We start from the raw sequence: 144,179 nt of genomic DNA on the forward strand, positions 1-144,179 counted from the left end.
CCCCCCACCTAAATACCTAAGAAATGCATAGGGGAAACTGAGGCACCCACACAGTAGTCAGAGAAAACATTAAGAACATTCCCACTTCCTCACAGATGAAAGTTCTGGCTTCTCCAACTTCATTCATTCAATTAGTTGCCTGAGAAGGGAATGCCCTGTGTTCTGATCAGCACCCTGTGCATTTGTCCCAGATATCCCCCTATTTGACAGTCTATTGTGCTTCAAACCTGCCCTAAAACTCAGCACTTTTAATTCTTATCTGACAAACATTATTGAATTAGGTGCCTGTGAATCTCAGGATGTCACTAAGGACATCAGGGCAAAGACACATAGTGGGGAGGCTGCCAGTCTATTAACAGAGCAGATTACCTCATTATTTGTGTGTGCGCTCACACGCTGGTGCTTCTTCAAACATGGATAGAATCTTAATGTTGTGTCCTGGGGATTTAGCTGTTAGTACTGTGGGTTTGTTGCACTGCAAGCACAAAATCCTCCAAAACAAACAGGGAAGCAGTTTGTTACTAAATGAGAGCCTGTTACAGGAACCAGAGTTGCCATGAGAAAGCAGGCAACCAGCAAGACAAACATTCGGTGAATGTGTGCACACAAAAAGTAATCAATGATGAGCAATCTAGAGCATTAGTACCCCACTCCAATCAAAACCATTTACACCCGAATGAGACGTGTCTGCTCTTGGAACGTGTGATAAGACCCTAGTTTCCAGGAGCCCTCATGAAGCGGCACACAATGTGGATGCAGAATAGCTTATATTTTACTCACTGTCTTTCAGATGTGGTTTATAGTCGTTTTTCTGATTAAAAACAGTAGCTTACAAACCATTCAAAGCAGATTTTTCAAGCAAGACGGGTATTGTTATCTATGACTAAAGTCATCTCAAAGCACCGTCTTCTGGGAAAAGGACAGATTTTCTTTTACTAGGTCAGAATCAAAAAATAGCTCTGACTGGTATATAGTGCTTTACATTTCCCAAGAACTGGATGGCATTAACTAATTAATCTTTAGTATTATCCCCATGGAGAAAGCAAGGCTCAGAGAAGTTATGGTTAAAAATTTAACAAGTGCCTACTAGTATAGTGTTGCCTATCTCAAGAGTTCAAAAATCATGACTCAGGCCCCAAAGAAACACAATATTGGCATAAAAATCATGAGGGTTTTTTAAAAATAAGACATGGGGTCTTTTTATTTGCCTTCTGGGTACACTTGGGTCACATTTTCAAGTTTTCCTGCACTCATGAGGGCTAGATGTACTTTAAGAAAATAAAAATGAAAGCTGAGGTTCTCAGCTAATCACCTGACTTTGAGGGCTGGCAAAAGCCACCAAATGCTGCTAATGACACGTTGAAAATGTTGTCCTAATGTAAGTTTAACCCACTGCAGAATTTGTGCTACACAGGAGATGAATCTATTATAGCCCCAGCTAGAGTCTCAGCATTTTCTAGCAGTTCATGCTTTTAGCTCTGGAGTTCAATCCCCTCTGTGGTAGTTTTCACATAAGTGCCTGGAGAAAGGCCTCATGCGGTGAGTCAGTGGCAGATCTGAGCTCAGAACTCAGTAGCTTGTGGGTCCTAGTACCAGGATAAGACCACATTGTGTAGTCAGGGTTGTAAGAGGAGTAAGGGGGTTGTGAGACGATAAAGCACTACTCACTGATAGCATGGGAATTGGAATTCAGATACTTTTATAAATGGAAGGCAACAGGGGTTACACAAATGTCTGTGACCTTCTTGTGTTGTCACCAAATGATGTAGACTTCAAGACAGATCCAAATGGAATGGGTGGCTGAAATATCTTCTTAACACTGGTAAGTACAGCTAGTACACAGCAGCGAATTACACTCCACCCATCCCACAGCAGCCTGGAGTGCAAACACAAATGGAAGTTTGCTTAGAAGATTAAGCCAAATGAAAAGGGCTGTCACCAATGAGGCAGGACTGGCAGGATGTCAGAAGGGCCTTCCTCGAAAAGTGTGGCTATGATACCTTTATCGTTATGCAGTAATTAAATGCACCAGTCAATGCTCTGAGATTTACCAAATGCCCAGTAGTGAAAACAAACATAGCAGCAATGTACAGAGAAAGTGGAAACAGAATTAAGACTAAAGACATCCTTCAGGACCTCAGCCATGTGCAGCCTCTAGCCCTCACACAGTATTAGGAATGGCAGAACCCATTTGGATTCAATAGCGATGGATCAGAATCTTTGCCCAGAACTCAAAGTGGACCCTGAAGCTTTGAAATAGAAGAACCTTTAAAAAAAAAAAGGAATAGAATTTTCTTTCATTCATTTGCATCCCTTCACTCCCTGCCTGCTGTGGGGATGGGGAGTGGGAACAGTGAAATGTCACAGGAAAGTTTTAATGGCATTGCCAGTCCATCGGTGGGTTAACAAGAAGGGAGCAAAGAGGTTATGCCCTACTTCTAGACTAAGGCGGTTTGGTGCAGCATCCGAACGTTTGGACATTACATCCAACCCCACCTGTCTTTCCAGGGCCACCTCCCACTCACAACATGGTTCTAATTCACCAGTGGTCTAAGTATTGGCATAAAAATTGTCTTACCAGGACAGCTCACAGATCCATTTAGACTGGTATCCTGCATCCCTGGCAGTGTATGTGTGGGTTGTTTCAAGTAAGCACTTGATTTTTTTATGATGCTATATTTCTGTTATGTTGACAGCACAGAGAGAAATTGAAGTATTTTATGTTTTTATCTTTCTGGAAGGTTGCAGCATAACACTGCTTTAACTCTGGTTTTGGTTCTTGGGTTCTGGATTCTCAGAGACACACAAAGCAGGCTGCTCCAGAGGCAGCAAGGCACAACTCACCCCACCTTGTTCTAGGCTGGGTCTTTGCGGCTTGAGTGCAGAACAGTGAAGAGACAGATCCCACACTTCCCTACAGAGCCACTAGCCTGCAAGCAGGACCAGGAAATCCCCAACACTTAAAGTGATAGCTTTTAATTGTAACACAGTTTCAATGCAGACACTTATTCCTTCTCATTGTCAGAAAGGAGCAAAAGACAGATTAATGGCCTATGACACCGCTGCTGCATTATCAGCAAAGATGGGACAAATCTATTGCAGGATTGAATGCCAGGTATCGGGGCTCAGTACTGCTTTAATACTGAACACAAACACAAATAGATCACCACATCCAGAGAAAGTTAAATTACACAGAGGCAGTGAGATTAGGAGGTCGTTAGCTGTGTGCATCCACCAATAAATCAAACACCTGCATCTGTGTCCACTATGTACAGAGGACCCAGGAGTGATGGAATCAAGACTGCTACTCCTTGGCACCAGACTACATGCAATGTGAAAGCTGGGGAAGGACAAACACCACCATGCTCCGCTCCTCTAACTTAGAAATCTGTCTAACTCAGCTGCCTAGCTTGTATGATCATGTCTCATTTATCCCACTGTGTCAAGCTGTCCTGCAGTGGCTCAAAAACATGAGTACCAACCTCAGGACAGATTGTTAAGAACCAAGGCACAAACCCCATATTGGCGATCAGGTCTATACTTAGATTTCACCTATCAAGCGTGAAATCCTCTGGCACTATAACAGCCTAACCATGGAGCCAGACAGTCCCTTCAGGTACTCCGATCTATCTTGTCACCTAGGCAAGCCTGCCTTTCTGGTAGATGGTCCCTTACACCAAGTATCAAAGCAATATTCAGGTTACTCCCTGTCCCAAAGGACCACTTATCCCAGGTCAATTGCACTTTAGCTTTCACACCAAAAACACCACGTGTAGCCAATCCTATAATAAACTATTTGCAGATTATTATATAGGAAAAGGAAACGAGAGCTATTAAGATTAGAATCATAGAATATCAGGGTTGGAAGGGACCTCAGGAGGTCATCTAGTCCAACCCCCTGCTCAAAGCAGGACCAACACCACCTAAATCATCCCAGCCAGGGCTTCACCAAACTTGACCTTAAAAACCTCGAAGAAAGGAGATTCCACCACCTCCCTAAGTAACCCATTCCAGTGCTTCACCACCCCCCTAGTGAAAAAGTTTTTCCTAATATCCAACCTAAACCTCCCCCACTGCAACTTGAGACCATTACTCCTTGTTCTGTCATCTGGTACCACTGAGAACAGTCTAGATCCATCCTCTTTGGAACCCCCTTTCAGGCAGGTAAACATCTACACACAAACCAGTTCCATTCTTACATTTCTAAAAGTAATAGAAGCTTCTAGAATAAGCAAGCTCTATATGTCCTTTAGCACTAACCCAAGCTACACACTCAGAATCTTTTGCTTACACCCAGTCATCCTTGCTCCCCAGAGTGCAAGCAGCATAAAGACACAATTCCTTCCTGTTGGGGGGTTTTATTCCCTTCCCTGCTTCTGCTCTGAGCTTCATACACAGTTGATGGGAGGAATTCACTTGCATGACTCATCTTCATGCGGGAAGGGAAGGGGAGGGAAGAGTAAACAACAAAGTCTTTTGTCCTCTTTAATTTTCCACACTAGTCTGTCTGGGGTCAGTGGACCTTCTTTGATGGGCAAGATACAACATCTTCTGATGGAGAGCAACATTTCACACTAGCTAGTGTCACTCTCCTGTCTGGTGATTTACACCATTACAGAGGCTTACACTATGGGATACAGAGGTTATGAGGGAGATAAATGCATGCAGCAAATTACAAACTTTCCATAAAGCACAGACATCAACCACATTGTCATAATCCTAATACCTGTTTTAACAATACTAGCACACAGGTGAGCCAGTCTGGTACCAGCCCTGTATTTGTCAGTGTTCAGTGGAAACATGGGGAGCTTGGCATGAACTGGCACCTGGTCTGCCAGCAACACACTGATCAACCCATACCTTCCCTGCTGATGACAAGGATGGAAGGAGATGACAGTCCTGGCCCTGAAACTGCCAAGGCTCAAAAACCTGAGAGCAAAGGGTGTGGGAACCACTGCTAAATCTCATCACCCAAAAAAGAAAGTGTCAGGCAGTAGCAGCAGCAGCACAGAATACCATCGCCTCTAGGCCCAGCTTAGCAATGCCCTCCCCACAAACAGCTACCTGCTCCCGCTGGCCTGGGAGGCAGATTTCAGATGGGGTTGGGGCTTTGGATTCTGGTGAGGGGTCTGTGATTTGGACTCCAAACTTGATTTAGTGTCAGTGACAGGCTAGGCGGCTTTGGGTCTCTGTATCTGATGTGAAAGAGGCAGGGACTTTAGCTTTAACAAATGGCTGGGAGGCGCAGGGAGGCGCATAGCGGGCTCTGCTCATCTAGCACCCCTGACTGATGGCTGCTCAAGGCCTGCAGGGGTCTCTCTTCTTATGACTTGGACCTCCAGCCAGGTCATTTTTAGTCTCACACCTCCTGGAGTAACAGAGTCCAATAAACTAAACTCAGACAAACATAATGCTTTATCCCCTACCCAGCCTCTCTCCTCCACAGAGCCTTCACTGCTTCCCAGGCCCTGCAGGATCAGCCTCCTGCATTTGTGCAGCAGCTGCAGGGCTTTCTCCCTGGCTCTAAACTCAATAGTCCTCCTCCACCTTGTCTCAGGGGGTATCCTCAGCACCTTTCCCAGGAGAACCCAGACTCTCCCTCTCTAGACTCCAGGCCAGGGACCCTACAGCAAGCAGCCAAGGCCTGCTGTCTCCCTAGGCTTCTTCCTAGGTTGGCCTTCCTTCAGGCCCTCTCCCTGGGCACACACATCCTGGCCTAACCTCTCTAGCTACCTGAGAAGCACTGAAATCTACAAGGCTCTTCTCCTGCTCCCTGGAGCTTCCTCCTGTTATGCTCCCCACCCAGTTCTTTCCCCAGCTGGGCCTCATCTTCCATTAGGCCTAGTCATCCCTACCTCCACCAGGTGCACTAATTACTCTGTCTCCAGTTCTCTCTTTCATTACTAGAGTGAGGTACATTCCCCCGTGAGAGAGAGATGGGGGAGGAGGGCTTTGATTGGTAATTGGAGGTTTTAATTTCATACATAACTCAGGTGGTTTGGAGTTTAGCTGGCTCTCTGTACATACTTGCATGTTGACAGGGTCATATCCTCAGGCCCTTACTCAGCTTGGACTCAGTCCTTCCCCAGGCAAAGCAGTCCTGATCACATACCTCTCATGCTCCTCCCCAGAGCTGTGTCTGGTGAGTTCAAACACATTTGGCCAAGGTCTGAAGTCCCCTGTCAGCCCTTACTCTGTCCAACTAGGGCTGTACCTGGTCCAAGTTTTCCCAGGACCCTCCATTTTTTGAGGTAGCTGTCCTGAAAATCTGTAAGGGTGCCTAGTGTCCAAGGAGGGCAGCCAGCGGCGGGGCAGATTCATGGGCTCAGGGTCACCCCGGATGTCCCCATTTGTACCTCAGAGATGGGAACTTTACCTCCAGCCCCCATTGATTTCCCAAGTCTGAGTCAAGACGGCAGGATCACACCCCATGGACATTTGTCTGAATCAAAATATTCTTGCCCTCCCTAAACCTCTGTCTGCCCAGCCCCCCAGGCCTGTCAACAGGGGGTGTCAGCACTGACATGGTTGTGCTCTACTGCTTAGGAGATCATCCCTTTCCCCCAGGCAGGGACTAGGTGCATGAATCATTGCTGGCTTTTTAGGCTCTGCTTTGGGCGCCCAACATGCAGAACAGGATCAATATTTAATTTGTCCACATCTCCTTGTATTTATTCCAGAGCAAGAGCACATTTATTTGTTAGAGAGAATGCAACCAAGGTTCATCCCACAAGGGTCCCTGGCTGGGGCAGCACAAACTTGGGAGGGGATCTGAACCTCCCCATCCCGGTCTCTCTCAGCTGTGTAGCTGCCTGACCCCTGTGCTTTACATACGCTAAGATGCAGCTCATGTTGTTTCGTGGACTAAATGATTATCTAGATCAGGAGTTCTCAACCTTTTTCTTTCTGAGGCTCCCTCAACGTGCCATAAAAACTCCACAGACCACCAGTGCCACAACTGTTTTTCTGCATATAAAAACCAGAGCCAGCATTAGGGGGTAGCAAGCAGGGCAATTGCCCACGGCCCCACACCACAGGGTGCCCGCATAACTATGCTGCTCAGGCTTTTGCTTCAGGCCCTGGATGCAGGGCCTGATTAAGTCTCCTGTGGGCTCGAGGCTATTAGATTTTGTGGGGAGTTTGGTGCAGGAGCGGGATGGGGCAGGAGATTGGAGTGTAGGAGGGGGCGTGGAGTCTGGGAGGGAGTTTGGGTGCAAAAGGGGATTCTGATCTGGGGCAAGGGATTGGGGTGGAGCGGGGGTGTGCGAGGTGCAAGCTCCAGCTGGAAGGCTATTACCACAGGCGGCTTCCGGCCGGCGGCACAACAGGGCTCAGGCTGCCTGCCTGCCATAGCCACATGCCACTCCTGGAAGCGGCTGGCTGCTAGCACGTCTCTGCACACCCCTTGCGAGGAGGGAGGCAGCACGTCTCCATACGCTGCCTGCAACTGCAAGCACCACCCCCATAGCTCCCATTGGCCGGTTCCCGGTCCTTGGACCCCTGGTTGAGAACTGCTGATCTAAATGAATGGGTATTACAGTATAAGGTGGAGGGGCCCAGCTCTCCCTCTTCATCTAAAAGCAGAGAGCGCTCCCCTTGGCTTGGACTAGCAGCCCTGCCTCACTGCTCCCTGCCCCCCTTAGAAGCTGGGTGACAGCACCCGCTCCTGGGTCAACCCCTGCCCCTCATGTGGATGGGGTGAAGGGAGTGTCCCAACAGAGGGGGCTGAGTATGCATGTGTGACCAATATCAAACCCAGCTGCGGCGATTCATACAGGAGTAGCCTGTGCAGAAGACACATGCTGCATGCATTGCGGATGCTGAGAAGATGGGGCAGGCTCACTTTTGCTTGCAGATCCTAGGCTTATGGGGCCCAAAATCCAGCCCCGGCTCACTGACTCAGATGTCTCCCCAGCAGCATCTGCTGGTGGTGTTCCTACAGCATGGGGCAACAGTGCCCCACCTGCTCTGCTCCTCCTCGCTATCAGTTCAGGAGGTGTGAATTTGCTGCCTACCCATTTCCCATGAGGATGAATCAAACCCCATATTTATAAACCACTAATGGTAAGTGTATGGTCTGTGAGCCACAGCCCAATTGTGGGGTTATTAGACCAACCTTATTTCTCTTGGGGGTGAGGGTGCTGAGTACCCTCCATAGGTTTCTTAGCAGGGAGTGATGAGCTGAATGCCCCACCCAGCTGGGTTTGCTAGGGCCAGGTGTGTGTGCTGACTTCCTCCCTTGGGCCCCAATACAGCAAAGCACTTAAGCACATGCCTAACTTTAAGCATGTGCTTAGGACCTATAGAACTGATGGAAGTCAAACAAATGTGGATGCCTTTAAAGAAGTATCTAATAAAACTATGCCTGCTGCACCTGATCCTGATGGGTGACTCTCTCGATGACAGAGAGCATCAGCTGCCAGATTTTCAGAGGAGTTGGTCACCTTCAGCTCCAATTGCTGTAAATAGGGTGCTCAGTACCATTGACAATCCTGTCATGAGTTTTTATACACATCAGAGGAGGCACGTGGATTCTCCAGAGAAAGCAAAGGTATCCTTGCATGTTTCAAGCAAAGAAAAGTTACTCCTTTTATACTGAGCAAGGAACGATGCTCCTTTGTGAACTAAGGCTTCCTGCAGATTTCCCAGCTGCTCAGCATTATCATCTCAGTTACATCTTAAAATAGACCAGTGAATTTTCCTTATTCGCTTAGTGTGGAGACTGAGTTAATTAGAACAAGTAGAAGACTGAACTTAGCGGTGATAGGAACTTCTGTGGGGAAAGATCACATTGGCAGGAAAATCAATTCACTGTGAAAAGGGGAAAAAAATAAGTTACGAGTCTACAGGTGCTTCAATAAAACCACAAGTGCATTCAGCAGCCATAGGGGTCCCCAATTAGATGACTGCTCAGATTAAGCAAAGAGAGGGAGAAGGAATGGTTTAAATGACTGACCTCAATAAAATGTTTTCCTGAGGTGATGTTAGCCTGAAGGGCAGATGCAGTGCGGAATACAATCCACTGGACTGTGGGAGAGACCATGGCAAGAAGAATATCTTTAGTTTGATTAGGTCCAAATGTCTTCGCACCCTCCAGCTTCCATTGAAGCCAATGGTATTGGCCAAACTCCCTCTGATTTCACTAGCCCTAAATCACGTTTGGATGGTGCTTAGCTGTAGGCCTCAGTGCTTAAATGATTTAAAGAATGCTACACATCTTTCTTGTTGCAAAGGAAGTCTCAGTGAAGGAATACGGTGATATTAATTCAGGTCTCTTTTTTTAATCTGCAGGGTTTAATTTTAGAAATTACAGCTCATTATAAATTACTCATTGAACCTGGAAAAAAATCTTTACACGGTAACAGACAGAAAGAAAGAGGCACAAACACCCTTGCCAGTAACTCATCAAACCCAGCAGGAAATGGGGCCAGCCCACACAGTGAAAAAAGCGATCAAATCCAATGCAAGAAAACACCAGTGACTGAGCGTATGATGAGCAGTGTTGTCAAGACATCAGGCACAAAGACAGAAATGGGTCCCAGAAAGGAGTCTTAAGCTTTGGTTCAGCAAGGTACCTGACTGAGGCCTTGTTTACACTGGGAAGTTTCTGCGCAGTAAAGCAGCTTTCTGCAGTGTAACTCCCGAGGTGTACACACTGCCAAGCCACTTAGTGCGCAGAAACTGCACAGTTGCAGCCCTGTAAAAAAAAAAAAACCTGATGAGAGGCATACAGCTTTCTGCCCCGGGGGTTCAGCGCCACGGTGCCAGTGTAGACATCCTGGTCAATTACAGTGCTGTGATTAGTTTCAGAGGGGTAGCCGTGTTAGTCTGGATCTGTAAAAGCAGCAAAGAGTCCTGTGGCACCTTATAGACTAACAGACATTTTGGAGCATGAGCTTTCGTGGGTGAATACCCACTTCGTCAGATGCATGACTGTGCTGTGATTGGCCTCCGGGAGGTGTCCCACAATGCCTGTTCTCACCTTTCTGGTCATCAGTTTGAACTCTACTGCCCTGACCTCAGGTGACCAACCATCATCCCCACCCCATAAATTCCTCTGGAATTTTGAAAGTCCCTGTGGTGGGGTGGCTGCCCCACTCCCATGTGAGAGGGGGCTAGAGTAGGCCAGAGCAGCTGCGCAGGCGGGCAGGAAAGGGCTTACTGACAGCCAATCAGGGCTCAGCTTGGCCCTATATAAAGGCTGCCCAGAAGAGCAGCAGGTAATCTGTCCCAGACCTCCATGGGGGAAGATCTGTCTCTAGAGCAGGAGACCAGCACCTCAGACAGAGCAGTGCTGGGCAGGCTCAGGGGGAGCGCATTGTAGGGCTCTGGCCCAATACCTGCTAGACTGTAGGCCCAGATAGTAAGGGCCTAGAGGATGTGAGGGGTCAGAGGGGAAGTGGCCTAGGGACAATTGGATAAGGGAAGAGAAGAAGATCAGGGAGGCTGCCACTAAAGGGTCCCTGGGTTGGGACCCAGAGTAGTGGGTGGGCCTGGGTTCCCCCCACCCCTTCCTCCTTGTACTGCACCTGGCCATGCAGTAGGGGTCTGAAACAAACTGCAACTGGCCCTTGAGACAAGGGGCTAGACTTTGAAGGTTGTGGTTGACCAGTGCAAGGACTGTTGCTAACACTCCCCCTCCCCCGAAAGGAGGTGAGGATGGACTAGGGGGTACTGCCAGAGGGCAGTGGCCTGAAGAGGATGCTGCCGAGCAGGAAGCAACACGGGTCCAGACACCAGCGAGGAACAGATGATGGATGGGACACCACCAGCAGAGGGTGCTCTGCCAAGGACTGAGCTAATTCCCAGAGCGACCAGCAGGGGGCGCCACGGTGGTGAGTCTCAACCCCATCAGAGTCCCCTTCCTGTTTGCTTGGTGATGCATGCAGTGGTCTCAGCGCATCTTTCTAGGTGGCCATACCTGCTTCATGCAGCAGGTGACCTCCCGCTTGGAACAATGCTGAGCTGCTGGACCTCATCAGCATTTGGAGAGGAGAGGAGGCTGTCCAGTCCCAGCTGTACTCCAGCCGTAGGAATTATGTGTAACCCTTTTGCCAGGGGGAGCCAGCAGCAACATGGGTATCTAGGAGTTCCTTTGCACCAATACAACACGAAACTGGCTCAAGCCCCCACCCAGTGACCTGAAACAATTACACACCACCTCCTGGGTGCCTCTAAGAAGCAATACTTCCCTCTCACAAGCACAGAGTCTGAGTGTAGCAAAAACTTTTAATAAAAGGAGGGAAATAACTCAGCATTAATTTGGGAAAACACTGCAACTAGGGTTCATAAAAATAACCCATGAGCAAAAGACCCACCCTCAAGTAAGTTGGGCAGTGTCCTTTTCCCCTCAGGTTCTTAAGTCCAGCAACCCAAAAGTCCCTTTAACGTGCCCGTCCCTTCTCTGTGCCCCACTCACAGTTGCTGTCCTTGGCCAGTGCAGACCCAGAGTTCAGAGGTTCATCCACAGAGTTCACTTCCCAACCTGTGTGGAAGGTTGGGGGTAAGGAGGCCTCTTACACGCTCCATTGCCCTGATGGCTGCTTGTCACCCCAATGGCCCTCCACTAGCTGTCCTGCTGGCTACTCACTGCACCTCTCTGACCCTCTGGCCAGCTGCCCTGATGGCCGCTTGTCGCACCTCTCCACTAGCTGTCCTGCTGGCTACTCACCGCACCTCTCTGCCACACCTTGCTGGCCAGTTGCCACGCCTCTCCACTAGGCTGGCTGCTTGCCATGCCTCTCCACCAGCCTGGCCATTCACCCAAAATATCTTCAGGGCCCCCTACTTAACACAGCTCTCAGTGATTTCAGCTGTTAGTGGGGGAGCCTCACTGCTGGTGCACATTGGGAAGTCTCTTGCACTAGAGACACTGTTCTAAAGTAGGTCTAGTACTTAGACCTAGGTATCAGTGATTTCCACTGGGCAGCGTGTAACAAAACTCTCAATTGAGTCTAAATTAGCTCTTTTATTATACCATGGAGAGAGGAAGGGTCAAATGGTGTCTAGGACCCTTAAACCAGGCCCACCCTCTCTCAACTCATTGGGCTTTGGAACCCATGTCCCCTGCCTAGTGAGTGCCGTTCAGTTGTGGGTGAGTCCCTCCAGTATGCCTGGTACAGTTTTTGGTGCCCTCGGTTCACACAACAAGGATAACCACCCTTTATTACTCCTGCCCCAATAACAAGGAGACTAGGGATCCAACACTAGCCACAAGTGATCATTTGGGCAAGCAATCCCATCATGTTGAGCACCTAGGCAGGGTGGATGTGTCCATGCAACCGAGATCAGCTCCTGAAGTCTTTTTCCACAGTTCAAAACTAGATGTCAGGGGAGATTTCATTCTAACTCTGTTTACGTATGATATCTAGGGACAGATTTCATGATGCATGACAGAAAGGGGTCATGACTGGGACACACTGCAGTGCAGGGTCAAAGTGAAGGAGATGCAGAATGCCTACTACAAGGCACGGGAAGCAAATTGCTGCTCTGGTGCTGCACCCATGAGCTGCCGGTTCTACAAAGAGCTAGACACGATACTCGGTGGTGACCCCACCTCCACTGTGAAGGCCACTGTGGATACTTCAGTGGCTTGCATGCCAGTCGAGAGTGGACTGAGCCAGGAGGAGGAAATCTTGGATGAGAATGTGGAGGGAGGGGGACCCAGAGGCAGAGGATGATTCGGAGGTCAGAGATGCATGCAGCCAGGAGCACTTTTGTACCCTGGAGGAGGCTAACCCAGTCACAGCTTTCAGATCTTGGTGAAGCACAAACAGGAGAGGAGACCCCTGGTAAGTGAATTTGATTTTGGGAATCACTTAAGTGAGTTCTGGGCAGGAGGGTTGCAAAAAGTAGACGTGTCTGTATGATGTGCGTACCGCCACATGCCTAGTCTGAGTGGCTCCCTCACTTCACCAGAATCTGCCTCAGATCTCCAGGAAACACTCATGGAGATACTGGGCAATCTGCTGCCGCAGGAGCTGCTTCATTTCTTGCCCCATTAATGGTAACCTTCCCGTGCCCAGTGATTTCCCTACACCCCCAGGGGTGTACACCTGAATTTTCCCAACACCCCCCCAAGTTTTGTGAGCTAGTTACATACCAATTTAGTGACTGTTTGGAAATCTGAATTTAAACTGAAACATTAATACACACTTTAAAAGCTTATACAGTGTATGGTAAAATATGTCAAGTATCAGAGGGGTAGCCGTGTTAATCTGGATCTGTAAAAGCAGCAAAGAATCCTGTGGCACCTTATAGACTAACAGACTTTTTGCAGCATGAGCTTTCGTGGGTGAATACCCACTTCTTCGGATGAAAGTAGTGGAAATTTCCAGGGGCAGGTATATATATGCAAGCAAGAAGCAAGCTAGAGATAACGAGGTTAGTTCAATCAGGGAGGACGAGGCCCTGGTCTACCAGTAGAGGTGTGAAAACCAAGGGAGGAGAAACTGGTTCTGTAGTTGGCAAGCCATTCACAGCCTCATCCTCCCTGATTGAACTAACCTTGTTATCTCTAGCTTGCTTCTTGCTTGCATATATATACCTGCCCCTGGAAATTTCCACTACTTGCATCCGAAGAAGTGGGTATTCACCCACGAAAGCTCATGCTGCAAAACGTCTGTTAGTCTATAAGGTGCCACAGGATTCTTTGCTGATAAAATATGTGTATCTGAAAAAGTATAATATATTTGAAAAGTATGAACATAGACTAGCTTCCTTGCTTCCTTATACAGCTGTTTTTTATGATGTCAGTGCATTCATTTAGTTGATGTTGGCCAACCTAATAATTTCAAATGATGATTTGTAAGCAAAGTCTAAATGAGTTCTCCCTGACAGCTAGTGATGAGCTGGGGGCTAAGGCTTCAGGGCCAGATTATATTTACATTCACACCTAATCTACCTAGGTATCCAGCAAACAGAGCTGTGTTGTCCAAGTGATAGATTTTGGCTGGGGTTGGGTTACAAACCACTTGAATGTGGGGGGAAGGGGGGATGAAATGTTGTTCTTATTGTATGAGTAAAGGGCAGTAGAACTGTACTTAGTCTGTGATGATTTTAAGGCATCAAGAGAGAGGGTGGGGACCTGTCCCTCTCCACTGTTTAAAGACAGAGCTGATTAGGCTCTATAGATAGTCTTTTGTTCTGTTAAGTGACCACTGCAGCTGAAATCACTGACAATCTGCTTAGTCCTGTTGTGGGACAGTGTTCCTGTGGGTACAGTGTTTTTGTGTAAGAGACAGCCCAGACTGCACTAGCAGCAAGGTTCCCGCACTGAGAGCTCAGTGAAATCACTGAGAGCTGGTGGAACCTCAAGAGACCAACTCGCAGAGGTCACAGTGGTAGGTGACAGCAGAAGGTGACTGTGCAGGGCCATTGGCAACAGAGTGGTAAAGTGAACCATGGCACAACGAACAGCCGTGGCCAGAGCAAACTGTGCCTTTTTGTCCCCCACCTGGAAGGTGTACTCACGTGAAAGCACCTCTGAACTCTGAGTCTCCACTGACCAAGGACATCACCGGTGAGTGGAGTGCGGTGGAGGGAAAAGTGAGGGGCATGTTAAATAAACATTTGTTTGTTGGACTATATTTTAGTCACTTTGCTCCAGAATGCTAGATTTGTGACTGGGAATGGAAACTTATATAAATATGTTTCCCAGTAGGCCAAGATTTTTAAAATGCAGTATTTGCCAAGGTTGTTATCTCACATTGTTGCTATCTTGAGAGGTCATTATGTTGGGGAGTTTCTGTACTAAACATTTTTATTATAATTAATTTTTACATAAGAATGGTCATACTGGGTCAGACCCATGGTCCATATAGCCCAGTACCCTGTCTTACAACAGTGGTCAAGGCCAGGTGCTTCAGAGGGAATTAATAGAACAGGGAATCATCAAGTGATCCATCCCCTGTTGCCCATTCCCAGCTTCTGGCAAACAGGCTAGGGACACTCAGAGCATGGCATTGCATCCCTCTCATCCTTGGCTAATAGCCACAGATGGACCTGTTCTCCAGGAATTTATCTAGTTCTTTTTAAAATCCTGTTATAGTTTTGGTCTTCACAGCATCCCCTGGCAAAAGAGTTCCTGGGTTGACTTTATATTGTGTGAAGAAATACTTCCTTTTGTTTTTTTAAAATCTGCTGCCTATTAATTTCATTGGGTGACTGCTAGTTCTTGTGTTATGTGAAGGATTAAATAAAATTTCCTTATTCACTTTCTTCACACCAGTCAAGATTTTGTCGACCTCTATCATATCCCCATTAGTCATCTCTTTTCTAAGCTGAAAATTCCCAGTCACTTTAATCTCTCCTCCTGTTTCATACCCCTCATCATTTTAGTTGCCCATCTCTGTACCTTTTCCAATTCCAATATATATATTTTAGGATGTGTGACCAGATCTACACACACTATTCAAGGTGTGCACGTACCATGGATTTATATAGAGGCAATATGATATTTTCTGTCTTATTATCTATCCCTTTCTTAATGATTCCCAACATTGTTTGCTTTTGTGACTGTTGCTGCACATGGAGTGGATGTTTTCAGAGATCTATCCACAATGACTCCAAGATCTCTTCCTTGAGTGTTAACAGCTAATTCAGATGCCATCATTTTGTATGTATAGTTGAGATTGCTTTCCAATGTGCATTACTTTGCATTTATCAGCATTGACTTTAATTTGCCATTTTGTTGCCCAGTCACCCAGTGTTGTGAGATCCCTTTGTAGATCTTCGCAGTCTGCCTGGGACTTAACTATCTTGAATAATTTTGTATCATCTGCAAATTTTGCCACCTCACTGTTTACCCATTTTTCCAGATGAATATGTTGAATAGGACTGGTCCCAGTACTGACCCCTCAAGGATACCACTATTTATCTCTCTCCATTCTGAAAACTGATAATTTATTCCTACCCTTTGTTTCCCATCTTTTAACCAGTTACTGATCCATGAGAGGATCTTCCCTCTTACCCTATGATGGCTTACTTTTCAAAAGTCAATTTAAATTAAATACTTTTTAAAAAATGTATATATTTTTTAGAAATCTAGACCTGTTATGTGTTTTGGTGTAACTTGCATTATTCTTATGTTAAATTTGCATAATCCTAACAAAACATTTACTTTATTCATATCTCTTTTACATATCTCATTGGTCCTGACACCCCCCCTGTAAATTCGAACACCCCCCCTAATTTCAATTCCTGGGGAAACCACTGCCCGTGCCACACTTCTGTCACTGGTGGGGGGGATCATTGCTGCACACAGGCAAGCCACATAAGGGTCAGGGTGGAAGCCTCAGTCCTGGAGAAGACCCTCCCTTGATTCCCTGCTCACCCTCAGCAGTGAGATATCTTCCATAATGAACACAGCCTGTGGACAGGAAAGATTATCAGGCCCCCCCCTACAGTGCTAGCTCTCTCCAAAAGCCACATGCCCAGTGCACAGTAGGGTCTGGCAACACTGATTTATCCTGCTCCTGCAGCTACTCACCATTTTGGGGGTCTTGTGGCTCATGTGTGCTTGCCTGGGGTCAGATAGTTAGTGACAGGTACGTGAACAGTGACTGTGTTTTAAATCACTGAATCAGTGTTTTGTGAGTTGCAAACAATACTGCTTCTGTAAAATGTTGCGTTTTGGCTTCACAGAGCTGACCTTGGGAGCCCAGCCTCCCTCTTTGTTATCGTCGGCTGAACGGCTGCACAGAATTAGAAAGTGTCCACAAAGAACTAAAGAAGACTTTCTGCATGAGATCATGATGCACTCTGTGGCCAAAAAACAGGAATTGAAAGAGTGTCAGGACAGCGAGAAGAGGGACTGAAAGGAGAACGCAGCAAACCAGAATGAAGCTATGGAGCGGCTCTTAAACATCATGGAACGCCAGGCAGACATGCTCCAGTACTAGCACTGCAAACTGAGGAGCTCCGTGCCCGCCCTCCCCTGTAGCCGCTGTCACAAAACTCTTTCCCATGCACTCCCCAGACACTGCCAATATACTCTTATCAACCTCCTGGCTCCATTCTGTACCTGCGGCATTCCACTCCTCCCCCGTCACAGTCCAGCACTACGGACTCCCAGTACCCATTGCACTCAACACCTGCCCCTCTGCAGTTTAGCCCTGTTGAAGTACAGTGCCCCCTGCATTGTACTCTAAAGGAGAAGGTTGGATATGATCCTGGACATAAACAAATCTTTAACCATCCTGGGACCCCACCTCCTCCTTGGACCATCCCTTCTCCCATCCCCCTCAGTGCTGATGTGTTTTTTTGTCTCTGTCTCTCCTCCCATTGTTGTTTAATAAAATAACTATGTTGGTTTGAAAGCAATCCTTATTCTATTAATTGAAAGCAAACAGAGCCCTGCAAAGCAACAGATAATTTATCTTAAACCTTCATATTGCATCATCTGCACCAATCACAATCACCTTCTAGCATTACAAGCACTGCACTCCCGAGCACAGCAACAAATATTAGTGGCTTTCAGCTTCAAATTGCTGCCTCAAGGCATCCCTGATCCTTATGGCCCCGCACTGCACCCCTCTAATAGCCCTGGTCTCTGGCTGTTCAAATTCAGCTTCCAGGCACTGATTCTCAGTGGTCCAGCCCTGAGTGAAGCTGTCACCCTTCCCTTCACAAATGGAGCATACAGCATATGGCTATAAGCATAGGAATATTATCATTGGCCAAGTCCAGTTTCCCATGTAGGCAGCACTGGTGGGCCTTTAAATGGCCAAATGCACACTCAACAGTCATTCTTCACTTGCTCAGCCTGTTGTTGAACCACTCCTTGCTGCTGTCACAGTGCCCCATGTATGGCTTCATAAGCCACGGTATTAAGGGGTAGGTGGGGTCTCCCAGGATCACAATGGGCATTTCGACTTCCCCTATGGTGATCTTCTGGTCTGGGAAGAAAGTCCCTGTTTGCAGCTTCCTGAACAGGCCAGTGTTCTGAAAGATTTGTGTGTCATGCACCTTTCCAAACCAGCCTGCGTTAATGTCTGTGAAACGCCCACAGTGATCCACAAGCACCTGGAGACCCATAGAGAAATACTCCTGATTAATGTACGCTGTGGCTAGGTGGTCTGGTGCCAGAATTGGAATATGCGTGCCATCTATCGCTCCTCTGCAGTTAGGGAAGCCCATTTGTGCAAAGCCATTCACAATGTCATCTGCGTTGCCCATTGTCACAGTCTTTCGGAGCAGGATGCGATTAATGGCCTTACACGCTTCCATCAACACGAGACCAACGGTAAACTTTCCCACTCTGAACTGGTTAGGGACCTATCGGTAGCAGTCTGGAGTAGCCAGCTTCCACAGTGCAATCGCCACGCACTTCTCCAATGGCAGGCCAGCTCTCATTCTTGTGTCCTTGCGCCGCAGGGCTGGGGCAAGCACATCACGTTGTTGCTGGCACAAGGCCTGAGGCTACAGCAAACAGTGATTCGTTGCCCGGAGTGCCTCGCTCCAATTAGACACACCAGGGTGGAGAAGCAAAAAAAAAGTTTATTTGAGATCTCAAAGCGCGTGCTTGGAGGAACACACCTCAGATCAAGCACACCTCATACAAGCAGCTCTCTGTCTTTATACATGATCTTAGCTAAGCATGTCTATTACCCCCAATGCCCACCTCCCCCCTTCCCCCCCCTCTTCTCCCTCCTTTTCAGTTCCCATACAGCAAATACATTATGAAGCAGCAATTACTCTAAACAGGTTAGATCATACTTGGCAAAAAACATATTATCTCGTTAGTAACTTTTCTTGACCGGTCATTCTGTTTCACTCCCTTTAGCCAGGTGCAAGCAGGCTGTATAATTGCCTCCTGGTACTGATAACTAGTTGTCACACATTCCATTCTTTCCATCTAGCCTGTGGAGTTAATTAAAGTCTAAACATGGACGCGGTTCGGACAAGCAGAGGCCTAATACAGGGAGCCTTCATTGGCACTGTCATTTTCCACCCCTCTGTCAACACTGGGTCATGCCTGGTGCCACCAACAATTCCCTCCTTTGAGAATACTCAACAAACCTTTGGCTGAGTGTTCTCATATACTGTGGACAAAACATAATTGAGTTTTATGGAGGTGGGGCTGTCAATGAGAGGGTACATAGGGACCTTCGGGGCACGGGGGGTACAAAGTTTACGAAGGAGCAGTTAGAGAGATTAAACTCTTGGGCAAAGCAAATCTTCAGGTTCTCATACGTATTTGACTCTAATTTGTTAGGGATTTCCCTCCATCCCGCATGTGCCTGGGGAGAAACGGGAGTTAACGAGAGGAGTGTTCCCATAGCAAAGAGTAACATTGTGGCAAACCCTAGGCCTGGATTCATACTGGGCAAGTGATCCTAAGGCCTAACAATTACAATTCCCCAAATACCCACAAAATTACTACTACTAATAACAAGCAGATTAAAAACAAAAGGGACCAGGCCCACAGGTTAGGCTGGCCCTGTGAAAATAAACACAGCCAATGCTCAGAGTGTTCACGGGGAGTGCGCTGTAACTGTCCAAAGGGGTCACAGGGCATTCCCAGCAGGCCTTACTGTCGCCTGAATAACAGCTTAAGTCCCAGATCGTCGTTGGCAGTCTTCTCCGCAGGTTGGACGGTCCACCGTTCAGGAGCTGGCACTGCTTTCAGACGGGAGTAGTGGATCCAGTTCTTGTATCCCTCGACCTTTGCTGCTGTGTGGGTGATCAGCAGGACGGTGTGAGGTCCCTTCCACTTCTCTTGGAGAGGCTCGTCCTTCCAGGTACGAACGGGAACGGAGTCACCAGGCTGCAGGGAGTGGACAGGGGCATCCAGCGGGAGAGGCTGCAAATCTTTGGTATACCTGTGGAGAGAACAGAGAACAGCAGACAGAGAGCACATGTACTGAGATAAGAAACCGCAGCCTACCTCCCACTCCCCTAACAGAACCGTGTACCATTCATAGGCCATGCCCTCCCAAACATAATCTCGAAGGGACTAAGCCCTAACCTGCCCTTTGGGAGAGCAACTTCTCGGAGCAAAACAAGGGGTAAGGCATCAGGCCACCAAGAGAAGCCTCTTGGCAGACCTTTGAGAGATGCCGCTTGAGTGTCTGATTAGTACGCGTTCCACTACTCCACTGGCCTGTGGTCGCCATGGAGTGTGGAGCTTCCAGGTGATCTGTAGAACATCCGAAATCCCTGAATGACTTGCGATGTGAAGTGTGTTCCATTGTCAGATTCCATCCACTGGGAGTCCAAAGCGAGGAATGATCTCCTTGACAAACTTGAGAGCCACTGTTCTGGCAGTGTTGTTTGCATGGGAAGGCTTCAGGCCATCCGCTGAATCGATCCACCATGACAAGGAGGTACCTGAACCCTTGGTCCGGGAACTCAGTGAAGTCTACTTGCCACACCAATCCTGGCCCTGGGGTAGGTTCCAGAGTGGCTGGTGGCACTGACACTCCTGGTCGAGGTTGTTCTTTTGACAGACTAAACACTCAGCCTGTACCTGGGAAGCCAGGGTCTTAATCCAGAGGTTAGAAAATACTTATTCATACGCTGGGTGAGAGCCTCCTTCCAGCGTGAGTGGTCTGATGTAGTTTCTGTAGTACTGGCCGTATTAGGCTTTTAGGTAGGAGGATTTTTCCTTCTGTGGAGTGGAGCCATCCCTCCTTTTCCTGGAGCCCAAGGAGTCGGCCAGATTTCTTTCTTCACGAGAGTACTGAGGGCTGGGAGCTCACCCACTGATGGGATGAGGGCATGCACATGGGCCTCCTCAGCTTCCAATGGTTCCAGGTGGCAGCCCGCTTGGCTTCCCTGTCGGCCCTGGCGTTGCCCTTGGCTACGTCCTGGTCTTCTCGTTGATGAGCTTTGCAGTGCACCACTGCTACCTCTGAGGGGAGCTGCACCGCTTCCAGAAGCCGGAGAATCTGTGTCCCATGCTTGACCGGGACCCCTGAGCTGTAAGCATTCCCTTTGTTTCCAGAGACCAGCGTGAGCATGCAATACCCCAAAGCATATTTTGAGTCAGTAAAAATATTAACCCGTTTGTCTTTTGCCAGTTCAAGTGCACGGGTTAATGCTACAAGTTCAGCAAGTTGGGCAGATGTTCCAGCAGGTAAACTCTCTGCTTCCACTGTATCGTAGAGGGTCACAACAGCATAGCCTGCCCTCCTCTGCCCATCTATGACAGCACTGCTCCCATCAGTATACCATTCACAGTCTGCATTTGAGAGCGGTTGATCTTTTAAATCTGGACGGCTGGAGTACTGGGCATCTATGATTTCTAAACAGTCATGTTCCTGCTCCTCTGTTTCTGGTAACATAGTGGCTGGGTTGAGGGAGGCAGGTCTGCAGGGTAACTTCAGGATTTTCTAGGAGTTTAGCCTGGTACCGAGCTACCAGGCCTGCGTGAGCCAGAGACCACCCTTAGTGTCCAGCAGGGCTTGAACCATATGGGGTATACACCTGCACAGTCCCCAAAGTCAGTTTCTCTGCTTCACCAAGCACTAGGGCAGTTGCCGCGACAGCTCGCAGGCAAGCTGGCCACCTTAACTGCAACTTGATCCAGTTGTTTAGAGAAATATGCCACAGGACGTTTCCAATTGCCTAATAATTGAGTAAGCACTCCCAGGGCTACTCCTTTCTTTCATGCACATACAGTTGAAACGGCTTAGAAAGGTCGGGCAGGCCGAGTGCCGGAGCTTCCATTAGCTTTCTCTTTAATACTTTAAATGCCTTGTCAGCTTCTGAGGACCAGTGAAAGGGTCGTGATCCATTCCCTTAACACATTCATACAAGGGCTTAGCCCACAGTCCAAACTCTGGGATCCATATTCTGCAAAAGCCTGCCATGCCCAGAAAAGCCCTGAGCTGTTTACGATTGCTTGGGACAGAAATTTGACAAATTGCTTCCTTCCTTTCATTTGAAAGCTGTCTCTCCCCCTGTCTTATGTGAAATCCTAAGTACTGTACTTCTGAGAGGGCAATTTGAGCCTTGCTCTGAGCTACCCGGTATCCTCTGAGTCCAACAAAGTTCAGGAGGCTCACAGTGGCGTGGAGGCAAGGGGTTAATCCCACCGCCCCTATTAACAGGTCGTCAACATACTGCAGGAGGAGAATCCCGTCCGGAGTATTCCACTCCTCCAGGTCTTTGGCCAGAGCCTGGCCGAACAGCGTGGGGGAGTTCTTAAATCTCTGTGCTAACACAGTCCAGCAAAGCTGCCTTTTAACCCTTCGGTCGTCTTCCCACTCGAAGGAGAAAATCTCCTGAGATTGTGTGTCAACAGGAATTGTGAAGAAAGCATCTTTCAGGTCTAGGACTGAAAAGTGGGTGTACTGCCCTCCTATAGATGCCAACAGTGTATAGGGGTTTGGAACAAGGGGGTGCAGAGTCTTAACCTGTTCATTAACTGCCCTCAGGTCCTGGACCAGCCGATAGGTGCCATTGGGCTTTCGAACAGGCAGGATGGGGGTGTTCCAGGCTGACTGACATTCTCGCAGTACCCCGTACTTCAGAAACTGATTTATAGTTTCCTGCAGCCCTTCTCTGGCCTCCCTCTTGATCGGATACTGCTTGATCCGCACCGGACCTTTTCCTGGCAGGAGCTGAACTTTAATGGGGGTGTGATGTACTGCCTTTCCTGGGACCCCCGATGCCCATACTAGAGGAAAAACCTGGTCCTCCCACTGGCTCCACTCTGGGGCTTGCATGGCTGAGGGCTCAACTGCAAGAGTCATTATCCAGGCATTCTCTGGGGGCAAGGTGAGGGTGATTTCATCTTGGGTGAAGTGCAGGGTGGCACCTAAGCGACAAAGCAGATCCCGTCCCAGTAGAGGCGTTGGGCAGTCGGGGAGGTAAACCAGCTTGTGGGAGAGAGTTCTGTCTCCCAAAGCACATTCTGCTGGGGCATACACTGGACATTTGATTCCTTTTCCTGTAGCGCCGACCACAGTGAGGGAATCTGCCACAGGCAGCCGGAGGGGTTGATTTACAGCGGTTCGAGCTGCTCCAGAGTCTACTAAAAAGTCTATTTCAGAATTTCCCACCCGCATTTTTACTCGGGGTTCCGGGGGCAGGATAGTCCGTCTCCCCTGACACCCCTAGTCTTGATTCTCTGCTGCCATCATAGGGGTATCTTCCCTCTCGGGGCACTCATTTTTCCAGTGTCCCTCCTTCCGGCATATGGCACACTGATTGCGACCCAAACGCCTTTCCTGTGAGCCAGGGCGCCCACGTCCACGACCTCTCATTCCCCGGCCCCTTCCACCACCTTCCTGAAACTTCCTCTTGTCACTGGCCTGTACTGCTGCAACCATTATCTTTACTTGCCTTTTTTCCTTCTCTTCCTCTCTAAGGCTGTAAACCTTGTTTGCAGTTTCCAAAATCTGTGCCACAGACATGCCCATCAAATCCTCCTTTTTTCTACTTCAGACAACAGGGTCCTCATAAGGATATTACAGTCATCCCAGTCAGGCTTGTGACTGGCAAAACATCCCTTAAAAACCGAAATAAACTTGCTGGGATTCGTGGAGAATTCCCCTGCCTGTGCCTTAAAGGCTGCTAGGTCCACTGGGTTAAAAGGCACATGTGAGTAAACTAGCATAGTAGTGGCCCGGCGCCCCTCTGCTCCCGGGCGAGCCACCACAGTCTCAGTAATCAACGGATAAAATCCCACTGAAGGAGCAATCTCTGAAACCTGAGGCACCTGGTCTTTATACGGTGGGGGTGTAGGAGCCGAAGGGGACACCGACTCTGCCATTACAACCGGGGAGGGGTTCGGGGAACTAACAACAGTGACTGCCGAGCCTGTCGGAGTCAGATTACACTCTTGCAACAGATCTGACCTATCTCTCAACAACATAAACAACTGTGCATACATAAATTCATTCCACTTATTCATTCGCTGACAAAACAAAGCTAATTGAAGGATCGTGTTGTAATTAAGTGATCCCTCCGGTGGCCACCTTTCCTGGCCCTCTAGCTGATACTGAGGCCAGTTTACTGTACAGAATCTTTTCAGTTTACTTTTAGTCAATGGATCTTTTTCAAACACTTTCCAATTCATCAGAATGCATTCTAAGGGTGTACACCGTACCCTGCCTGTACTCTGTCCCTGCCCCATACCTATGGGAAGACACTGGGCGTCCCCAGGTCTTAACAGGCAAACAAAAGGTTAACAGCACTGGACTGTTCCTACCTTATTCACGAGACCGGTTCCCCACCGTCGCCCGCAGCTGCTTCTCCACTATCTGAGCGCGTTGCACCGTAGTGCCCTCCGGGGTCGACCACACCGCGTCTCCGCCGAGGCCCCCGATGAAGTCACCGGTGCGCGCTGGGCATCGGTCGTTGCCGCAATCCGTCGACCTCCAGGAGGGGTCCGGGCAAGGCTAAATTTAGCCTCAAGCCCACCCAGGGACGCCAAAACTGTTGCTGGCACAAGGCCTGAGGCTACAGCAAACAGTGATTCGTTGCCCGGAGTGCCTCGCTCCAATTAGACACACCAGGGTGGAGAAGCAAAAAAAAAGTTTATTTGAGATCTCAAAGCGCGTGCTTGGAGGAACACACCTCAGATCAAGCACACCTCATACAAGCAGCTCTCTGTCTTTATACATGATCTTAGCTAAGCATGTCTATTACCCCCAATGCCCAACTCCCCCTTCCCCCCCCTCTTCTCCCTCCTTTTCAGTTCCCATACAGCAAATACATTATGAAGCAGCAATTACTCTAAACAGGTTAGATCATACTTGGCAAAAAACATATTATCTCGTTAGTAACTTTTCTTGACCGGTCATTCTGTTTCACTCCCTTTAGCCAGGTGCAAGCAGGCTGTATAATTGCCTCCTGGTACTGATAACTAGTTGTCACACATTCCATTCTTTCCATCTAGCCTGTGGAGTTAATTAAAGTCTAAACATGGACGCGGTTCGGACAAGCAGAGGCCTAATACAGGGAGCCTTCATTGGCACTGTCATTTTCCACCCCTCTGTCAACACTGGGTCATGCCTGGTGCCACCAACAACGTGGTTCCATGAACGTGGCTTTCCTCATCCGAAAGTTCTGCAGCCACTGCTCGTCATTCCAGACGTGCATGACAATGTGATCCCACCACTCAGTGCTTGTTTCCCAAGCCCAAAAGCAGCATTCCACTGTGGTCAGCACCTCCATGAATGTCACAAGCAATCTTGTGTTGTAACTACTACGAGATCAATGTCACACTCTTCTTGCCTTTGTAGTTTAAGGAATAACTCTACTGCCACTCGTGATGTGTTAGTCAGAGCGAGCAGCATATTGGTCAACAGTTTGGGATCCATTCCTGCAGACCAAAGAGGCAGAGCGCGCAGTACACAAACCATTGAAAGATGGCGCCAAATGTGGACAGAAGCACAGGGATTGCTGGGATGCGAAGCAATGCATCACGGGGCATTAGGACAAGACCCAGGATGCCCCGCGACCCCTCCGCCTCCCCACAACTCTTAGCGGCAGAAGAGGAAGAGATGCTCTGTGGGATTGCTGCCCAGAGTGCACTGCTCCAAATGTCACTGCAAGTGCCGCAAGTGTGAACACGCTATTGCACAGGCAGCTGACAACAGCAGTTTCCCTTCAGCGCTCTCAGAGCAGCACTGTAACTGTCAGCACTGTAACTCTGCCAGTGTAGACATACCATAATGTTAAGCATGTAACTAGTCCCTTTGAGGTCAATGGGGTAAAGGCATGTACTTGTGTACCTTGCCAACCATCATGATCAGCTCCATAATGGAAAGAGAAAAAGCTTGGGAGTCAGAGGGGGTGAGGAGGCCAACTAAAAACATATAAGGAGAAGGTTTCACAGTCCATCCATGAGTCCAACTTGCAAGTCTTCAGACTGGAAAATATGGCAAAATAGAAGGTGCTAAGGAGAGCACATCATGGAAGAAAGAGATCATAGACCCCAATCCTGCAAACACTCAGAATGGGACTGCAGCACCTGTAGACATACCCGAGCTAGCTTTGATCTAGCTAGCTCCAATAACAACAGCAGTGAAGCTACAGCAGCACAAACTGTACAAGACCTCCCAGGACTCTGGGTATGCAATTGAGTGGCTAGCCCATGCTGCCAGAGCTCCACTGCTATTGTTATTAGAGCTAGCTAGGTCAAAGCTAGCTCGGGTATGTCTACACATGCTGCAGTCCCACCTCTGACTGCAGTGTAGACAGACCTTGAGACTCATGTTAACTTTACTCACTTATGCATGTGCTTAAGTGTTTGCAGGATACAGGCCATACAATGCAAACAAGCTGATGATGGGGAAGATCCTAAAAGAATCATAGGCATTTGGGATCAAGGGTATAGAACATGGTGTGTGTGTGAGGGGAGGAGGGAGCCACAAACAAGTTTCAAGGGTGAAATCACTCCCCCCCTTTTCTTTATGTCTAGATGGAAAGAGGGGTCCTAAAACTCTGTGTTGTAGCATGGGGTGGTGGCATGGAAAAGGTTGAGAAGCACTAGTGTATAGTAGGCTATTTAATGGGTTGGGGGTTGCAGCTGTTCCTGGATTCAACACAGAGAGTTTTATTATCATGCAATGGTGGTTTGCACTGATGGAGCATTTCTCTTGGAAGGCATCACTGTCTCTCATTACTCTATGAAGGCTTAGATGGCAAAACCCAATTTCCCTCAAAGCCTCAAATCCTTTCGCTGGTTCTTAGGAATCAGTAATTTGAAGGAATAATCTGTGATGAGCAGCTAGCTGAGAAATTGGAGTACAGTGGAGTTATGATCCAGAAGAAAGAAATCTAAGTTTTTCTCAGTCTCTTGTCATATTGCAGTGCTCAGGTCCACAGCTGACAGAGTCTAGATGTGTGATCAGTGCAGGCAATGGGCCAGATTCTCAGCAGGTGTACATGGGCATAGATTCATTGACTTCAATGGACCTCTGCCAGTCTTTACTAGCTGAGATTCCAGTCTATTGTTTTGAATAAAGCAATCTTTGGAGCAGAGATGGAAAAGATGTGCAGTGGGTTAGCAATGTGCAGAACTAGAGATCAAAAATGAGACCCAGCAAACTTTGACTTTATAACCTTGGGAAAGTGTTGCAGGGCCAGCTCTTCCAGCACTCGGCACACACAAGTGAGCTCTTTGGAAAAATCTCTCCCCATTGTTACTGCTGAGTTCTTTTGAGAATCTGGCCCCCATCACACTGTGCCTCAGTTTCCCAGCTGTAAAACAGGGAGAATCCCCTGCCTTTGTAAAGTGCTTTGGGAGTCTGGGGATGGAAAGCACTAGAGCAGTGATGAATGTTAGAGGCCTTTAGCAGAGTCATTGCTTACAGAAATCTATTATTTTGGTTTTGTAACAGATTTTTTAAAGACCGTTACACTTTTTTAGTACTGCACTTTAAAAGGACAAAGGACTATTCAGGTCCTTCCAATGGTTTCTAACTTTAGCTCTCATCCCAGCTTGCATCTCCTCTATGAGAATGATACCACCAGGGTTACCATACACCTGACACCATCCTGCCATATGTGCATTTCCTGAGCCATGCTCTGCCTTTATTTATGCCTTTGGCATACTCGGGAAGTTATGGAACATTATTAAATGACCTTGTTATGACCCAACCATTTAACTCCTCCAAGACAAACCACGGTCGAGCACGTGACAGTCATTTTAACAAATAATTATGCTTTCCCTGGATATCGGCTCCAGCCTTGCTCTGTGCTAGCAAAACTCCAGTATTGGCCCGCCCCATACCTTAAAATGAATATTTATTTAAACTTTCCCCAAAATTGCATGGTGTATTTAACCTTTCCATTCAAAAACTCAATTAAAGCACACGTTATTGCACTTTCATCCTGCCAGAGGGAATTACAATACATTAAATGTTTGCAAAGCGTTGGATTTTTGAGGAACAGCAATTCTATATCGAGAGAGAGGATCTCCTGGGGCATTCATTTCCAAAATTGCATTTGTTTATGGTATAATAGGATCCTGACAAAGAAAGCAAGCTTTTGAGTCAATGTTTAAACTCAAAGCATTGTCTAAATAATTAGCTAAATGGCATCAAGTCGCCTCAAAGCCCTCCAGTAAATTCACCTGAAGGTAAAGTCTCATGAGTCAGATAATCTTAGAGGACAAAGCTGTTTTGCTGGTGTGGATGCACTAGTTTGGCACGATCTCTGACTTTTAGCCTCCTACTCTTGATGGGGAATATGTAAAGCAAGAGGACCTAACCTTGTCAGAAGCATTCCAAAGCCTGCTTTGGAAAATTCACGTCCTCCACTTCCCTCCCCACACAACACATGCCCCGTTTTGAGTCTCTCTAATTCTGCAAAATGATAAGTTTAATTTGAAAGGACATAATTCTTAATTTATGTGTTGTCATGAACAATGAAGGGAAAAGTAGGTCATTTCATTATCAGCTGCATGAGTATTTCGCCAAGAAGCTGAGAGATAAAGCTAAACAAAATCATCACCCAGCTTCTTGATTCATTTATTAAAGGGAAAAAATTATGGTTATTTTTCTCCTTGCTTGATTTGCACATCTTGGGTTGCAGAGCATATTTAGTTATTTATAGTGCGCATTTGTTGTGTCTGTCATAGCCGAGAATGCTGCCTATACTCAAAGAGCAATCTTTCATGGAGACTGTGTCTCAATTTATAATTCAATATTGTACAAGTTTCTGAGTCTGTGATAAGTCAAACACAAAACAAACCCAAACAAGCAAAGAACGCCTTTGTGTAAATAGATGTGGCACAGAGTAAATAAGCCTTTTAGAAAGAAGCATGGGCCAATTCAGACCTGTTGTCATCCTTCTGCAGTCCATGGAGCAATGCCAGAGATGTGTTTCGACCTGTGCGAACTGTGTCTCAGCTCGAGGACCGGCTCCAGGCACCAGCTGAGCAAGCTTGTGCTTGGGGCAGCAGATTCTACGGGGCGGCATTCCGCCCAAACCTAGGGCGGCACGGCCGCTTTTTTGTTGTTGTTGTTGTTGTTCGCTGCTCCGGCTGCCCTATAGGGGACAGCGGCACGGAGGAGGGGAGCGCCCTGCAGCAAACTCGGCAGGGCAGCCCACGTCCTTCCCTCCCCACCAACCGGAGCGGAGCGGAGCCCTACCGGCAGGCGGCACAGTGGTCGAGGCTGCGTGGCGAGCACCCCGCTGAAACGCTGGTCACCCCCCTTCTCTCTCTCCCCCCCGCTCTCTCCCCTTACCCCCCATTAGACCGGGCGCGCACTCTGCAGCACAGGGAGTCCCCTGGCTCCGGCCGCCCTGTAGGGATTTTTGTTTTGTTTTTCCCCTGCTTTGCCGGCCACGCCATTGTTTCTCCCCTCGCCCCCCCGCTTTGCTGCTCCACCCGCGCTGTTTTTGTGTTTGCCCCCCTCTCTGCTTTGCCGCTCCAGCCGTGCTGTGTTCCCCCCCTCCCCCGGCTTTGCCGCTCCAGACGCACCATGTCGCCCCCCACCCCCCACTTTGCCGCTCTGGTGGCCCCCCCCTTTTTTTTTTTTGCTTGAAGCGGCAAAAAACCCAGAGCCAGCCCAGCCCAGCTCTGCTGGTCAATGTTATACTTTTGGGAAATCATGTGAGGATTTCCCAAAAGGGAATAGTTTGGATGGGAACGGGACTGAACAAGCTGCTTTTGAGCCACGTTAACGGAACCCGTGTTTGCCAGTTTAGGTGTGACGGACACAGATTGCATCGTGATGTCAAAACGCCATGGTGGGCACATCAGCATCAAATGCCAGGGCCCAGAAGAGCACTGAAACCTGCGGAGAGGTTCCATCCTCAGATCATAGAAGCCAACTGCAGTGCCAACTCTGATGATTTTATCACAAAGTCTCATTAGATTTGCCTTAATGCCCTAGCTCTTGGAGGCAGGTAATTAGCTGAGAATCCCAGCTTGCATTTTTTTGACAAAAGTACATTTCTGTCTCTTGGGGTTGTGAAGAAAACTTGAAATTGTGACCTGAATGTACTATAGTGATCAGTGTAGACAGCACCTGCCCCAACAGATGGGGCCGTATCTTTATCATAGTGTTGAGCTGCTGTCTTGTATGTTATGATGTTGATCTTGTAGTAGCTGATCAGGCTCGGGGGAGGTATTGAAAAGCCAAGTCCAGCCTGTGTGTGCTAGACTTGTTACTTTCAGTGTTCCAACAAACCCCTGTGACTCTATACATGATTATTACAGTGCCCCAAAGGCTCAGCAAGTGAGCCTGCTTTGCCAAAAACACAAGAAAGAAAGAAAGAAAGAAAGAAAGAAAGAAAGAAAGAAAGAAAGAAAGAAAGAAAGACTAAGGAGGTTGGGAATTTCTTTTCTCACAGAAGGGCTGATAGGAGTCAGGTAGAGGAGAGTTTGGGAAAGCCACAGGGAGGGAGTTAGCTCTAGTGGTGGGCCTTGTCCAGGGGACACAGCTCTGGGAGTTGGTATTTAACTGAGGACTGGAGAACAGAGAAGGCTTAAGAGGGATGAGAATGTGAGCCTGAGGAGAGCTGAAGTGGTTTAAGATGCTCATTTTGTTTGGGATTTGTTGGGGGGACTCCAGGAGGAGCCCTGGGAGCCCCTGCCCTGAAAAAAAGGGAGAATCTTGAAAGGTGGGGAAGGGAGGGCTGGGAGGATTGAGAGGTCATGGAGCCTGGGAAGGGGCTGTGGAAAAGGCCTGCGGCCAGGCTGAGGTAGGAACTAGCCCAGGGAGGAAGCAGGAGGAGTGTGAACAGACAGACCGTACCTGCCCACTACAGGACCTTGGAGCTGGAGCCCAGAGGAGAGGACAGGCCTAGCTCCCCCTACAGGCCTGCCAAGGAAGGTGGTGCGGTGACCCCAGAGAGCAGTGATGGAAGGACTAGTGAGTCTGGCCTCAGTGTGAGGCCGCTGGTCTTTTGTTTGCTGGACGCTGTTACCCAGACTGGGAAGGACTGTGAGTGACCTGACTGAGGTGCTGAGTCACCGGAAGAGGCAGACCACCACAGGGGCTGCTTGATGAGAAGAGGCCACTGACCATGCTGTGAAGGTACACACTCTCACCTGGGTCTGAGTGGGGCTAACGAGCTCCTCTGGGCCTGCTGCACGCCAATGAGGCACCCCTGCCAGACTTGCTCAGCCTGGAGGGGGAGCAACTTAAAAACTTCTGCCATGGAGGAGATAACTGCGAGACACACCGCTCCTGAAGCCATCCTGACTGACAGTAACCAATGCGCCCCAGGAAGGTAAACCCTGGGAAGGGGCAAAGGACTCTGTGGAACTGAGCCCTTACGGGACTAGGGGCTACCTGAGAGACGGGTCCTTATTCCAGCCAGTGGTAAGGAAGGGGAGGAACAAGAGCAAGCTCCGGCCTGTGAGCAGCAGCCTGCAGAGAGGTTCCCCCAAAGACTGCCAACTGGGGGAGAAGATGGGGTAAACAAAGGACAGAAGGACCTGGGAACCACACCCAGTCAGGAGGGGGCGCACCCACTATGAGCCCACTCCACTACAGGGACAGTGGTGTTGTCGGCTTTGGGCAGAGGCTGATGTTAAGTAGGAGCAATGCAAGCGATGAATTGGGGTGCTGGAATTTTGGGGACCTCCTGCAGACGTGCAGCAAACAAGCCAGCATGGCCTTCTGCTCTGCAGCATTAGAACCAGACAGGGGCAACCAATGCTTAATTTGTGCCAGGGCTTGCCAGGGCTGAGCCCCGGCACCTCTGGTCTTGGCAGTTCATAGCCTAAGCACCTATAGGCTTGGCAGTTCATAGCTCCAACACTTTTGGGTTTGCTGCATTGGTTATGAATGTAAAAAAATTGCTTGAGCTCTGGCACCTCTTTCATTACAAATTAAGTGCAGTCTGGGGGCATCTCTTCCAAGCTGTCCCCACTGCAGCAGAACCCTCCTTCCCACCCAGCAGCAGCTTGGATGGAGCTGGAGCTCTTACGCTTGAGTGTTTGCACCAGAAATGGTATATTTTGCATGGGATGGGGGGCACTTGCATGGGATTGAGCAGCACCAGTTCCCCAACAAAGCCCCTAGCTGGAGTCCTGGCATTGAGGCAGTTAAAGAGTCAGTTGAGGATCTGACCAGACCCTTTGCATGCGTGCATGTGGAATTAATTGTATGAATGAGACAAGACAAAATTAAACTCTGCACCCAGACAATTAATGTGACAGCAGCTCAGTTTTTATCAGAAGGAGGCCTCTGGCAAATGCTTGGCAGCCCACAAAGGAAAAGGTTTAACATTTTATACAAATCCCTAATCCTGTTTATCTGTTCTCACTCTGTGAACTACTCAAAGCCCCAGTGGTCTCATCAAGTCCTCACTCCTTGTTGCAGAAATTATGCTTATCCAATCAGGTAACAGAAAACAGACCATGTTACGTATGTGACCAACCACAACTAATATTGACTACTGAGTAGCAAGTACTTGAGAGCAGATACACCTGTAGTGGGAGGAGAGCAGCATGTTGAGTAATTTCAAACACTGAGGAAATCCCAGTCTTCTCAGGAGAAAGAGGGTAAATTCCTTGAGTACACTGTGAATTATTCACTTAGCTCTAAACTAGGGGCCCACCCACCTGGTCATCTCCTGCATCTCGTCATCACATTACGTTACTGCTGAACAATGCAGCACACCCAGCATTTTTCCTTCTAATGACCATTGCACTCAGGGGAAGGAGACCCTCTGGCATCACTGAGATTTGACTCGGGCCCCAGATGCAGCTGAACATTATCTTTGCCCTCACACTGCAAAAGGTCCATTGATATTGGGCATTATCCGTCTGAGCTCAGGCTGCCAAACCTGAAACAAGTCAGCGAACAAATGAGCGTGGAAACCCATAGACAGTGAATCCTAGGCACAATAGGCCAGCCTTCTGTCTTCTGGGACGGCCCTGGAGTATCCCCAAAGACAGATTCTGCTGCATCTTTACTAGAAGACTTACATCCATTAAGTAACTGATTATGGGCAGTCCCCTGAGACGTCCCTTAAAACAGATTTCACGTCTCATTGTCCAGCCACTCGAGTGGGACAGAGAGCCACACTATTTAAGCAGGAGTTCCATATATAGCCCATGCAATGGAAACCTGGAAGAACAGAACTTCCTGTGTGCTCCCATAAGAGCTTCATGCCACACTCCCAAAAGGCTGAATACTGAAGGATGCTGAGCGCTTGTGTCTTGATTTCAGATGCTCCATACCTCTCAGGATTTAGACCGACGCAATACAAATAAATCCATTAAGACTGAGTTCTCCTTGTGTACATTGACTTACAAATGGGTTTGCATGAAGATTTGGGAATGAAGGTGTGAAATGGCTGTATCAGCTAAGTATCCTGTGATTTATACATGGCTAATATTCATGAATCTGAGCAAGAGGCAAACATAACAATTTTCCGTGAAATGACCTTTACCAGCAGCCAATACATTTACATTTAATTTAGAATTACAATTACCAGGTCAACTTGGGAGTGAGTGGAACTTGTATTTATTGACAATTTAGAAAGGAAAATTGGTCTTTCTGCCCTCATCTCGTAAGATACTGTTTTTTCTGTCTTAAAAAAAGGCAAACACGAGCCAGCATGGGGAGGTGAGCAGCATCCCAGATGTGCGTCAACAGAATTTCTTCTGCTCTTTTGTTGGAAGAAAGTTCTATACAGCTAGAAGCACAGGTCTGATCCAGAGCCCAGAGTAGTCAATGGGAGTCTTTCCATTTGCTTCAGTGGGCTTTGGTTTGGTGCTTTAGCAACAAGAAGAGTGTTGGATGCTGCACTAAGAGGAGAGGCAATATGGTTGAGTGGGTAGAGTGGGCATTGGGAGACCTGGTTTCTAGTCCTGGCTCAGCCACTGGCTGACTGTGGGGCAAGGTATTTTGTGTGTCTGCTTAAATTGTAAGCTCTTTGTGGTAGTGACTATCTTTCACTGTACTTGTACAGGGGACCTCTATGTGCGACGCTACAAGAAGAGTGAGCATGAGCAATTTGGAATTAGCAGAGCATGTGGCTTTGGGTGTCTGGTTTTGTTATAACCGCCAGGAGTATATTAGCAGATTGGGGATCTGCAGTTAAAGCTGTTGTCTAACTGCAGGCTTCCTTATTCCCTTCCCTGGGGGTTTGATCCTGCTCCCATTGGAGCCAAAGGCAATTCTTTCACTCACTTCAGTAGGAGCCCAGTCAGGACCTGAGGGGCTGAAGTGGGTGAGGTGACAGTCTAGCCTATGCTGGATTAAGCCTTTCCTTTGCTTTAGGGTAGTCATGATAGGCCTAGTCCTCTGTTGCCCTGCACCTTGTGCAATCACACCAGTGCCCAGTGGGTGTGGGATCCCACCAGCTTGGAACGGCAGTAGCACAGGTCCACTTTGCACTGGCACAGATGTCTATACATGGTGCAGGCACTGGAGAATTAGGCCTCTGGTCTTTCCATTTTCTCTAGGCTGGGATTTAAACCCAGAGGAGACTTGCAAGCCCCCTGCTCTACAAAGCGTGTTTCTACTCTGCAAAGTGACAATGAACAAATAGCCTCTTCTCACTTGGCAGATCTGCTCCCCGGGTGTGTGTCACAGGCACAGCTGCTGATGTTGACACGCACATTAATAAGGTGTTAATGGTTTTCACTTCTGTAGCAATGTAGAGCCACCCAGAAGGCAGCGTAGGCCAGTAGCAAATGCACTGACCTGGGAGTCAGGAGACCTGCATTCTATTCCTGGTCCAGCCATTGACTTGATCTGTGATCTTGGGCAAATACTTAAGCTCCAAAGTGCCTAAGTTTGGGCACCTCTCAGCTCTAACCCTGACTGAAGTGCATCAAGTTCTCTCTCCAGGTGTTTACATGGCCCCATCACCTTAGGATCAGAGCACCTCAGGTACCCCAAACAAGTGGAAAATGTTGATCTTACCTGCTCTGTGCCTTGTTTTCCCCTTCTGTCATAATGAAGATACTTACCCTTGTAACACTTGGGGATCTACAATTGGAAAGTTCAGTGGGTATTGTTGTAAGTGCCATCACTGTGGGAAAATAAGCTGGATATTCTTCTGCCTCATGCATCATCCAAATAACTGCTACATTCCAAAGGCAAGGCCAAATCCTGTCTTCATTAACACCTGTGGCAGTGGCACCTCATTAACATTGCATGGGCCTTACTTGGGGCATAGCTTGTAGGCAGCTGGGCAGCCCAGATTGGCCTGTCGGCTCCCAGACGTTAGCGGTTTTCTACATTTCTATTAGCGGTTTTCACCATCATCACTAGATGGATTTTAATGACACTGGTACTCTTTTTTTAAGCTAGACAAGGCTGGAGTTTGCAAATAACATTTGAAAGTTAGAAAAGCAACTTCACTTGTAAATGGAGCACATTTATCTCATGACTCCAGATCAATAAACAGGGAGCCCCCGGGAGGCCAATTTAAGTAACTTTTCAGAGTAGAAACACATTTAACCCCTTAGGGATCTGAGACCAAAAGATGCTGGTGGATGCTGCTGGCAGCAGATTGGGACTCTTCTCTAAGATGAGTCCTGATTGGTCCTGCTTCCCTCTGCCAGGAATCCCCACCAATCCAGCAAGCACTCCCAGCACACCCTGCTCCTCCTCACTGCTCCCAGAGTCCAGAAACCAGCAGGGCAAAGCCAGGACTCATCAGGCTGCGGTGGAGCTGGGCAAGCAAATGAGGCAGGTCAGATGCTGTAAATGGAAGCAGGCAGCGTTGGGCCCTTGGAAAGGAGGGTGAGGTAAGCTGGCACTCAAAGGGGTGGGGCAATGAGGGGATAGCAGGGGTTTGAGCTGGAAGAGAGGAGTGGGGAGAAGGTGGAGTGATGAGGAACGGATGGATTTCCAGGTCTCTCTGCAGCCTGTTGGGCCTGGTGAATTAGCAGTGTGCACATTAGGATGAGCAACCCACTTCTCTGAGACTCTCCCTCCCTCATTCATTGGGCCATTCACCAGCGGACTGCTCTGCATGCAAGTCTGAGTCAGGTGGGTGGCAGCATACGGCATCAGAAATGAGAAGGATGAGAGGGCACTGAGCCTTCCCTTCTGCCCGGAGAGGGGAATGTATAACGGATCCTCTCAGTCCATCCAGGGAGGGGAAATTCAGGGCCATGCGTTACAATCAGACAAAACAGAAGAGCAGGAGGCACGTCTCCTGCACACCCCAGCATGCTGCCACACACAGTCACAGCTAGGGCTGAGCGGACATTGCTCGTGCAGTGCCGGTGCTCCACATCAGGGAGGCACAGTCCCTTTCTAAGGCAGGTACAGTGCCACGGGAGCAGCAAGGTAAGCTTCTGCATTAACCTAACGCTTCCCTGTCCCTTCCTGTCCTTTGGCACCGAGCCTCTGCAACTAGCCCTGAGAGTGCTGGGCTCTAGGATGACCAGATGTCCTGATTTTATAGGGACAGTCCTGATATTTGGGGCTTTTTGTTATATAGGCACCTATTACCTCCCACCCCCTGTCCCGATATTTCACACTTGCTCTCTGGTTACACTACTGGGCTACCTTGGCTCCCTGCCCAGGGTCAGGATTGGTTTCTGCCACCTTTTCTCTCTCCTGGGCACAGTGTGGCTCCTGCTGCCCTCTCTGGATCCAAAATACAAGGCCAGTTGCTAGCATAGTCCCTAGCACCTCACTGTGGTATTGGGCTGAACTCCAAATCATGGGGGGTAGCCCTTGGCCATTTGGCCTCCTCCAGGCATGCATTGGGGCAATTATTTGGCCAAAGCCAACAGCCAGAATTTGGCTGCTAAATCTCATTCGCTCCCTAGTTCGTGTGGAGATTTTTGGTGGCTCTGAGTTGGAATAACAAGGCACGAGAACAGCTGGGCTTTGCCCATGGCACAAGGCCACTTGCGTACATGTGCACCAAGCTGCAACTCACGCAGCTCCTTTTCTTCAAGAAAGAGACATCTGACGTGTTAAACCAGCTGGAAAAAATGACTTTGCCTGGGGACACCCCAGCATCTCCCCCCGACCTCATGCTCCTAAAGGGCTTTGCAGCAATTGGGAGTTTCACAGTGGATGATCTGGTGCAAATGCCAAGGTACTCTGAGGAGATGCTGCACAGTATGGGAACAAACGTGAGCCACAGCCTCGTACACAGACACCAGCATGTGTGAGTGCAGACCCAACCCAAGACTCATGTGGCTGGGGCTGGTGTTTTTGGTTGCAGCTACTGGGACCGGCCACTAGAGGAAGACATGATCACACGCCCTAGGCAAAGTGTATTTCATATGCCTTATGGGTCCAATCTCACTAGGTGCTGGTGGCAGGGCCCAGGGGGTGGGACCTGACCCAAAACAAACAGAAAAACGGAAAAAAAAAAAAAAAAATAATAAAATTAAAAAAAAAAAACATGGGGCTACTGAGTCGGCGGCAGCATTGGCTTCGCGGTCTCACTCTCAGGTTCTTGGCCAGGGAAGAGGAACTGAACCGGACGCTGAGTGCCGCGACCCACCCAGACCAGACCCGAGGACCAAAAATGCCACCACTGCTGCCTGCCGCCGCTGGTGAGTAAAAAAAAAAAAAAAAAGCGCCAGAAAGGATTCTCACTGGGCGCAGGGCCCTCTTAGGCGCGGGGCCCGATTCGGGGGAATTGGTGGAATTGGCCTAAAGCCGGCCCTGGGTGCTGGGTTCTTCCTGTGCAGTGCTGGACATCCTGAGCTGGCTCTCACCAGTCTGTTTGAATTGCAGGATCAGTGCAATTCACTGAGAATGATGTTCAAATCAATGCTGACATCTCGCACGTGGAAACAGGTGAGCAGCACTAGCCTGCATAAAAGCAGCATGGCCAGGAGAGACCAAACGATCAGCGCACTGTGCATTGGAGAGATGCCTCCTGCTAATGGGGCCCAACCACCGTTCATTGAGCCATGAGAAAAAGAGGCATGAAAGCGAGCGTTAAACAGGGAATCGCTGTGAAAAGCAACTTACTATAATGCTGGCCTCTGTGATGGATATTAACAACTTAACGAGCTGTTAATTAGATGTATTCTGCCTCTCTGCCTCATGGCAGGAAACTGAGCTAATAATTACAAAGTGCGCCATACCCAAGAGAAATCCGCAGGGAAACCACCCACAATACAGTGCAGGATAAACTGGAGGCTGCAGTTAGAGCAGGTCTTCAACATTTCCAAATTTGTTTTCATTCTGAATAGGAACAAAACAGAGATTTTCAAAGCTTCCCACCAAACCAAAGTCAGAGATTTTCTCATTTCAAATTCTTTCTTTCACGGGAAATTTTGTCCAAAATCAATAAAATTTTGCAAGACTTTGCATTTGTCAAATCAGCTTTTTCTGACCAAAACCACTTGTTTTGACACCAGTTTTCTGACCAGCTCAACCAGCAATGGCCTAAGGCAGCCTGCAGGGGTGATTTAAGGCAGTGGTTCTCAAAGCCAGTCCGCTGCTTGTTCAGGGAAATCCCCTGGTGGGCCAGGCCAGTTCGTTTACCTGCCGCGTCCGCAGGTCTGGCCAATCGCGGCTCCCACTGGCTGCGGTTAGCCGCTCCAGGCCAATGTGGGCTGTGGGAAAAGCGGCCAGCACATCCCTCGGCCCATGCCGCTTCCTGCAGCTCCCATTGGCCTAGAGCGGCGAACCAAGGCCAGTGGGAGCCGCAATTGGCCGAACCTGCGGACACAGCAGGTAAACAAACCAGCCCAACCTGCCAGGGGCTTTCCCTGAACAAGCGGCGGACCGGCTTTGAGAACCACTGGTTTAAGGGAGAGGCTGCTAATAACCATTCGCATTCCCGGTGCCTCCCAGCACAATGATGCACAATAAGGTCCAATACCACTGACTCCAGGGGGCTTTGGATATGGTTGCAGAATGGAAGGTGCCGTTGGAATGGCCTTGTTCCTCTCTGGTTGAGAAGATCCACAGGGGGTGCTGGATGGAGGCTCAGGCTCACCTGCTGCGAGGGGTCCCAGGTGGAAGGGCAGCAGGTTCTGTCTCATCATTCCACTTGTCAAACATGCCTGTGGGGCAGCTGGGGGAGAACGTGAGGAGGTGTGGCTTGTGGTGTCTCCAGGGTGCTGAAGGAACTCAGCTCTATGACCTTATTTCACTGGTGTGGGGGCATGGATGATAGCAGCGGTCTGGAGCACTTGCTTTCATTTGTTCTTGGCTGGCAAATTGCCATTGCTTTGGTCAGGTGCAGGGCCTCAGCAGAGTGGTCCAGGCCTCTGTTGCCTGGAGAATGGATTGCTGCAGAGTGCTCTGCATGGAAGATTGCTTGGAAACTTCCTCTTGCACCAAAGGTGGTGGGCCTTCCTGGTGGACTAAATGCCCCATTCATACTGTACTTATCAGGAAGGACTGATACAGTTAATCTGTATTCATCACACAGTACAAATACAAGGGGACATGAATTACAGCCTTGGAATGAGAGACAAGCCTTGGAAGCTGAAAAAGAAAGCTACGGCTGTGGACGAAGCTCTTCTAGAGAAAGGATAATAAACAGATAAATCACACGAGTTATTTTGCAGCGCACAACGGGTAATTAACCAGGGACCCAGAAGGAAAGAGCATAAGTGGGCTCATGAGAAAAAAAATAGCTGCTTCTGGCAGCACAGAAAGGCCATGCCATGCCGAACACAGTTAGAAAGTAGTGACAAGCTCACAAAGAACAGACACCTGTGGCCCCAACGCTGTCTCCTTAGCTGGCTTGGTTGCTTGTTGAGAGAGGTTGTCTTGTTCACCTGGTTTGTCTTGGTCCCCTTGGTGTGCCTGTGCATAACTTATTTATCCAGGAAAGTTCATCTCGGATACACCATCTGTCTTTGAGGCTGTCCTGCCTTTGCCTGTGCTCATCTGGCAGATCTGAGAAGGTAACAGGATTAGTTGCCAGCCAAACTACTGAGTCAGGCAGATTGGACAAACAGGATCTACCTGACTGCCAGTCCTTTCCAAACAATCCATGCTGCAGATCCAGTCAGCTTTGCTTTCTATCCCTTTTGTAGCTGCAGAGAAGTTCACTTGGAGTTTCTAAGGGTAACATCTATGATGGATTTGAAGCTGCCTGCTCTCTCTTTATGGCTTCGCCCTCTGGCCAGGTCACTATAATCCTCCCCTCCCAGGGTATCAAAATCCAGGCAGTCTTTTGCTCCACTGCCCAATCTGCACCTCTTTCTCCAGTGGCTGGTAGGGGACCCGGGTCTGCCATCTACGCCAGGTTCCAGTCCAGGGACCCTATGTCTAGCAACTGTGGTCTGCCTTCTTTCAGACCTGGTTTTTCTTTCCCTAGACTCCTTCTTACACTAGGGTGACCAGATGTCCCCATAAAATCAGGACTGTCCTGATTTTTCGGTGTTTATCCCGCGTCCCAATCGATGTTTGGTCGGGACACAATTTGTCCCGATATTTCGCACTCCTGGTTTTTTTGTTTTGTTCTGCCAGCGGGACTCCGCCTTTTTTATTTTTTTTTCCTCCTCTGCCAGCGGGACTCCGGGACTCTGGTTCCCCCCCCCTCGCCCCCCCGTTTCTATCTCTCTGCCAGCGGGACTCCGTTTTTTTTTTCCTCTCTGTGCCGGCGGGACTCTCCCACATATGTCCCAATATTTTCTTCATCCCATCTGGTCCCCTTATCTTACACCTTCTGGCTCCCCCTACTCTGGGTTTACCAGCCCAAACTCCCTCCACCCAGGGAGTACTCACAGACTACTTAATTCTATAGCTCCAAACACACCTCCCTTCTCCCAGGGGGTGACTGCAGACTAGTTCCCCTGCAATCCTTTTCTGCTGCCAACTTCCTGGCTTTATACCAGCCCTACCCATTCCTTCTCAGCCGGGCTCCATCGTAAATCAGCCTTTCAATCGCTGGCTCTCCCACAGGTGCAGCCTATAAGAATAATTATCCTAATTTAATCTGCCTTGTGTGGGGTGAAGACCCCATCATAGACCCATCTTTTTGTTCTGTTGGTACAGTGCCAAGCACCTGGTCCATGACTGGGCTGCTAGGCATTATGGTAATAATAATATTAATGAGGGAGGTAGAAGAGATGAGCAACTGGGGAGACCAACAGAGGTGCGGGAGTGAGGGTGTGGGAGGACAGCAAAGTGTTAGGTGAAAGAGGGATGGAGGAAGTGGAGGAGAAAACAGAGGCTATGGATTGAGAGGGGGAAGAAAAAGGCTGAGAGAGTCTAACCCAGGGGTAGGCAACCTATGGCACTGGTGCCGAAGGCAGCACACGAGATGATTTTCAGTGGCACCCACACTGCCTGGGTCCTGGCCACCAGTCCGGGGGGCTCTGCATTTTAATTAATTTTAAATGAAGCTTCTTAAACATTTTAAAAATCTTATTTACTTTACATACAACAATAGTTTAGTTATATATTATAGACTCATAGAAAGAGACCTTCTAAAAATGTTAAAATATATTACTGGCATGCGAAACCTTAAATTAGAGTGAATAAATTAAGACTTGGCACACCACTTCTGAAAGGGTTGCTGATCCCTGGTCTAACCCATTGACCAGGGTGTGTCCAAGGGTCCAGCTCTGTGCCCGGTCCAACAGGCGGTGAGTCTGATACAGCCACAGCTAGGAAGCCCAGCTCTTTAATTCAAGCTGTAGCACTTGGTGCTTTTAGCTTGTGTGCATTGGAGATTCCCAGTTCAGTTCTTGGTGTCAGCTGCGATGGTGGGCCTCCCATGAGGAAGGGAGAGAATAAAGGAAGCTGGATGAGGGAGAGAAAAGGGATGGAAGAAAGGAATGGGGGACACCACCGGAAGGGGAGAATCATGGAGTAAGTGGATGAGGGAGAGGAAGAGATTAGGAGTGAAAGGAAAAGGGGAAAATAACAGGGAGGGTGTTGATGGAAGGAGGGAAAGGAGGATGGATTGGAAAACAAGAAGCGAGTGTGATTGATAGGGGAGAGATGAAGTGGATGGGAGGCAGTGGCAAGGGCTAACCCATTTATCAGCAGCCTTCACCCAGGATGAACCTAACTCAAATGGATCTGCAGCATCTCGCCAACTGTCCATAGCATTAATGAAATCTGTGCAAGGGGACCCAGATCTGCCAACACAGAGCTCACACCACACAGCAATCCCCTGCGCCCTCTCCCAGGAATAACAGGAGGTTCAAAGTTCAGATCCAGAGGCACTCAAACTTTCCGCAAATGTTGATGGGTTTGATTCAGGGCCCACCCCTTCCTCACAACACAGAGCGGCCATTGGCAAGGTTTTTCCTCAAGGGTTAGTGTTTATAAGAAGGTAAAATCATGTAGCATCAGAAAAACTGTCAGTTTGGGGAGCTGGAACCCAGCCTTCCAGCCACTAGCTGTGGAGCCTGCCCTTCCAACACACACTCTCCTTGTCTCTGCCTCCTGTTATTGTACCTCACTCATTGCCATGGTACCTGAGCACCAAATATTGATGAATTTATCCACACTATACCCTCCTCAGGTCAGGAAACTGAGTCACAGCGAGGTCAAGCCATTTGCCCAATGCTACACTGCAGGCCTGTGGCAGATCCAAGGTTTACACCAAGGTCTCCTTCCCCCTTGTTTTTTGACATAACCACTAGGCCACTTGTCCTGCCAAACAGTGAGCCTCATCGTCATCCTCTGAATACCTAAGCAAAGGGAAGGGGAAGCTGAGATAGAGTTAACCCCTTGTTTACTGGGGACCTGAAAGTGCCCCCACCCCTTTTCACAGGTCCTCTACAGAGATTAGGGCAGCTGATATGTCTGGCTATGGATTCAAACATTTCCCAATGTTTGGTGATTTTTATTATTGTTTTATTTCGGCCCATCTCTGGTTAGTAGCCTGTCAAGGCTGATTCCCCAACACTGGCACTTCGAGTGCAGAAGGTGGGACCCACAAGGACTCTAAAAATTAATATTGGCCATTCCAGGTTGGTATTAAACTCCCAAGGTTACAGCTTCTCTCTGACCTTGGATTGGTAGATGCTGCCACCACCGAAGTGCAAAACCCCGTTGAGAACCCAGGAAGGTGCACTTGGGAATTCCATCCTGTGGGATACCCTCAAGCCCTTTCACACACACCCCTCCAGGGAAGAGCTGAGAAAGGAAAAAAAAAAGGGAAATCAGTTGTTGCCACCAGCTAATTAAACAACATGTGCACAAACCTCTTAAGACACAAAAATCCAATTCTGTTCTTAAAAAAGGTAAATGTTATTAATAAAAAAAAGAAGAAAATACATCTGGGAATTTAGGTTTTTGCTAGATTTAAAAAAAAAACAACTACAAGAATTAAGCATCAAGACTAGCTCTCTTGAGGTCTAGCTTAAAGGTTATAAGCAAAACAAAAGCACTGGGGTTAGCACAGAGGAATACACAAGCCATAAAGAAATAAAAAGGATAACCCTAATCACGTCTTCCTAAACATTTCCTGATCTACTTACATATCTGGGGTTTTAGATGAGTAGTTTCTAGGTATGATACTGAGGATTTTTCATACCTGGCCCAAGCCTCTCACAGCATAACTGCTCCCTGTCTGCCTTTCCCCGAGAACAACAACCAACAGACAAAAGGGGAGTCTTGTTTCAATTTTAAAAAGTTCTAGCCTTCCCATTGGCTCTTTTGGCCAGGTGCCGACTCACTTCCTTTTACCTATATAGCAGCGAGACTTTTTAATCCTTTACAGGTAGAGCAATTGGAGAACAGCTACTAAGAGGGATTTTGCCCAATCCGGTGGGTAGTTCCCAAGAAAACACCACAGATACAGAGAAGGGGCAGAAAGCCTATCCTTATGCAACCTGAACAAGCACTGAGAGCATGGCCCTGAGAAAAGTGTAGAGACAGCTTTTTCGGGCAGAGTGCTGGCTGAAAGAGGGTTGGAACTGCGCAAAGAAACTGCTTCCTGTTGTTTGATTCCTGCTGTGTTCAGGGAAACAGGGCTTGGTACCTTCTTTGTAAACGAACAAGATTGCATCAAAGATACTTGACTCCATCATCAATTTCTCATCCTAACCAAAACAACCCGCTGGGCCCCAAGTTTGGGCTAACTGCTTGGGTCAAAAAGGGGTAACAATATATTTGAATCCTGTGTGATGCTGTATTGTTTTTAAAAGTGCAAAGAGGGCAAACACAGAGCTTAGCGCTGGTGTGAAGTTGGCAGCACTGACGAGGAAGATATTTGAATATAATCCTAAATGATGTGTGACTGTCAGTCGTGAATATAAAGACAGCCATATCCCCAAAGAGATCACTAATATTCTCTTAGAAGTGTGGAAACCGTGCCCTAGGGGAGCTGACATAAAGACAGATGTGAGCACTCAGTTATATTATTGACCTTCATCCATGATCCTTTGATAGAGTTAGGACAAAATGCTCAGCTGGTACCAATCAGCGTAGCTCCCTTGACTTCAATGGCACTATGCCGTTTTACACCAGCTGAGCTTCAGCTGTCTAGAATTCAGCCCCGCTGCACAATATCTTTTCCTGTATTCCACAGAAAGGTGTAGGGTTCTTTTTTATTATTTCACCCATGGAAATTAAGTGTGTGATGAGACTGAACTGATAAAACCGGTCACTGCACCGATAAAACTCAGTCAGGGATTTTTCTTATAACAGCAACAGTAAAATCTCCTGGTAAGAACCCAAAGAGATGTAACAATTTCTGGCTGAGTCTATAGGAATAGCACACAAAAAAGGTTATTACTGGGGAGAAGTTCCAGACCAGCAGCCCTAGGGGCTGAAGTCCTTTATTTAGCCACAAACAGCTTCAGGACAAACATCCCCACTGTGACCTTCCCAGTAAGCCTGGCCATGACCTGCATTCCTCACGGCCCATTGAGCCCCTAGCCTCTTGGTTGCCAGCAAAGGGTCCATGTTACATCAACATGGGGTGGGTTTTGTTACATGAACCTTTGTCCATTGGGAGCTAGACTGAGACCCACCAACTCATTGCACAGAAGCCACCAAGCCACAGTTGGGTGGTAACTTTCAGTCACTTTGCACATCCCCTTTGGCTCTTCTTTTCTTAGGGCTGCATTGGGACCTAGCAATCCAGCCAGCATAAGGAGCAGTGTGTAGCAGGGCATGAACTGCTACCCGTTGCTGCCAGGGAGAAGTAAGCCATGCCAGGTTCTGGGTACAGGCTGGTGTGCTGAGGGCGGGGGCGAGCCAAGGCCCTTTCCACCTACCTGCACAGGATGGAGAGTAACTGCCTCGGTGGCTGTTCTACCCCTGTTTAGGCTCTGGAGATGCGGGAAGCCCCCCGCTCCCCCGCAGTGGGCTGTCAGGAGGCTCCTTATGCCCTGCTATGCCCTGTGGGGGTGAGGAGGGGCCTACGACCGAGCTCTTCATGAGGAATCTGGCAAGTGTGTCATTTGGAAGGGAAGTGTCGGAGAGAAAACTAATCTTTTTTTACTGCTTCTCAGCTTTGAGCACGGACTTGAGTGCCATGATGAATAGGCACCGCTCACATCCTCCTGTCTAGAGACAGCTGAGAAATCCTTGACTTGCGGTGTGCATTGAAATGAGATGAAAAGAAGCTGGGATATTCTGCTTCAGTTCCTCTGGAACATGCTCTCTGGTCAGCCATCCCTGGGATCTGTGCAGCCAGTTCCCATCTGCCCCCTGAAATGTCTTGGCTTTGAGCATCGTCCATTGGAGCTGGCCCCGGAGCATGATTGCTCTGTTAGGGGCAGCATTATCTTGCTGTGAGAAGTAGATGTGCTTTCCTTCCCAGTTGGACACATGGTTATTGGTCCTTCATTGTTCATGAGTGTTTTGATCGTTTGTTTCACAGTAGCGCCTACAGGGGCCAGTCAAGATCTGGGTCCCATTGTGCTAGGCACTGTACAAATGCCAAAGAGCTCAAAGTCTAAGCAGGTGGGAAAACAGGTGTGAAGCGGAGCAGTGACCAGCCCAAAGTTACACAGCAGGTCAGTGGCAGGGCCAGGCCTCCTGACTCCCAGCCCAGTGCCCAGCCAAACCTCTTCTCTAGCTAAGGCTCCAGACCGGCAAACCTGCAGGCCAAGGCCTCTGCTCATGCACAGGCTGCTAGGTATAGGCCTGGCAACAGTAGGGTGAGCTTCCCTCACACACCAGCTCCAAACATGTGCTGACGGGAACATCTCCAAGGGCCAGAGGGGAATTCGACTTCAGAGGCTGGCCTCTCTGCTGATCAGGGGTGGGGGGTGGGAAGAGACTGAATGAAGGGGATGGTTTCCCTGTCCACGTGGGACATTGTGTCCTTGCTCACAGGAGCACCCAATGGCCTTTAGCTCTCTCCAGGGCAGAGGGCCAACAGCAGCAGGATTTCCCTGCTAGTGAAGAGCTCCACAGGGCATAGGGGCTCCACCTCCCCCATGCTCCAGGGGCAGGCCCTGCACTCAGACTGCTGTGATGATTGGGCCTTGCCTGCAGAGGGGACAGTTTGGCGGCCTTTGTACAGCCATGCGGAGGGAGGGGTAGCCAGCCTGGGAAATTATTTCCCCCCTCTAGCTGCTCCCTCTCCCAGGGTCGGTGCAAGGAAGTTTCACACCCTAGGCGAAACTTCCACCTTGCGCCCCCCCGCAGCACCCCCACCCCCGCACGGCAGCTAACCCCACCTGAGGAGCCCACCCCAGCTCACCTCTGCCCCGCCTCCTCCGCTGAACACGCTGGCGCCACTCTAATTCTCCTCCCCTCCCAGGCTTGTGGCGCCGATTGGAGGAGACTTAGAGCGGGGGCTGTGTGCTCAGCGGAGGAGGCAGAGTGGAGGTGATCTGGGGTGGGGAGCGGTTCCCCTGTGTGCCCCCTCTCCCGTTACTGCGGGCGGCCCTCCCCGCGCCCCCACCCCCACCCCAGCTCACCTCCACTCCACCTCCTCGCCTGAGCAGGCTTTTAGGCGCCCTCAACCACTAGGCACCCTAGGCAGCCGCCTAGTTTGCCTAAATGGTTGCACCAGCCCTGCCCTCTCCTTTGAGTCACCAGTACCAGGTTTACCATGGTGCCGGCCCCACAATCTGGGGGAAAGAGGCAGTGGGGATGAAGGGGGTGGGGTGGGGTGGGGAGGAGATTGAGTGGTGGGGACGGGGCATGGGATGGGGAAGAGAAGGGGATGGGGGAAGCGGAGGCAAGGGGGAAGAAAGCAGGTGAGATGAGGAGGAGATGGAGCAGTGGCTAAGGGGCATGGGATAGGGAAGAGAAGAGGATGGGGGAAGTGGGAGCAGCGGGGAAGCTGGAGCCCAGCATGTGGCATCCCCTTGGCAGCAGCTGGGGCTCCCCTGTTAAGCAGGCCCATTGGACCCTCACCCTGACAAGCCGCACCTCCCTTGCATCTGTACCACCCCATGAGCCCCCCCAGACACCCTCCCCACTAAGCCCCAACCACCTACACCTGGACCCCCAACCAAATGAACCCCACCTCCCCTGCACCTAGACCCCCCCCCTGCTGGCCCCCAAACACCTTCACCTGGATCCCCTGCAGAGTCCCATTGCCCCTGCACTTGGAACCCCCCAATGAGCTTCTGTGCATCTAAATCTCCCACTGAGCTGCCCACACCCAGACTACCCCACAGATTCCCCCCCACACACACACTAAGTCCATCTGCACTTGGATCCTGCTGCTGGGCTGAGCCTGCTCACCCATACCTGGTATACCTGGCACAGAAGGGCAGGACTCCAGGGCATTTCTGGGGCAGGCCTGGCCCTTGCACTGTGTCAGGGTCGGGTGCAGCCTCACTGCCAAGTCCCTGTCCCGGGATGGGGTGAGGGAAGGCTGCAGGGTGATCTCCCACCTCCATGCAACCAGTGGCCCATGCTTCCCACTGCTATGTTGGAGCCTCCACATTTATTTATTGACAAATAAAATTTGCAGAATTTTAAAATATTGTGCACAGAATTTTTAATTTTTTGGTGCAGAATCCCCTCAGGAATATGAGCTGCTGTGCAGCTGTGATGGTGGGACTGTGAGGAAGGTGGTGGGCAGTGGGGAGGTCTATGGGCGGGGGGTGCTGGGCGAGCTGTGTGGTGTTCAGGATGCTGTGCAGTTGTGGTGGGAGGCCAGCGGGGGAGGTCTCTGGGAGCTTGGCATAGAGATCTGTGGTGGAGGTCTCTGGGCGAGGGGGCGCTGGGGCATAAGGGTGGGGCACCGGGCGGCGGGGCAGTGTGGTGCAGGCCCGCCCTCAAGGGGAAGGGGCATGCTGGCAGCACAGCTGCAGGTTTGTAAGCAGTGCCCTCCTGCTGGGCTGCGTGGAGCGGGGCTGCTCCCGCCGCACTGTGCCTCATTGCCCCCAACCCGTCCTTCACTCTGGAGACTGACCATCCCGTCCCCCCGCACCTTGCCCAATGAGGGCCCACAAATATGTTTGGCACCAGGCCCACAAAAAGTTAATCCGGCCCTGTCAGACCTCTATCTCATTTGCTCTGGGGCACTATGCTCTGGTTAACACCCTTCCCGGCCAATTCCAGCCTTTGTAGCTGGGGCCTGACTCCAAGGGGGACTGGCTGAACTGGACAGCAACCTGGGACTCCTGCGACTGTGCTGGCCCAGTGAGAGCAAATCCACATGGTGCTGCTTTGGAGAACCAGGCAGCAATGTTCATTCCTTCACATTCCCCTTGGCTTCCTATGTTGGCCCACCCTTTGCATGGTGACACAGTTGTTTCCCCCTCCTTTACCCTTGAGCTGCAGCCCCCCCCATGTAGTTATGACACCCCTGCAGAGGTGAGCCTGTGTCTGTGGGGATCTCACACGCGGCAGCGGGAAGGAATTGCGCTGCTGTGTTCCTACTCTTGGCATGTTGTCTTCCTCAGAGCAGGTTTCTTCTGCTTTCCACAGTAGGCACGGCTTCCTCCGGCTTGCCCTTTGCTCTGCTTCCTTGCTAGACCTCGGTTCAATCTCAGCCTGGAGGAGCGGGGGCCTTTTCTTCCCGCTCCTTCCTGGCTGGCTGTGACAGGTGCATTGCCTATTTGCAGCTGGTGTCTCACTTGCCTCTGCAATCAGCATGTGTGTGTCCCATTTAATATTAACCTCCAGGTAAAAATCAGATAGCCACCTAAATTCCTGTGTTACGAATGGCTCCTTCAGTCAGAGGCAAGGCAGCCTAGTGGGCAGAGTTCTAGTCCTGGCACTCACCTGCTGTGTGACCTTCGACAAGTCCCGTCACCTCTTTCCCCTCCCACCCTTTCTTGGTCTTGTCCATTTAGACTGTGAGCTCTCTGGGGCAGGACTGTGTGTTACTCTGTGTTTGTACAACACCTAGCACAGTGGGGTCCTGATCATGGGTTGTGCCCCTAGGTTAGTCTGCGACATACACAACCATTAAAAGGGGAGAAAGTTACAGAGTGGATTTCCTTTTCACCACCGAAGCTTGTTGGTTACATTATGCTTTTCTATCAGCTTGGGCAGTGAGACTAGAATTATCCGAGTTCAGGCTACTGCAGGAAGCCAGATTCCAGCCATGATCTGCTCTGTTCTGGCAAAATCTGCATTCCTAAACTAGGTGCAGCACCCAGGGCTCTGTTTTCCTGCAAAGATTACTAGTAACGCCCATTAAAGTCAATAGGCGTTACCTGTATCCTGCAACTGGAGAATACAGATAGCACAGCAATCAACCTGTGTCACCCACAGCGTTCCTCAGCCCACCACTCAGCTGAAAAGCAACTTTGATTCTGGTCTCTCCAGTGCCTTTACGGCACAGGATGCCTGGTGGCTGGGTAATGTCGCAGGCACTGTAACCCTCCCACCCAAGGCTATTGGGGATTCACTGTGATACATGGTGAGCAGGACACACTGTCATTGTCATCTCCCATTCTCCCTGTGTGGCTGAGGCCCCTGCAGGAAATGGAGGCCAGGATGCTCTGCTACAAACGGGCTTCAAAAGCCATTTCTTATTATTTTAACCCTCTGACGCACCTGGCGATTGCACTGGGCGTCTGCCTCAGTCTCCTGGCTAGTGGAGATCATGCTGAGCTTATCAAAGGGCTCTTTGTGATGAGAGAGAGCGCAAGGGGCCAGAGCCCGGCGTATTCGCTCTGCTCCGTTGCATTCTAGGACTCCCCTGTGCCACTCAGCCAGGCCTAATGAAAGCTGTGCAGCAGAGACACCTGGCAGGAATGGTGCAGATTGGTCATGGGCGGCTGTTCCCGGCAGGCACACACACACAAACAAACACTCACACACTCACTCGTTTCTCTTTTACCTGCCCATACATACCCGAGCAATAACTAATTGAAAGAAACATCAGACCAAGCAATGTGGAGACTATAGACAGCACATTGCTATTTAATCACACTGTTGGGCAAAGATGCACTCACACTTATTTAAATCCATGGGAATTTTATTTTAAAGCACGTTGTTGTGCTGCAAAGTTTTTTGAAGTTGTTTGGACACAATCCCGCAGTGGAATTTATCTGAAAAGACAAATTCTCTAATCTGTGGAAGGTACCAGCACCTGTATTGCAAATTCTCTATGATCAAATCAACTTCTAAAACTTAGTAAAATTTGTCATCTCACTGCCAAGAGCCATATCTCAGGATGACCAAATAAAAAAATCAGCAACCTCTGTCTTTCCTGCATAGGATACTCTTCATTCCTATGATGCGCTGAAAGGACAGCTAATTTCCTTTCTGTGCCAGTGGCATCTTTATTCCAATTGGGGTGACTGATTAAAGTGCTGAGGACTTGCTGTAGAAAATGTAATGCTGTTTTTTCCCAAAAAAAATCTTGGGGGCTTTTTGTTATTTTATTGAGCTAGTTTCTGCTCTCAGTTACATGGATGGAAATTCAGAGCATCCTCAGTGAGTTCCATGGAATTACTTTGGATTCTAAGAGTAGGCACATGAGCATGACACATTAATATGGCACCACAATTTTGCATGGTGCTTCAGAGAGATTATTTAAAAAAAAACACATTTAGTGGGGCCTAGTGAAGTCAACTTCAATAGCTATTGCACCAGATCATGGTAAATGCCCTAAATTCAAGCGTCTAACCACTCCATGCCTCAGTTTACCCCTTTGCAGAACAGGTGAAATGCCACTTACTTTCCAGCAGTGTCATAAGACTTAGTAAATTCATGCTTGCAAAGTGCTTTGCAGGGCCGACCAGAGGATTCAGGGGGCCTGGGGCAGAGCGGGGGAGCTGCGGTGCTTGTACTCACCTGGTGGCGGTCCAGGTCTTCGGCAGCATTTCGTCGGGGGGGGGGGGGGTGCAGTCGCTCCACGTCTTCGGCAGCACTGAAGGGCCCCCCGCCGACGAAATGCCGCCGAAGACCCAGACTGCTGCCGGGCCAGGGCTCGCAGGGCATTTCGGCGGCGGGGGGCCCTTCAGTCACTCCGCGTCTTCAGAAGCACTGAAGGGCCCCCCGCCGCTGAAGACCTGGACCACCGCCCGGGTGATCACAGGGGGCCCGCCCAGTACTGCCCCACCAGTAAGTTCCCCCCAGCACACAGCATCCTCTGTCCAGCTGCAGAAGCCTCAGTTCAGGGGTGCTCCTAGCAAAGGCAGGGACAGGCCATGGGCTCAGGAGCGGCTCCGGGCACCAGCATGCCAAGCGCGTGCCTGGGGCGGCAAGCCACAGGGGGCACTCTGCCAGTCGCCGCGAGGGCGGCAGGCAGGTTGCCTTTGGCAGCATGCCTGCAGAGGGTCCGCTGGTCCCGCGGCTTCAGCGGATCTCCCACAGGCTGCCGCCGAATCCGCGGGACCGGGGACCTCCCACAGGCAAGCCGCTGAAGGCAGCCTGCCTGCCGTGCTTGGCGCGGCAAAATACCTAGAGCCACCCCTGCATGGGCTTGTTGGCTACACGCATGACTCTGATTCGAGTCAAAAGGCCCCACGAATTTGTGAGATGACCATGTGTATTTGCCTGATGCCACACCAATTTTATTGTCTTTTTTAACCCTCTCTGCACTTGGAAGGACAGGAGTTAGACAGTCCATTTGAGGCCAGGTGTGAAGTGTGCACTGTGCTTTGGGGACTATAGAAGTGATGGTTATCATGACTACATGGGGGGCATCAATTAAGGCCGGAAGTTTCAAAGGAACCTAAGGGAGTTAGGTACTGAAATTCAATGTGAGTGGGGCACCCAACTCGCTTAGACTCCTTTGGAGATTCCAGCATTTAGATGCCCACTGCACACAAAAGTCTATATTAAAAGGATAAAGTTGCAAAGTCAAGGACTGAAAAGTCAGGAGATGTCAAAATTAAGGTAGCGTGTGCAACCTTAATTCAGCTCCCTTGTGAGTGTTCATTATGATACTGTCTTTAATTACATGATCACAGGCTATTTTTTCCACTGGACCCCCACTTCATTCAGTGCACAGGGTGGACGGTGCTCACTGAATGAGCAGCTATTCAATATTTGGTTTTCTTTTCATTGTTCGCTGCGTGGCCCCATCACTATTCAAACCCTGCTCTGACGACAGCATTCTGAATATCCTCATGGGTTTCCTATGGCACTCCCTCATTGTAGTATCTGACTGCTTCATAACTATTGATGAATTTCTCTTTGCAATGCCCTTGTGAGGTGAGGGAGTGGGATTATCCCCATTTTATAAATGGGAAACTGAAGCACAGAGAATGTATTATCACAGTGTACATTAATTTTGGGTGCCCAATTTGAGGACTTGATATAACAAGAGTACTTAGTATTATCTAGCACTTCATATGTTCAAAGCACAGCTCCTGTTGACTTCAGTTGCAGCTGTGGGTGCTCAGCCCTTATGCAAATCAGACACCAAGGTCTCAAGCTGGGCACCAGAAAATGAGGAACACACAGTTAGTGGTCACCTGTGAAAAGTTTGGTGTAAGTGATTTGCCCAGCATCACATAGGAGCTCAGTGGCAGAGGCAGGGATAGAATTCATTTCCTCAGGGCAGTATTCAACTGCCTTACTCATTTTCCTTTTCCTTCCTACAACCCCCTGCCTCAATCATTACACATTTTCCAGCTTCTGCAACAAATTATTATTAATTATGTTTATTACAGTAGCACATAAGAACCAAGCAAAAATGGGACCTTATTGTGCTAGACACGGTACAAACAGAGTAGCAGAGTCCTACAGCCCTGAGTCATCTCCAGAGCAGGTCAGTCCTGTGCAACGAAGGAAGCACAAATTGGATGAACAAAACAGCATGTGAGGGTCTAATTAAAGACTGTATCACAATGCATAGGCACAAGGAGTCAAATTAAAATTGCATGGGCAACCTTAATTCTGGCATTTCCTAACTGTGTGTGTGTGTGTGTGTGTGTGTATATATATATATATATAACAGGAGTGGTAGTCTGGAACACATCAGCATTGAAGGGTTAATGTTGCAGAAACGGAGTTAAATGCCTTTGCTGTTTTATTTTTTAGTTTAAAATAACATTTTCCTGGGTGTTCCAGACCATGTGGAAAGGGACACCAGGAATCCTCGGAGCTGCTTAGCTGGTCTGGTGTGTAAATACATTTAAAAAAAATTTTATGAGGCAGAAAAGCGACATGTCTGGATAGTGCAGTACTTACCTGATCTAATGGGTCAGCTGGAGCCTTTCCAGTCAATCTATTTAAGGAAATAAATAGGTAATTTTTTTTTAAAAAAAGCTTTTAAAATATATTTTATTTACCCCACTGTCCTGGTGCCATGTCTCAGTTAGAGAGACAAGTTTTACTGGCACAAGATTTTTGCTCCCAGGTGGAGACCTTAGGGCTGAAGGAGTCTTCAAACGGCCACAGTAATGGAAGTGCTGGCATCCGCTCGCTGAAGCAGTGGGGAACATCACTCCTCAGAGCCATGCATGATTTACGGGGGCTGACTGACTGCCTGAGCTGAGATGCTGACAGCACTGGGGTGCTGCATGACCTCATTTGTTTCACATTTTCAGAAGTAGTTGGGAAGGGAGGGGGGTCTCCCTGCTATTGCTGAGGAAGCTCTGGGTTTGGCCTAGGCAGCCAGTCAGTCTGTCAGAGACATGCACTCCACATGCTGTTTAAACAGAAGTTGCAGGAGAACATCACTTTGCTTTGAGCCAGACCCAAAACCCATTGCAGTCAAGGAGAGTCTTTCCATTGGCCTTAATGGGGTTCACAACAGGCACGTAGAGCCGAATTTGTCAGCTTCCTTCAGCTTCAGTAACATCGCTCCTTCCATATGGCCACACCCTTTCTGGGTGGGCCCCCTGTGATTACCACAGTGCAGGGGTGAATCTCTCCTCTTTCTCACTTAACCCCCCCCTCCCCAAATGCCAGTAACACATCAGAATGGTGGTTCAGGGAGAAAGATCTCATGGGAGCAGAACAGCTCTTTGCCAAAAGGGGCAGGCATGGAGGTGATCCAGGGGGCTGGGGCAGCATGAAGGAGGGAGCTGAGGCAGGGAGGGGAACTTGGAGGCAGGGGCAGGAAATGGACTCAGGAGGGCAGGGGCAGGGGGGACCTCAGGGGTAGGGAAAGGGGTGATTTAGCCAGGGGTGGCTTCAGTAGGTAGGGGCAAGAAGGGGGATTCAGAGGTTGGGAAGATCTAGGGACAGAGAATGGACCCAGGGGGCAGTGGCAGGAGTGGAAAGGTGGAGTTCTCCGAGTCACATTAACCCCCATGGCATGTTCCTATTCAGCAAAAGAAATGACAGACCTAGGAGGAAGCAGCAGTAGAAAACCTGAGCCAATCACGGTGAGTGAGCAGAGAGAATCTGCAGCTGAAGGCCCCGGGGCCTAGCTTTAGCAGGGAGGCCTCCTCCATGTCCCCACCTCGCGGTTACCCTTGGATGTATTCCAATTGCTTCTGCGTGAATCTCTGGGACCCTGGGAGGGTGGTGGCAGAGCACTGGGGCTGAGACGCCTCTTGCCCGGCATCTCACTCACTCTCTTCCGCTCGGTGACTCATTTTCAGGTCACCCGTGAAGTGGGAACATTTCACACTACACGCCTGGCACTGATTTGAGAGGAGATGTGAGTGTAGCCCCAGGGCTCCTCCTCTGCACTCCGCCTGGCTTGCTGGAGGCACCAGGAGTTTAATTTCAGATGTATAATGAGGAGGAAAAAAAACAGATCTATGAGTGAAGCAGCAAAATAAGCAGTGAGGAGAGCGTGTGCAGGAGGGAGATGCAAATGCACTGAGCCAGATCCATCCCTGCACCAGTGTGGGGGCAGTACGGGCGGCCCTCGGCATGGTCTAGGGCACCCCCCTTGGCCTGTACCTCTGCTTCAACAGCCCCTAGGAGGCTGTGCAAGGACACGGAATCGGCAAGGCCCTGGCCATGTTCCCTCAAGCCCCTTTCCTCTTCCAGCCTGCCCACTCCACCCTAGTAACCTCTGGCACTTGGGGCTGCAGAGCCAAGGTATAGGAGCCCCCTGCACTAATGCTAGTGGTGGCCCTGGGATGTCTTTTACCCCTGTCCTGAGGCCCCATTAGCCACAGTTGCTGGCCCAAAGGGGCTGCAGGGCAATGATGAATCAGCCCTGCTGCCTGTTTGATTTCACTGCTAAGGGGATGGAATGGGAGAGAAACACAGCATTCCGTATTGCCAATTCAAAGGGTACGTTAACGTTCATGAGGGAAACAGGGCACGGTCGGGGAATCTGCTCAGAGGGTACAGAGCTGTTCAGCCCATGTGCTGCCATTTCACAGACAGCCCAGGTCTGCAGTGACTGGTAGCTGTTACTATACAATGGCTACTTGGCGGTCCGTTTGAAATGAGTTGGGACTCTTGGTCCAGTTGTCAATAGATAGGTAGCTACAGCACAAAAGCCATTAATTGGCACACTGCAGTGATTGCTGCTGTGTAAATACAATAGATATGGCTTTGCCTGGTGCCCCTAACACAGTGAGACCCCATCCTGTTTGGGGCCTTTGGGCTATACTGTACAATAGCACTGAAATAATAATTAATCATTAGAGCTGAGCATATAATTCACTGGTCAGTTTGCTGGTCCAGCTGAAAAAGCCCCCCAAAATGTGATTCATTTTGAACTGAAACTGAATTTTTTCAGTTTTTCTCACCAAAATGAAAAAAAAATCATTTGGATCAAACAACATGTCTCCAATGCTGATTCGAAATGTCAGTTTGAAATGAAATGTCAAAACAGTTGGTTTAGAAGATGTCAAAACCAACCATTTTGATGTTTCTGACTTTTTTCCCTTTTTTGTGAGGGGCAGAACTATTTCCTGAATTTGACCCAAATTCGCAAACAGCTTCAGTGTCCTGAAAAATGCATGTGCTGAAAATTTTTGCCCAGCTCTACTAATACTAGAGAGATGAAGGATAAATATACAGACAGAGCAGATGATGAGTGAATCATGGACCCTGAATTCCCCTCCCAATCCGTGACTCTTGCACCATCACTGCCTGTGGCTAAAGGATTTCAATCTACCAGAGCAGACACTCTGGATCCTTTTATCAGCACAATGTCCATACCAATATGTTTCAAATAAATGGTAGAGATCTTCCTGGTAATTCAGCCCAAGCAAAGACTGCTCCAGAAAGTCCCATTGAGCAGAAAAGATATTATATGGTTTGATGGGACTGAGAGCTAATAAAGGTTGGGGATGAGACAGATAAACTACTGCATTTCACAAGGCCGGTTAGAGCTAAAGAGATTCTATTATAAGCAGATTGTATGTGAGCAATAAGTGTATTGTGGAAGAGAAATAATCTTCTTATGATTTTAATTTAGCCACCATTTCAGGTTTTGTGAAACTGGCAAAAGATTCAAAGGAGCATAAGTCTGACTGGGCTTATTTTAGTTTTTTATGTCAGCTAGAAAATCTAAGTAGTAGCATCAAATCCACAAAAGAAAGACACTGGATCCCTGACGGAGAGATGAGCTAAGAGCTCCCTTTTCTTCTTTATGGTTTTTCATCTTAGCAGCTTCTTTAGTGTAACAAAGAAGATCTCATCCCTGGAGGAAAGGTATGAAAACAAAGGAGAAGTGGTGACTCATGGCACTGCTGGTAAATCATATAATATTTAATCATTCCTTTTCTCTTCTGACTTAGAGGAAACTGAGGGCCACTGCAGACAACAAAGGTTAAATTGTATCCTCGGCAGATTCTGCCATTTCCCTGGGCTACAGTGATCTTCATTTCCTGCCGTGGGTGTTGCTGTGCACTGGCCAACAGTTGCTGTGGAATCACTTCACAGGTAGTGGAGGGGGAACTGATCACTGGGAAGCATTTCAAGATCCTTCTGGAGAACAGCTCTATAAGGGGCAATCATGCCTAGAGCAGAGCGTCCTCAGCCCTACTGACTTCAACAGACTTCCAGGGCACTCCGCAAGCTGCAGAATGCAGTCCTTAAAGAAGGAAGCATGGAGGAAACATGGTCTAGTGGTTAGATTGGGGGGCTGGGAGTCAGAACGCTTTGGTTCTTATTCCAGCTAAGCTGCTGTCTCAAAGTGTGACCATGGGGAAGACACTGAACCTTCCTGGGCTTTGGTTTCCCCATCTGCAAAATGTGGACAGTAAATAATGATTGCCCACTCCCCATTGGAAGAGAGGAAGGATGGTGTCACCAGGCAGCGCTTCTCCCCAGCTTCCAAACACTGACTGCCACTCCCACTCTCCTTTAAGGTTTATTCTCTTAAAACAGACAGAAAACAGTCTCTGCTTTCTCCTTGCCTCTCAAGCTTTAGGCCCACCATTCCTGGGGGGTTCACTAGAGCTCCTACTCCTGGCAGCTTCAGGAACCCACCACAGACATGCTTAGCTTAGTTTAGCTTCCCCAGCACAGGTTGTCCCAATCACTCTCTCATCTACCTCCCATTTTGTAGGCCCAGGTGTAGCCCAGCCCCCTTTAATTGGCAGAATTGGGTTCACCTGCTCTGACACAGGAGCACTGGGCCTATCTCTGCTCACATGGACCATCTCTGCTGTGATAGATGGCCTTGTGATTGAGCACTCAGTAGATCTGGGTTCAGTCTCTAGTGCTTCCATAGACTCCCTGTGTGACCTCAGGCAAATCAGTTAATCTCTCATTCCCCACCTCCATGAAAGGGTGGGTAATCATACTTGCTTTGTTAGTCTGTGGATAAATTGGAGAGAGTCCAGAGGAGAGCAAATGATCAAAGGTTTAGAAACCTTTAACTGACCTAGGTGGAAAGGTTAAAAAACTTGGCCTGTTTAGTCTTGAGAAAAGAAGCAGGGGGGGAGGGACCTGATAGTCTTCAGATATATTAAGGTTTGTTCTAAAGAGATTTGATCAATTGTTTTCCAGGTCCATTGAAGGTAGGACAAGAAGTAATAGGGTTTAATCTGCAGCAAGGGAGATTTAGGTTAGATATGAGGAAAAACTTTCTGGCTATAATGGTAGTTAATCTCTGGAATAGGCTTCCAAAGGTGATTGTGAATCCCTATCATTGGAGGTTTTTAAGAACAGGTTGGATGAACACCCATCAGGGATGGTCTAGGTTTATTTGGCCTTCTTCATTGTAGGGGGCTGGAGTTGGTGATTTCTTGAGGTTCCTTCCAGCCCTATGTTTCTGTGATTCTGTGTAAAACTTTTTGGGATCCTTAGTTGAAGAAGCTATACAAGGACAAAATATGATAACTGTTATTGTTACTATTTATATACATGTACATTATTAACAATGCTTTTTATTGTATTTATTTATTAATTAATTACAGGCAGAAGCCAATTTCTTATTGTCAAATGGTAACAAAACAGGGCAGCCCTTATTCAGGCAAAATCACCCTTGAACCTTCAATAGGAATTTTGCCTGAGTGAAAATTGTGCAAGAACAGGATTTGGGCAATTAGTAATAGAAGGATAGGATTAATTGCTCGTCATGCTACAAAAATAATACAGACAAAAGTGAACAGCTTTCTCTTAGCTGTCAGTCAGGGGAAATACCCGGAGTCTCTTGTTGTTAACTTAGTAAATGCATACTTTAGCCATCTGGAAGTGAAGAGAACTTAAATGATGGGAAATGCATGCAATTTAAATCCTCTCTTGGATGAAATGAAAGAAGACTTTTAGGAGACAGAGCAGATTGTCATGACTGAGGGAAATTAATATAATTAAGATTAACATTTTAACACAAAACTATATTTTTTTTTATTTCTAATCATCTGCTCCCTGTGGCTTGTCTCAGTTACTTGAAAAGTTAGAATGTATGAGCTTCTCAGTTTAGCCGCAGTCATGGGATTCCCAGATTAGACAGAGCAAACTGAGGGTTCATATATGGAGCTTGTTCTCTGATTTAGGTTTCATCATTACAGGCCAGTGAGACTCATGAGGATGGTCAGAGAAGGCTTCATAGTCATAGCTCTGCAGGGCAGGAGTAACTCAGTGTTACCAGTTTGAAAATTATCACTCAGCCCTCTACCCCCAAAATCATGAGATTGGCTAAAAAATCATGAGATTCTAAAAATAATATATTCTGGGTTCTTTTTATTTACCTGCTGGATCTGAACCTTTAACCTACCCATGGGTCAAGTTTTCAAGCTTTTCTCCACAACCCTGAGGTCTAGAAACTTGCTTTTTATTTTTTATTTTCTTTAATGAAAGCTGAAAATCTCATATAATGATAACTCCTGGATCTGGGGCTTTAAGACAAATACCAAACATTGAAGGATAAATTATTGGGAACATTGGGATCATAATGATCGTGTAGACTGACCTCTTGCGGGGAATTTCACCCACTGATTCTTGCATCAGGCCCAATAAGTAGCGGTAGCGGTTGGAGCATCGCTTTTAAAAAGACATCTATTCTTGATGTAAAGACTTCAGGTCGGGGGAAGACAACATGGCAGTGTGAGTGCAAAAGCATTGGTAGTTAAGTCAGGAGGCATTGTGCTGTGCTGCAGCGGGACATGGAGTTGATTTATCATGGGTCAGTAATGAACACAGGTCAGAACACAGGTGCCGGGGGGAGGGGAGGCCTGAGAGTAGCCCCCAGGCCATGTCTCTGCCCCTCCAACCAAGGGCAAAGTGAAGGGTCTACAATTCCCCACAGCTGCCTGCACAGCTCTTACCTGGACCCGGCTTCCAGCCTGGCCTGGTGGTGGGACCTCAGGGGCCAAAGAGCCACAGCTGGGCTTGATAAGAGCCACTTAGTCTGTGGCTGCCCACAGTTGTCTGAGGAGCCGGGGTTCCTAACCGCTGCCGAGGCTCCCCAGACTGCTCTTACTGGGGCTGGGCTCCATCTTCCTGCCTGGCCAGGGGGTAGGGCCTTGGGGAGAAGAGAAGGGGCGAGGCCCATGGTGAAAAGTGGGAGAGCCCTTGCCCCCCCTCCCCCATTCCGGCACCCCTGAGCACAGTGCATACAGTGCTTGTATACGTGCTCTGGGACAGTGTGTACAACGTCCTTTGAAGCCCCCTATTAGAGGCCTCACAATCCTACCACTACCCACCCCAGAAAAGGAGCAGTGAAGGTGGGTCCTCCAGGCCTGCCTAGAAAGGCTGCAGGGAAACAGGCAATCAGAGCTCAGCATAAAAGGAGCTGCACAGTTGCAGATCGGTTGCTGGCTGGGACCAGAAGGGTAATGGAGACTGGAAGACTGTGAAACTCCCCAGGTAAAGTGACCTGGGTGAGTCCCTGCTGACATAGAGAACAGACAGAGAACCCTGAGGTCAGGGTGAAGAGGAAGGGGCTATCTGGGAAGCGCCCCCAGGGAACAGTAGCAGCAACTATTACAGGAAGCAGCACATGGCTGCTATTTGTAGGGTCCCTGGGTCAGGACTCAGAGTTGTGAGTGGGTGTGGGTACCCCACTGGCAGGGTGGCCTAAGCCCCGAGAAAGGGATAAAGCTTCTTCAGAGGCCCGAGAAAAGGGCAAGCCTTAAAGAGTCTCCAGGGAGAAAGCCCTGGGGGCACTACCCTATACCAGGGCAGACATGGACTTAAAGCTAGCCCAGGAGGGGCTGAGAATTGAGTCCAGAGAGCGGGCTGCAGATATCAACCGGGGCGCAGGCTCTGTTGGAACTTTTATACCGGAAGGGGTTTGTTCATTCACATATTGGCTGTGTGAGACTTGGCCAGAGGACGGAGGCACTGAAGACCCACCTGACAAGGGCAGCAGCTGACAGAGGGCACCATGAGCAGAGAGAGTGCAGGTTCACACTTGGCTAACAGGAGGTGCTCATGAGAGGTGAGTGTCCCCTGGCACATGCTCCTTTGGGTTAAAAGGGAATATCTACGCATTGAGATGTTCCTATTGTGTACACAGAATCACAGAGATTGTGACCAAAGCTTTTCTTACTGTGTCAGACACATGCAAAAAATATAGGAAAACATTTGTAAAAGGAAATGAAAATAAGTAACTGGTCTTTGCTCTGTTTGCCAGAAGCTGGGAATGGGTGATGATTACCTGTTCTGTTCATTCCCTCTGAAGCACCTGGCATTGGCCATTGTTGGAAGACAAGATACTGGGCTAGATGGACCTTCAGTCTGACCCAGCAGGGCCATTCTTATGTTGCTATGCTCTCCCTCTTGAAAGGAGATGCCAATATCTGATTTTCACTCTTCAGACTTTATGGAAATGGGGAAAATAAGGAACTTAAAAGGTTTCATGTAATTAACTTCATGGCAGCCAAAATGGGAGGAAATCCTTGCACTGGTTAATGGGTGTGGTAGGAGCATCAGAGAAGCAATTTTTGCCTCAGCTCTAGATCAGACATGCAGCAGCAGCGAGCTCAGATTTGGAGAAAGGCCTGATGGGGCAGGAATTTATAGTTTTATTTCTTTCAAATGTTTTTTTACACGTCCTTTATTGAATTTTGACATATTACAAAAGCTAAAAGAGAATGAAATGTCAGTGTAGCGGCTCCAGGCGCCTTTCAGCCAGGATTGCAAGATTTCAGATATCGTCTACATCCCAACAACCAAAGTGTTTGCTTGTAGCTCTGGAGAGGAGTGGGACAGAGAATTAATTATTTTCCCTTAAGTTCTTTATCAAGTAAGATTCCCATTGACTTATGTCTGTGGAAGGACCTTAGAATTCGGTTCAGTAACTTGAAGAAAACTTGGATCTCTTTGCCAAGGCATAAGAGGAATTTATGCATATTTAAGCCCTGCATAAATTACATTAAATCCTGTAAAAATAAAAAGCTTTGAAGATCTGGCACCTGAAATGCTGGCTGGCAGCCACTGCCTGCAAGAAGCTAGATTGCTATTCCATACAATGCAACACGGGCGGCGATTCCTCAGACTCTGTTTATGAATCAGCATCACAGATTTTGAGGACCGGAATAGCCTGGGCCTAACATTAGTGTTACTATGTTTTCCAGCTCCTGTAAAACTAAGTTGGTTGTATGTTGATCTGGAAGGTATAAAATGATGTGAGGTGGAAGTAGTAGAGCCAACAATGGAGTGGAAAGAGAAACTCGCACTGTGCAATGGGTGTGAAAGAGCCTGATTGCTATGTGGGGAAAAAAAAACTTGTTCCCTTTATGGGGCAGTTTGACAGCCTTTGGGCCTGGAAATTGGCAGAGTGAGCTGTTTCTCATAATTAGCCAAGGGCCTGAGCCATGAGGCTGGGATGCAGATCTGGGTCAGAACTTCCCTGGAAGTTGTGGGGAGGGTCAGATTCAGGCATTTCTCATCAGACGGAAGTGTTTGTGGGAGAGGACTCTCGGAAATGTCTTGAGAGAGATGGGGGTTTGTAACAGGGCACCCTGCCCCTTTAAGGGTGAGGAGGCCTGGAGCAAGCCAGCCCTAGTTGGTTAGCCCTGCCCTGCTACACCTGTGCTAAGTGTTAGACTCAAGGGAAGGAAAGCCCAGCAACTGGGGAGGAAGGTGCTTAGGCTGCTCTGAAGCTGGGTTTGGGCTAGGAACTGGCTGAGACCTGCCAGGCACCCTGAGCAGGAGGGTAAACCTGACCTGGATGGTTGGGTTACCTGGAGCCCAGAAGCCGGTGGCCAGACAATGAGACAGGCCATTGTTGTTGGGAGCTGGCCTACAGGAGGGCTGAAGATTCTTTTTTTATGTGGTTTTGGACATGGTCTTGGGCTAAGGAACGCTGCTACCCGGGAAGGGGTTGAGCTCTTTGAAGTGGTTTGGCCAGAGGGTCACGTCTCTTCTGTGGGGGCAGTAGGCTGAAGCAGTGCTTAACTTGTGCTAGGGCTGAGCCACGGCACCTCTAGGCTTGACAGTTTGTAGCCTTGGCACCTCTGGGCTTGCCACATCTGTTATGAAAGTTAAAAAAATTGCTTGAGCCCTGGCACCTCTTTCATTACAAATTAAGCACTGGGCTGAAGATCATTGTGAAGAAACTAATGCAGAAGTGCTGCAGTGTTGGGTCTCGCCACGAGGGGGCGCTCCAGAATGGGAAGTCTTGTAACAGGGTTGGTGATGAGTGGTACACTAAAACCTGGGAAATTTAGATCAGCAGCCAAAACCGTATCCACACATCTTGGATTTGTAAAGCTGGGCTAGATGTCTCCAAACAGGCTTTCTTTTGAGGTTCACGCTACAACTCACTCCCAGTCAGACCAGAAATACCCAGAAAAGGACTGATCTCATGGGATCTGGGCACTTATGCTTCCACCTCAAACCCAAAAGAGTCCAGAAATGAAAAAAACCAGAAAAGGTTAAGCAAACAACAACAAGATGCCCCTAGAATTGAGCACAGGTTTGATTGTAGAATGGGAGGGGGAGGCTGTTCTATAATGTGACAAAGGTAGTGTTCTAGAACTGAATAATGACTGGGTTTTACAATAGAGAAAGGAACTTCTAGACTGGAGTAAAGGTTGGGTTCAGGAACTCAGTAAAGGTTGATTTATAAAATAGAGTGAGGGTTTTGCTCCAGGAGGAGGTACAGGGTTTGTTTTAGAATGGGTACTAATTGGGTTCTAGGCAGTGCAATGATTTCATTCCAGAACCAAGTGACAGGTTCTTGAAATGAGAAGAAGATTAAGCAAGCTCTTATTTTGCTGAATCATACCAACCCTTGCTATGGCCAGCTGCCCTTGTTTGCTTGGACTGTTTTTCTGTAGAGGGGCAGTCCAAATTTGAGCTTCTTTCACTAACCCCACTGCATGGCTGACTGCTCTAGTGCTGTTTGGCTGCCTGTGTTCTACGGTGCTGCTGTGCTTTGAGCAGTGCCTGGTCTGTGCTGCCATCATCATGGTGCTGCTCCCTCCAGGACTTGGGATATCTCTCTGCCAACCAGCTGAGTGGTGTGAACTCTGGAACTGCTGCAAAGTTACAGCCCAGGCAGGTGGGAGGGAGGATCTCTGGACCTTCACAGTCCTGGTGAGGAGGAGGTTCTGGAGGCCAGCAGCAGCCCTGAAGGACTTTCTGGAAATACTTCCATATCTTTTATCTCCTCCTCACTGTGTGAGGTACAGGGAAGAGTATACAACTCTCAGGAAGTGCTGAACTGGTTCTAGCCTCATCCTGGGAATAAGAGAGAACCAGCTCAGTAACCAGTGCATAGCTCCTCCTTCCTCCCAATCTATGAGAGATTCCCAGCCCTCTCATGCTTGCAAGGGCAGACCCAAGAACATGTTTCACAGCAGTGTGTTTCTTAGGCCATTTCTCAGGTACCATCAGCACTGGATGGATCTTTACCATGAAATGCTGCATCAATGTTGCATCTACTCCAGGCCAGCTCATTGTCCAAGTCGATTGCAAATAAGAGCTTGTCTACACAAGGAGGTGAAGTTTATTACGCACTGAGTTGTAGTGCACTGATTGGTGTGTAATAGATAACTTAGAGTGACAGCTGTTTCCTGTTTCAGTCTTATCACTGTGTACACATGACAGAGACTTTGTGTGGAGTAAGTGCATTCTGTGGTAGGCCATGCCTTTTGCTGGGCTCTGCATACGGGACAGTAGCAGTAAGGGGAATGGGTGACAGCATGTGTGTTGACATTTATAGTTTGCATCAGTGTTTTTAACATCTTCTGGAGACACTTATGGGACCTGAATAATAAGAGATTGGGTTTGCCTGTGGGATCTAGAGGAAATACCTTGAGAAGATAAGAGATTGGGTTATTTTAGCCCCATAAATAGCTCCATGAGGCACAATAGTCTGTGAAAAACAGACACAATTACCAAGATATTGGGGTCTATTCAGAGACTGCATTAAATGTGCAGTTACCTAGTGCTACTTGCCCTTCTGTCTAAAACTAATCTATCTGCGCTTCATACTCATCCAGCACTTTGTTGGCACCATTACATTTGATCCTTCACAACAGTAACCAGAAGGTTGTTATCCCACTGTATTGCATAACTAAAATCCATCCTGTGATCAGAATAGAGTCTAGATTCATTCTGAAAATAATACCGGAACTCCACGCTGCCTCTCAAACTGAGTGAAGCCCAAAGAATGGTACAGGTGGTACACTTCAACCTTCCCAGAGAATACAAATTACCCTGGTATTTTAAATCCAGTGGAATTAAACACATCAAGAGATACTCACTTGTGTTACCAACCAAGAATGCTTTGCACTAGCTAAATCCAGCCGGGTTATTTTTATTGATCTTGTCTTTCCTGCTCAGTTTGTCTTCAAATCACCAAATAGGTCAGATTTGCTCATGGACTGGTGATGGGAGGTAGGGCTTTGTACCTCATACCACTGCTTTCAATCCACCTGGGGCAGCAGTAACCACAAATTACCATCCCTGTGGATGACATGAAGTAATTGGGTTGGTTTTAGTTCAGTCTCCAGTGGATCAGGTGTCCATCTTCCTAAAATAGCCACTATAGTTGAGCCCCCGATTTGCAGCCGAGGCCAAGGACTGACCTAGGCCCTCATGCCAAGATGTTCCCCATAGGCGAGGGGCAGTGTGAAGGAAGCTTTGCCTGCTCTGGGGCCAGAGAGAGGACATCAATCTCCAATGTTGCCAGTCTTTTCACCAGCCATTAAGTTTTGTTGAATAGATGAAACCTGTATTTCCTCTTTCCATTAAAAATTCTGAGCATCTCTTCCCCTCATCACCTCCAAAGTGCCCTGTTTGCACAATGCCAACAAACGGCATCTTTGCCGAGTTGTATAGGAGACTTATTGAAACTGGTGATACTGGCTCTTCCAAGCCTCTCTCAGCTCACTGCAATACATTTCTGATGTTAACAGCTAGATGAAGCCAAAGCTGGGGTATAATTAAACTGCATTCAGTCAGAGCACTTTTCAGTGGCGATGTCAACGGGCTCCACAGTGAGACAGGAGAGACTCATGAAATAAGCTACTCTCTTGTTCTTGATTGAGACGTATCTTCTAGGCTGGTGGCAGCTGGTATGTGCGGTCTGGCTTGGACATTGCATAGCTCCAAGGGTGTAGATAGAGGATGGAGCAAGGGATCAGAACTTCTGGGTTCTATTTTTGGCTACACCACTGAGTTGCCTGTGTCCGTGGCAATCTCATTAAGGAGAAAAGGGAGTTGTGTTCTTTTTGCCTTCTTTATGCTGGGCCACCCCCAGCACCTATTCCTGAGAGGAGAGACCACCAGGTTGAGAACCCCTGTCCCCATATTAAGTATCCTCACACCTTCTTGTCAACTGTCTGAAATGGGCCATCTTGATTATCACTACAAAAGTTTTTTTTTCTCCTGCTGATAATAGCTCATCTTAATTAATTAGCCTCTTAGAGTTGGTATGGCAACTTCCACCTTTTCATGTTCTCTGTATGTATATATATTTTCTTACTATATGTTCCATTCTATGCATCTGATGAAGAGGGCTGTAGCCCACAAAAGCTTATGCTTAAATAAATTTGTTAGTCTCGAAGGTGCAACAAATACTCCTGTTCTTTTTGCGGATACAGACTAACACGGCTGCTACTCTGAAACCTGTCCTAGATTTAAATTCCTCTGAACTTGGAGACAGTTCAGACCTGGATCCAAAACCAAATCCCAATTCTGGTTGCCCTGAATTTCATGAGAGTTTGGAGCTGGATGCAGGGATGTGTAGCGCAGTTTAGGACTCATCTCTAATAAGAATAAAATTCTAAACAGTGAGGCTGCTTCCCCACCCCAATCCTGTTCTGCTCTATGGAGTTCCTGAGTCTCGCTGGGATTACTCCCATTGCCTGCCCTTTTTGTAACTACCTTCTTTAGCCACATCACCGGGGCCCACGACAAACTTTCTCCTAAACCTTTCCAGAGGAGTCAACACACATTCAAGGCCCAGCTCCCTTTGGATCCATTAAGTCTTTTTAGCTTGTAATTAGCCCTAAATTAACAGTCTAATTTCCCTCTTCTGACTGTTCAGTATTTCAGTTCACTTCAGGCTCAGTCCAGTTCCTAGTGTGGAAGGTGTTGACATCAGAGAAAAAGCCACCATCACTGGCAACAGCTCTCCCTCTTGCTAGCCACCTCAGCAGAGTGCACCCAGAGTGAACTCCATGAGTGGCCCTAGAGGAGTGCTCCTGGGGTCAGGGCAGAGGCTTGCAGGCAAGACAAGTGCCAGAATTTGGGTCCTGCCTCTGTGTGTCAACAGGGCACAGGCAGCGAGGCTGAGTCTCCAGGGCTGTTCATCCAGGAATGCAACAGCTCTGTAATACTGTTAGCTGGCAGGACAATAACAGCCCCAAAGCAAGTACTCTTGAGTCCACTGTGTGCTCAGTCAGCAGTGAAATGGAGTGAACACCCAGCTTGTGTCAGCGCATTAGTGTGCAAAGTGCCAGACTGCTGAGAGCAACTCTCTGCCTCCAGCACGCTAAGCTTGCCCAGGGCACTAGCCATGTGGCTATGCGTGGGTGCCACTGTGGATCAGCGATTCATAGGGGCAAGGGGTGAGCAGTCTCCTCAGCACTAGGCACAGGAGTTCACGCACACAGACTCTCGGGGCAGGGTTTGCCATGGTAACAACCCAACTCTCCATGCACTCCAGGTAGCTGGGTTCAATAAGTGTCTCCAAGCGGGAGCATCCAGGGCTGGCCAATAGCCTTTGAGCCGCTTCTGTTTGCTTTCCTGCTCCCCCAGCTGGGGACTCTCCGTTCTAGACCATCAGCAAGGCCCTTGCCCCTTACGGAAGAAGCAATCCAGTATTTGGCACTCTCCTGAGAATGATTAGTCTCTGTGTGAAGTACGAGAGCTGCCTTTTCAATGTTCCTCCGAGCCTTCCTCCCCCCCATGGATGGACAAAGGCTCCATGCTGCTGCCCAGCTGGCCCAGTCACCCAGAGAGGCTAAGTGTTTGCTTTGTAGCTTTTTAAGTGGAGTGGTTCCTTCATTTTTAGCCCCTGAGATCATCCACTGAGTACCACTTAGCAGAGGGCATTTACTTCTCCCCTATAGCTCTGGGGCTCATTTAAGTACATTAAATTAGCAGTACGCAGTCCCTAACAAACCCATGATGAACAGTCAGTGTGCCTTCATTCCCATTCACCTGCTCAGCCCTTCCAGCTGCATTGCTTAAAACAAGATGATGATGATTGTTGTAGTTACAGTATTTATAGTGTAACAGCGTCAGGAGACCCTGGCGAGATCAGGGCCCCATTGTACTGGGTGCTGTCCACACACACAGAGGGAGAGAACATCTATGCCCCAAAGAGCTGACCATCTAAAGAAACATGACAAAGAGTGGCAGCGGAAACAAAGGCACAGAGGACACACTCTATGACATCATGGGCAGGTGGCTTAGCCTCTCTGTGCCTCAGTTCTCCATGTGTACAATGGAGGAGAATAGCCCGGCCCCCCAGAAGTGCTGTGAGGATAAATACATTAAAGATTGGGAGGTGCGGAGCTACTATGGCAACAGGAGACAGATGACTACCTGAGTCAGAGGTAAGGGCCCAGATGTTTAAAGGTAGTTAGGTGTTGTGACACTGAGCACAGCGATGCCTAACTGATTTAGGAGCCTTAATCTCATTTTCAAAAGGGATTTAGGCATGTAGGAACTTAAATTCCATTGACTGATGAGATTTAGGCTCCCAAATCAGTTAGGTGTTGTGACACAGCACAGTGATGCACCTGGGCCAAAGCAAATGCCTCATGGTCAGGAGCAGGGTCAGGACTGGAACCCACGTCTTCTGGGTCCTAAGCTGCCTCCTGAGCTATTAGGCCAAGCTGCCTTCTGAGAGAGTAAAAGCCTCACAACTGTCTATATAGTCACAAACCACAGTGATTGTCATCTACAGACCTTGTTACTCCCATGCCAGCACCGTTAGCCTGTGTCTGCACTAGAGAAACTGCTGTGCTTGCCATGGTGGGACACACCTGGCAGCCTTGGCTGTTCCCAGCCCTCCTCCCTCAGCCATTGTGGGAAGGGGTTACCTCACAGTGCGAGCAAGGTTGGCTGAGTTCAGTGCCCAGGCACAGTAGGAGAGGTCTAGCACACTTTGCTACAGTGGGTGCTGAACGTGGCTGGCCCTCTCCATGCTGGGGGGCTGGGTAAGGGGTGGGTGGGGGGTGCGCCTGGGAAGGTGAATGGTGTGGGGGAAGCAGGTTGAATAGGGTCAGGGATCACGTGCTCAGGGCAATTTCCCTTTTCCCCAACCTGGGCAGTTCTGCTCTACATCAAGGTGGGCATCCCTGGGGGTCCCAGAAAGAAAGCTGGACAAGGACCTGGAACTGGAGTACTTTCAGTTGCTCTGTTGTTTGTCAAGAAGCCGCCTTGTAGCTGTTTTTAATGAGATGCCTCCTGTGAGGGAGGAGCATCTCCTCACGCTAACAGTCCCATCCACCAATCCAGGCTGCAGTTTCTGCCACGCTTCCCCTCTAGCGCCTTGCATGAGCAGCAGATTTACAGAATTCATGGACAGCCCCTCCATTCTATCCAGCAGACAGCAAAATTCAACTGCTGGAGAGACAAACTCACACACGGGAAGGGCAGCAAAAGTGAGAGAATGCCAGGGAAGGCTTGCTGGGCTGGCAAGGGGCCTCCTGCGTGTGAAGCACATTGTTACTTTCATGCATCCTCAAAGCATGAGCAAGTGGCCAGCTGGGGTCAGGAGGAAACCCTGTTCCCAGACCCATGGTATAATATCACACAGTTAGAGTAACACTCATAGAATGCACCTTTCCTCTGAAGCATCACAGCTGACTGCTGTATGAGATTGGGTACCAGATGGACCAATAAACTTTCCCAGAAAGAAACTCTTCTGTTCTCTATTGGTAATGATATTATTTACAGGTTGTGTCTGGTTTTTCCAACATTGTGAGGAGGGACCCTGCTGCTAGCTCAGAAATACAACTTCCATCAAACCAAATTCTTCATTTTCCTGTCTGGGCATGATTTTTCCTCCTACCTAACTTAGTCCAGGGATCATACTGCTTACCTTACGGCACCACTCCATGGTACTGCAATTAATTTGCTCCCAAGAAATCAGTGCATTGCAATGATGAGGGCAAAATTTTCATGAACTTTCTCTTCTTCCATTCTTGTAATTGATTAGCCTCCAAATATCAAGGAGATAATTAAGTCCTAGTAGGACACTTCATTCTCTATCAGAGGTATTCTGTAGGGGGGAACCCTAATGATGTAGTTTAAGAGTTAGAAGATTGCATCTGATCCACGGTGGAAACTGGATCTACGCTGGAGAGTAATGAGATCTTCCATTTGTTTATAAAAGGTATTACAATCTTTTGTACAGCATTATTTTGATAGCCTGGCTATCTTCAGTTTAAGAACAGCATCTCTCAAGGAATCTGATTTTCACTATCAAATACCAGTCCCCTGGTGGAAAATACTAGGAGGAAAAAAAATGGTTTTCATTTCCTTGACTTTCTAATTTCTCTCTCGCTCATCTTCAGTTTTCCAAACTTCCCAACTAGTGATGACCGCTAAGGTCATGTGCCAAAACCTGCTTAAATCACATAATGGTCAGGAACAGAAAAAGTGACAGGGTTTGTGGGTCTGTCTTCACAGCAGAGTTAACTTGAGTTATCAACTTACTCCTCTCGAGTTGAGAGCAGCCACATGAAAAAGTAATGTCCACACTGCACCGGGTAATTGGATTAGCAGCACAGAGGGGCCGTGTTAGTTGTGTTCACTTGAGCTGTAGCCTATGCACCCGGAGGGGCTGGCCAGCTGGAGTTAAAAGCGCCAGCATGCTCAGGTGAAAGGATTTTGTGTGTGTAGCGGACTCAAGTTAGGGGCAACTCTTGAGTTCTAGCTCAACTCTGCAGTGAAGACAAGCCTGAGTCTCACTCAGACCCACACCCCTTTACATCTCTCTAGCAGCGTATGGGGCCTTGAAGTGTATGTAAATGACCCTCGAGAATCCGCACTGTCCATGAGGCCTCCTCAGCCAGTGTGGAGCTGGTATAAGGGCTCCGTGTCAACCCTGCTCCCAGCCGCTGGCATAGAGGTGGATTGGGGCACGTCAGGGACAGGCACTGGGCTACTTCTAATCTCTGTTTTCCAGGTTCCACAGGGGCTATAGGAAGCAGAGCATTCACTGGGAGCTGGGCAGACCCCTGTACAGTCCCAGGATATAGGGAGTGCAAAGATGCCTTAAAGCCCACCTCCCTCCCGGACCCACACCCGTCCCTGCTCCAAGCACAGGAGCAGTGACTGCCTGACTGGCTCTTGTGGCTCTCTGAGTGATGTTAAGTTGTCTGCATTGCATGCATTGGAGCAAATGATTTTAATGCTGGCATCTAATTTTGCCCTGCAGTTTTGCATCCCCAATCTGTTTTGGGTAGGCACAAACAATGGCCCCGAGCTTTCTGCCTGCCTGCTTCCTCAGTCGGTGCCATTAGCAGTGTTGCTGCTTGGCCCAAGGCAGCAAACAGTGGTGTGGTGTTGCAGTGTGTGTGCCAAACACAACACCACACAGTGGGCAGAAAAAAAAAAATATTTGAGCCCAAAAAAAAGCAGGAGATAGATATTACAAATCTCAAATCCACCACAGATGCAAGCTGTGTGTCTTCTCTTATATGACTTTCTCAAGGCATCCTCTCATTACCCCGCACACTAGTCCTCCTCCTCCTATATATAACACATATTATATAGTTATTTAATAATAATCAATTACAACAAGACAATTCATCTCTAGTAACTTTTTTTGCTTGTTACCTTGGTTGGTTACTTTTTTTTTTTATTTGCCTCCTCCCCTCCTCTTCCCTAACAAAACACAGTAAAAAAAAGGGCCCATCTTCTGTGTGTCTCTTGATAAGAAGAAGAAGTACACACATCCATTATTTAATTTAACCTGGGAGTTCAATCAGAGTTTAATATGGAAGCACTCTGGACAAGCATAAAATAACTTTGGTCCATTCAGGCCTGGTACAGAAAAGCTTCATTAATACTGTGATTTTCTACCCTCCTGAGTTATCTAGGGCTATGCCTAATGGCACCAACAGCAGGCTAAATGCAATAATTTGTGCCTTCAAAATGGCATCTGAGTTGACAGAGGGTGCACAGTTGTCTGGAATTTGTGCAGGCTGTAGCTTGCTCAGCACACTGGGATACCCTGCTTGCCTTTGTCCTCTTCAGGTCCAACACCTCCACCCACTGCCATGGCACACCCGTGGTTCCTGTGCCATGGTCTAGCACCCTACTCTTCGTAATTTTCTCCCATGCACCTTTTTTCTTACATATTTTCTGCTCCTTCCTGCACTCCGTGAACCTCTCCTTTGTGAGAACGCCGCTTCCACCACTGCACTGTCCAGATAGCTCTCTTCTCGCTACATGCAGGAAGACACTTTGGACCCACCTGTTCATCACTATTCGTCATTATGTCTTGTCTTTACTGTAAGCTCTCTACAGGACATCTAGTTTGTCTGTAAAACATCATGCACCCTTATGGCCCTAGAGAAATAATGACATACATGGGAATATAGGAGCTGCTACCTCAGAGCAGGACAGTGCTCCATCTAGTTCAGGTTCCTGTCTCTGACAGTGGTCAGATACCTCAGAGGAAGGTGCAAGTAACCCTAAAGAGGGCAGTTATGGAATCACCTGCCCCCAGGGAAAGAATCTTCCTCTCCCCCATGCATTAGCATTTGGCTCAAGCCCTGTATCATCAATCATCATTCTTTCCACACCTTCAGGTGCATAAGGCAGAAGTCAAATGACACCAGTCATCCCTGTCCTGGGCTCGTGTTTCCAAGTCTTTTATATTCCACTGTAATGCCACTTCAGCCATTATTGTGCTGCAAAATCAGCCTCTCCATTTCTTGCCCTGGGGGTCGCCAAAGACGTGCTATAATCAGGCATTCTTAAAAGGTGTCCCAAATATGTCCATCTCTTCTTCCATACATCTGGTACTGTTGTAGGCAGTTATGTCTATTCTAGGATCTGTTCATTACTGATTCTATCAGTCCATTTTACTTGGAATATTCTATGCAGACACCTGCATTGAAAGCTGTTTGGTTTGTGTTGGATCAATTTAGTAAGTTTTCCAGGACTCTGCTGCATAAGGAGGACTCTTAGGATGTTGCTTCTAAAGATCTTAAGTCTGGCATTTTTGCTAATCACATACAGCATTGAGTTGTTTTTTTTTTAAATACAGCACTTGCGTTACTTATTCTGGACTGTACATCAAACATGCAACCACCAGTCTCATGAATGATGCTCCCCAGATAAGTACATTTATTAATGGTTTTCAAGGCTTCACCTTCCAAGTCAATAAAATCATCAGTAGGTAAATTAATTTTCATAACTTCCATCTTTGATTTATTAATAATAAGACTTATTTGCTTGGCAGAATTTGCAAGACCATCTGTCTTCTGCTGCATATTTTCGATTGATTTATTTATAAGACAGATGTGATCTGCAAAGTCTGAGTCTCCAAGCTCGCCGTTTATCCATGCAAGGCCTGCTTCCATACTGACAGTCTGTTGCATGACAGAGTAAATAGTGACTCGGAACAAGAGGCGGGGCCGGGCCGGGGATTTGGGGAGGGGTCCAATAGGGGCAGGGAGGGGGCAGAGTTGGGCGGGTCTGGGGGTGGGGCCGGGGCAGGGGGATGCAAGCACCCACCGGCGCCAAGGAACGTTGGTGCCTGTGTGTTAGTCCCATGGTTTATCTGCATATTGAACATTCTAATACAAATGTTTAATAATGTGAATAATTTCGTTGGGGACTCCATAGACTTGTATTATCTGCCACAGTCATTCTCTAGCTACACTATCAAATTCCTTTTGGAAATTTACAAAATTCACGCTCATTGGCAGCTGCCATTCATTGCCCTGTGCTACAGTATTACACAGGATGAAGATCTGATCTACACAAGATTGATTTGGGTGAAAACCAGCTTGTTGTTCTCTAAGGCCTTGTCTACACTGCCACGTTACAGCGCTGCATCTCTCTCACTCAGGGCTTGGCTACATTTGAGAGTTACAGCGCTGGTGGTGGCTTTACAGCACTGTAACTTACTCCCCGTCCACACTGGCAAGGCACATACAGCGCTGTATCTCCCTGGCTACAGCGCTGCATGTACTCCACCTCAACGAGAGAAATAAAGAGAACAGCACTGCTGTTGCAGCGCTGGAGTGCCAGTGTAAACAGTGATTAATCTTACTACGCTGTAACTGACCTCCGGGAACCTTCCCATAATGCTTTTTAAGTAAAGATAACACTCTTTGTTTTGTTGTGAACTCGGGGCTCCCAGAGCTGCTTATCTAAAAAACAAACACAGCTACTGTTTGCTTGAGCAGATGCAGGCAGGGGGATCCCTTTGGAATGTCCACAGCTAGTGTTTGCTTGAGGAGAGAAGAAGCACAGCGGGCGGGAGGGGGGTTCCCGTTTCAGAGCAGCTGCTTATCTGGTCTGTGAGGGAAAAAAACAAAGAAGGCTATTTGCATTTAGTGAATGAGAGAGGGGTGGGGGAAGGGGTCGGACCTTGCAAGGCAGGGAGTTGACACAGTGTCAGCTCCAAAAATCCACTCTCTCTCTCCCCCCACGCTCCCTGTCACACTCCACCCCACCCCCCTCTTTTGAAAAGCATGTTACAGCCACTTGAACGCTGGGATAGCTGCCCATAATGCACCGCTCCCAACACCGCTGCAAATGCAGCCACACTGCAGCGCTGGTAGCTGTCAGTGTGGCCCCACTGCAGCGCCTTCCCTACACATCTGTACGAAGACAGCTTTAACTCCCAGCGCTGTACAGCTGCAAGTGTAGCCAAACCCTCAAGGCTGTGAAAAAACACCCCCTGAGCGCTGCAAGTTTCAGCGCTGTAATATGGCAGTGTAGACAGTGCTGGGAGCCGCGCTCCCAGCGCTGTAACTACTCCCCTCGTGGAAGTGGTTTTTTTTATAACACTTGGAAAGCTCTCTCCCAGCGCTGGTGCCGCAGCTACACAGCCACGTTAAAGCGCTGCTGCGGCACTAATCTGCTCTTTATGGCAGCTCTAAATCTATTTAGGGTGATTGCATAGAAAACTTTCCCTGGGACTGAAAGCAGCATAATCCTGCACCCATTGTTACAATCACTCACAGCTCCTTTTTGGAGGAGTTTGATTATAATGCCTCTTTTTTCCATTCTTCTGAGGTGTGTTCCTACGCCCACACCAAACTGAAAAGGTGTAGCAGGATTTTTATGTTGTCCTGTCCACTTGCCTTAGGCATTTCTGCTGTGATTTGACCTTCACCTGGCGATTTATTGTCCTTTAATCTTTCAGTGGCTATTTTAAATTGACCCAGAGTAATTTTCTCCCAGCAAACATCAAGCTGTTGCCATCTTCTCTATATTAGCAAAGTGAATTGTTATTTCTGGTGGGAGTCTGTTGAGAAAGTTGTGGAAAAGTTCTGCCCATTTTTTCTTTTGTTCTTCTAAAGTCGTAAGGGGTTTACCTTTTATTGAGCCCTTTCTGCTGCAGCTAAAATCTCCAAGAAGTTATTTAGTGGATTGACAAAGTGTCCTCATGTCTCCTTATCACTGCATCGCCTATCTATTGATATATACCCTTCCCAATCATCTTTTTACTGCTTTATCTTTAGTTCTGTATTCCTCTTTTCCTTGTTTACCATTCCCCTTGCCCTAAGATACTGAGTAACTTTTACTTAGCCTGTTTTGTTTCTGTAATAGCATTGCTAATCTACTCTTCCTTCCTACCTTTGCTAAATCCAAGGATGGTCTTTGCTGTATTTAATATAAAATTTGCTAATGGCTTCCCATAACTTTTCTATATCATAAGACTGTTTTGGCCATATCTGAAAGCTTGCTTGAAAGCTCATATTCAGAATCATTCCTTATTTATTCATCCTCAAGTTTAAAGATGTTAATCTTTCTTGCAATCTTCTTTGCTAGTAATTTCCTCAATTTCATTTTCACAGTGATAATGCATAATTGATGATCGCTGCCTACATCTGCCCCTCTGCATAGACAGACATTTTGAAGTGATGATCAGAACGTTTTTCATACACAGAAATGATCTCTTTGATTTCTGGTAATGCCACCAGGCAAGATTCATGTGGTTTAATGCAAGAGCGTCCCTCCAACAATAAGATGGTTCAACTGACATAATTCAAGAATACACTCAGCACTGTTGTTAAGTGAACCTTGCTCATTGACGTGCATCCGACGAAGTGGGTATTCACCCACGAAAGCTCATGCTCCAATACGTTTGTTAGTCTATAAGGTGCCACGGGACTCTTTGCTGCTTTTACTTGTCCATTGTGTCCATCATTCCATAATTGCCTGGCCCCACCATAGCATTCAGATCACCCATAACAATGACAATACCATGTTGTGGAACATTGCTGATGAGGTCCTGCAGAATGTTATAAGAAGTATACTTCTCTTCCTTGTCATAGTCGTTTGCTGGGGTGTAGTATAAAGGATGGTCATTTTCATATAACGTGTCTGAAATCTTGTTTGCATAATTCGGCCATTAACTGGTTCCCAGTCTAAAATGGCTGTGTAGCATCAAGATCAATGTAACTTCAGCTCTTCCTCCACTGGGGGTCCGTGAGTAAATTATAGTTTCATGGTGGATTTTCATTGTGATGGATCTGTGCCTGGCCACCTGCAGTCACTAATACCAGGATCTCTATATTGTAATTTCTATTTCTTTGATGACTTGGTCTGGCTTCCCAATCTGCAGCAGATTCTACACATCCCAAGCCCTGAAGCAGGGTGGTTTATTCTCCTTCCCAAACTCTAGCTGTTCGATTATTTAATCCTCTGTAACTACTGTGACTCTGGATAGTCTCGTCATCCCTATGTGTAATAACAACTCTCCTGTCTCCTATTGGACATCTGTCACAACCCATTGACCTTAAGCTTCAATGGCTTTTCTTATATCTCAGCCACTTTTTCTCAGCTGTTGGATTGTCATTTGGTGCCTTTGTATGCAGCTACAGGTTCTTGGCATAGTTGGCAGTTGAGAGATCTAGCAGTACTTTTGATCACACAGAAGTCCTGTCAATATCATTGTGGGTTCCCTCCAGCACTATGTGCCTAGCAAACCTCTTGTAGCACAGCATAACCTTGGTGAAATACTCTGCTAATCTTTACCTTTTCCTCAGTAAATCGCAAAGTGCTTTAGAGTCATTATCCCCACTTTACAGATGGGGAAACTGAGGCACAGAACGGTGCTATCACTCAACCAAAATCACCCAGTAGGCCAGAGCCAGGACTAGAACCCAAGTCTCTTGAGTTCTAGTCTGATGCCTGATCTGCTAGTCTAACCCTTTCCACTGGAGGGTTGCCCAGTCCTCTCAAAAGGGATAACCACATGGCATTTTTGTCAACACGTTTTTTCCCTGAGTGATTGTTAATTGTCTTGTGTCTAGAACTGGTTGAAAAATAAGGAGGAAAATTCACAAAAAATGGCAAAGAAATTTTTGTCCCACAGGGTTTGACAATGAATTATTTTTTTATTCCAAACTTTTGTTTGGCTTTTCCAGTATCCTGTTTTCCCCTCCCTTTTTTTTTTTTTCTATTTGATCAATGACCCAAAAAAAAATTGCAGAGAGGAGGTTGGGGGAAAAAGTGGGGGAGGAGGGGCGCGCTACTTTTTTCATTTTCCAATTTCACAGAAGAAATGAAAATTTTAAAGATTGTGAATTTTTTGCAAAAATTTGCCATTTCCTAAGAATTTTTAAACAAAAATGTTCATTCAAAAACTATCAGTTAGCTTTACTTCTGAGTTGTGACTATTCCAGGGTTAACTGTCATTGGAGCTGAGGTGAAGTTGGCTTTTAAGCTGTTGCCCTTGCTATCTCCACAGGTGAATCTAGCAGGCCGCAGTGCACTCTTGCTCCCGTGCTAAATCTAGACAGAGCTTTTGTTTATTTAGTCCTTTATTGCTTGAACTGGCTGTGCTGCAAACCCAGATGACTGGCCATAATAAGAGGCTTGCCATGCTGAGCTTGAGCTGATATTTCAAAGAAAATTGTCGAAATGATTCACTGGTGACTTATCACCCATTGCCTGTGATTAACTCATCTGGAGTGCTACAGCAAGCAAATTGCAATGTGTCCCGCATGGATGTGTAAGGCAGCATCTGAATTTCAGAATCAGCCAAAGAACAATCCCTAGGAAGGGCTAATCGTTCCCATTTGATTTGAACAGATCTCACCAGCATTGCCAAGGGGCCCTCAAAATCTCAGGAGCTTTGCGCTGTTCTTTTGTATTCTGTCTTCTGTTGTTCGTTACATATTTCACACTTGGATAAAATATAATTGCAGCCTTCGTGCCTGACCAAAACAGGACATCCCTGGCACTGAATTCATGTGTCTCAATGCCCAGAAGTGCCCTGTGGATTATACATGGCATGTCAGACCTCATGACACAACTTCCTTTGCACAGAGTCCTACCATATGGAGCTATATCTTCTCTATAGCTGCAACAAGGCTTGATTCTTAGAGGCAGCTGCGATTTTGCTGCTGGCCTACCTTGCTTGAACCTCACTGTCAAATAACAAACTGACAATTAATAATTAATTAATAATAGCTCAGCTTTCATGGCAGAGCACAGAAGCACAGTGATTGGTTGTCTCATCTTGTCTGGTTTCTTCTGCTCAAGACCTTCCCAGTGATGTCCTATTGAATATATTTCCCTTCCATTTCAGCCCCCGGCACTATGAATTATCTTGGAGCCTCCTTTGTTCTTCCTGTGATACCACAGAGAGTTCAGATATTGCAGTAATGAGCACAGTGTAATTACCTTCGTTTGATTAGGGCAGAAATACAGGGCACGTTTTCAAAAACATTCAGTTGGCTTATCCTCTGCTCCCAATTGCAAAACTCCTGTTGAAGTAAATAGGAGCAGAGTTAGATCAGTCTTGGGCATTTTTTAAAATCCCACCCATATTGTGAATGTTGGCTGCCCTTGATCAGGTCTGCCCTGCACAGCTCTGTAGAAGCTTTCGTTGCTTTGATTTTTGCATTTAGGAAGAATTAGAAACATTGTAATGACTCCCTCCCATTCTCTGCTCAGTTAGTTTCCCAAGAGGCAAACCAGTGACCTCAGCCACTCCACAATAATATCACTTCTCTCCTGACAGCAGGCAACAATACTGAGCCTGACAAGCACTCGTTTAAACACTGACATTGATTGGCTGATTCACAACATATGACTTGGGGGCTGGGTTACAAGAAGTAAGCTCCAAGCTTGCGCATTACTGTGGAGATGGACAGGGCAGTCATAGTCCCCTCCAGTCAGTCTTGGAGGAAAGCAGAGTTTTAAAGTACATTTGTGGCCTAAGCACTCAAACGTATCCATGGACAGCAGATGGGATCAAGATGCAGCCCACTGAGTCAAGAGCAGATCCTGATGTCCTAAAAATGCCCCCCTGGCTGCCCATTCAATGGAAACTGAAGGCTAAAGACAAAACCGATCAACTGCAGGTTGCTCTTGCTGGCGAACTCATCCAACAAACACAGCAAATATTATGGTTGTGGGCAATTATGTTTTATTTTCAAATGTCTGAACATGTCCATGCAAGTGAGGTGTGACCTTTGAACAACTTTGTAAGCTGCCAACACGGCCCTTGTTGGGACAAATTTTGGGTTCCTTTGCTCTAAGGCATCGAGTCACAGGGTTAAATTCATCCTGGGAGCAGTTCCATTGGAATCGTGGTATAAATGGAATAAACCACAAGGATGAGTTTGGCCCGGTATGTTCCTTTAGGACAGACATTATGGAGCAGCTGGAGTGCAGGTGTAGTGTAGATGAGTGTGTGTATATGTGCGGTATGTACATGTATTATAGTAACCAGTTTTCAATTAATAGATCCGCCCTTCAGAGTGACACCACAGTGTGTGCCCCTTATCCCTGAGCCTGCTACCAGCTGCTTTCCTTTCTCATCACTCTAATGCTCATGACTTGTGAAGAGTCAGTGACACAGCATTAGCAGCACCTTCATCAGGGCTTAGGAAGATAGGAATTGCCATAGTGGAATGGACCAATTAAGCAATAAGCCCCATCAGGATGTGTATCACTTGGCTATCAGCACACGCCTCAGATGTGTTGTGAGACTTTTGGCCCAGTGCCCTCAACAAGCCAGGCAGTGTGACAGTAGTAATTAATGCCTCACCTATCATGGCCTATCGCTAAGGTATGTTAAACCATAACAGCTGTCTGGGTGGAGCATTCAAAATAATTCACTGTGAGGGGAGGAAAAAAGGAAGAATTGTTCTGAAGTGTATCACTGCGCAAGAAAAAATAGTTCCTTAAAAAAATAAAGCCAAGTGAAAGACTGTGAGGTCATTTTACAACACAGTGGGAGACAATGAGGCTCTGAGCCTGCACTGTGTATAGCACAGACTGGGCAGACTGCTGCATTCATACAGTGCACAACTGCCAGGGGTCCTCCCACACGCTACACAATTCGGGGGGGGTGGCCTGAGTGGATAACAAGGGAGCTTGCAAGAGAGGTTAAAAACTGGGTTTGTGCCCCTTTTCTGTTTTTATGCCTTAAAATATCAGAAGGAATGTCACCTCTGGCTTTCCCTGGTTTGGATGGGACCCTCTTCTGGGATGTTGATTGGTGGCTCTCCTACCTTATGTGAAAGAGCAGAGGTATTGGAACTTTAGCAGAGATGTCCTGTCACCCAAGTGTCTTTTAAACACAGGAGTTAAATAGGAGTTTACAAAAACAAACAGACCCCAGAGTTTTAGGTAATTTGACTAAAAATCCCTTCTCCCCTCAATTGCGCAACTCTGTGTCTTGTGATGTCTCAATTTCACTATTTCTATAGTTGACGTAGAGTCTTCCAGAGTAGACAAGATCTGAATGTCAACAATATACAACAGAAAAGCAGGAAACATTTTAAAAATCCCTTTAAGGTCTTCTTACACTGTAAAGAACTAAAAAAGGGGCATAAACCCCATTTTAGTTTCCTTTGCATATTACCTTTAAGACTCCACTGGTCATGCATGTTGTAGGGAAACGAGCAGAGGAGGTTTCACAAACTCACCTCAGAGGATGAGGTTGAATGAAGTGACCCAAATGTTGTCTGGCAAAATGATGATGAATTCTGTGGCCCAAGTAAGACAATAACATGTGGAAGGTGTCAATTGGAGAGGGTTCAGAGAAGAGCCACGAGAATGATTAAAGGATTAGAAAACATGCCTTAGAGCAGCGGTTCTCAAACATTAGCAACCCGAGGACCCCTATTTTGATTTTAAAATTTTCGCGGACTCCCAAACTGGCTTCTAATCTTCCCCAGGGGTGCTTAACCCTCACTGAGCCTCATGCCCTGCCCCCACTACACCTCTTCCCCCAAGGCCCCACCCTCACCCCACCTCTTCCTGCCCCCACACCATCCCTACCCCTCCTCTTCCCCACCTCTTCCTGCCCACTCCCCTAAGCGCACCCCTCCTCCCCCTCCCTCCCAGTGCCTCCTGCACGCTGCTGAACAGCTGTTCCACAGTGTGCAGGAGGCACTGGGAGGAGGGGGAGGAGTTGATCAGTAGGGCTGGTGGCCCCCGACATGAGTTGCTGACCCCCTCGCGGACCTCCAGGGTCCGTGGACCCCAGTTTGAGGACCTCTGCCTTAGAGTGATAGGCTCAAGGAGCTCAGTCTATTTAGTTTAACAAAGAGAAGGTTAAGGGGGTGACTTGACTACAGTCTATAAATATCTACATGGAAACAAATATTTAATACTGGGCTTTTCAATCTAGCAGAGAAAGGGGTAACACAATCCAATGACTGGAAGTTGAAGCTAGACGTATTCAGTCTGGAAATAAAGAGCAAATTTTTGACAGTGAGGGTAATTAACCACAGGAACAATTTACCAAGGGTCATTGGTCATTACCGAGGTCGATTCTCTGTCACTGACAATTTTTAAATCAAGACTGGATGTTTTTCTAAAAGATCTGCTCTAGGGATTATTTTGGGGAAGTTCTATGGCCTGTGTGATACAGGTGGTCAGACTAAAAGATCACAATGTTACCATCTGGCCTTGGAATCTGTGACTGTATGAACAGTCCTTCACCTCTGTCCAACAGGAGGTGGGGGTGGGCAAGAGAGCAATATGTAACAGAGCTTAACACTACAAATACACCTTGGGAGTTTGGAGAACTAGCCTATTTTGTCTCAGGTACATTGATCTGCTCTCCATTTATCCTCACAACACTCCTGTGGGGTAGAGAGGTGCTATTATATTTATCTTACAATGGGCAACGGAGGCCAGATGCTCAAAAGTATTTAGGCACCTAACTCCCACTGAGTTCAACTGGGTTGATTTCAGCCCCAGTGCAAAGCCCTCGTCAAGACTAGGAAAGCCAAGATCTGCACCAGCAGAACTTATTCCAGTTTCAAGTTGGTGCAAATCCAGCGTTCCTTCTCTACATTTGGGATTTGCGCTATGGCAGTGGCTGACCACTGATTGCTGGAATTGAGGCAAACACCCAGTAAAGACAAGGCCTAAGGCCAAGCCAGGTCAGTGAGAGATAATTACTTAGATTGTAAGCTTTTTGGGGAGGAAATGCCCTTTTGTTTTTTAGTTTGTACAGTGACAGTCCCAAGCACAATGGGCTCCTGTCTATGACTGGGGCTCCCAGGGCATGACAGCAACGCAAATCATCATCATCATTGTTGTCTTCATCAGCCCAGAAACATTTTGTATATGGGGAACTCTGTAGAAACTGCAGTAGAAAAGGCCAGGTTGCAAAAATATGCACTGCAATGAACCCATGCAGTCCCCATAGTGGCTGATGTGAGAGTGTCACTAGGGCCCTAATTCAGGAAATCCCTAATCCATCCCTAATTCAGCAAAGCCCTTAAGCACATGCTTCCCATTGAAATCAATGGGGACTTAAGCATGGGCCTGATTGTAAGCATGTGCTTATACGCTTTGATGAATAGGGATAGACTACTGATTCAGGGCTGGACGACCTGTATATTGGAACAATGTCAGTAGTGAGGAAAGCAGAGAATGGAGAATAACCCTAGAGCTGAGTGAATGTGCTGCCATAGGCTAGTGACCTTGGTAGAGGAACTGAGGGCAATGTATTGCCAGAAGAGGCACAGCAGAGAATCAGGAATGAATCATAGACAGATTTAAAAAATGAGTAAAATCGGCTCCATACAGTTGAAATAAATGACCGGCTATTGGGATATGGGCTGTGCAGGGGGGCACTGCTAAGACACCTGGGATTGTGACTGTGGGGGTGGAAGCTCACATTATTGTGAAGAATAAATACTTGTCAAACATATAATAGAGGCTCTGTGTGACTGATGCAAATAATACCGCAGAAGAACTCCGTGATGTGCTGGATGAAATGAGTTGCATTAAGGAAACCCATCTCAATTGCAAATCACTCAAGGAAGCACTTATTCCTCGTCCTGGGTACATTCCATTTGTACTGAGACGCCGGGTTCTTCAGGAATTTCCACACACAGCAAATTCAAAGTTAGGAAGGAAATCAATGAGCCAAACGGGTGAGTCTATTTTATGGTGGAAGCAAAAAAACCAAACAAGCCATTGAGAGAATCCCTCGACCCAAGACAGCTTCATAAAATCATAATGTTTATCAGCTCCCAACTTTGGAAGATATGAGTAGAAGATAGGCTGGAACGAAATGTGTCCGAGTGTTGGAAACTGATTGTCCTTACAGGTGCATAATCCCAAATAAAGATGGATCCAGGTACACCACAATGGTCACATCGTTTGGCAAATAATACAGTCTGTGAATAGCTCAGATGCCCACTATCTCAAGAAGGAAGCAGAATATTAGCAGGAATAGAGGGTCCAATATATTGATGATGTCTTGTGCTGGCTCAAATCCAGAGACGATCAGACAAAGAAGAATTCTGACTGCGAGCCGAAGAGAAGATATGCAATTTAATCAAAGAAAATGTCAGATAGCAACACTAGAGATAAAGTAATTGGGAAATGGATTATCTGAACAAGGCATTTTAGAGGCTCACACTATCATAGAGGCAATCATGGAAATGCCAGCAGCTTGGAACAAACAGGAATTGCAGTACGTTGTAGCTATCCTATCCTCTTTGCTCTCCCATTTTATCACACTGGAGGTGATAAATTAGTGCCATTGGGATTATATCAAACTAAACTGCACTTCTCCATTATGCTGCACCTCTAGCATATGCTGCACCTCCACAGCATAAAGTTCCTTTTGTATTTATTCCACATAACACAACTCAATATTTGCCTTGCTTTTTCATAGTCAAACTGTCCCCATATACCCAGCTCTGGCTCCCTACCCACTCCCTAATTGGCACCCATTAACCCAGATACTTCTAACTGTTTTAGCCTCTGATCACTGCACCTGAAGCCACCAGCATGACTGAGGCACTAAAACTAGCAATCCCCAGATTCAAATATAAGGGGTGCTGCTGGCAGGGTGCTCTCAGTAGACCACGACTACTTAGATGTAATGGGCTCAGAGACGTGGGTATCAGTCTAAGCCATAAATGACCAATGACCTTCTCCCAGGGCTCAGTCTGAGCTAGTACATGGTCCCAGATCTCCCTGCTAGTCTGACATGCCAGCTAGACCAGCATTAACAGACTCTCATTCCCAGACGTGCATCCCTGTCAGCCATTGTGAGAGCAGCGTTCAGGCCCTAGGGATTTAGAGAGATGCTGTGGCCCAGAGAGGAGAGTGGGGCATCACGCCCAAGCCCCCAGGCGTGAGAGCAGCAGATGGCAACTGGGCTGTCTGGGGCCCGACTTACCCTGGTGGGAATTTACATTTGCCTTGGACCCCACGCCTAGGACTGCAGCACCGGTAGGGAAGTGATGGAAGTCCAACTGGGTTCTAGTCCAAAGAGAATGAATAGCCTGGGGTAGATAGGGAATGTGAGGAAGATGATGTGGTAGCCAGGAGAAGGAAAGGATGGAAATGGGGAGCATGCGGGAGAGATGAAAGAGTCAGAGGAAGCAATGGGGAGAGGAAGCTGGGGTGGAGAGAGAGGGTTGGCCAAGTTGGGATTCCCTCCGAGACCTCTTTGCACTTGGCTGCCCAAGAACTCAGTTTGAGTCCAGGCTCCATCACTCAGGTAACGTTATTTGGCATCCAGCAACACTATGCTGAGCTGATCAGACCTAAAGGCAGGGGGTGTGGCTGCAGGGTACAGCACAGCTCCAAAGTTACACAGAAACCCTCTCCCTTTGTGTACATCACACATTTCATTGCATTTACTATACACTGCATCACACTGTTTTGGACTGGCTTGGTTACTTTGTAGGAACTACTCCTTTTGCAGCCTGCAATGGGCACCAGTTGTTCTATTTCTTTTGTACCAAATCTGTGATATTAATGGACAAAGGAGGTACAGGTGCAAAGAGATTGGCCACCAGTGACTCCCATTCAGTGTTGTCTGTCATGGCCTCTGTTACATTCTCCTCAGTCTACACACTTGGACATAGGGCATATGTCCCACACTCAGCCATGGGAGGTGAGGTTCAGACAAAATCCATCCAGCCTCCCCTGGTATACTGTTTGGGATCCCAGAGCACATACTGTGTACCCAATCCATACCACCTCCTTCACTCTCTCTTTAACGATTAGTCAGGCCCAACCTCTTTCTCTTGTGGTCAGGTTCATTCCTGCCAAGCACTTTCAGAACCCTCTATGTTTGATTCATTTACAGGAGGTTGTGTTTACTTCCTCTCATCCTTGTGTCGCCATCTTCACACTGAGATGAAGCTGTTTATAAGCCTCAGTCTCTACCCATGTTGTTAACATACCCCAATTCTTTAGGATTCCCTGTCCATCTTGGAACAGCAATCGTAATCGGCACAGTTGAATTATTTTCACGTGGTGCTTAAGATCCAGGACTTTCTGACCTTGCAAATTGCAAATTTTCCCCTCCAGCATTCTTAATTCCCTTCCCCACCAGTGTGGTCCGGATTAGTGGACTGTTTAACAATCTCGACCATTCCTCCTAGTTTATTTTTTTTTAAAACCTGCATTACATACAAAACATATCTGCCCTTTATTCCCTAGGTCTATCAAGTATACGGAGGGGCCAAGTCAATTTAACAGTAAACCCAGCCCACCCCACTTTGCCTGTGGGAAAGGGGGGTAGGGATCCTGATCCTGGACCGTGACTTTAGATCCCATTTGTTGCTTGGTCAGGTCCCTTTGGCATCAAACCACACCTTGGTCTTCTGTGCTTCTGCCTTGTCGGTTGCCATCAGGCTCTTTTGGACCTGTAAAATCTGCATCTGCAAGTCCTGTGCCCAGGCATCTGTTAGGGCCGCCATTGCGAGATGGGCTGGAACCATAGGGACAAAAGATGGGGGCACAGAGTAGTGAAGGAGGGAAGGGCAGAAAAGAGAGAGGCAGAGGGGAGGAGAGCATGGAAGGAGACAAGGAGGTGGAGGAGGAGACCAAGGAGAGAGAGGAAAGGAACATCGCTGCCATATCTTGAAGCTCTTGCTTGTGGAGACAGTGTGCTGTAGTGGATGGAGCACTGGGCAAGGTGTTCGGAGGTTATGAGCCTGGTTGATGGACCTTGGGGGAATCCCTACCTCTGCTGGTAAAATGGGGCCAATGACACTTCTAAAGTGCATGGAGATGCTTCGATGGGAAGCACCTCATAAGGGCAGCACATTAGTGTCATTATTATTTATCTCTAACTGCATCGCTACAGTGTCTTTTTAATCAAGCAGACTCCATCTCTTCCCAATGTCCCATCCATCCATGTCTCCCGATTATTATTGCTAGGACAGCATTCTAATTAAGCAGCAAGAGCTACCCTAGGTCTGGGGCTCATCATTTGTAAGAGAAAACTAGAGAGAAAAATACACAATTCACCCACAATTTCTTCAGTAACATTCACTCCATTATACATCAAAACGGTCTGCACTCCTGAAAGTTTAATCAAAGACCTGTTCATGTTTCCTAGATGCAGACAGAGCACGGGCAGTCTTCACGCAAGCTGCACTGCCAGAATCTACCTTCGGAACTATGCCCTCAAAACCCCCACATGCCAGCAAAAAGACTGGAGATGTTCACCCACCTCCAGATTTGCTACAACATGCATCCCATCCCCGGCTTCATGGTCCCATGGATAGACAGATGGATCAGTTTCCTTGGTCTCTGTGAAATGACTGAATTCTGAATAATTCAGATGCATCATCATCTACCCTGTTAAGATGGGGCTTTGCTCTGAGAGTGACTCTGCAGCATTGAGGCTCCATAGTCGGTACCTTTCCAAACTCCAGATCAGATCTGCTGTTTACAGGGGAAAGGACTTTTTTCTGGGTGCCAGCCCCGCAGGCCTCATGCTGGATGCTGAGAGTCAAGCTGGGCTTCTTGTGGCTCATGCGTAATCACCAGTGCCAGAGATCTTGCAGGCTAAGTGCTGTCCTCACACGGTGCAATCCTCTAGGTCAGGACCTGTCCCCTATGGTTCCCCAGTGCAGACCCATTGGTCCTGGAGTTGCCCAAACATAAAACTGGTGTCATGGAGTGGAGAACCAGGCCTGTAGGTTTGCACAGGGATATGTGAGAGCAGAATGATTTGGAAATTAGTAAACAATTCTGATCAGGATGGACGAGCAGGAAGAGACTCCAGTGGCCTTTCCCATGGCCAAGCTGGCTCCGCAGAGCTCACTGGAACAGCCTCAATTCCTTCTCCTGTAGCTGGCTTCCATTGCCTCCAGCCCCTCCTGTGGAGCTGGTACAGAGGGCCTTCTGAAGCATTGCTGGGAGGCTGCTGGTGATGTCAGGGAGCAAGCTGACTGTCAGTATGTGGGACCCTCTCTAGAGCTCTGAGAACATAAGAATGGCCATCCTGGGTCAGAGCAATGGTCCAGCTAGCACAGTTTCCTGTCTTCCGACAGTGGCCAGTGCCAGGTGCCCCAGAGGGAATGACCAGAACAGGCAATCAGCACGTGATCCAGCCTCTCTCATCCACTCCCAGCTTCTGGCAGTCAAAGGCTAGGGATACCCAGAGCAAGGGATTGTATCTCTGACCATCTTGTTTAATAGCCATTGATGGACCTATCCTTCATGAACTCTGTCCCTTCTTTTTAGCAGCTGTTCATTATCATCTACCTGAGGTGGGTCTAGAAAGGGAATATGGACCCATCATTGTTCACTCTAGAATGGACTTACTGGGGGTGAAGGCAGTGTGGATGGTTTGTCCTTGATGTAGCTCTGTCTCTAGCTTGGCACCATCCTAGTGATGTTCACTCCTACGCGATGCAGATGGCAAATACACCCTTGGCTCAAACATCTTCATTTATTTTAAAGGGCTTAGAGCTAAAGCTACCTATGGGCTCATGGTATTGGGGCTGCAACCCCAACCAGTTCCAGTGAGCGCCTACTTCACTGGGTCGGATCCTCCTCGTTGTTCCCGTGTCACTCCCTTGGCTTCACTGAGGTGACTCCTGATTTCCATAAGTGTGAGATCAGAATCTGGCCCCTGTCTCTCTTGAGACGCCTCACCCATGTAAAATGAACAGGAATGCCGGCTAACGAGCAGCTGCTGGCTTCTGTATTTCAGACTAAGGGCCAGATCCTCAGCTGCTGTAAATCGATATAGCCTCACTGATGCCATTTACACCAGCTTAGGATGTGGCACTAAGCATCCTGGGGTGACAGTGTATCTGAGGTGCACTCCAGTTGGATTGTGTGGGCTGAGTATCCTTAGCCCCTCCCAAAAACTCCATGTGTCTCATCCCAAGACTGGCTCCGGGAGCCATGTTTTCAGTAAATGAGTTCTTTATTGCTGTGTTACTGACATTCGCTGCCACCTGCATTGAGTTAGAAGTTCTATTTAAGTGATCAATGAACGCTATTAAGCACGATCCTTCCCCTACATGTATGGAAAAGTTATTGTCAGTTTATCTTTTCACGTCAAAATAGTCTCTTTACCTCCAATTTCCCAGCACATATTTCTTTTCACATTGTCCCATAAAAGATTATTTTGTATGCCGAGTGTGTTCGCTGATCCACTGCCTTTAGCAGCCTTTAGGGCCAGATACTGTGCAGTGCAGGGAAATGCCATGTTTCCTCGCTTCCTAGTGACTCCAGTGGTAGTTGAGGGATCTCAGCAATGCTTGGGAGGTACTCAGCACCTGACAGCACTGCTCTCTTAGAGATCTCTCTTTCCCTGGTAATACTGCCTTGAATTCCTCCTGCATATGAATGGCTTTATTATCCCATATCTTTAGAATTCTGGTGCAATAATATTATTGACCTTTTTTGACCCAAATGGCAAGTCAAAGTTCAGGGCCTTGGCGGTGCTCCAGTTGGGAGCAGAAATTGATGGAGTCTGGCATTTTCTTCGATGCAGCCTTGTTTATTTACAAGAATGTACAAAGTCGTCCTCTGAACCCAGGAGGAACCACGAACAAAAGGAGCAGTTTCTTAGCTTACCACCTCAAGCCTCTTTAGCCAACAGCCCTATAAGCCCTCACTCTGGCTTTTTCCAGGGTCACATTGTCCTTACAGGCTGCTGCTTGGCCTTTTCCTTGCCTCTGCTTCTCTCTCTGGTCTTCTGCGTTCTCAGGGTTGGCCTACACTGCAAAGTTAGGTCAGCTTAACTACATCACTCAGGGCTGCGACAAATGTCACATCCTGTGAGATGTAATTAAGCCAACATAAGCCCAAGCATAGATATTGCTAGGTCAATGGAAGAAGGTGGGTTTACTATAGCGTCCATCGTTGTAGTAAGGTCTTGGCTACACTCAAAACTCCAAAGCGCTGCCGCGGGAGCGCTCCCGCGGCAGCGCTTTGAAGTGTGGGTGTGGTCGCAGCACCAGCGCTGGGAGAGAGCTCTCCCAGTGCTGCAGGTACTCCACCTCCCCGAGGGGATTAGCTCCCAGCGCTGGGAGCCGCGCTCCCAGCGCTGCGGCACTGTTTACACTGGCGCTTTGCAGCGCTGTTTCTTGCTGCGCTCAGGGGTGTGTTTTTTCACACCCCTGAGCAAGAAAGTTGCAGCGCTGTAAAGCGCCAGTGTAGCCAAGGCCTAAGTGTCTACACGCTAGTTGTACTACTGTACCATTTCTAGTGTAGGCACACCCTCGGTTTCTGTGTGTTCTGCTCTCTCACACTTGCACTCACACAGAGCAAATAATACTCAGCCCAATCATATGCTGCTAGTTTCTGGGCAGACTCTATTAGGCCTTCTTTGAAGTGTGGCCTCTTAGTGTTTCTTACAGCTATCTTAAGTGAAGGGTGTGTTCACCTATCAATTTTAACGAGGTTTTCACCCAACCCATAACAAAATTTCAATATCCTTTAACGCCCATGACCTGTTTCCATTGAGCAGGGCTGGATTAACCTTTTATGGGCCCAGCGCCAAACTTATTTGTGGGCCCCCATGGAGGCAATAGAGCATGGTGCATGGAGGTCAGTCCCCAGAGTGAGGGGCCAGCCAGGGGCAATGGGCCATGGAATGGCAGGGGCAGCCCCGCTCCGCCCAGCCCGGTGCGAGGGCACTATTTACAAACTGGCAGTTGCCAGACACACAGTGGCCTGCTCGGCCCTGTGCTGCCAGCATGCCCCTTCCCCTCAGGAGGGTGGGGGGAAGGCTGTGCCACACAGCACCCCCACTCAACATCTTCCTGACTCCCTATGCCCCCCCCAAACCCACTATGCCCAGCGTACCCCCAGCCCCATCCACACAAATGCACAGCGCCCTGCACAACATCATCCCTGCCCAGCACCCCCCTGCCTAGAGCCCCATCACAACTGCCCAGCACCCCCCACAGAACTCCCATTCCCTAGTGCCCCAACATACACATTTTCCCTGCCCCCTCACAGCCCAGCACCCCACCCCACCAAAAACCCACTCCCCCATGCCCTGCCTCCCGGCCACACTCACTAGCCCTGCTGGGAGGCAACTGTGTCTGCCAGGCTAAGCTGGCAGTGCAGCCAGAGCTGGTCCCGGAGCCGGAGCGAGGAATCACTTCAGTCCCTCGGGAGGGTGTGATTGGCCAGGCCAGGGCCTGTCCCGACTGGGGTCCCTCAAGATGCACTTCCCCTGGAGGGGCCCAGCCAAGCTCCCTGCACTGTCCCCTTCCCCCACCCCACCCCAACCCTGGCTGAGACTGGCCAGGCTTCTGCACCTGTCCTAGGTGGCCCGCTCCGGGGAGACAGGTGGGGTCCCACAGGTGGTGGGAGGCAGAGACTGCCCAGAACTGGAGGTGCACTGGAGTCTGGCCAGGGGGCAGAGAGGAGCAGGGGGTGAGCACGAGGAGGCAGCAGGTGAGCAGGCCAGGAGGAGCAAGTGGTGGGTGGGAGGAGCCGGGGGAGCAGTGCAAGCGGAGCAGGCCGGGGGCCCCTTCTGAGCATGGGCCTGGCTCCATGGAGCCACTGGAGCCATTTTAAACCTGGGACTGCCACTGAGGAAGGGTGGCATTAGTTTAAAGTGTTTTCCTCTTTCTTTGTCGACACAGTTCCCATCGCCCTTCCTGTCTCTGGCAGGAGACAGGAACCTTTCCAGTGTTGTGGCCCCCATATCTCACTATGGAGATGGGAACCAGTTTATTTTGAAGAGTGCTAGTAACATGGGTTGTGGAGGGAGGTACACAGGTCTTGGAGCCATTAACCACAGCGCACACCGTGTCATAATACAGCTAGGGGAGCATTACACAAGAGCATACAGACAGGACCAAGGAATCACATTCACTGGCTGAGAAATGATTTAATGGTTAGGGCTGGAGAATAGTGAGTTAGAGAGGGAGGTGATTTATTAAGGCCCTCCCTACAGACATATGTACGCAGACATCCCCATATAACCCATACATGGGCACACACTCCAGTATGCACACAAACATTCGCACACACATCCACGCCTCCTGTCAGACATGCAGATCATGGAAACCAAGTCCCCCTCTTTCAAATATCTTTAATCCCCAGCAGTTTGAAATAGGGGGTGGTGGTTTCGGAGGTAATTAGCAGGCCCTTTCCTCCCCTATATGCTGCTCTGTCTTTAATGGGAAATTAAAGTTCAAAACGGCTCAGCTGTTGGTGAAACATGTTGAAAGTGGCAGCCGGGGAAAAAGCTGGAGGGAGAGAGGGGAAGCGTCTCTAGATCAGGATCAGCCGCAGCTAAGAGCAAGAGGGCAAAAAAACAAACTCCATTAGACTCTGCAAGCTGCAGGCTGCTCCGCTGCCCCGAAGCCACTAATGTGTTCTGCTGAGCTGCCTTTTTAAAAAATGAAGAGCAGAAAGAGGCTTAATGATTTTCTCCCTGCTGTCTCTTCTTCCCCTTATGCCAGCCTGCTTTTAAGGAGCAGCAGAATTTGACAGGAGATGCAACCTGTGCACCCCAGGTCTCCTCCTCCAGGCTTTGCAGGCTCCCCCTTTCCTAACTTGGAGCCTGATCTTGGGAAATGCTGTTTTCCCCACATGCATTGCCTTTACTGGGAGCTGAGAGTGCTCAGCACCTCACCGGTAATGATAATCTCCAATGCACCACCATAGTTCCCCACCATCTCCCGCTAGTTACAGACCCTCCCCAGAGGAACTTGTTCTGCAGTCACAGTTGCACCTGACGGGAGGCCGTGGGATTTATAAATACTAACTGCTGATCAGGGGCGGCTCTACCTTTTTGGCCGCCCCAAGCAGTCATGCGCGGGAGGCGCCCCGGAGCCGCGGGAGCAGCGGACCTCCCGCGGGCATGACTGCAGAGGTTCCGCCGGTCGCGTGGCTCGGCTGGACCTCCCGCAGCTGCGGACGGTTCGCAGGTCCGGCGGCTCCGCTTGAGCTGCCGCAGTCATGCCTGCGGGAGGTCCAGCCGAGCCGCGGGACCAGCAAACCGTCCGCAGTCATGCCTGCGGGAGGTCCACTGGAGCCGCCGGACGAGCGCCCCCTCCGCAGTCATGCCTGTGGCAGATCTGCCAGCCCAATCTGCCGCCCCCCCGGGAAAGGGCCGCCCCACGCGCGTGCTTGCCGCGCTGGGGTCTGGAGCCGGCCCTGCTGCTGATGAAACCCAGTTGTGCGAGAAGCTAGGAAAACTTTATAGAAGATGATGTTGTACCAGGCGGTTGCAAGGAGAGTTTATAGTCACTCTGAGAGAAGAGGGGTGGGAGGGAAAATGTGTGGGGAGAGAGTAAGCCCTGGGATCCTAGCCTTGGAAGAAGGGTCAATCCAGAGGAGTTGTGGGGAAAGAGAGCCTGAGAAGGCAGGGCAGGAAGAAGCCCAGGGAAACAGCAGCAAAGGACAGGATAGTACAGACCTTGCCTGCTGGTTATAGGGTCCCTGGGCTGGAACCCCGTATAGAGAGAGGGCCTAGGTCCCCCTACCAGCCACTGGACAATGGCACAGGACTGTTGGAGGCCCCACCCTGACAAGGGTCGGGTGAGACTTTGATACTACAGAAGGGAGGACTGTCTACTGACCTAGCTGTAGGGCCAAGTCAAGAAGAGAGAGCACTGTGAATTACAGGGAGACTGTCACATGACATTGGCAGGGGGCACTATGTGGGAAGAAAGCTGCCCCACCAGCCTTGGCCAGGAGGCGTGAACATCTCTTTTAAACACTGTAGCATCTGCACTTACTGGCTTCTAAATTCCTATAGGTCAGTAGAGGGTGCTCACTTACAGACCACTTGGTTCTGGTAATGACAGCTGAACTTGGATGACATTTCCACCTGGCTATGGGAATTCCCATCCTGGAAGCAGCTGAGTTAGTTCCCTGCTATTTCACTCATAGCATTAGCAGCACAGTACAAACATTAGAGTAGATCACAAGCAAAATAAACCCACAGACAGAATTTCCTCTTCTTCCTAGTTCAGTAAATCATAAATTATGCCAGCCCTCTTGGAAACGATCCCTTTGGAATGAATTCTGCTCAGAAGACACTTACATGTTGTCAGGGACTAAACTGCAGGCTGCTTGTGGACACCTCTCCTTCCATTCTTGCCGAACGCCTCACGGCAATCACCGTACCTGTGTGCATGCAAACGTGATATTAGGAAGAGATGTCACATCTTTTTAACTTCCTCTAATGTGACTCAAATCCTCTGTAAATGTGTATGCAAATCTGGGGCTGCTCCTGGCAAGTCACCAAGCACTGCCTTGGATGTGCACCATTGCCTTAAATCCTGGGGGTTAGGCATTGCCTGCCTTATCATCCTAGACTCCTGCTAGTGATGACTGCTCGCAGCCTGCAGCTGCCAGCCCATCTTCCAGTAATCCAAGGAGTCACCAGCCTCTTCCCTTGGTGGGGCCCTGGGCCTCGCTGCTGGTTTGGAGTTGGAGATGCAGCTCTGCTAAGACAGCTCTCCCTCCCTCCCTGTCTTCACAAACCTGTTCACGCTCCTCTTCTGTGTTGCAACATGCTGGCGGGTCTCTCACATGGAGCAGAGGGAAGAAGCCTACTGGCAGATGTTCCCAAATCCAAGTCTCATTCCTGAGATCCTCATTCAGGCTGCAATTACCAAGTTGCCTGGATCCTCCCACCCCCAGGAATGGACAGCTGTGAGAGCCAGCACAACCGGGGAACTTGGACACTCATGGGTATTTCAAAATGATCCCCAGATCTAAGCACACAGTGTCTGTACAGTGGGGAGAACTATTGCTCCTCCCCCAAATCCCATCCCCACACACACCTCTCATTGAAGTGTGGGGGTGCTTTACACCAGAGCTGGCTGGCCCATCAGGGCTTTTGGCTAAAGCCTAAGTGCTGCTAACACGACCACTCTGCAATGGTCTGCTAGCCCTTTGATGCCTTCCCAGAATGCCTCTGGGCCATATTTCCCTGCCATCTACCTGCTCCTTGCTTCTTCTCTGGAAGTCACCTGAGGGACAGTTGAGGTATTTCCAAATTAGGAAGGAGGAAGAATTGCAGAGGCCCCAGGTGAGCTGCGAAGAAACACACCAAACAGCATAATGCCCTTTTTGCTTCGTTATGTTGGTGTGAAGGGGTTTCCCCACCCCACACCGGCTACGTGAGGGTTAATGAGCTGCCATAGGCTCCAGGAGCCCTGTTTCACCACACCTGCAAGGCATAGCAGGCCTGGGGAGAAGGCCCCAAAAGGGGAACCCCAGCTCAGTCAGCAGCAGTTCCCCTGGCAGGGGAGCAGACTTTCAGTCCCTAGCTCCTGGAGAAGGGAAACAGAGAAAAAAACCACACCACCACGAGTCCTGCTTGCTTTTTACATGACAGAGTTGGTCCTGCTGCAGCACAGGGTCTGGACTTCATGACTTCTCAAGATCCTTTCCAGCCCTACATTTCTTTGAAACTTGGGTCTTGTTCTGGCAAGGCTTGGTATAGTTGGTGTATTTCTAGCGATCACATGAGAATCTTAGCTTTTCTTTTTTTTAAAGTAAGCTTCTAGACCTTTGGCTATGGAGGAAAAATTTGAAAACGTGAGCTGAGCATACGCTAGAGGTTCAGAGAGCAGAAGGCAAATACAAAGAGCCCAGCATTTTTTATTATTATTTTATTTAAAATCTTGAGGAGGGGAAGGGGGTTAAGACTCTTTTTTCTGAGCCTGACTCCTGGCTTTTGAACACTTAGTGTTGGCAATTGTGTGTCCAGTCTGGAACATTCTGTGGTAACTAGAGAAGTAGGAAAATGATGACATCGCAAGAAGAGGGTGAAAGTCGAATGATTGGGAAGGGAAGGGATTTTCAGCCAGACAGTCTTAAACTCTGTTTATTGTTAATACCTACTTTAAGTTCAATGACTAATTGACATGTTGGATAAAGGAAGCCTTTGTTAAAGGTTGAACACTCCAGCCTATGCAGTTAAAGGTTAGAGTTCCCAATAAACATCGCTGAGGCCTCCTGAACGTCCTTTGGTAAAATCAAGGAAGATCAGGCATGGCAGTTATAATATCTCTAAAGAAACAGGGGGGGTTGGATTTTTAAAACTAAAAGTTTCAGGCTGCCTTCATATACCATAAAGAGGCAAAAAATAAGACACAAGCCCACCCAATTTAAAAAACAAAACAAAACCTTCCAGGTCACCTTTCAGTGCTGAACAGCGAGGTTACCTGAGTGCTGGATTATGGCACCCCAAATTGAAAGCTTCTTTTGAAATTGTTGGCCACAGATTCTTAAAACACATCCACAGAAATAGCTGGGAACCTGTCTGGCTATAGCGATCAGCAAGTGTGAGTGACTGAGGGTAGCAAGGGATGGTTGTAGTAGTCTGGATGCATGGATGGACACACAGACGGGACTGGGTACGTCGATCAGCAGATGCCAGGCTTGTACTTGTGAGGCCTGACCAAAGCCCATAGAAGTGAATGGAAAGACTAGCTTCAGTGGGGGCTGGTTTGTTCTATAGACCTTATGGAGACATGATCACCCCTACTGTTCTTGTCTGCTTGGCCTCTCAGCCCTACATCCAGTGAATCAACATTGTTGGTATTTCTCTGGTAGAGATACATGTTGCCTAGAGTCAAGTGAAGTGCCAATTTTGTCCTACCCTTTAACTTTAATTGTCCTGGGAAGTGCAAGGAAAACCAGAAAAGCTTTTCAAGATCAGAGGGTTTCCCAACACATACCACAAATAGCTGTTGGGACACATGGAGAAGTCTCCCGATGGTTCCTGCTTCTGTCTCTAGGAGCTGTTCCACCTGCAAGCGTCCAGTAGGCTGTGCTGAACAGATCCTTGTGAGGGTGGCTTAGTTCATAATGTAGGGCTGTGTTCCATAAAGTATTGAACACCCTGAACTCCTACTGACTTATCTCACTGCTTTCAGGCTGAAATATGGATGGTCATCCATAGCAGGGACTTCCATAGCAGCAGGCCAGCCTCTGGAAAAGCCCTGTTCCCTTGCAAGGTTGGGCTATGAGTTATTAATAGGAGTAATAAGTGCTTTAGATGCATGCATGGCTTCATGCACACATTATAATGTATGCAAGGTCCTAGTTGGGCATAATAACTGTGTGGCCCTGGCATACCAGCTATGCCATATGCTCCTCATCATATCCACAGCCCCAAACTGATGTAGAAAGCTATGGGAATTATCCAAAATCCATTCAGGTCCTATACGAGTCCAGGTGACTGCATGGCTCTAGCAGCTCCTTGGTTATGGCCCCTGTTCCCATCTTCTCTCTGTGGTAGCCTTGGGCTGAAGAAGCAAGGCAGCCCTGCTACCATAGTGGCACCACCCACACGCTGAGAGCACAATAGCTCTCATGGCTCCATGTCAATGGGCCAGTTTCCGGTTCCCACCCAAGGCATCTCCTCGTTCAGCAGGAGCAGGAGTACACGAGGTTGCTCCGTAATGGGATGCTATGATGAGAGTATCTTGCACTGTAGATTATACTACATGCTCCCCTTCCTCTAAGGAAATGTCCATTGCTTAGGCCTGGTCTACAGTACGAGGTTAGGTTGAATTTAGCCATGTTAGGTTGATTTTATAATGTATGTGTCTACACAACCAACCCTGTTCTGCTGACCTAAAAGGCTCTTAAAATCAACTGCTGTACTCCTCCCCAACGAGGGGAGTAGCGCTAAAATAAACCTTCCTGGGTCAAATTTGGGGTACTGTAGACTCAGCGTTGTGCAATTCGATAGTATTGACCTCCGGGAGCTATCCTAGAGTGCTCCAATGTGACCGCTCTGGACAGCACTTTCAACTCCGATGCACTAGCCAGGTACACAGGAAAAGCCCCAGGAACTTCTGAATTTCATTTCCTGTTTGGTCAGCATGGCAAGCTCAGCAGAACAGGTGACCATGCAGAGCTCATCAGCACAGGTGACCATGCAGTCCCAGAATCGCAAACGAGCTCCAGCATGGAGTGAACGAGAGACACTGGATCTGATTGCTCTATGGGGAGAAGAATCTGTCCAGGCAGAACTCCAATCCAGCAGAAGAAATGCTAATATATATGCCAAAATCGCACAGGAAATGGTGGACAGAGGCTACACCAGGGACACACAGCAGTGACGCATGAAAATTAAGGATCTCAGGCAAGCCTACCAAAAGACAAAGGAGGCAAATGATCACTCCAGGTCAGAACCCCAGACATGCTGCTTTTGTGATCAGCTGCATGCGATTCAAGGGGAGGACCCTACCGGTAGCCCAACACACTCCGTGGACACCTGCAAGGTGGCAATCTCACACAACATGAATGAGGATTTTGTGGATGAGGAAGTGGAGGAGGAGGAGGAGAATGCGCAGCAGGCAAGTGAAGAATCCGTTCTCCCCGGCAGCCAGGACCTTTTCCTCACCCTAGAGCTAAAACCCTCCCAAGTCATATTGTTCCCGGCCCTGAAGGCAGAGAAGGCACCTCTGGTGAGTGCATATTTGTAACAACACTGCAGGGGTTAAAAGCAATTGTGTTTAATGTTTGGTTTTCCCTGGGGGGGATTGGGTTACAGGAAAGTACATTCACTAAAGGGGGTGGCTTTGCATCAAGGACAAACACACACAACGGTCACACCGTAGCCTTGTCAGTCATGAAACTGTTTTTCAAAACCTCTCTGATGCGCAGCATGCCTCGGTGTGCTCTTGTAATTGCCCTGGTGTCTGGCTGTTCAAAATTGGCCACCAGACGATTTGCCTCAATCTCCCACCCCACCATAAACGTCCCCCCCTTATATTATGGAGCACATAGCAAGCAGCAATAACAATGGGAATATTGCTTTTGCTGAGGTCTAACCTACTCAGCAAACAGCGCCAGCGCCCTTTTAAACATCCAAAGGCACATTCTACCACCATTCTGCACTTGCTCAGCCTATAGATGAACTGCTCCTTACTGCTGTCCAGGCTGCCTGTGTACAGCTTCATGAGTCATGGGAGCAAGGTATAGGCTGGTGTCCCCAAGGATAACTATTGGCATTTCAACATCCCCAAAGGTAATTTTCTGGTCCGGGAAGAAAGTCCCTTCTTGCAGCTTTCCAAACAGCCCAGAGTTCCTAAAAATGTGAGCGTCATGCACCGTTCCTGACCATCCCACATTGATGTCGGTGAAATGGCCCTTGTGATCCACCAGTGCTTGCAACACCATTGAGAAATACCCCTTGAAATTTATGTACGCTTTGGCAAGGTGATCCGGTGCCAAGATCGGGATATGCGTTCTGTCTATTGCCCCACCACAGTTAGGGAACCCCATTGCAGCAAAGCCATCCACTCTGACCTTCACTTAGCAGAAGGGTATTGATTGCCTGGCTACTTGGATCACAGCAGCCCCCACAGTAGATTTGCCCGCTTCGAATTGATTTCCAACTGACTGGTAGCAGTCAGGCATTGCAAGCTTCCACAGGGCTGTCGCCACTTGCTTCTCAAATGTCAAGGCAGGTCTCATCTTGGTATGCCTGTGCGTCAGGGTGGGGGAAAGCAACTCACACAGTTGCATGCATAAGACCACTTTCATGGAAAAGTTTCGCAGCCACTGAGAATCAACCCATACCTGCAGCACTATGTGGTCCATCAATCTGTGCTTGTTTGCCGGGCCCAGAATTGGCGTTCCACTATATTAAAGCTGACCTAATGCTTTGGTGGGGACATGCACGATCGACTGTATAAAATCGCTCACTAAAGATCGACTTGTATAAAATCAACCTAATTTCATAGTGTAGACATGCCCTTAGAAACCAAAACTTTCTGTCCATCTTCTCCATAGACTGCCCCCTCCCTCCATCTCCTGCTGATAGCAGGGAAGATATCATATTCTGCTGAATTAATCACTTTGAGTGTTTAAGTAGCCTCTTCCCTTGACACGAATGTGCATTGATTCAAATGTCACCCATGAAATATTTACACAAGCAGCCTTGAGTCTGAGCACGCTGCGGCTCACCTAACATGGCCTGTGGGATGGCTCCGTCCATCCCAGTGAGCAGTCATGAACAGATGTACACCACAAGCAGCTGCACTAGAAGGAGGCATTGGTTGAGCTGCCATCTGTTGAACCACTATTAACTACTTTCTTAGTACAGTTTCCCCACCAGTTGTATACCTGCCATATAGTAGGTTCCTCTAGGCTGTATTTTCCTAATTTGCTTAAGAGACGGTCATGTGAGACAGTATCAAAAGCCTTACTAAAGTCGAGCTATAGCTCATCTACTGCTTCCCCCTATCCACAAGTCTTGTTACCCTGTCAAAGAAGGATATTATGTTGGTTTGACATGATTTGTTCTTGACAAACCCATGTCGACTGTTCCTTATCACCTTAATATCTTCTAGGTGCTTACAAATTAAGGATCCTGTTAGCACAGAGTAAGACAGTCCTGGGCTAGCTCATTCCGGACTTTGGAGATGAAGATTAGGACCTAGAATTTGATAGATGGGGAGACATTGTATTGCATAGAACTCTGGGCTAAGGGTCTCACAGAAGCCTATACAGACATCTTAGCAAGAGAGACAATGTGTGTGTGACCTGCTGGAGTTTCTTGAAAGGCCTCCCCTCCCCCAATTTTACTTCCAGGTATGGTACATTGTAATAGTCCAAGCCTGGAAAACAAGCAAGCCTGGATCAGCATGGCCCAGTCTGCATCTGTCAGGAATAGGCACAGAGTTGGTCCCGCAACGGATACAAGCTGTTTTTAACAGCTGCTTCTATGTGGCTAGCCAGTGGTGGCGAAGAACCTCAGGATAGCTAGAGAGAGGTGGTCAGGAGACAATGAGAAAAGATGTACTCAGAGCCATTTTCCAGCATTGAGTAAAGGCAGGAGAGAGGCTTTGGCCATTTTCCAAATCCCACCTTTAGTGCCTAAGGGATACGGGCACACAGCTCCCATTGAAAGTCAATGAGATTTGAGTGCCTCACTCCCTTGGAAGCTTTTGAAAACCACCCCCTAGAGCAATAGGCAAGTGCCTAAGACGGCTGGATGGGCATTAGACATGTTTGAACATATCCCAAGCAGTCACCCACAAAAATCTCTCTCGCTCATGCAGTGGCCTCTTTGTGGGAACAGTTCTATATTCAGCGTTTGATATTTCGCCTTCTTGTTTGCCATGACACGTACTAATGAAAGGCTGTGCTTAAATTAGCAATGAAATAGGCTGGAGCCAGTCCAGGATTTTACTTTGACCCTTTTGGGCGTGAGTTCTAACAAATGTTCTTGCTGACAGTTTGCTTCCAGATTCCCCATATTTTAGGATTAGCAGCTCTTCTGAGGAACAGAAGGCTTATTCCCCTCATTAGTGAGCTCCTCGGAGCAGAACGTGATATTTACTTGGGGCTTATTTTCATTTTGGAGCAGGATTAATCTCTTGCCTACTTCTTTAGGAAATCAGCTCAGTTAGTCAAAAGACTTGGAGAAGTTTTTGTTGAAAGCTGGCGTGGCAGATATCGGAGGCTTGAGCTCACTTTAAACAGCAGGTTGAACTATGGGATTTAGCTACCGTTGCTGCTGACACTGTGTCAGATGTCCAGAACAGCTTTAGTGATTATAGATTGCATGAACTATGCCACGCACAAGTAAAGCAAAAACAATAGGCCATCGAGCTCAGCATCCTGCCTCCAGCAGTGGTCAGAACCTGATGCTTCTGAAGTAAAAAGAGACTGTGGGACAGGAGGCATTCTGCCTGACCTCTGCAGGGACCAGCCTGCAGCATGAGATTTGGTTAGCTCCATCTTGGCTTTCATAGCTCCAGACGTTAGTCACCATACAGTTATTCAACCCTTTTAAATAATGTACCCTCAGCAGTTGTTTCCATGAGCCGCTGCTGCAGTAAGTTTCTCCAGCTAGCAGCCTGCTGGGTGAAGGAGCATTTTCTATTGATTCCAAGTGTACTGGCTACTAATTGCCGCCAGGGCCCAGTACCTGCAGAGACTTCCAGGCATAGTGCTTCCAAGTCTATGTAAGCATTGGCAGTAGTAAGTGCTAATCGTGGGGGGAAGTGTGGGCAGGACTGGTCCCCAAATGCTACTTTCTTCTCTTGTTTTGGAGAGAGTGAAGTGGAGCGCAGGGACCTATCTGCATCCCCTATATGCTTCAGAGGCTTAAATCCCATTTATCTTACATGAGAATCCCCCCAGACTTCAGTGGGGCTAATTGCATGAATAAGATGAGCAGGTTTTGGCACTGAATCCTAAATACCTCAAAATTCGATCTCACCTGAACAATTTCACCTTTCCTTTCTTTCCCATTCACATGGCAGCACTGTCTGATAATTGGGCCTCTGAAAAAGATAAAAAACATGAACCAAATCCAGGTCCTGTTGAAGCCAGGGCAAAACTCCTGTTGATCTCTGTAGGAGCAGGATGGGATCTGGGGAAGGAGTTACCATTGCTTAGAAAGTATTTCAATGTCCAGAAATGACACATTTTCACTTGTGACTTCAGATTTCTTTAGTGGCAGTGCACTTTGAAAGCTGTGTGCATAGAAGTCATTCTAAAATAGCGATGAGAAGCATTTCCAAAAATACACTTTCATCATTTATCTACCTGGTATGTTTGAAAGGCAGTCCAGAACACCAAGGCGGGGAATTGACATCTTACAGTAGTTACTGAAAAGAGTGCTGACTTGGAATCTGTAGATTTGCGGGGTGGGTGGGGGTGGGGGGCGGCACGACGAGTCTGTATCATGATTAGCAAGCACCGAACAGGGAAATGAGAGCCTGAATGTCTGGATTCTGTTCTTAGCTGTGACTCACTGAATTGGATTACTTTGAACAAGTCATTTAACCTCTTTGTGTCTCTGTTTACCCATCTGTAAAATGGGAACAATACTACTTACTCATCTTTGTAAAGTGTCTTTGGGATCCTTGCGTGAAAGACACAATAACCAGAAAACGTTATTATTATTATTTATTTATTTATTTATTATACTTTGAAGATCTATTTTTTCTGCAGGATCTTATAATCCTGGCATGTACCCAAAAATCAAATAACATGGAGTAAAAGTCTCTTCTGCATGTATTAATTACTAATTGTATTTCAGAACCACCCAAAGGTCCCACTCAAAATCAGCACCTGACTGTGCTGGGAGCTGCACAAACACACAGTCGCGGTCCCAGGCCCAAAGAGCTTACAACTTAAGAAATCCTTTCTACTTTCCCTTGGGCCCATTTCAGTACCAGGAAATAACACAATTCTCATGGGAAAGCCTGTTCTCTTGAGAAGCCAAGTGCAGTGTTAGAGACTAAAGAAACCCAGGTATTTTGGATAAACATCCAGACTTCAAGAGGCTCTTTTTCAACTGAACTATAGCTTTGAGTATTTTTTCCCACCACTGGTCAGTTCTCCATTTGGGATTTCAGATTTGTATTCTGATAGCAGCCCCAGTGTGCTAGGTACTCTGTACATACAGAAAGACACAGTCCCCACCCCAGAGGGCTAACAGTCTATGGGTGCTTAACAGTGTCCAGGAAAGTATATCACAAATCATCAGCTGTCCCAGAGCACAAGAGCAGGACGTACACTGATGAGTAGCTGCATTTAGCATAGAAGGGGAACAAGATGTTAGCCTAAAACATATCATAGAGAGACCAAGATGGTACAAGGAGAAAAAAGCATGACCGTAGCAAGGAAATTGTTACACGTTGTGAGTGAAATTTATCTCTATGCAGGGACCCAGCACAAGGATATGTACTACATAAGCCCTATTTTTAGGTCTTAAATGGTGTATAGGCTTTGTGCTGGTCCTCTGCATGGCGGTGAAACTTGCCCTGTACAGCTGTTCTGATTCAGGAATGCATGATATTAGACCAATCCAATCATAGCAGAAAAACCCCTTACCACCAGCGTCTGTGTCCCTGCAGCAATAACAGAGAGACATTTTGGTCAGGCCCATCTTTCTTTTCTTCATTAACTTTCTTATTGAGTTTCTCTTCAAAAATTCAAGCCAGCAAAATCTGCTAGAGGCATATTAAGGATTCACCATGCAAAACCGATAAGCTGGTGCCTCATTATTATCCTGCATAGTGATTATCTTTCCTTGATGGTGTCTCATATTTGCCCAGTTTCAGATTAAAACCGTTCCCCTTTCACTCTGAGATGACTTCATTTCTTAACTCCTGGTTACAATGCAAAACACCAGGAACGCGCTCAGCCTCTGCTGGGTCTGATTGATGTCATTAAGAATCATTTACTTGCAATTAAAATGAGCCTTAAGGGCTTTTGCCAACAAGCTAGATTAGCTAACAGTGAAACGTTTGCTTTTTGTAAACAACAACTTCAGGATACTAAAGCAGCCGAAAAGAGAACAAACCATTTGCCTTTCTACTGAGCATCATCAAAGGTCCCAGAAACAAATGCCAGAGCAGCCAGACCCAGTCCAAGTGAGGAGGGCCATGCTGGCATCTCGCTGGAAACACATGGGTCACACTTAGCCCCTACCAGGCCTGGAAACATGCACGTGTTTAACATTAACATCCCTGGGATTACTCATATGCATAAAGTGACACATGTGCTTAAGTCTGCACAGGACTGAGGCTTCCATTTGCAACACTGCCATAGCTTATGGCCACCCTTATCTGTAATATTACTGGTCATCAACAGAACCTTGTGCACTGCACCATCCTGATCTGAGGGGCATTCCTGCTAGGAGCCATCCTCTCTGCAGATCCACACGCCACACTGTGGAACAGCATGGGCCATGTTTGCTCTCACTTAAATAGCAACTTTGATTGTTAATAATAATTAATAACTCTTCACATGTACGAGGGGAAGGATGGTCTTGCAGCTAGAGCATGAGCTGTGATCTTCAACAAGCCCCTTTGCCACCCTGTGCCTCAGTTTCCCAAACTGTACATGGATTAATGATGACTATCATCTTCATAAGGGAGTGTGGGGGGGAATTGATTAATATTTGTGAAGCACTTTGAAACACTCCAGTGGAAGGGACCATAAAAAAGCAAAGAAGCCTTGTTATAAAGGGCTATACCTTTCTTCAAAGCAAGGGAGACAGGGAGGGATGAAGAGTTCCACGCTGTGTCTCAGAAGTGTGGGCCTTCTGAGTGAAGGTTCAGATGCATTTACATCAGGGGATATTTAAGGTAGTGGTCATGGAGCCGAGAGATTCTTAATATTTTCCACATCCTGCTGTTCAGCTCTGCCCTTCAACTCCGCTTTGAGAAGCTGCACAGAAGTGACATTGGGGAATTTTGCAATTTGTTAAACCTATTTTGGTGCTCTTGCCTGTGATTTAAAATAACCAGACATGTAGCTCTTTTCCCTGGGATAGCTCCTGAGCATGTGTCAACCATGCACTGACAGATAGGATCAGACATATCGCTCGCCATTCCCCTGAATATGCTTGCAGTACAACTGATCTGATCATCTCCAAGGAGGCCTCTTTCAGCTCCACTCAGAATATATGTGTGTTCATTGAAGTGTAGGGAGCTTTTCCCCCTTCAGTCGAATCTGGGGATCCCGGGTGTGAATGGCGCTGTCCACGTACCAGCCTAACATTACTTTACTGGGAATGGCAGGGACGAGTGGTTTAGTTTCTCAGATGGCAAAGTCACAGCATCGTGTGTTAATTTTGTACTATATTACAGTTATCTCAAAGCCACCCGTGTTATCCCCTGCGTTAGACAGAGACAACAGCAGTGAGCTATGCCTTCCACATAGGCGCCGATTCTGTGGGTGCTCCAGGGCTGGAGCACCCATGGGGAAAAATTGGTGGGTGCTCTGCACCCACTGGCAGCTCCCCGCCCCCTGCCTCAGCTCACCTCCACCTCCTCCCCTGAGCGCGCTGTGTGCCCACTTTTTCCCCGTAGCTCACAGCGCTTTTGCCGCAAAACAGGTGTTTCACGCAGCAAGTGCTAGGAGGGAGAGGGGAGGAGGGGAAATGCGGCGCACTCAGGGGAGGAGGCGGGGCCGGGATTTGGGGAAGGGGTTGGAATGGGGGTGGGGCAGGGACAGGGAAAGAGTGGAGTTGGGGCGGGGCCAGGGGCAGGGGGGCGCGAGCACCCACCAGTACTGGGGAAAGTTGGAGCCTATGGCCTTCCACCTTCAGTATGGTGGAAAGTTGCATCCTCTCCTCCTCCATGAGCGCCCAGACATCCAACCTTCCATGATTTCAGGTTAGATTCCTGCAACTTTCAGAGCACAAAGCCTTCTCCCCAGCAAAGAACCAGCTGGATAACAAGAAGGAGAGAAGAGGAGAAGGAGGAACAAATAGCAGAGGAGCAGAGTGTCAAGAACAATTTCAGAGTGACCCATAACTTGTGTATTTCACATTCAGATACCACAGAGATATTAATACCGGCTAAGAAGATAACAGACATTTCAAGCAGCTAATGCAGAGCATGTAAACTAGGGATAGATGAAACAGCTTGGATAAAAGAAGAATCTGCTGAATCAGAGCTTTTCCCCAATCCAGAAGGAAGCCGAACCCTCTTAGCAGACGGTTCCCACCAGCAACATTACCCAGCAGGTCTTTCTGGAGTCAGGCAGCTGGACATCTCTGGCAGCAGATTTCCTCTCCAGGGGGATGGCACTGGACAGGTCTCCTCTTCACTGGACTGCTGTTTCTCCCCCTCTCTCCCGTTGGGGGTGTGAGACCTATTTCCCTTGAACTTAGAGTTCAACTTGAACTAAACCTAGATCTGCATCCACTGGAAGATTGGGGAAGTCTGGACCTGGACCCAGATGCAAACTTTGCAGCTCGGGTCCATTGTTTGAATGTCACCTAGCAGTTTATTATTGATGGTTAATATAACCATGAGACTAATGTAATTCCTAAAGTGCCCTCACTGTACAGCTGCTCAGAGTCTTGTGTAATACAATACAACACAAACACTCCAACACACACAACATACCATTTAAAAACCCCTCTTAAAACATTAATTGCAAAATATAACAGATTTAGAATGTAAATAGCTAAAATCCCAGTATCAATAGACAGTGCAGTTAGCATTTCAAAGAGCTAATAAACAGTAATAAAATCGGATTAAGTCAGGGGTTCTCAAACTGGGGGTTGGGACCCCTCAGGGGGTCACGAGGTTATTATATGGGAGCTGTGAGCTGTCAGCCTCCACCCCAAACCCCACTTTGCCTCCAGCATTTATAATGGTGTTAAATATATTTTAAAGTGTTTTTAATTTATAAGGCAGGGGGGTCGCACTCGGAGGCTTGCTATGTGAAAGGGGTCACCAGTACAAAAGTTTGAGAACCACTAGATTAAGTGAATTAAAACTTAAAAGATCATCTTTCCTCCTCCCACCAGTTATATGTAACTAGTAATGCATTGAGTAGAGTCCAGGTGCCTCACAAGATTGTGATGTGTTTTCTCAATGGCAAGAATAGCCTATGCAATTGCCCTGAGACATAATCAAAGGGCAATGGGAAGAAAAGATCCTAGACATAGACACAGGTTATACTCAGAAGCTGCATGCTCATGGGTATTATTAGTAATGATATACAGAAAAACTATGTTAAAATAACATTATTAAGGTTGCAAAGTCAAGCACTGAAAAACGAGGAAATGCCAGAAACAAGGTTGCCTGTGTAACCTTAATTCAGCCACCTTGGGCATATGCATTACAATACAGCTTTTAATTACATGATCACATGCTAGTCAATCTTTTATTTTCTCTAGGGTGCCCAGCTGTCCCATTTTTAAAAGGACAGTCCCGTTTTTTGGGACTTTTTCTTATATAGGCGCCTATTACCCCCCACTCCCTGTCCCGTTTTTTCACAGTTGCTATCTGGTAACCCTAGTTTTCTACTAATTGTTCAGTGCATGGTCCTAGGCCTTATTTACTGCACAGTATTCAAACCCTGCTCTTAAGACAGAATTCTTAAGTTCCTCATGTGTTTTCTATGGCGCTTATCACTGAAATATCTGAGTGCTTCACAACTACTAACAAATGTATCTTCACAACGTCCCTGTGAGATTAGGGGTTCGGTGGGGTTATCCTCATTTTACAGATGGGGAGCTGAGGCCTAGACATTAAGGTAAAAAGTGTACATTAATTTTGGGTGTCCAATTTGAGGACCTGATTTTCCAAAGTACATGGCATTGTATAGCACTTCATATGCTCAATTCAGACCCCAGAGGCTCAAGTTAGGCCCCCAGAAATGAGGATCACCCAATTAATGATCCCTGTGAGAAGTTTGGTTTAAGTGACTTGCCCACTCTCACACAGGAACTCTGTGGCAGAGGCAGGGATAGAATCAGTTTCCCCAGGGCAACATTAACCATGAAACTATCCTTTCTCTTACTGCAACCCCCTGTTTCATTCACTAGATACCTTGCAACTTCTGGAACAAAAGAAGCAGGGGTCCTCCAAACAATAACCTGCTTCACTGCGCAACCCTGCTGCACCCCCTGAGCTTGTCCATCCTGTGCACTGAACGAGGCAGGGATCTTGTGGAATAAATAGTATATGATACTGTAATTAAAGACTGCGTCATAAGACATATGCACAAAGGGCATATGTTTCTCCTTCCCCCTCCCCCATCCCATTCGTTTTCAGTCCCCGTCTTCATGCCCAGCTAGTCCCAGTCTCTCCCCATCTACTAGCTCCGTTTCCCTCCCTGTCTCTTGTACTGCTAGTCACAGAATTCCCACACGCACAATCAGGCCCAGGTTTCCTCTGCTAGTTACCTGTCCCAGTCTCACCTGCCTGCTCCTTGTCCCAATCTATTCCCGCTAATCCCCACCAGCTCTTGACCCCTCTGCATTCTAATCAGGCAGCTTCTACCCTAGCACTGCCTGGGCTCCAGTAAGGGGACCATTGAATCATTGAGAACACAGGAGAGACAGGCTCCCAGCTCCCAATTTGGGTGCCTGGACCCAGCATGGCCTGGAACAGCCTAGAACTGCAATTGCAAAGAAAATCCTGCTAATGCTGGAGCATAGCCAGTGTAAATGGAATCATTGGGGAATTTAGCTATTAGAATCTAGGAAGCTCTCTCTAGTGAGCATGTGTGAACTGCAATTTTCCAAAGGTTTATAACTTGGCCATATTTGAGTGGATTTTCACAGGAACAGTGACAGACACATTCCTGAGACAAAGACCACTCCCCTGCCAAATTTCAAGTCCCTGCTTCAAAGCATAGTGGTGCTAAAGCTGTTCAAGGAAAAGGTTACCAGACCAGAACATGAGTAAAACAATGCATTTTTTGCACGTGTCAGTCTCAAAAAAGACTGATTTTATTTGGCTGAAATCTTAAAAAAAAAAAAAAAAAAAAAAATTAGCCTGAGCCAGATGCTCAGCTTGGAAAATTTCATCCCAAATGATTAAAGTTTGGCAAAGTTATGAGGAACTGAAAACAGGGTCTTATAAGGGGAAGTTTCAGGCAACCTTGATAATAGGCAGTGCTACTAGCCCCAACTCTAATCTATGACTAGGGTGATGAGATGTCCCGATTTTATAGGGACAGTCCTGATTTTTAGGTCTTTTTCTCATATAGACTCCTATTACTCTCCACCCCCGTCCTGATTTTTCACATTTGCTGTCTGGTCACCATATCTATGACAGACTATTTTTAAAAAGATCTGGTCACATATGAAAGTGGAGACAAGTTAGAATGGAATGTCATTACTGGGGTTAAATGTTGCCACTTTATTAACAATGAGAATGATCTATTGGTGTGTTTGGTAGATGGACTCGCTCTTTGTTTACAGAGTGAGGGGGTGAGGGCATGTGTGAGTGCACACAGCAGCAGAGTGAGGGGTGAATAAGGGGTTTCTATAGCCTGCATGCTTCAGTTCAGGGAGTGCTAGTACTGCATTTCCTGCTCTGGGGACTATGAACCGTGCCTACTCATTACAGTGATGATAACCTCTGCATGGCCTCCTGTCACAGAACAATTCTTGAGAAATGGTGTTTATTTCTATGGCGGTTTTCTTAAACTATGGCAATTCCATAGCAAAAAAATTCCTGAATTTTGAGGTTCAGTTGAAAATACATATCAGTAACGTCAGGGGAAAAAGCCTTAAAAGTGACTTCAAAGGAAAAGCAAGTGGAGCGTATACAGGCAGTATCCCATTCACTTGGATGAGGTGGGGCTTACTTAAATAATTCATGGCTAACGTGGAACACCTAATCACTACTTAAAATAAGGCCTAACAATTTATATAATCCTCAGGAATCACAAAAAGTCAACTCATTTTACCCACCAGCAAAACTCAGCCTCTTCTGGAGTATAATACATGCCAGCTTTTTAATGTTGCACTTCAGCTCTGCACGGCATCCTGGGGCAGGAAGTGAAGAAGAGTGGCATATAAAAGGAGAAAGAAGGTGAGTCTCTTTTTGGAATTTCCTCTCAGGACCCCCTGACACCATTTTGGGGCATTGCTTCAGTGCAGCCTAGGAAGATAGAGTGACACCTATTGAATGTGCACCCTCCAGTTCCTGCGGCACCTGCGTCCTGCAGAGAGTTCTGTGCAGTCATGGGAATCCACCCACATGGACCTCATGGCAAGATTGGGGGCCATAGCGTTTATTTTAGAGACTTCTCTGATAAGTGCAATCCATTGTTAAGTCGAGATATCTGACAAGATCACAGCCCAGGGTGGTAAGGCTGCAGAAAATTAAAAGAGCTGGGTCACAAGGCCATTCTGTCCCTCAAGGAGCTGAAGGATTTTATCTGCAAATAGAGCAATTTCTTGATATCTTTTAGGGGATGAAGGAAAGCCCTACAGGATGCTGGGAGGTGGGGATTCCTCACAGTTTAAGTGCCTGTTCAAAGGCAATAGTTGAAATGTCTGGAGATTAGCACTGTGCAGAATTAAATACATGTATTGGACAAAAGGGAGCACCAGAATGGCTCCTTGGTGGCTGTTACATTCTTTAAGATAAATGCATTTGGTAAGTTTGGTGTGTTGTACATTAACAGCAAGCACAGGAGCTGTTCTCTGCTAGGAAAAGAGATATGTCAAGGGGAGGAGTGGGGGGCTCGGGGCACAGCCTTCCATGGCACATAGGGGAGGGGAGCTCAGGCCCCCATTTTACAGTGAGGTGAAGAAAGCACCCTTTCTTACAAACACTAACTGTGGCTGACGTCTATTGTGCACATTTGCATTTAGCATTGTCTCAGACTGTAGTCTGGACTGGCATGGTGTGAAGGGACACTGTGGAAATGAACATTTCTACAAGTGCCTCAGATTGTTAAAAGTAAGATAATTTTTAAAAATGTAATTTACCTTGCATAATTTATGCTTTCAAAGTGAAATTCACCCCTTAACTGAGCTAGAGTTTAACTTGTACCTCTCAGCCTTCCAATCTGCCAATGTGTGACATGAGCCATTGAAATTTGTGACAAATTACTGTAATGTAGAGCACTTGTGTTTTGTTGCATGTCACACAATCATTGACCAATCATAAGGATTTTTATCTATAAAACTAGTTTTAAGGATGTTTTCTTGCTGTGTCTGTTAAATGAAGCATTTATCAAAAAAGAAAACTGGAAAAGCAGAAATTCCCATAGGTACCACAATAAGGACACTTTCCCTTGAGTTACTGGCAGTTCTTGAACGTTAACCCTTCAGCTCCCCATCACAGACTGCTACCACTAGAACTACAGCAGTAAATGCTACTCTTTTGGTTGACGAGTTATTAGAGGAGACACAGAATATACTTAGCCAGTGAGTCACACAACTATTTTCCAGATGGCTGTAGAATGTTGGGGGAGCAGGAAGCCTGTGTTTTGTCCCTAGTTCTGGGAGGGAAGTGTAGTGATTAGAGACAGAATAGCCAAGCACACTGATTTCACCTAATCATTGTGAAAGGCATCAGGGCTGAGTGGACGAGAGTGGCCCTGCTCTATTAGGGCAGGTCTACACTGGGGGGTGAGGATCGATCTAAGATACGCAACTTCAGCTACGTGAATAGCGTAGCTGAAGTCGAAGTACCTTAGATCAAATTACTTACCATCCTCACGGCGTGGGATCGACGTCCGCGGCTCCTCATGTCGACTCCGCTACTGCCGTTCGCGTTGGTGGAATTCCGGAGTCGACAGGAGCACGTTCGGGGATCGATATATCGCGTCTAGATGAGACGCGATATATCGATCCCCGAGAAATCGATTGCTACCCGCCGATCCGGCCAGTAGTGAAGACGTACCCTTAGAGATGTGGGTTCTATGCCTTCCTCTGCCTGAAATGACCACTTGCAACATCTGAGGTAGCTTTCTTGTAAAATGGGGTGGTTGATCCTTGAGTGCCTCCTAAGGCATATGCTGTTACTCAGTAATGAGGGCTATGGAGTTCACAGAAATATAAGTAGCAGTGAGTCGAAAAGGTGAGATTTGAGCTTATGGTGTGAGGGTTCTTAACCCTATGTGCTGTCCCCTAAGCTAAGGAATGTGGTGGTGGGTTGTGGAACATTGCCTGACTTGCTGGTGCAGCAGAACAAGGAGATTAATTTAGTACATGAAGAATATCCTGCATAATATAATACAGTACTCTTGAGAGGCTGACTTAAATGGTGCCAAGGGCTTTAGCTGTCACTCTAAACCAAGGTGAATTTAATGTTTTGCTTTCTGGACTTCCCACCCCCTGAGCAATAGAAGGGCCTGTCAGTTTCACATGTGAGTCTAAATAGGTTTCACTTTCTAGCTCTCATATGCTAGCACAGGAGGGCAATGGTTGGGTTATAAGGACCACTGCAGCAGAATAGCAAAACCCAAACATAAAACTGCTTGTATTAAATTAGCTTTAAAAGTCACAAAAACATTTGCCACTATTATTTCTCATCAAACCAAACCAAACCCAAGTAATGGTTCCATGTTTCCTGACAGTGTCCCTTTAATACAGATATACTTTTTTAATACATTTGCAAGAACAGGCAGTTGGCCAATACATATATTTCAAAATACTGAAAGGGCAACTTTCCTCAAATAGCAAAAAGAGCAACATTCATACATGATCTGGACAAAAAGCCTTGCATGTTTCATTTAGAAAAGCAATTAAACTTGTTCTTTTCCTTAGTTACTGAAGCTGGCAAGAGCTATATTTTTTTCCAACTTTTCTGCACCCAAAGGGCTACATTTTTTCAGCTCACATCCCTTACATTTTTTTTATTTAACATAAAATGTTTTGGGGATTGAGACTGTAATTTTTACATTCTTGCAGGCAAATAAGTTATAAACCTAAACCACTGAAAAAATAGGACTTTGGAATCAATGGGTCCATTCTGTGACTAATAAAGGCACTGGATAAAGTCATGTCACTTCCAAGTGCCCCTCATCAAAGTTCTTAAAGCATCCTCATTCAATCCTGGGGCACAAGGGATAAAATTCTGGGATAATGTCAATGTCTCAAACAAATACCAGAAATAATGATCTGCATTGAACCGTTTCAGAACACTGCATGTCAGATGCTGTCATCTCTCTCCTCTCTGGAATATGAGAAAATGCCCAATGTGACTATGGACACCAGTTGCAAACTATGGACCACATTGTAAATCAGTGCCCAGTTCAGTCATTTGCGGGTTCATCTCAGACTTATACCAAGCCACTTCTGAAGCTACTCGCTGGCTTACTAGTCTGGACTTGGCTATTTGTTGCTAGTTAACTCTCTTGGCTATGAAAGATGATCAGTCAGATGAGGGACATTGTGGCAGCGCATTATGATTTACATCACCTTAGACCTTCTCTTAAATGAATATATAGGCAGTGAGATCTTGGAAAATGCTGTGGCATTAATTGTTTTTTAGAGGCTTTTGCATACGTTAGCAAAGTTGTTTCCCTAACCTGAGTATCTCTGACCAGAATCATCTTTAAATGCAGAGCTGCTGCTCATGATGCAGATGTCATGAGAGCCTGGGTGTCTTCCTTCACCACCCTTTAGTGCTTCTTTCAAGTTCCACTTCCTCCATTTCTTTTGGTCTCCTAAAGAGGGGTTTCAAATATAGGCTCTCAGTTGGGTGCATCCTAAAACTAGGGGCCACCTGCAAAATTCAGAGCCTGGCCCAGGCTGGGAAGGCTTGAGGCAGAGTGGAGATGTTCAGATGCAGGGTATTGGTTGGGACTTTTTCTGATTAGTGACTGTCAATAACACTTGTGTGGGTGGAGCAGTAACATGCGTAGGGGGAAGAGGAGAGGGAGAAGTCCCTTCTTTCCACTGCTAGCAGACTTTATATTCTCTCCCCCCCATTGCTGATCTGGTGCCCAGGGATCCAGAGTTGGTACAGCAGGAGAAGCCAAGTTGCTCTCAGCCTTTCCCATCCTGGCAGCTCAGCCCCACAGCAGGGGGATCTGGCTGAAGGTGGCCACTTTGTGCTCTCGCTGGGTTTTTTTCAGTTCCTTACTGGAGAGAACAACTCGATCGCCTGCTTGTCAAGGGATTTACTGCAAACGACTGGGCACTGCCCCTGCTGGCTGGGGAGAGCTTCCCTAGGAATACCTCACTTTGGGGGGTGAATACGGCACCTTTTACTCCTTGGGGGCAGCATTAGCGTCTTTAACTTCATGATTGGCAATGCCCTGACTCTGAGGGACCCAGGGCTTTGCTGGCAATTTGCCAGGAGCTGGAGCACTGCCCCTGTGCTGCACAGGGGTTTACAAATGGACGTATGAATAGAGATGGACCCAAACCCAACCTCTAGCTCTGCTCAGCCAAGAGAGCTTGGATTCCAAGCCCAGACTGAGCACTGCAGCAGGGCTTATGCCTGCACATCTCCTTCAGATTCATTGGTATTTGTATCGTCTGTGGCAAATGAATAGAAATTGCTTGTGGGCTGAGCTCAGCAGCAAAATGCCTTTGGCAGCTGCCTGCCTTTGTCCTGTGGTTACAAGGAAAGTCGCTGCAAGCCATAGCTTGAGGTTCCCTGGGCTGCCTGTGGCCCTCAGGCAGCCTCGTGGGCACCCCATTTATCCTGTGGCAGGTGAATCCCTCCTTGATAAGTGTTTCCTAGGGGCTGCTCACTTTCTAGGGGGCTACAAAGACCTGTTCGAACATGAGGGAGCTGACTAGGCTGCTCTCCAGGCACTGTTTTTGGGGACAGGGATTGCACTAAGCAGGGCCGGCTCTGGCTTTTTTGCAACCCCAAGTAAAAAAAAAAAAAAGGGGGGGGGTGCAGAGGCTGCCGGAGCGGCAAAGCAGAGCAGCACAGCTGGGGGTAAAAAAAAAACAACAACATAAAACCACGGTGGGGCTGGAGCGGTAAAGGGGAGGGGGACAGGGCACTGAAGCGGCAAAGCAGGTGAAGAAAAGAAAAGAGAAAACACGGCGCAGCCACAGCGGCAAAGCAGGGTGGGGAGAACAAAAAAACGGCGCAGCTGGAATGGCAAAGCAGGGAAGAAAAAAAAACCCTGCAGCACAGCCGGAGCGGTAATGCAGGGTGGGGGAAAACAAAAAAACCCTGCATGACTGGAGCGGCAAAGCAGGTGGAAAAAAAACAAATGGACGTATGAATAGAGATGGACCCAAACGCGTGGCTGGAGCGGCAAAGCAGGGGTGGGGGATGGCACGGCCGGCAAAGCAGGGGAGAACAAAACAAAAAAACCCCACAGGGCGGCCGGAGCAAGGGGACTCCCTGTGCTGCAGAGTGCGCGCCCGGTCTAATGGGGGGGAAGGGGAGGGAGCGAGGGGGGGGAGAGAGAAGGGGGGCAGCCAGGGCTTCACGGGGGCGCTCACCCTGCGGCCCCGACCTCTGCGCCGCCTGCCGGGAGGGCTCCGAGCTGCTCCGGTCAGTGGGAAGGGAAGGACGCGGGCTGCCCTGCCAAATTTGCTGCAGGGCGCTCCCCTCCTCTGCCCCCTACAGGGGGGCCGGAGCAGCACAGAAACAAACAAACAAAACAAAAAAAGCGTCAGTGCGGCCCTAGGTTTGGGCAGAATCTGCCGCCCCAAGCACCAGCTTGCTCAGCTGGTGCCTGGAGCCGGCCCTGGCACTAAGAGCACCTGTCATGGAAGGAAGGGAAACCTGCATACTTGAATCTGGACATCTCAGGAGACTTCTGGCTGCCTGGGATACCTCAGGTTATGCTAGCCTTGGCCACAGTGGTAAGCTTTTCAGATAAGGAGTTAGCACAGCCAATAGGCAGCAGCTTGAGTCTTGGGGCCTGATTCTGCTCACTCACAGTGGTGTAAATTAGGATTGATTCCATTGAAACCAAAGGAGTTTCGCTGTGTCCATGGAAGCAGAATCAGGCCTTTGTCTCTGATTCTCTGCATTCCATTATGAGTTCTCGATGCTACACAGGGTCCCAAGCCCACCAAGTGACACACCCTGGGCCTGATCCTGTGAAGTCAGTGGGAAGAGGGGGGCACATGAATGATGGGCATTGTTTAAATAAAATTAGGCCACCTAAATCTCCAAGTGTCTGTTTTACAGACGTATAAGCCATAATCTTCCAGGGCTTCAGCCCAGCTTCCTTGTAGCTGCTGGAATCTGCCAGTGCAGACCACTTGTGCACACCCAGGACTCCTGAGCCCACACAGGTTCTGGAATCTATTTACTGTGCGTGCGGGTGTGGGTGAGTGTTAGGTGGGTGCACATGTGTGTGCTCCGGAATCTGCACACACAAAAGGTAGCCACAGTGATCTGGCCACTGATACCAGCTGCTTTGATAACTTGCTTAGGACGGGGAAGGCATGGTGACTCCTCCAAGCAAGTGTCTGGCAGCCTTAAGCTTCGGAGTCTCATCTGTGCAGCCTTGGGATTATATTGTGGGAGCTGGGTCTAACACCTTCAGGCAGAATGTCAGTGCTAGTCTATGGAGAGCGCATTGCAGTGTCAAAGCAAAATGTCAGAATGAAATGAGACAATGTCAGTGAAAGCTGTACTTCCCTTAAAGGCCAAGGGAATAAACGCAAAAGGCATGTGTTAAGTAGGTGCGGGTCTGATGCTGATCACAGAGAATATCCTTCCTCTGCACCAATAGGGACAATGGGGCGTTGAACACAGCAAAGTCTGGGAAGGGGACGGATCCAGCCTGCCAGCCATTTTAATCCGGCCCTCGAGCTTCCACTGGGGAGCAGAGTCTGGGGCTTGCCCCACTCGGGTGCTCCAGCTGGGGAGCAGGGTCGGAGGCTGCTCCGTGCGGCTCCCAGAAGCAGCAGCATGTCCCCCATCCAGCTCCTACATGTAGAGGCAGCCAGGGGTCTCCACATGTGGCTCCCGCCCCAGGCTTGGAACCGTGGCCAATGGGAGCTGCAGGGGCCATGTCTGCACACAGGGCAGCACGCAGCAGAGCCACCTGGCCGCACTGCCACATAGGAGCCGGAGGGGGGAACATGCCACTGCTTCCGGGAGCCACTTGAGGTAAGCGCTGCCCAGAGCCCAGAGCCCTCACCCCCTCCCACGCCCCAACCCCAATTTTGTGAGATTCATGGCCCACCATACAATTTCTATACTCAGATGTGGCCCTTGGGCCAAAAAGTTTGCCCACCCCTGGTGTAGACACAGCATTGCTTATGTTGACTGTTATGGGCTTTCAGAACCTGTCTCGCAATGCCCCACACTGACAGTACAATCGGTACAAGCACTCCTGGTAAAGGCGCGCACCACCAATGCAAGGAGTATGGACATGCAAAAGCTATTTAATTACTGCAGCAGCTGTATGCCAACGTAACTTAGGTCGATATAATTTTGTAATGTAGACATGCCCTAAGCCCAGTTTGGGGGAATAAATATCTCTATCCAAGGACAAAGATGGGTGTGAACAGTACCCCACCATGCCCCTCAATGAGATGTCCACTTCCAAGCCTAGTCAGGAGCAATTCAGTGCTAATGCTGATAAGCAATGAAAACCTAAGGCAACTCAGCTGGAGGCCAGGCACTTTCTTAAAACATTTTCCCAGTTTGATCCTTGGTGTAATCTCTTTGAGTTGCATTTGACCCATTGTCTCCTGCTCATGAGCCGCCATGCCACCTGGGGCTCTGATCTCATTAGATCATAATCCAAGCCAGGTAATGATATTAATCAGACTAAGAACTTGATTACTGTCTTACAGCATTGTACAGCTATGAACTGATTAAACACCATTACCAGGACCAGGGCAGGTCAGCACAGCTTGGGGCGGAGAAATTCATCTGATCCACTAGGTTGCATCCTGCCCCCAGACTCATTCACTGCACTGTTCCAGGCATTTTCTCAGAGGAGTAACAAAAAACAAGATCCTGACTATTCATGGTCATTAATGATCCCCCTGGTACTACCCCTTCCAGCCAGGGTCATTATGGCCCCCTCTGACTTCATTTTCTCCTGTAGTGTCAGCAGAACTTTGTGACGTTGCGCTCCATATGCTTTATGAAAATATGCTTATGAATGTGAATATGATGTAACTGGAATATGCTTTATGCAAAAGGTCTCTTGTAAGGTATCATTACAAAGCTTATAATCTACTGAGTGTGTTCATTGTATATGTTTCCATGTATTATTTCTATGTCTGGAGATAGGAGAATAAGATATGAACTTGTATTACTGATGTAAACATATTAAGTGGAAGCCATTAAGGGTGCTTCAGAATCAATGAACTGTGAATGGGTTTACTTACCTGCAAGCTTTCCTGTGTATGTGTGGGCCAGCCCTTGGGTAACGAAGAATGAGGTCTCCAGGGACATGTGACCGTGTCACCTGATACTGAAATGCATCTTAAATCTTGTACTTTTCCATTTAGAAGGAAGGGTGGGGGCCAAGCACAGACAAAAAATCCCCACCTTGTGCCAAAGCTATAAAAGGGTGTAGAGCAGGACAAAGGGGGTGGTCAGTCATGAGAAAACCCCTAGTTAACACCTCAGATATCTGCTGGAACTAATGACGACTGTACTGGGGAAAGGATTGGGCCCAGACTAGGAAGGCGTCTAGTCTGTGAAAGAAGCTTATTGGAACATCTCTGAGGGTGAGATATTACCTGCAATCAGTTTCTTAATGTATTAGGCTTAGACTTGTGTGTTTTTGCTTTATTTTGCTTGGTGACTTACTTCGTTCTGTCTGTTATTACTTGAAACCACTTAAATCTTACTTTTTATACTTAATACAATCACTTTTGTTTATTAATGAACCCAGAGTAAGTGATTAATAGCCGGGGGAGCAAACAGCTGGGCATATCTCTCTATCAGTGATATAGAGAGCGTTTTACCCTGTAAACGCTTTATACAGAGTAAAACGGATTTATCTGGGGTTTGGATCCCATTGGGAACTGGGTGGCTGGGTGCCAGAGAGGTAACCTGATAAGCTGTTTTTGGTTAAAGTCTGCAGCTTTGGGGGCATGGCCCAGACCCTGAGTCTGTGTTGCAGCAGGATAGCGTATCTGGCTCAACAAGGCCAGGTTCTGGAGTCCCAAGCTGGCAGGGAAAACAGGCTCAGAGGTAATTTCAGCACATCAGATGACAGTCCCAAGGGGGGGGGGGGTCTCACAAACTTTTCACTACCCCTTTAAAAAAAAAAAACCTGCAGTGGTTTGTTGATGCACAATGGCTGCTCTGTTCCACACCAGAGGTGGCTGCATTTCAGCAGTGGGTGAGGCAATCCAATAATCACTTCCTGTAAACTAATCCTCTGGAACTTGAACAGATTTGGGGTCATTGGTGAGAAGGAAAAGGTGACAGCCGCTACAGAGTGAGCTGGATTTTCTCTGTAGGCTTCTGTGGCCCCTGTCATCATACAGCAGACTGGAAACAAATAGTGTAACAGTGTAAAGGACAAGCAGGTGCTTACTGAGTGAGGGGTGCACACTGTATGTGGCAGAGGTGGGAATCTTGTTGCAACTTTGCCACTAGAAAGGCCCAAACTCCTCACAATTTTTACCAATATTTTTTTCTTACAGGTTTCTTGGGCCTCGGGTCTTGATACTGTCTTTTGAATTAGCTCATTTGTGTCTAAGTTTTCTGTTGTGCGTGAGCCTTTGTGATGGTGCACACAGGCTGAGATGGGCGCACGCCCTCCTCCGCCCTGGTGCCCTACAAAGATACCCTGCCAGACCAGACAGGGGTTAAATCCCAACAGGGGCTTCAGTGACACCATTGATAGGGCCCTCCCACCCTGAGTGGAAGCAAGCAGGTGCAGGTGGGTCGAGTTAGCCTCACACCCAAAGGGTGGGCTGGATGCTCTCACAAGAGGGAGAGATGGAGCTTGCTAACCAGGACAGAAAGCTTGGGCGTTACAGGCATTACTCTGTTCAGTCTTGTGCTGTTGATCCAGAGGTTAGATTGACTGGGGAGAGGCCTGTGACTCCACTGGTTTGTTTTCTTTTGGGGACACGAGAACCCAGTCAAACCAGAAACCCCATAGAGGGATTAATTTGCTTATCCATGGCCTCTTCTAAGGTCTCTCCAGCTGCTCAGACTGTGGCCCTGCCACAGCCTTTCATCAGGTCACCCACTTCTGGGCAATGTTACCCCCCACTCCAGATATTGCTCCTGCATGTGGAGTGAGTGGGAGCTGGAGATTCCATGTCACAAAAGTACTCACACAGTAGAATACCGACTTGTGGGCACTCTCAGCAAGGAGGCTGTATTACTGCCCTCACAAGGGAGTTCTCCAATTCCAGATCAAGGCACGGGGCTGAGGGGGACAGTAGAAAGCTCCAGATGCCACCCCACTTCTTCTATGGATACGGAGAGGAGACCAGGCTCCAGGGCTTCCATTTGTCACTTTTTACCTGCACTAAATTCACTTAAAATTTAAAGATCATATATTTTTAAACTGCTGCCTAGCAACAGGTGGAAATCATCCCCAGGTGCTGTTCATGCTGGAACATAAGTTAGCCACATTTTCAGAGACCAAAAGCAGCTGCCTTATACAGACTGGGGCCTGACCCGGTGTCTGTGCTGCGTGGTGGCGGCAGTGGCAGCAAGGCCTGGTTCCAGCGCCGCCAGCCATCAGTGCTCCAGGCAGCGCAGTAAGGGGGCACGGAGCGGGGGGTGTGGGGTGGATAGAGGGCAGAGGAGTTTGGGGTGGTGGTCAGGGGGTGGGGGGGTAGGTAGGGGTTGAGGCAGAAACAAGAGGTTGAATGGGGGCAAGGGTCCCGGGGGGCAGTCAGGAAGGAGATGGGGAGTTGGATGGGGTGGCGGGGGGCAGTCAGGGGCAGGGGTTCTGGGGGCAGTCAGGGGACAGGGAGAAGGGGTGGTTGGATGGGGCAGGGGTCCTGGGGGTGGGCATCAGGAATGAGAGGAGGGGTTGGATGGGGCAGCAGGGATCCGGGGGTGGTCAGGGGACAGGGAGCGAGGGGGGTTGGATGGGGCAGGAGTCCCGGGGGGGCAGATAGGAGGTGGGGGCTGGGCCATGACCCCCTCCCCTAACCAGCCCTCCCTACAATTTACAAAACCCGATGTGGCCCTCAGGCCAAAAAGTTTGCCTCCCACTGGTCTAGAATATTGGGAGGGGCCCATGCTCCATACATCTTGGAGTCCTATCACAGCTTCACTTAACCAGAACCTGCTTTGGTAACTCGTACGGCAGTCCTGAACCAAAGGAGATAGGAATTCAATAGAAGTTATGTGGTCTTCTGCTAGACATACAAAGATAAACAAGTCAACAAGTGCATCTCCTAAAGGTTATAATTGAGCTTTTATTTGCCTTTTTGACATCTGTCAGTCTGGGGTATAAATGACAGGACAGAAACCTCAAAATCTATGTCAAAAGCATTTATATCTGCTCTAATTAAGAAGCCTTGGGACACTGCAAGGTCATTTTGGACATACCAGCTCTGTCCCCTGTTGGGGTGTTGTTGAATTATGATTATGAATCACTGGTTGGCATGAGTGTGGTAAAGCTTGGTGAGTTTGAATGTGCTGGAGGATCCTGGGAGTAGGATTCTTTTAGCATCAGACAGGTCTCTTTCCTCTTTTCCTCCCACATCCTGCCCCTTTGCCTCCCCTTCCTTTATCCTCCCCATCCTTCTGCCTCATCTGTTTGGTATTTGCCACCTCACTACTGCCAAGCAGCTAAGCCGAGCAGGGCCTGTGGGACTGGCTTCTCATCTGAAGCCAGAGGGGAGGAGTCTGGGACAAGGGAGAGCAAAAGGGGCAGGCAGCCCCCAATGGGTTTGATTTAACCCATTCTATAAGCTCAGCGACTGCTTGTAAAGGGCTCTGAGATCCCCGAGTGAACGATGCTTTAGGAGGGCAAGTCTCATTAAGGCTTGAGTCTGGCTGAGAGGCATCCAAGGGCAGATAGCAGCTCTCGTTATGTATATCAGTTAACCAAAGCACTGGCCTGGTGTGGGAGCTATGGTGCCCCTAGTAGGGCTAAGGGATCTATACTTTGTCTATACTGGCCCTTTCCATTTCTGCTAGATAGCCCAGGGATACATGAGTGACGGTGAAAAGGAGAGCTCCTGATCCTGAGCTGCAGTACAAGACCCTGTAATGTTGCACAACCACAAGAGCTGCTTTAAGAAAGTGATTGACTGATGAGTGAATGATTGATGAGAGAGTAAATGTCAGGAGGCCTTTAGTCTGTCCATATTTCCCCTTCCAAAAATATTAGCCAGAAAACAATTTATGTAATGCCAACAGAGCATGTTTTGGGAACATGTGACTCCTTCACTAAAGGAGTATAAATATTTGGGAATATCGTAGGCTCAGTTCCTACTCCAATTAACATTTGAAGAGGCCCGTGATGCTGTGAGACGAAGGACCCAGGGTAGCCAACACCTTGCTACAAGGGACTTGTGTGGGACTCTAGGACCAGAAGGCCTCAGGGTAACCAAGATCCTGCTTCGGGGGAAATCTGACAGACCAAGGGCCTGAGCAGAGAAGAGAAGAAGTCTCCATTTAGGACTGGTAGCTATACCTGCTTTGTTTGCCAATCAGAATTCTGTGTGGGGCCAACATAGTTACTGAGGGTTTATGCTTGGGGAAATTAAGGCTTATTAAGAAGTCGCATTGTATCACCTTTTCCTGCTTGTGTGATTTTCTCTGAAATAAGTTGCTGTGCATTGAGCAAGTTGAATCTGAATTTTCACTGGTACTGGTAACAATCTGCCCAGCTGTGGGCCATTAAAGATCCATTTCAACATCCCCTTTATGGGCTCCTGAGCTAGAATCAAACCTCCTAGAAGATTCCCAACTGTGAGAGAATACAAAGCATCTCCTGGCCCTTTCTCTGAATATGGACCAGCAAAAGTTTGCCAATGAGGCTGGTCCTTTGCTTTTGAGGGTCAGCAGTACTGACGACAAAGTAAAGATCATTAACAAATGTCTTTGCAGACCTACAGAACAGTTCTGTGGAGCTCAAAAGCTTGTCACCAAGAGAAGTTGGTCCAAGAAAGGATATCACCTCACTCACCTTGTCTGTGCATCCTCTGGGCATTCAAGTGCAATCCTGCCTCTTGTGAGATAACATTTCATTACCTGACGGCTCCTGAATACGACTGCTTGTGTATAAAAGAGCAAGAAAGGAGACAGACATGGTCAAGCAATCCAGGATTTACACAAACAGATGCTCACAGTCACATGAGTTTCTAATTCCTTTGTCCTTCCTCACGAGCCCTATGCCCATCTCTGGATCTACCAGATCCTACTGATCTGCAGCTTCTTCCCTACCTTCGCTTCTGGTCCTGGGTTTTCCCTGAGGCTGAGTTGGGTCAGGTATATGAAACGACCCCCAATGCCTTGAAAAGCAACCAGGGAAAGGTGGTGGTGTTGGCTCCCTCTAAGGGTATGTCCAATATATTAGGCATGTACTCTGGGTGACTAGCCCATATCGCCACTCGCACCACCCTGACTACACTATTTTTAGTGCGATAGCTTGATCGGAGCTAGCACAGGTATGTCTCCTTGAGTTGGGATTTACCTCCCCATCTTGAAGCGTAGACACACCCTAAGCATAGACACACCTCAGCTGCTAGAAGAGGGCCTCATCCTCCCTGATTGAACTAACCTTGTTATCTCTAGTCTGATTCTTGCTTGCATATTTATACCTGCCTCTGGAAATTTCCACTACATGCATCCGACAAAGTGGATATTCACCCACGAAAGCTCATGCTCCAATATGTCTGTTAGTCTATAAAGTGCCACAGGACTCTTTGCCGCTTTTACAGATCCAGACTAACATGGCTACCCCTCTGATACCTAAGTGTATAGCACCTGAACTAATCCCCAGTGCTCAGCAAGTCGTTAATATACTCTTTGACTGTTACCTTTTGAATTAAGCATATAATCACAAGGTGTTTTCTATCCAATGCATAACCAATGATCCTGTGATCTGTTGTGTCTGTTATCAAGGTTCTCTGGCTTGTGTTATGCAGGCGATCGTAGTAGATGCTCATAATGGTTCAAATCTATGAATCTACCATTGTGCTCTAGCCATCCAGGAGATAAAGCACAGAGATGAAACATCAGGCATGCTGTGCTTCCAAACAGTCCATTTGACGGGGCTCATGTTTTGCTCATAACATATATATGTGATGGAGTATATCAGCCTAGCGCTGGTGCGGCAGGGGTTAAACCTTCTTTCTTGTCTGAGGCGGCCACACCCCCTCTGCTCTCTGGGAATGCTCCACCTGGAGATGGAATATAAAAGGCAAGAGGGCACCTCAGTCTGGGCTGACTGCTGGTGAGGAAGGAGGTATGCTTCTGACTCCTAGAGGAGGAGCATCTGCACTCCAGGACGTGGAGGCCAGACAGAGACAGACCCTGAAACACAGGCTCAGGACACCGCAGAGTGGGGAGAGACCATGGAGACCTGGAGGCAGCAAACTGAAGAGGATCAGGTAGGAAGTGATCCAGGGAAACTTTGCAGGGAAGCGGAGACAGACTTGGCGTGCTTTGGTAGGATCCCCACTGAGCTGGTGGTGGGCAACCCTGCCACTGACAGAGTCTTTGGTTGGGACCTGGTGGAGAGGGCAGGCCTGGGTCCCCCTATCCAGTGTGGTGGCCCAGCTCACCTACACTATTGATTCTGGCTGCTAGGCTGCCCTGCCCTCAGAGCAAGGGCCGTATTGTGTATTCTGGCCACTAGGCTGCCCTGCCCTGAGAGCAAGGGTCATATCGCGGACTAAGGCCACAGGGCCTGAGACCGGGTGCAGCCCCAAGACTGGGGGGCAGCCCTACAGACTCAACTGCAGGGCCATAACGCACCTCACTCCTGCCCCCAAACAGTGATGGACTGTATCAGCCCTGCAACAATATATATAACAAAAAAAATCAAATCCATGTTTTTGTGTAACACTCTGAAATGCTTGATCAGACAGCACTTCTGGGCATGCTGCAGATTTTTGATTGATACCTATGACCCTTTGGGCTATGCCTGGCTGTTGTCAGTCTGAGAAAAAACTAGGAGAGCTTACCAGGAACTGAAAGCTAAGGCTCTCCACATGAATGATTCCTCTCCTTCCCAAGCCCTGTGCTAGCCCACCAGCCTTGCAGAGGCACTCAGCAGGCACTTCAGGGGATGCAGATTTTGCATATTACTTTGACCAGCTGACGCTGTGTTTTACCGGCAGAATTAATCCAGCTTCTTTAGCAGCAAGGAAAGAAAGAACTTTCTAACAAGTTGGGATGGAAGGAATCAGTCTCTGGAGGTCAAACAATGTAGACTCCTGCTACTGCCCGTTGGAAAACTTGGCAGAGCACATCCACACACAAAAACAATAACCTCCCTGAAGATTTGTACCCAGAAAGATTTCTCCGGCTCCACCATCTTGACCATAGCTCCCCTGCCACCCTACTACATCTCCTTTTCCACTTCCTCTCTCCATCCCTATCATGGCTCCCTTCAAAGACTGTTATTTTCTAGTGCACCATTATATTACACAACACAAATAAGGCTGGTGCATGGGAGCTGAAGGCTGCGATTCTGTCCTTATTCGGTTAAGGCTTTCTAAGCACTGTGACAATGATGGGACTGATGCTGAGACACTGAGTACCTTCCACTCCAACCAGTGCCGCGAGGAATTCAGGGTGCTCAGCACTTGGCAAGATCAGGCTCCGTGTGTGCAGTTTTGCTTACCCAAGCTTGTACTGTAGCTCATGATCAGGAGCTCTCCTTTTCACCATCACTCATCTATGCCCGGGCTATCTAGCAGAAATGGAAAGGGCCAGGGTAGACAAAGTATAGATCCCTTAGCCCTACTAGGGGCACCATAGCTCCCACACCAGGCCAGTGCTTTGGTTAACTGATATACATAACGAGAGCTGCTACCTTCCCTTGGATGCCTCTCAGCCAGACTCAAGCCTTAATGAGACTTGCCCTCCTAAAGCATCGTTCACTCGGGGATCTCAGAGCCCTTTACAAGCAGTTGCTGAGCTTATAGAATGTGTTAGATCAAACCCATTGGGGGCTGCCTGCCCCTTTTGCTCTCCCTCATTCCAGACTCCTCCCCTCTTTTCTAGTGGGCTCCGATGGGGCTTCTGATGAGAAGACAGTCCCACAGGCCCTGCTCGGCTTAGCTGCTTGGCAGTAGTGAGGTGGCAAATACCAAACAGATGGGGAGGATAAAGGAAGGAGAAGCAAAGAGGCAGGGAGTGGGAGGAAAAGGGGAAAGAGGAGGGGAGACTTATGGGGATTTAAACACTCACCCCTCAGACACACATGCTGTAGAGTGTTGATCTGATACCACTCCGGGCCCTCCAGTACTACATGGTGGGGAATGCAATTACCTAGTGTGGCAGAGCTCTGACCTTGCTCCTGTGGGTCCTGCGCTTCTAGGTGGTTTATGCTTAGCCTCAGTGGCTCACTGTGACCCTCCACGTAGCCCTTCTCTCTCTAGGGCCAAGGTTACAGTATACTGAGCCCTTTTCATCATAGGCTGCAAGGAGGTTGGTGAGAGAACTCCCACAGTCTCTGTTCAGCCTCCTGTCCTGACAGGGACCTGACTTCCCCTTCCAGGAGCTGTTCCTGTAGTTGTGGGTTGGGGGGAACCAAGGCCCGCCCTCTACTCTGGGTTCCAGCCCAGGGACCCTAATGGTAGCAGTTGTTGGCAGCCAACCTTTCACTGCCAGAGTTGCTACATTTCCCTAGGCCACTTCCCCACAGATCTCCTGCTTCTCCCTTACCTTAGGGCTCCTTTACCAATGTTTTAGGGTGTCTTCAGTAACCAGCCCTTCAGCCGCACTTCCTCTCCTCTGGCTCCCTGGCTCCTCTGCCTGACTGGAGTGAGCCCTTTTTATAGTAACAGCAGGGCCTTAATTAGAGTCAGGTGGTCATATTAACTGAATGGCCTTACCTGACTCTTTACAGGTTAATTAGAGTCAGGTGTTCTCATTAGCCTGGAGCAGCCCCTGCTCTGGTCAGTCAGGGAACAGAAAACTGTTAATCCAGTGGCCAGTATATCCGCCTTCAGCTATTCTGCTGTACCCAACTGGCCTGAGTCTATCACATATCCCTCCCCCCTGCTCAACACCAAGGGGTTGGGCAGCTTGGGACGCCAGACAGTGTACGCGTGATAAGCCATCGGCATTGCCATGGCGACTCCCTGCTCTGTGCTCTATGCGGAACTGGAAAGGTTGGAGGGATAAGAACCACCTGGTTACCCTTGTGTTCTTTTCCTTGTTCCGTTGCATCCATTGAAGAGGGGCATGGTCAGTCATATGGACAAATCTGCGCCCCAGCAGGTAGTAACGCAACGTTTCCATGGCCCATTTTACAGCGAGGCACTCTCTCTCTACAACTGCATATTTTTGTTCCCTCGGAAGGAGTTTCCTACTGAGGTAGAGAACTGGGTGTTCCTCCTCCCCAACCATCTGCGACAGGTCGGCCCCTAACCCTACCTCGGAAGCATCTGTCTGTAAGATAAAGTCCTTGTTGAAATCTGGGGCTATCAATACGGGGTTACTGCAGAGGGCAGTCCGTAAGTCCGCGAATGCCCTTTCTGCTGCATCGGACCATCTGACTGGATCAGGACCACGGGCCTTCACTAAGTCCGTTAGGGGACTCGCCCTTGTAGCAAAATGGGGGATGAAACGCTGGTAATACCCCACCACCCCTAGAAATGCTCGGACCTGCTTCTTACGACTTGGCCGAGGCCAATTTTGGATGGCCTCTAACTTATTCAGTTGGGGTTTTACCAGACCTTTTCCTACCACGTAGCCAAGATATTTGGCCTCTGTGAACCCTACAGCACACTTAACAGGGTTTGCTGTAAGGCCAGCTCGCCGGAAGGTATCAAGGACCGCCCCCACTTTTTCCAAGTGGGTCTCCCAGTCTGGGGTATGAATCACCACGTCATCCAAGTAGGCCACAGCATAACTGGTATGGGGGCGTAATAACTTGTCCATGAGGCGCTGAAAGGTAGCTGGAGCCCCATGTAGTCCAAAAGGAAGGACCGTATATTGGAAGAGCCCCTCTGGTGTAGAAAACGCCGTCTTTTCCTTTGCATCTTCGGCTAGGGGAATCTGCCAGTACCCCTTTGTCAAGTCTAAGGTTGTCAAGTACCGGGCATTCCCCAGATGGTCCACTAGTTCATCTATGCGGGGTATAGGGTAGGCATCAAACTGGGATATCTCATTTAGTCGACGGAAGTCGTTGCAGAACCTTGTGGTGCCATCAGGTTTGGGCACCAACACTATTGGGCTGGACCACTGACTGTGGGATTCTTCGATGACCCCCATCTCCAGCATTTTCCTGACTTCCGCTTTTATTTCCTCCCTTTTGGCTGCTGGCACCCGGTAGGGCCTCATAGTTACTCTGGCCCCAGGGTTTGTGATGATGTGGTGATATGTCCCGGTTGTGCGACCTGGCTTTGTCGAGAATACATCGTGATATTGGGCAATCATCTCAGTTACCTCTTTCTTCTGTGCTGTCGTTAGATCAGGAGACACCCTCACTTGTTCAGGATTTTTGTTCCCTGGGTGCAGCCCTTCTCGAATCACTGTGCATGCCTCTCGCGCATGCCATGGTTTCAGAAGGTTGACATGATATATCTGCTCTACTTTTCGACGTCCTGGTTGTCGCACCTTGTAATTTACTTTCCCTACGGGTTCAACTATTTCATAGGGCCCTTGCCACTGGGCCAACAGCTTACTTTCGGCCGTGGGTACCAGTACCATTACTCGGTCACCAGGTTGAAACTGACGAAGCTTGGCTTGGCGGTCGTAGTAGGTTCTCTGGGTCTCTTGGGCCTTCTCTAGGTGTTCCCTCACTATGGGAGTGACCCGAGCTATCCGATCCCTCATCTGTAGTACATGTTCTATTACGTTCTTCCCCTCACTGGGTTCCTCCTCCCAAATTTCCTTGGCTATGTCCAGGATGCCTCGGGGGTTGCGTCCATACAACAGCTCAAAGGGGGAGAAACCAGTGGAAGCTTGGGGGACCTCACGGATGGCGAACATGAGGTACGGTAGTAGGTTGTCCCAATCTTTCCCATCCTTGCTTACCACCTTTATCATGGCCTTGAGGGTTCAGTTAAATCTTTCCACCAGACCATCAGTTTGTGGATGGTAAACTGAGGTCCGCAGCGTCTGGACATGGAGCAGGGAACACAAATCCTTCATCAACTTGGACATGAATGGTGTTCCCTGGTCTGTGAGGATTTCTTTTGGTAGCCCTACTCGGGCAAAGATTGCCACTAATTCTTTGGCAATGCTCTTGGAAGCTGTATTTCATAAGGGGACAGCTTCTGGGTACCTGGTTGCTTAGTCTAGGATGACAAGCACATACTGGTGGCCTCGGGTCGTTTTCTCTAACGACCCCACAAGATCCATGGCGATCCGCTCGAATGGGACTTCGATGATCGGCAGGGGTACCAGAGTTGCTCTTAGATGTGGACGAGGGCTGTGCAGTTGACATTCAGGGCAAGAGGCACAGTACCGCCGGACGTCTTCATGTACCCCCGGCCAGAAGAACCTGCGTAAGATTCGCGCCTGGGTTTTTTCCACTCCCAAGTGTCCTCCAAAAAGGTGACTGTGAGCAAGGCTTAATATTGCCTTCTGGTGTTTCCGGGGGACTAGGAGTTGGTGTACCTCTTGCTCCTGCATTTGCACGACCCGGTATAGGAGATTCCTCTTGATCACAAAATAAGGCCCTGGCCCCCGGGCCTTTCCCTCTATGGGTACCCCATCTACCTCAGCCACCTCCTTCCTGGCGTTCTCGTACCTCAGGTCTTCCACCTGGTCCCATCCAAAAGTCTCTCTCTCTGGGTTTAACAGCCTGAACTCTGGGGGATCTGTCTCTGCCCTCTCGGCTGGCTCCGTGAGGTTGGGGTTGGAAGTGGTCTCTGACCCCTCCTCTGTCTCAGGGCCCTCCTCTTCAGTTGCCCGTGTACGTCTGCCTACACAGGCAACCCTCTGTCCTTGTGTCAGGATTCGGGTACCCAAGGCCTTGGCCGCCCTTCTTTCTCTTTTGGTTTTCCTGCCTTTCCCCGGGAGAGGGAATAGCTCCTGTGACATTTCTGCAAAAAATGGGAGGTGACATTCTGCTGCGGAAACCCCCTGAATTTCGGGGAGCTCCTCTCCCTCTAATTCCTCCGGTGGGAGCAAGTTTCCAAACCCAGGGAAATCTCTACCTATGAGCACGGGGTATGGGAGGTTTGGGACTACCCCTGCTTTCACACCGGTGACATTTCCCTGCATTTCAATTTTTACTGGTATGGTGGGGTAGTAGCTAACAGTCCCATGGACACAGGTTACCCCTGTACGCTTGGCCTGCATTAACTGGCTGTGCTTCACTAATTTACCCGAAATCAGGGTAATAGCACTCCCCGAGTCTGAGTGCCATGGTTTCTACCCCATTCAACTTTACCTGCCTTGTATATTTATGTGGGGTGACTGTGACCCCTACAATATTGAGTAGGCTGCATGGGTCTGCCCCGTTCCCCAGGTTACACTGCCTTGGCTCTATGACATTGGGGCACTGGGCAGCTATGTGCCCCAACTCCCCGCACCCATAACACCTATAATTGCTTTTAGTCATTCCCCTATCATGTGGGTTAGGAGATTTAGTCCCAGGGTTCCCCCCACTCAGCCCTTTTCCTTCCTTCTGGGTTCCTGACCGGTTTTCGACCTCCCTCTTCTTCCACCTAGGACTTCCTGGGGGATTGGCTGCCCGACCCTCCATGGTCGGGGTCAAATGTTTGTTTCATGAGGGGCCTTCCTTGGGTAGTTCGGTTAATACCCTGGCTGTTATCCGTCTTTCCACCAATGTGATCATTTCGTCATAGGTGGACGGATCGTTCTGGCAGACCCATTTTCGGAGATCCGGCGGCAGCCCCCGCATGTAATGGTCCATGACCAAAGTCTCTAATATCTCCTCCAGGCTGCATGCCTCAGGCCGTAACCACTTCCGAGCAAAGTGTATGAGGTCAAATAGTTGGGACCTTGGAAGTTTGTTCTCCCTGTATTTCCACTCCTGGAACCTCTGGGCCTGTACTGCTGCTGTCACCCCGGATCGTGCTAGGATCTCTGCCCTCAGCCGGTAATAGTCAGCGGCATCCTGAGTGGGCAGATCAAAGTAGGCCTTCTGGGCCTCTCCACACAAGAAAGGTGCGAGAATGCTGGTCCACTGCTCCAGGGGCCATGCCTCACGCTGTGCAGTCCTTTCAAATGAGAGGAGATACGCCTCTATGTCATCATCTGCCGTCATCTTTGGCAGACAACCGGTGGCCCTCAGGGTTCGCGTCCCATTGGACCCCTGGGCCTGCGTGGTGAGGCTCTTCAGCTGGTCCACAACCTCGCGCAGGAGGGCTCGATCTTGGGTCGCCTGGCTCATTAACAATTGGTTGGTTTCCTGCTGTAACCTCATGGACTCCTGTTGTGCCATTGCCTGAGCCCGTGTTGCCTCCTGCTGGGCCGCTGTGGTTTGCACCAGTGCTCTCACCACCTCCTCCATGGTGGTACAAATAACAACAACAAAAAAAAAACCCACAATCAAAAACCCCAGTGCACCCTTTTTTTGTTTGTTTGTTTTCTTTTTTTTTTGTTTTTTTGTTTGTTGTTGTTGTTTTTTTTAGTAACCACCTCTTTGTTCCGCCACGCTGTGAACAATCACTATCCCACCCCTGACACCAGTTGTGGCAGAGCTCTGACCTTGCTCCTGTGGGTCCTGCACTTCTAGGCGGTTTATGCTAGCCTCAGTGGCTCACTGTGACCCTCCACGTAGCCCTTCTCTCTCTAGGGCCAAGGTTACAGTATACTGAGCCCTTTTCATCATAGGCTGCAAGGAGGTTGGTGAGAGAACTCCCACAGTCTCTGTTCAGCCTCCTGTCCTGACAGGGACCTGACTTCCCCTTCCAGGAGCTGTTCCTGTAGTTGTGGGTTGGGGGGAACCCGGGCCCGCCCTCTACTCCGGGTTCCAGCCCAGGGACCCTAATGGTAGCAGTTGTTGGCAGCCAACCTTTCACTGCCAGAGTTGCTACATTTCCCTGGGCCACTTCCCCACAGATCTCCTGCTTCTCCCTTCTTCACCCTTACCTTAGGGCTCTTTTACCAATGTTTTAGGGTGTCTTCAGTAACCAGCCCTTCAGCCGCACTTCCTCTCCTCTGGCTCCCTGCAGGGCCGGCTCCAGACCCCAGCGCGGCAAGCACGCGTGTGGGGCGGCCCTTTCCCGGGGGGGCGGCAGGCTGGGCCGGCGGACCTGCCGCAGTCATGCCTGCGGGAGGTCCACCGGAGCCCCGGGACGACCGGACCTGCCACAGGCATGACTGCGGATGGTACGCTGGTCGCGTGGCTCGGCTGGACCTCCCGCAGGCATGACTGTGGCAGCTCAAGCGGAGCCACCAGACCTGCGAACCGTCCGCAGCTGCGGGAGGTCCAGCCGAGCCGCGCGACCAGTGGACCCTCCGCAGTCATGCCCGCGGAAGGTCCGCTGCTCCCGCGGCTCCAGGGCGCCTCCCGCGCATGACTGCTTGGGGCGGCCAAAAAGGTAGAGCCGCCCCTGGCTCCTCTGCCTGACTGGAGTGAGCCCTTTTTATAGTAACAGCAGGGCCTTAATTAGAGTCAGGTGGTCACATTAACTGAATGGCCTCACCTGACTCTTTGCAGGTTAATTAGAGTCAGGTGTTCTCATTAGCCTGGAGCAGCCCCTGCTCTGGTCAGTCAGGGAACAGAAAACTGTTAATCCAGTGGCCAGTATATCTGCCTTCAGCTATTCTGCTGTACCCAACTGGCCTGAGTCTATCACACTAGGTAGATTCAAGTCTAGTTATAGCTGCAGAATTCTGGATAAGAGAAATCCTGCATTTGATTATCTCCAGGGTCCATCACTTTACACCTCTAACTATAGCACCTGGATGGTTAAAGGCTCATTAGAAACACAGAGGATTTTGATGCTTCTCTCACTTGGGCCAGCGTTGCCCTGGTGACTTGTCTGGAATAACTCCTGATTGTAAGTGAGGCCAAGAGTCTGCAGTGGTATCAGTTAATATCACTGCAGCCCAATGGAACTGGTTTCTTTGGGAGGTTTAGATTTTAATCAATGTGTTTTACTTAAATGTCCTAAAGTGCTTTGTCTGCCTTTATTAGCACAGTAACACACTCTGCTGCCCCTCACTCTGAGCTGACCAGCACTTTGGATATATTACTGCATTCCTCACCATGCCCTTGTCAGCAAAGTATTAGCCTCATTTTACCAATGGAGAAACTGAGGCACAGAGCAACTATGTGACTGGCCCAGCGGTGAATCAGAGGCAGAGCTGGGATCAGACACAGCGCTAACCCATTCTTTGCATTAATTGCTACCCTGCCCTCCCATTGTTACCTGAAAGGCTAAGCCCAGGTGCATGGTAACTTCACCCTGGTGGCCAGTATCACTGTCATTATACAGCAAAACAAGAGGTTGGACGTAGTTTTTAGGGCACCTTGCAGCAGGACTCACTGTTAGCAACAACCCCCATGAATTTCTTCCCTCCTAGACCCTCTCTGCAGAGAGAAAGCAGCTAGTGAATCCTCCTCCTCCCTTCCCCCCGCCATCTCTGACATGCGGCTCAATTTTTGTCATGTTTGTGATGGTGCACACAGACAGGTGATTAGAGTGCTGTGAAAATTAACATTCTGCTCTGGCACAATTGATTCAAGGTGGATTTGCTTCTTGTCAGTTACACTTACGAGAAAGCTCCATTACCCCCGTGTTTAGCACATCGAGGCTCAACTATCTGCTGGCTTTGGAGGAAGTTATAACTCTTCCCCAGATTGCTGTGGGCAGGGCCACCCAGAGGATTCAGGGGGCCTGGGGCAAAGCAATTTTGGGGGCCCCTTCTATAAAAAAAATTGCAATACTATATTCTCATCGGGGCCCCTGCGGGGCCCAGGGCAAATTTCCCCACTTGCTCCCCCCCCTCCCCCCATGGGTGGCCCTGGGAAAAATAAACCTTCCGCATCTCAGCACAAACCCAGTTTTGAGAAAACTTCTTTACAAGGTATCACTGGTTCTCAGCATCAGCTAGTGTTAAAAGGCACTAAAGCTCATTACAAGGGTTGGACAAATATTTTCTGTCAAAACTTTTTTTGGATTGACAACTAGGGGTTTTTAAAAAGCAGAAAAAAATCACGGACAACGTCTGCTTTCCTTCAAAATTTGTTGTGTTTTTTTAATTGAAAAGCTGAAATTAGTCTGCCAAAACCTGAACATGATTTGGGGTTTCAGAAGTGTGTGGCCAAATATTTGCTGCTTGCTGTGTTTGATTGTTTAAAGAAACAATAAAAAAAATTCTGCTTAAAAAAAATCCAAAACTTTTGAACCACCTCAGCTTGTGACCAAACGCCTGAGCCCATCTGATCAGAGATTTTTCCAGGTTTCTGATACTCTGCGCCTTCCTTGACTCATATCTGTCTCCATAACTTTGGGTTCATTTAGGTTAGAACATAAGAACAGCCATACTGGGTCAAACCAAAGGTCCATCCAGCCCAGTATCCTGTCTACCAACAATGGCCAATGACAAGTGTCCCAGAGGGAGTGAACCTAACAGGTAATGATCAAGTGATCTCTGTCCTGCCATCCATCTCCACCCTCTGACAAACAGAGGCTAGGGACACCATTCCTTACCCATCCTGGCTAATAGCCATTAATGGACTTAACCTCCATTCATTTTGCAGTTTCCTAGAAACTGGCTCCATAGGGTCCCTCACAAACTGAAGACAGTTACTGTGGGTTTGTCTTTAGTGTAGCTTATGTACATACTACACGAACTGAGCATTTGAGCTTGTTCCAGAATCTGGGATGAGCCTATGTTGTGAAAACTGAAAAGCTCAAAATAGCACATGCATGTGAATGGACAGAGTGCTAAAATTAAATTAACCCAGGAGGGGTCTCAAACTGGGAGTCAGGACCCCTCAGGGGGTCACGAGGTTATTACTGGGGGTCGCAAGCTGTCAGCCTCCACCTCAAACCCCGCTTTGCCTCCAGCATTTATAATGATGTTAAATATATAAAAAGTGTTTTCAATTTATAAGGGATTGGGGGGGGGGGTTGCACTCAGAGGTTTGCTATGTGAAAGGGGGCACCAGTACAAAAGTTTGAGAACCACTGAATTAACCCCTCTGAAGCCTCAGGGAATGCAGGGGAGGGGGGTCTCCCTTGGTAGGGTTGGGCAGGATATTGCTCTTCTCATGTGATCCCTCCCCCAGTGGCTAATTTTAAATGAAGCTACCCTCCCCTGACATGAATCTCCCTATGGCACTGAAATTAAATGTAGACTATAATTTGGCATTTGAGAAGTGAAAGGGATGGTTGCCCTAATGGAAAAGCTAACCGCTTGGCTCTTCTGCAAGCCTCAAACTGCTGAATGAGCTTTAGGGTAGGGAAGGTTGTGCCTCCCAAACAGCCTGGCCCTGCCCCCTATCTGACCTCCACCCACTTCCTGCCCCCCGACTGCCTGCCCCCCTCAGAATCTCCAACCCATCCTGCTCCTTGTCCCCTCACCGTCCCCCAGAGACACCACCACCACCACCCCGGGACCCCACCCCTGCTCCCTGTCCCCTGACTGCCCTGACCCCTATCCACCCCCACGCTGAGTCCTGACAGACCCCCCGGAATGCCCACGATCCAACCCCCCCGTTCCCTGTCCCCTGACCGCCCTCCCCGCAACCTCTGCCCCCTCCCTGTGCCCTGACTGTCCCTGAGACTCCCTGCCCCTTAGCAAACCCCCCGGCCCCAGCTTCTTATCCCCGGCTCCTCCTTCACCTGGAGCCTCAGCACGTTACTGACCAGGTGCAGCGTGTCTCCGGTGGGGTCCCTGAGCTTCGCCCCGCTCAGAGCCGCATGGTAAGGGTGCGGGGCTGTGATCTCCAGCGGGGCCTGAGTTCCCTCCGCTCGGCCCGGAGCTCGTAGCCCCACCCCCTTACCACACGGCTCTGAGCGGGACGGAGCTCAGGGGCCCCGCTGGAGCCATGCTGCAGCTGTCCGGGATGCTGCTGGATGGGCTGAGGCTCCGGGAGAGGGGCGAAGGTGGGGGTAAGGGGCCGGGGCGGGAGACTCAGCCGTTCTCTTGGGGGCCCCTGCAGAGCCCGGGGCCTGGGGCAAATTGCCCCACTTGCCCACCCCCTCTGGGCAGCCCTGGCTGTGGGTGCATCTTAACCAGCTCAAGTGGCAGGTAGCTAAGGGCAGGTCCCACCTGTTGCCAGAGGGCGATCAGTCTGAGCATAAAATTGTGCAAACCAGGCCTGTTCCCAGAGATCCAATTCTGGCTAGAGTAGAAGGCTCCTCCACTTCAGAGCACCTCGTTTTTGCTGCTGAGGTCCCATCTGCTGATCAGAACATCTGTTCTTGCATACAGGCTAGTCAGTTCTAGCTCTCTTGGGACTTGGTGGGGCTATTATTATTTCCTGTATTGCAGTGGTGGGGTAAGGGGTTAAATATGGTAGGGACAATCTCTGCTATTAGATGATTTGTTTACTATTTCTGTAAAAAAAGTGAGGTGTCATCAACAACGAAATATGCCCTTGTGTTTTTAACCTAGGGCTAAGTTATAACAATGCTCTGATGGTCATAGTGGTGATTTAAGGAAGAATTTATTTTCTGATCCTGATTTTCTGTTTCTCTTCTTTTTTTCTATTCTGTACCTCACATTGCTTGGTCTGTGCACTCTGCTCTGTTTTGCTGGATCAGCCTGGGTTCACAGAGAGCAACACCCCTGCAAGGTGGGTGTGTAGCATTATCCCAATTCTACGGCCAACCAGCAATGGACAGGAAGGGATGGCTGTGTGGGTAAGGCACTGGACTGAGACCCAAGCAATCTGAGTTTAATTCCTGGATCTGCTACAGGTTTCCTCTGTGACCTTGGGAAAGTTACTTTGGCTGGATTTTCAGAGGTATTGAGTACCTCCATGTCTCATTGACTTCAGTTAGAGTTGTGTGTGCTCAGCACCTCTCATAATCAGCCTCCTTATCTCCAGCGCTCGATTTCCCTTCTCTCTTGTCTATTTAGGCTGTACGTGCTTCGACACAGGTCCTGTCTCTTACTATAGGTCTGTACAGCACCTAGCATCATGGTCCCTGATCCTAAATGGGGCTTCTGGACACTGCCGTAATACAAATAACATCCTTTGGGTTGTGCTTCAGTTGAAATTGATGCTCTTAGAACCATCCCACGCCCCCAAGCTGTGCAGTCGCTCCCTCTGGCACCAGGTGATCTTTTTTTATATTACCCCTTTCCTCTTTTTGCTTGTGACACTTGCTTGTTTGGCCCACTCTCAAATTAAATTGCAAGCTCTTTGGGGCCGGGACTGTCTCTTACTCTAGGGTTGTCCAGCACCCTCCACAATGGGGCTTTGCCCCTGACCTCTAGGCACGACTGTAATACAAATAAATAATAATTAGTACCTTAATTAGGAGATGCCTGTGGCTATTGCTTGCCTGCAATTTGTCTCAAGTAGGTCAGTTCCATGTAATAGATTCCTACTGTCCCTCAGGTATCTGTCCTGGCATACTGCTTCCCCCTAGTTCAGCGGCTGGCCAGCCTTCTTACTGCTCCTGGAGGGATATGTTATACAGAGTGACACTCAGAATGACTCCATTATTTTGTGTTCATTCACTGCCTTGGAATGTGTCATCAAGAATCAGTCCTTTGTGTACAACACAAGGGGCTACTTCATCTAGACATGATCAAAAGATCTAGGCGGAGACAAAGCCAGAAGCAGTTACTGTAGGAATTGCACAATGCATCAATAGCCACGGGACTGAGAGAGCTGATATTTGCCAAGCTTTCTCGGCTATTAGCAGATATAGATTAGCAAGTAGATTGATCATTTTGAGTTGCCTGCTCTAAATAGTTCCCACATCACTTTCAGAGAGCCCTAGAAAAGATTGTCCCAATGACTTGGAAAGAAATCAAAGCCATCAAAGAAGGTCCTGGGGGCTAGCCAGCCTCGAAGGTGCATCTCAGACCTGCCCAAACAGAGAGAACATCTGCAACTGGAGGGCCATGCAACAAAAGTCAGACCTTGTTATGAATTTTAATGTGAATACATGAGAATGTACTTGTGGTCTCAGAAGGCCTTGTTCTTCACAGCTCTGACACGGACCTACTGGGTAACTTTAGGCAAATCAGGTCCCACCCTGGGCCTCAGTTTCCCCATATGTAAAATGGGGCTAATGATACTCTTTTGCAAAGCACTTTGAGATCTACAGCTGAAAAATATATGAGCGTGCTATTATGTCCCCATCTTTTCTATTACATCTCCATCTTTTCTATCTTCATGCTGGCCTTTGCACAGGGCTGAATCTCACCCATGTGCCAAAACCTGCTCCCAGAGGACATTTTGTCCTAACGCCCCTGGGGCAGTTGATGGTTGGTTGGCTCAAGCTATGGGCAACTGTTCCATCTTGGGTGATTAGGAAATAGTCCCATTCTCCCCTGGTTGCTCCTTGTTACACTGAGAATGGCAAGTGAGACCAGCATTCAAGGTGGCAGCAGCAGCACTGCTCTGCTTCTGTTCTGCCCATGACTCCAGCAGAAATGTGGTTCCAGCTCACAAAGTAACACTGTAGAGATGGTGCTGGGCTTGATCCCAAGAAACTCTGAGCCCAGCCACTCCCTTGGAGGGTGTGTTATCCTAGCTCATGAACCCCAGTCTAGGAGTCCCCAGACACTAGCCACCACATCCTGGGCTCAACCCAATGGCTACTGAAACCAGGTGGGCTGGAAAGCTACTAGGGCTATAGCCCCAGGCAAGGCACCACCCATGGGAGCTCTGATTGGAGGATCATCTGGCTCCACTGACTGGTCCAGCTATGCTATTTAAGCCAGAAGGAGGCACAGGAAGATTGTCTGAGCTACAAGGAGGTTTCCTGTTGTGGCTGCACTGGACCCTGCTCATGCCTGTCTCCTGTACCCAACTCAATTCCTGGTTCCTGCTCTGCTCCTGGCTCCTGCCTTCATTCCTGTTCCCACCATGCTTCTGATCCTTGCCTCTCCTCCTGCCCTTATGCCTCACCTCCAATCCTCAGTGACCAGTCCTGGCTCTGACCCTGGCCTTCAACTTCTGCCCCTGCCTCCAGCTTGACCCTTGGCTCTGGCATTTTGTATCTGACCTACGCTCTGACCCTCTGCTTCAATTCCTGATTCTGACTCTGGCTTGGCCCCTGGCTCTGGTAACTGGCAGTTGATTTTGTTGCTGACCCTTGGTTTCAGTTCCCCAACCTGGATGCCTGCTTTGCCCACTAGACATGACTCCTTCTCTGACCACTAGGCTGGGTTGCCTACATCCTGGTCCATAACTGGAGCTGGAGGTGTATTTTCCAGCCCAAGGAGATGTAGCCACACTACCTCTGATCGAGCTTGCATGTGTGATGAGCTGCCTAAGCCTGAGGTAGCTTTGAGCCTGCTTAAGCCTAATGAGAAGGGCCCTACCAAATTCACAATCCGTTTAGGTCAATTTCACAGTCATAGGATTAAAAAAATTGTAAATTTCATGATTTCAGCTATTTAAATCTGAAATTTCACAGTATTGTAATTGTAGGGATCCTGACCCAAAAAGGAGTTGAGGGGGTGGGTCGTAAGGTTATTGTAGGGGGGTTGTAGGAGCACTATCCTTACTTTTGCATTGCTGCTGATGGCAGCGCTGCCTTCAGAGCTGCACAGCTGGAGAGCAGCAGCTGCTGGCCAGGAGCCCAGCTCTGAAGGAAGAGCCACTGCCAGCAGCAGCATAGAAGTAAGTATGACATGGTATGGTATTGCCACCCTTACTTCTGCGCTGCTGCTGGCGGGGCGCTGCCTTCAGAGCTGGGTGCCTGGCCATCAGCCGCCGCTCTCCGGCCACCCAACTCTGAAGACAGCACAGAAGTAAGAGTGGCAATACTGCAACCCCCCCTAAAATAACCTTGCGACCCCCCTGCAACTTCTTCTTGGTCAGAACCCCCAATTTGATAAACGCTGGTCTCCCCCATGAAATCTGTATAGTATAGGGTAAAAGCACACAAAAGACCAGATTTCACGGTCTGTGAGGCATTTTTCATGACCTTGAATTTGGTAGGACCCCTACTAATGAGTCATCCCTGAGTCAGATAGCAGGATGAGTCGTCAGACGCAATTATCTGGAGCTCTTGTGATAGGCCCCATGCCATTCGACCAGGGTTCAGTCAGTCCACAGGCAATGACCCACCCAGGTGATACCCAGGCAGGTATATTGGCTCATGAGTGAAGAAGACAGTCTCTCTAGTCTACTTCACATCACTACCTGGCTAGGAACTTTCCTGTTGTGTAGTGGTTATGACAGATTGCCTGTGTGCCTGATCCAACCTGCATCTCCTCCTGCCTCAGCCGGCCACCCAGCAGTTCTGACAGCATGCTAGCCATACAAGTGTGCCATCTGAGTCTGGGCCTCAGATGGGACTATGCTCAGACGGCTAGCCCATCCCACCCTTCACACTGGTGTGGCTGCACTGCTATTTTTACTGCGCTTACTTGATCAGTGTCTCCTTGAACTGGAAATTGCATCCCCAGCTCTTGTGTAGACGTACCTTGAGTTGCTCAGGATCAGGCCTAGATGGGTTCTAGGTGGGACTCTGTGACTCTCGATCAATATTGCTTGGTTTTACAACTCAAGGGATTTTTTTTCCTAGCTGACAGTGTAACCCACACACCTCCTGGGTGTGGTGCTCTGTCCCATCTAGTGGCACTAAGACCACATGAGAGATTAATGAGTCTGCTCTGTAGCCTTAGCTAAGAGCCATATGGCTTTTAGTTCATGCAGTAGCAGCTCATGTATTTATCTCCAGACGTCCCAGGTTCGATCCCATCCACCGTCAACCGGGGTCTGTCAGTGTTACAACAGTACCCTGTCTCCACCTCATACAGTCTTGCCAAGGAAAGGGGAGGCAGGATGGAGTCCAGCTCCCTCTCCTACAGCTGTAAAGACTCTGTGGTCTGCAGCAGAAAAGCAGGCAGACAGGGCCAGCTTTAGGAAGTGCGGGGCCCAATTCAAACAGTTTCGACGGGGCCCTGGCAGGGATGACTTAAAAAAAAAAAAAACCACGTGGGGCTTGTATTCACCAGGTGGTGCTCTGAGTCTTTGGCAGCACTTGGGTGGTGGGTCCTTCACTCGCTCCAGGATTTCAGCGGCACTGAAGGACCCGCCGCTGAAGTGCTGCTGAAGACCCAAAGCACCGCCAGGTGAGTAAAAATTAAAAAGGCGCCTCTAGCCAGGGAAGGGATTCTCACTGGGCACGGGGCCCTCTTAGGCGCGGGGCCCGATTCGGGGGAATTGGTGGAATAGGCCTAAAGCTGGCCCTGCAGGCAGATACACAGGACATAGAGAGGATTACCATGGTTACAGGCGGCTGTGTGAGCATACTCTCATGTTAATACCATTGCTCAGGATGGTGCATGGCAAAACTGGCCCAAAAAATGAGATTGGAATTTAAATCCCTTAAAATGGTCTTGCTCCAGACTATGTTGTCATGGCTGGGAAAGAAGTTTCCTAGCTGAAGGAGTGGCGCTCCTAGTCGCAGAGCTTGCAATGGGAATGTAAGGGAAGGTGATGCAAGCCAACCATAAACACAGATAAGAGAGCACAGGCTGAGAGACCTGCTCCAGGGCCATCTTTTTGGAATTATTTCATGAGTCACAGGGTTCAAGGGAGATGAGTTTAGAGAAGTGGTCCCCAAACTTTTTACTCTTTCCCCCACCCCCAGATCTGCAGTTCCCCCTTGCTGGGGGCTGGAGCTGTGTCCGGGCCAGGCCCCAAGGCTGCAGCTGGGGGCAGGGCCAGGGCTGGGAGCAAAACCACAGCCGGGCCGCGGTCAGAGGTGGGGGCCGAGGCTGAGTCTGGAGCTGCGGACGGCAATGGAGCCACGACTGGGCTGTGGTTGGGGCCATAAGCTGGAGCCAGGGCTGCAGCTGAGGCCGGGGCTGTAGCAGAGCTGGAGGCAGAGCGGGGCTGGGTGCTGCTCCTTCCCTGCCCCCTGTGGAGGCTGGTCTGGGCCCAGCTATGCCCCCTGTACATTCCTCTGCACCCCCCAAGGAGGGTGCGCCCCACAGTTTGGGGACCACTGGTTTAGAGCCAACAACGCCATCAGAACAGCCTCCCAATATGAAGGAGACCACAGCAGTAGCAGGGGTAAAAGACAAGCCTGCCAGCTCCCAGCCCAGCCTTTGGCTGCCTAAGGACAATGGTGCCCAGTGGCTCCCTCTCCTCGTCCCCCACTGTGTATAGCACTGGCAGCAGGGGTAAAAGCAGGGTCTGCGAGCTCCTCTCTGCAGCCTCCAGCCCCCTGACAACTTCTTCTGAACTCTCCACCATGCTCATGGGGCCAGCTCCTTCCCACTGGTCTGTCAGGACTCTGGATACTCCCTCTTGAAGGTAGATGCCATTGCCTTGGCCATTAACTGGTCGCTCCTTGTCTGTCTCCAAGTTGTTCTAACTATGCACCTTGGCTTATCTTCCTGCTCCTCCTTTCCTCACTCTCTTCTTCCCACCCCTACTACCCCCGTGTGTCACACAAATGAGCAAAAGGAATAGAGGGAGAGCGAGACTTTACAGCAATAATTAATGACTTCAGCTTTTCAACTGAAAAACAAAATTAAAGAAACCCTAACCCCAGAGCCCTCCCAACCCACTCCAGCAGCCGCATAATGTTATTTACATTATCCTTGTCCTCCCTTCTCTGATCCTCACTCCCTTTCATCTCCTCTTAGCTCTCATTATGCTATACTTAACCTTAGACTGTAGTCTCTTCAGGACGGGGGCTGTGTCTTTTATTTGTTCTTTAAAGGGCTGTGCACATTCATGGAGCTGCATCAGTAATAATACACAATTGCATTTGCTGACAGTGAGCTATTCGACCTTGGAGTTCTTCCTGATCCTTGGCCAGTGAGAGATCCCTTAATGCCCTACTCCCCATTCTGTAGTCTAATTAGTAAGCACTGGGTCCCTGGTAAACTCCATCTGTTCCAAAACATTTAACACATTAAAAAAAGGCAAGTTTAGCCTCACAATCCTTCTCTGGAGAAACTCCCACAGAGTCACTCCTCTGAATTATTAAATCTCTGAAAGCAACTCCTTTCCATGTGACAGCTGTAGGTCAAAAAATCCCATGCTCTCATTCTTACCTGTAAAAATAAGCCTGTAATTAAGGACTCATCCATCCAGCATAACTGACATTAGTTAGTTGCTCATAGTGGCAATAGCAACTGTGGGCACTGTCCAAGATTGCATTACCAGATACGTGCCTGCATGAAACCCCTATTCCAAAGGTGGCACTTGCTTTGTATCTGAGAGGCCTAGGTCCTTCAGTTGGGGTGGCATTGACCATGTTCATGGTCTTCTCAGTTTACAGACAACAGGCTCTAAAGTTGTCTCTTTCTCACATAGCAACATGTGATGAATGAAGGGAGGGGGGTAGCTCCCCTTTATGGACATCCAGCCAGCTATAAAATCCCTCTTAGTAACTGTTCTCTAATTGCTCTACCCGTAAAGGGTTAAAAAGTCTCACTGCTATGCATAGGTAAAAGGAAGTGAGTGGGCACCTGACCGAAAGAGCCAATGGGAAGGCTAGAACTTTTAAAAATTGAAGCAAGACTCCCCTTTTGTCTGACTGTATTGTTCTCCTAGGGAGAGGCAGACAGGGCAACAGCTATGCGGTAAGAAGCTCGGGGACAGGTATGAAAAATCCTCAGTATCAGCCCTAGAAACTACTCATTTGAAACACCACATATGTAAGCAGATCAGACAATGCAATTTGGGTTATGCCTTTTATTTCTTAATGGCTTGTGGCCTCATCTGTGCTAACCTCAGGTGCTTTTGTTTTGCTTGTAACCTTTAAGCCAGGGGTTCTCAAAGTGGGGGTCAGGACCGCTCAGGGGGTCATGAGGTTATTACATGGGGAGTTGCAAGCTGTCAACCTCCCTCCCAAACCCCACTTTGCCTCCAGCATTTACAATGGTGTTAAATATATTAAAAAGTGTTTTTATTTTATAAGGGGGTTGCACTCAGAGGCTTGCTGTGTGAAAGGGGTCACCAGTACAAAGGTTTGAGAACCATTGCTTTAAGCTGAACCTCAAGAAAGCCATTCCTGGTGCTTAATCCATGTAGTCGCTCTTTTAAAAGCTAGCAATAGCCTGAGCTCTAAGATGTATTTTCTTTTTTTCTTTTAAAAACAGAATTGGATTTTTGTGTCTTAAGAGGTTTGTGCACATG

The 144,179-nt window shown here is 48.4% G+C and overlaps 3 long non-coding RNA genes across 8 annotated transcripts; 2 read left to right on the top strand and 1 right to left on the bottom strand.

Annotated features, from left to right (window-relative positions):
- Window positions 1-29,662: 29,662 nt before the first annotated feature.
- On the top strand, window positions 29,663-43,829 carry LOC120369685. 3 transcript variants are annotated; one of them, XR_005583331.1, is made up of 4 exons: window positions 29,663-29,814; window positions 35,441-35,626; window positions 37,587-37,649; window positions 43,501-43,829. It is a non-coding gene; the product is annotated as an uncharacterized LOC120369685 (long non-coding RNA). The 3 variants fall into 3 exon arrangements; XR_005583332.1 differs by lacking the exon at window positions 37,587-37,649; XR_005583330.1 differs by lacking the exon at window positions 43,501-43,829 and having other exon boundaries at window positions 37,587-38,080.
- An 8,592-nt stretch (window positions 43,830-52,421) lies between these two features.
- LOC120369792 lies at window positions 52,422-109,919 on the top strand. 2 transcript variants are annotated; one of them, XR_005583424.1, is made up of 4 exons: window positions 52,422-52,592; window positions 54,381-54,436; window positions 56,762-56,906; window positions 109,872-109,919. It is a non-coding gene; the product is annotated as an uncharacterized LOC120369792 (long non-coding RNA). The 2 variants fall into 2 exon arrangements; XR_005583423.1 differs by lacking the exon at window positions 109,872-109,919 and having other exon boundaries at window positions 56,762-57,100.
- On the bottom strand, window positions 91,806-115,794 carry LOC120369791. Of its 3 annotated transcripts, XR_005583420.1 has the most exons (7): window positions 115,657-115,794; window positions 113,478-113,615; window positions 109,903-109,977; window positions 101,944-102,007; window positions 94,692-94,784; window positions 93,787-93,869; window positions 91,806-92,027 (listed from the first exon to the last, which is right to left on the bottom strand). It is a non-coding gene; the product is annotated as an uncharacterized LOC120369791 (long non-coding RNA). The 3 variants fall into 3 exon arrangements; XR_005583422.1 differs by lacking the exon at window positions 109,903-109,977; XR_005583421.1 differs by lacking the exons at window positions 94,692-94,784; window positions 109,903-109,977.
- Window positions 115,795-144,179: the final 28,385 nt, after the last annotated feature.

The sequence above is a fragment of the Mauremys reevesii genome, linkage group 8 (genome assembly GCF_016161935.1).
Source record: "Mauremys reevesii isolate NIE-2019 linkage group 8, ASM1616193v1, whole genome shotgun sequence".
Classification (NCBI taxonomy): domain Eukaryota; kingdom Metazoa; phylum Chordata; order Testudines; family Geoemydidae; genus Mauremys; species Mauremys reevesii.